The sequence below is a fragment of the Heloderma suspectum genome, chromosome 7, assembly GCF_057233095.1.
Source record: "Heloderma suspectum isolate Gila_16-S chromosome 7, 16-S_ref, whole genome shotgun sequence".
Taxonomy (NCBI): Eukaryota; Metazoa; Chordata; class Lepidosauria; order Squamata; family Helodermatidae; genus Heloderma; species Heloderma suspectum.
The window spans coordinates 18,939,910-19,048,129 of NC_139464.1; the positions used below are offsets into that span (position 1 = coordinate 18,939,910).

Consider the following 108,220-nt stretch of genomic DNA (forward strand, 5'->3'; position numbering starts at 1 on the left):
CTCAGGCACTCTGTCTATCAGGTCTAATCCCTGAAATCTATTCCTCACCTCCACTGTATATTCATCAGGGATATGATTTAGGTCATACCTGAACGGTTTAGTGGTTTTCCCTATGTTCTTCAATTTAAGCCGAAATTTTGCAAGAAGCAGCTCATGATCTGAGCCACAGTCAGCTCCAGGTCTTGTTTTTACTGACTGTATGGAGCTTCTCCATCTTTGGCTGCAAAGGACATAATCAATCTGATTTCGATATTGACCATCTGGTGACGTCCATGTGTAGAGTCGCCTCTTATGCTGTTGGAAAAGAGTGTTTGCTATGATCAGCATGTTCTCTTGGCAAAACTCTATTAGCTTTTGTCCTGCTTCATTTTGTACACCAAGGCCATGCCTGCCTGTTATCCCGGTGATTTCTTGACTTCCTACTTTAGCATTCCAATCCCCTATGATGAAGAGGACATCTTTTTTTGGTGTTAGTTCTAGAAGGTGTTGTAGGTCTTCATAGAACCGATCAACCTCAGCTTCTTCGGCCTCAGTGGTTGGGCCATAGACTTGAATTACTGTGATGTTGAATGGTTTGCCTTGGATTCGTACTGAGATCATTCTATCATTTTTAAGATTGTACCCCAGTACTGCTTTTCCCACCCTTTTGTTGACTATGAGTGCTACTCCATTTCTTCTAAGGGATTCTTGCTTAATACTCCAGTATTGAGGCCTGATGTACTTCAGAGAGGAGATCATTCTGCAGGATGGGCACACCACTGCAGAGAAAGCCTGTTTCCGTGTCATCACCAAATGGAAATCTGTAGGCCATGGCATGGACAACAGGGCCTCCTTGAAGAATGTAACAGCCTGGGAGGTTGGTATAGGGGGAGACTTTCCTTGAGATATCCTGATCCTGAGTTGTATAGGGCTTTGTATACCAATATCAGAACCTTAAACCTAGCACGATAGCAGATTGGCAGCCAGGGTATATCCTTTAGCACACACATAATATGTGCACGGTGAGGCACCCCAGTCAATAATGTTCCCACTGCATTCTGCACTAGCTGCAGCTTCCGAACCAGCCTGAGAGCCTTTCTACACAAGACTTTTATTGTGCACTAATGATTGCTCACTGACGGTGGTTTGTAGGTCCTTACATGACGCTGTCATCCTCCAGAGCCTCTCCTGTGCTTTGAAACCATTATTACAGTTTTTTTTCTTAACAAGGAAAGTCTGGTATTTAGAAATGGCAGAATAAGAGTCTCATGTAATTGCGAATTCTACTGTACCACAGCACTATCAAGTGGCTGTATAATGAAACATAGAAAGGCAGAGAATGACCCACCAACACCCCCCCCCCGAAAAAAGCACATATAAAGGAGCTGATCTTAATCCAGAAACAAAAGCCTTGGTAAAGGTGCAGAATGAAAGCCTCAAAAGAAATGCCCTTAAGGGCAGCCCCACATAAAGCACATTACAGTAACCAAATCTCAAGGTTGCTAATGCGTGGATAACAATGGCTAGTCTATCCCTGGCCAGGAATGGATGCAGGTGGTATAACAGTCTAAGCTTGTAGTAGGCACTCCCAACCACAGAAGTCACTTGGGCCTCCAATGGCAGCGATGGACGAAGGAGCACCCCCAAACTGTGAACCTATTTATACAAATAGATGTCCTCTTTTGTCCTTTTTTTGGTGATGCATGTCCTCTTTTTTGGCGGTTCAAAAATGGCCACCCTAACCCCCATGCCAACAGAAATTAGCCAAAAACGGGGCCGCTGTGAAACAACAGGGAGGACTTGGATGCTGTTTAGCCATCATGACTAGCTGAAGATAGATTTATATCTTCCATAAATTTGTCTAAGTCATATCATGATTGGGGAAACCCCAAGATTTGCAAAAGTACAAAAGTAAATCTAAACCACCAAGCCACTCTATACTGACTTACTTAGGAGCAAGTCCCACTGAAGTCAGTTGGTCTGAGTAGCACTGTAAATGCTGAAGGCTATATTATTTATGCAACATACTACTAACTCAGCATTTTAGGTGCCCCTTTCTTGCAATATTGCGGCATTAACCAGAGCATTCTCAATAAAAATGTTAAGAAAAGCAGTTGTTCTACACAATGCACTTTAGTGCTTTTCATTTAACTCTACCACACTTTGTATGTAAACAATGGCTGTGATATGACTTAGACAAATTCATGGCCGATATAAATCTACCTTCACCTTGTCATGGCTAAACAGAACATCCAAGTCCAGAAGCATTATATCATGGAATAGATTCAGGAGACAAACAGCCAAGGGTTGCTCCCATTTCATGTTTGTGAGTTTCCAAAGGCATCTGCCTGGCTGACCACTCTTTGGAAACAGGATGCAAGAAAATAATGACCTTGGACTGATTTAGTAAGACAGTTCTAATGTTCTTTGCCGTTGAATACAGAGCTTGAGGCTGCAATCCTAAACCTGCTTACTAGGGAGTAAGCCCCATTGAGTTAGTAAGATTTACAGTGCAATCCTATACACATTTACCTGGGAGTAAGCACCATTGAACTCAACGGGGCTCATTTCTGGGTAGACATGTATAAGATTGCATTCTTACTTCTGAGTAAACATGCATAGGGTTGTGCTGCTAATACCCATATTTTCAGAGGAACTAAAGGTACAGGTGCAGAACTTTGCTTTTGCAATAGCTTTTGCAATAGCTGTTATGAAATAGCTTTCATAAGATGGCAAGACACGGCTAATTTATACCTGACTGAATTAAAGCAACTGGTTACACTGGGAGAAAATTGCTAAAGATTTTGTGGGTTGTAGAAGTGGTTAAATGAGAAATACAAATAACAAGTGAGATGGGCCTTATATTTTCTATATAGTCTGCAGGCTTTTAGGGGCTGACATTTGAATATTACTTCTTTAAAAAAAGAAAAGAAAAAAGGAGGAGCATTTAAAAACCGAATGTGTTAACCAGAAAACTATCAGGAACAGTTATACTGGATTTTTTTAAACCACTGAACCTATAAAACAAACAATACCTGGTGCCAGGGCTCAAAGTAGACAAGACATGGTGTATAAAAGGACGAAGCTGCCTTATAATGAATCAGATTATTGGTTCATCCTGCTCCGTACTGCCCCCTTTGATTGGCAGTAGCCCTCTGGGCCTCAGACAGGTACGTTCTTTCCCACCTCTGAATCCCTGGTTGCTACCAGTAGCGGAGATGAGAGAGGAAGCAGGGCCATGCCGACAGCCCTGCTGAGGACTATCCACATGGATACTCTTCCTCCCTCAGCTTCCACCACCATCAGCCATTCCAGCAGGCTGTTCGAGGGAAATGAGAGTGGCAAGTGGAGCAATTCCATCAGCCCTGCTGAAAGACTGATTGCTTTTTTCCTCTTCCCTCCCCATTCCTTTTTCCTTGTGTGTTGTGTCTTTTTAGATTGTAAGCCTGAAGGCAGGGACTGTTTTGTTTTACTGATTATATGTACGCTACTCTGGGAGGCTTTTTGGAAGAGAAGCATGAGAAAAATGCTGTAAACAAACTAACCTGACTATTATTTTATTTACTAGAGAAGCCAGATATTGTACCTTCTCCATGCACAGCATCTGCTCTGCCACTGAGCCATGCACCCCCCACCCCCCAGCTCATTACCTCTGCCTTAAAAACTGTGCCTGTAATCCCAGAGGTATGTGGGATAATTGTAGAAACTCAGACACTGTGAACATTCTCAGATGCATTTTTAAAAAATTATTACTGTACATGTTTCAGCACGGACACTTAAAATTAGGCTGGCCAGCTGTCCTACTTTACAGAGGACAATCCTACTGGACAATTGACCTACTTTACAGAGGACAATCCTCTATTTTAAGGGTTGTCTAGTCCAAGTCCTGTTTAAAAATCAAGAGCCATAAGAAGAGTGAGCAGGGCGGGGGCTTGAACTTGTCCCCCCAAGAGTTGGCATCCGGGTAGCAGACTGAGCAGCCACACAGGTCACCTGGTCACAGTCTTCCTTACTATGGTTAGATGTAACATATTTCTATTTAAATAATAGTAATTACTTCTAGAGGTGCATCTATATGTATCAATTAGAAGACACGCTTTTTAGGTAAATCTGTATCATCTTTGGTATTTCCTCTTTTCTTTTTGCCAGTGAGTTAGTTAGCTTACTTAGCCTACTTTGGAGCTAAGTCCCAGCTCATATGAAATCCTGATGGGAAAGATGAATTTATCCCATCAATCTCTAGATGGGATAAATTCAGCTTTATCCCATCTAGAGCTGAAGTTAATTTCATGTCTTTCCTCCCCTCCGATGCTACACACAAGCCACCAGGAAATTCAATTGTGCAAAAGCTTGTGGGATGGAAAACCTTCTGGGGGGATCTGGAATCGGCTTTGGTCCGTCAGGGACACACGAAGCAAGAAAAGCTGAGTGTACAGTACGGTTGTGTACGGTTTTCAGAGGTCACACAGCACTTGAACATACTTCCAGGTTGGGGTGGGGAGTAGAACTGAATGTCATCAACCTGGCAGGGGCTGTATCCTTCTATTGTATCCTTCTAGGGGAAATTACTTCTCAATCATATTTCACCTTTATTGACATTGATGACTGGCCACCCATAAGGGGTAATACGGTAAATGAGAAAAATCTCATGGCAAAATCTTGTGGATGTTTCCTTGGAAGTAAGTTCCTCAGTGTTTACTTCCATGTAGGTGTGTAAAAGATTGCAGTCTTAATTACTGGGTCGATATGTTCTGTGGAGTATGGTACCCCAGGGCAATGTATGAACGTACCTTAGGAGAGTGGGTACTACGGAAAAGATGGAGATGATTACTTATTGCACTTGGCTAGCAACATCACAGCATTTGCTGAAGACAGCTTTTAAGGCAGATAAAGTTCTCTTTTAGGCAGCAATTCTATTTCTACCATATGTTCACATTTCAAAATATGTAATTTTTAAGAACAATGAATGTGCCTGCTGTGATTCCCAGGTAGCACTTTCAAGAACATAAATGAAAGTAGCATTCATGAAAATAAATTTTGAATGAAAATAGTTATTCTTCCCACTCTCCTTTAACAAGTCAGGAGATATATGCAACACATCTGCATTTATCCAAACGTGAGGATGTTTGAGATCAAAAGGAATGCCACTGATAAACTTGGCACAGAATGGCAGTAGAGGCACACAGTGAATTTTGAAAAGAAGGTAGAATACTTGAATGATGAAGGAAAAGGTAAGAACTGGTAATAAAATCTATAAGCCCCAACAACTGACGTCCCCCAGTTTTAACCAAATTATTCCTTTTACGTTTTACAAGCCTTCTAAAACAGTAGCTAAGGGGGCAATTCTATTCAGATAGGCGGCCGCCTCCAAACTCGGAGGCGATCGCCTATCCAATGCAGGGCAGGAGAAGCATGGAGGGAATCTGTGCCTCTCCTGCGCTGCATTTTCGGTTAGACAGCCGATTGTGGCTGTCTAGCTGTGGGAGGGCAGAGCGGGGGAGGAGGCTGCTGTACAACACATTGGATGTGTCGTACTAGCATTTCCGCTCTCACAGCCCTAGAACGCCCTCTGGGAACCTCCCTTTTCAGCCGCTCTGTGCTCCTCTTCTGAGCGCGGAGCACAGGGCTGTTCCACGCTCCCTTTGAGGCAGTGCAGAAGTGCGGGGAGGTCAATTTTCCGGGAACCAATCTGGGAGTGCGGGCTCTGAGGTCAGTAGGGATGTCAAAGAATTCCGCCACGGACTCCAGTGAGGCCGGATTCTTTGGAATCCAGCCCACCGGAATCTGTGGCAGAATGGCCTCCCGCCCCCCGCGGAATCCCCCCAGGACGGAGCTTACCTGGGGCGAATGCGGCGGCGGCTGGTCTCCCTGCCAGCTGCGGCCGGGCTGCTGCGGCCGGAAATAGTGGTTGTCGTAGCAGCCACCATTTGCGTCCCTGCTTTTTGCCGTAAAAGGCTACGTAAATACTTACGTAGCCTATCACGGCTGCCTGCAAGGACGCAAATGGCGGCCACTACGACGGCCGCCATTTGCGGTCGCAGCCGGAACTCCAGCTATGGCCGGGGGCTCCATGGAGCCACCGTGGAGCGGAGCTGTCCGTGGAGGATTCTGGGGGGAGGAACGGAGCGCCTCCCCCCCACCGCGGATGCCTCGGCGCGGAGCCAGGTCGGTGTTTCGTACATCCCTAGAGGTAATTTCCCAGAAAACCAGATATCTTAGGGCCATCTGGCCGCTGTCTAGAGGCCATAGGATTGCTCCCTAAGTGTCAGAAAAGGTAAGGGGGCATCCCCCCCCCCAATAATTTGAGCATGGAGCAGGGGTCAAGTTTTGGATAGTGAGAATTCTTTAATACAGTGGTAGTCTAACTTCAGTCTGGTATAGTTAACATTATTTACTTGACATCCTATGGTCCACAGAGGAATTCTAAATTGCAAACCAACAAGGCCCCATCTGCACCAGGCTTTTACTCCGGGGTGGGTGCGAGTTGAAGTCCCTCGTGATAGATGACGCAGTTGTGACTTCGCAGCCATCCGTGGTTTTCGCCCGGAAAATGTGGAGTTCCAAGGAGTTGTTTTACTGTGATTTTTTGGGTTTGCTGTGGGTTTCCCCTCGGTTGCGGGCCGTCTGTTCCTTCCCCGAACTGACTTTGCATTTTGCAGTGGGCGTGCTGTAGGCGTGTGTAGTACCTGCGTCACTCTGTGACACCCCTTTACTCCCCGCATCCCTTCGCAGCTCTGCAGTTACAGAGGCACAGAGGGGCGTTTTTATCTATTTAATCACACTTTTTCAGTTTTGCAGCTTTGTATCTTCGTAACGCTTGTGGATTCAGTACCCAAAGGCCGGGGGAGGGGAGTCTTGGGGAAGGACCAGCAGATTTAGAGTGTGTGTGTGTCTGTGAGTGTAGTTTTTCTGCTTATAAATGTGGTAATTTGTATGTCATAATGGAAACTCACTTGTATTGCAGCTGAAGAAGTTTGAATCTGGAGATATATCTACATCAGCCTTCCCCAACCTTGTGCTCTCTAAATGTTTTGGACTACAAATCCCAGCATTCCCGACCATTGGCCATGCTGGCTAGGGCTGATGGGACTTGAAGTCCAAAACATCTGGAGGACACCAGGATGTGGGAGGATGATGCTCATGATATCCTTATAAGGACACTATTTAGAAAGGGCAAGAGGTTTCTATTCACCATCTTCCCCTGTGATCATATGTGACCATATGTGAGCATTTCTCAGATGCACTTAGATTTCTGGCCAGCTCACCAGTTTCTACACTGTGAATAACAAATGTTACAAGCAGTTAAATGGAGGGGCGTAACAGCTATGCATGCCAAAAGCAAGGCTTTAAAACAGCACTGTTTGAGTTGTGCTAATAGCATTATTATACTTACAACATGTAAGACCTGGCTTTCAGAGAGGTTTTTGGCATGGGCTGAGGGCTGCTTGGGTTGTTTTATTTTCTCATCAGCTTTTTGTGTTGTGATTTGTCCCCCCACCCCACCTTTTGTTTGTTTGTTTTGCTGGTGCTTTAGTTATGATGATGTTTATTTTGATTTTATGTCTTTTTTTTTTACTATTTTTATTATTTGCAAGTATGTTTTATTATAATATGATTTTTATTTTGTAAACTGCTCTGGTTTCTTTGGAAGAAGAGAGGGATATGATTTTTTTTTTAACAATAAACCATTATTATGAGGTATAAAAAAGTAATCTCAGCAAGTGCTCTTGAATACTCTTTTATTTTAATTTTTTTTAATCTTGACTGTGTGGGCCTTTGGACCTTGCTGAGAATCTTGCCCCTCTCATTGGAATCTGAAACGTTACCCCTTCTTCCTTATCTATCATCTGTGGTCAATGTGATCATTTCGACATCTGAAATGTGCCCTGCATCTTAGCAGTGCAGGGCAATTGAGACATCCATCAACGCAAAATTGATGCCAGTTGCTGTTGAAGTAATCCCGCAGGGCATGCATATGCCGGAGATCAATGCTACCACTTGATAAAAGGCTATAACAAATATGACTGAATATGTATAAAAATGAAAAGGGGAGAGAGGGAGGGAGGAAGAGGTCAGCACATCCAATCGCTTTCTGCAGAGATGAACATGTAAAGGGTTGTGTAAAATATGTTCCCCCCAAATTTAGAAAATTGTCACTCAATAACCTCGTTTATATGTCACAACAACCTATCGGTTTAAAAACTGATGGGTTGTTATGCATGAGCAGGGATGAGTGGGCAAACATGGTTTGTTGTTGGGTTAACCACTGAGTTGTTTAGCTCCTAAATGTTGAGACTTTGGGCATTTCTACACCAGCCTAAAGTCCTGCATTTAAAACGGGGCTTTCTGCTTCCGTTTTAAATGCAGGATCACAACTGACTGTCTTTACATGCACTTCCTTTTCCCCCTCCCTTTCCCCCCGCCCTTCTCCCCGTATCTGAGGCTTCCGCTACCTTTCATTGATCTCGCTCCTCTCTTGCCGCTTTTAACTCTTCACAGAGGAAACTGAAGCGGAACACAACGGGGTAATTTGATAGCTCATTATCTACGATCTATTTAAAAATGGAACAAAGGGCATTTAGTGCAGGAGGCGCCCTGGAGGGTCACAGCACAGCATCATGTAAAGAGCCCACAAACTTCCATGAAGGAGCAATCTCAATCACAGGATAAAAGCTCCGTGTGATGAAGCCCTTACTTTCTGGTACACCTTTGGCAACCTGACGCAGTGAAATATCTCAGTGAGTTCTTTATTGTAGCAGATCAAATTACACAGATCAGTACTTTAGAGATCACGGTACTTAGTTTTACATGTTTATAATCCCACCATAAATCAGGTAGCTCAGGCAAAGCTACCGACATGACGCTTTGTTTGAAAGATAGTTCCAAGGCTGGAGTTATTCAGCGTCACCAACAAGGTGAAAGTCCAGTATTAAAGAACAAATCAGGAAACTCACGGTACAAAATTCAAACAGGCAAGTGTCCAAGGTTCACAATTTATCCAGGCAAGAAAGCATTACTGGCTTTTAAGATGATATTCCCAACACAGGCCTGCCAGCCTTGCTCCAGCTCACAGCACGAGATTCAAACAGGCAGGAGTCCACAGTTCATGATAAGACCAGGCAAGGAAGCAGTTTGGGCAAGGACAGATGACATTCCTAAGCCAGGCTCGCCAACCTTTGCTCTGGGTCCCGATATCAGTTTAGGGCAGACAAGAGTCTCAAGTTCATAATTTATAATAAGTCCAGGCAAGACAGTACCTCGGGTAATTAAAATGACAGTAAGTCCAGGCAAGACAGAAAGCACCAGGCTGTAGAGATGATCCCTTGCAGGCCCTTTACAATCCAGGGTCCCAAGTAGACCAAGTCAAGGTTTCAGGATAAGAACAGGCAAGAGAGAGCCCTGGGCCGTATGTATGTATGTATGTATTTAAAATATTTCTTGGCCGCCTTTCAGGGCAGAAGCTCTCCCAAGGCAGCATATAGCAATAAAACAGATACAGCTGATATGATATCAAAAATGATACAAATGCAGTAAAAACATTAAGAATACAATAAAAACAACAATAAAAGCAGCAACAAAAGCTATCATATTAGGAGAAGTCCAGAGTAAAATAATATGTTTTCAAGCCTTTCTTAAAAGCCCTCTATGTTGGAGCATGGCGGACTGCCGATGGCAACTTATTCCAGAGGTGTGGGGCCACTGCAGAGAAGGCCCTCGTGTGGTCACTCACCTGACTGCTTTCACAGGTGGGCAAATGAGAAGGGCCATAGAGATGTTCCCATTCAAGGCCTCTATGAAACAGGTTCCCGGGAAGACTAAGACTAGGATTCAGGATAAGTTCAGGCAAGTTGAAGTCCCAGGTAGCAGAGCTGTTCCCCATTAGGGCCTCTGCTAAACTAGATGCTAAGCAGGCTAAAAGCCCAGGTTTCAGGATAAGTCAAGGCATTAAGGGTGGTTTTGAGTCCAAAAAAGAAATTGGGCTAGGCATTAGATAAGTTTTTTTTCCAGCAAAGGCTCTCCAGCCTGTACACCAGCTTAAATACAGGGGAGGGGCTGCTAAAGCACCCCTACCGATGATCTATCCTGACAGGGAAATCTGTCTGTCAGGAGGCACTGCGTCGGAGAGGGCGTCTCAACCTGTGTGGCACCTCTCAAAATCCCCTCGGTCTGCAGTGTTCCCCTGCTTGGTTCCTACAGAAGGTTTCTCAGGCTGTAAACCAGAGATTTGATTCAAAGCCTTATCTTGCAGCTGTGTGTAAAAGGGGGGGGGGTCTCTCCCCTTCAGCCTGTAATCAGGTGGGAGGCCAGGCAGAGCCAGGCTCTCACCATACTGACATTCCACCACCTGAGCAGGCCCAAACCAGCTCTCTTCCGTCAGCCTGCCATTAGATGAGAAACCAGGAAGAGCCAACTCTCAGGCTCCCAGGCTTCCTACCACTGAACTGGATTCTAAACCATCCTGCTTCACTTCTGAAAACAGATTCTGACTCCACAGCAGTACTTGGGCTAGGCACAACACTAAACAACTCAGCAGTATGGGTTTGCATGTCCTGCTCCACAACCTACAAAGGAGCTGATGGTAGGCTGTGGGGTAAAAGGGAAAGAGGCTCCCCACTCATGCATGACATCCCATCCGTTTTTAAACCAGGCCGCTGTTTTTGCTCAGTAAAGAGCTGGTATTCAGTCAGTGCAAAACTTTTTTCTGCCTTGAGAACCTAAGGCAGGTAGAGGAAACCTTGTAGTGATCTTGTAGTGCCAGAGATTCAGCTAAATATGAGATAAGAGATATTAAACTGCAAGAAGATATATTTGGTTGGATCAAATCAAATACAGAGTATGCTAGCTTTCAAATTACATGCTTTGTCCTATCATGTGGAAAGTCTCTTGTTTACCTCTCTTGAACCATTAGTAGTGGATGCATGAATGAAAGCCAAGGCTCCAGAGGGTATCTATGACCTCTTAACAAGAAAAGTTACTTTCATCTTCAGCAAAATTACTGAAGACCTTCCAGCTCCTTTACTTATCTTTTATGCACATATCTTTTTTAGGGTTGTGGTTCAGAATGCAGCAATTATTTGCTTTGCTCACAGGATCTAGATAAGAATGGCTTTTAAAGGAAGTGTTATTTAGTGAGATTTCAGTTATTCATCTCAATATTGGGAGGTTTAGGTATACTTGATGATAAGTCAAGAAAGGCATGGAGGTGAGGGCTTTTAAGATTCCTTCTATTTAGTGAGGAGGGGAATTTGTCCCATGAGAAGTTTGCCATAGAAGATCTTACACAGCAGCCTTCTCCAATCTGGTGCCCTCCAGATGCTTTAGACATCAGTGCCCAGCATTCCTGATCATTGCCCATGTTGGCTAGGGCTGATGGGAGTTGTAGTACAAAAACCATATCATTACACTTACAGAGGATTAAACAAACAACTCTCAAAAGGTGCAAATGACTACTGATCTTTCCAGCCTCACAGCTTAGACATTTCCCCCCTAGGTCCATTGCTGGGAAATTCTTACTTGAGACTGGAAGGTACTTATCATCCCATTGACCAATAATTGCTAACGAGGGAGATGTAAGGTACATTTCAGTCAAGGGTGGTTCTGGGTGGTTGAGTGTCAACTGGATTCACGTGTATCTTTGCCTCTAATCAGTCACCTGTGCAGCATGGGCATCTGCTCATAGGGGCAAGGGGATGCAACTGCTCCCCCCCCCGGATTCCAGTCATGATGTCATTCTGAGAGCAGCAGCAGGGTTGCCGTGCTGTGCCTGTCCCATCTGTCTCTGCTTTCAGTTTCCAGCCACATGGGCAAGGCTCAGGACAGGACGGTTGGTGTTTTAGGGACATGCAGATGGGGCTGTGAAATTGATTGTAGCAGCAGTGCAATTCATTAAGCTCCACAGATGTGTCTTCTCATGTACTGTAGAAATTAAAGAGATCTCTTGTGAAGGTACCTGAATCGATTGTGTGTTGCCTGTAGAACAGAAGTGCTCTACAGGGGTGAATGGAGTCATGGGCTCTCTTCACACCTGGCATTTTATTCCACTACAAACCTGTCCTTTTGATTCCTGATCCTTTGAGGGATTTCGACTGGCCCTGTATACAGGCGTCTCTTATAGCGCATCCCTCTGCATTATATCGAGGGATGCAGGAGAATTCCACCACGGATTCCAGGGAGGCCGAATTCCAGTGCATTCGGCCCCCCGGAATCCGTGGCGGAACGAAGCAACCCCCCTTGCCATCCCCCGAAATGGGCCCGGAACGGAGCCTACATGTTTGCGGCCATCCGGTGCTCTGCGAATGGCTGCCATGTCTGCGGCCGCCATTCACCTTCCCACGAATGGCTGTGATAGGCTACGTAAGTATTTATATAGCCTATCACGGCTAACGCAGGGACGCCATTTGCGTCCCTGCGGAGGCCGTGATAGGCTACATAAATATATACTATATTTATATAAGTATTTACGTAGCCTATTACGGCAAAAGACAGGGGCGTAGCGGCCGCCATTTGCGTTCCTGCCTTTTGCCGTGATAGGCTACGTAAATATATACGTAGCCTATCACGGCAAAAGGCAGGGATGCAAATGGCGGCGGCTAAAGCAGCCGCCATTTGTGTTCCTGCGCAGCCCAGCAGTGGTCGGATGTCCGGCTGCAAGTGGCCGCAGCCGGCGGCTCCGTGGAGTTGCCACGGAGTGGAGCCAGCCAGGGAGGATTTCGAGGGGAGGGACGGAGCACCTCCCCCCCACCGCGGATGTCCCTGGACGAAACCAGGTAAGTGTTTCGTACATCCCTAATTCTATCTTTTCATGGTTGGGCTGAGGTGCATGGAACAATCAGGACAGAAGGGGGCTGCTGGCTCTGTACCCCCTCCCCTCCCCCCCCCCTGATCATTGGTTCCTATAACATGACTGACAGCTCCACCCCATCCTTCTACTCCTCTCCAGCAGGAGGGAAGTCCGAAGCAGTTCTAGTGATGTGGATAGTAGGCTACGAAAACTGATCCCTTCCTTCCTCCAAGGGAGAGAGTCTTTTCGGTGGCTTACCCCGAAGTTGCTGGCGCTGCTAGTCCTTCTCTGCTAAATATGTCAGTGTATGATGGAATTAAATGCAGTATATTGCTTGCATTACTGAGTTTGAAGAGTATACCAATTTCCAGGTTACCAACTACAGAAGTAAGTAATCTACAAACGGACTTGTATACAGTCAGTGCACCAAGCCATCCCTAGCAGCCTCCCCCGCAGGCGACCGCTTCATGGGGGACACCTTCTTCATTAGACCCAGCTTGCTTCCCCCACCCCCCTGTGCTATTGTTGCTCTTCCACCTTATTCTGGCTTCCCAACAACCCTGCAAGGTGGGCTAGGAGAAGAGATAGTGGTTGGCTAGGTGGGAGGGAGTACTATGGAAAACCACCTCAGTATTACTGCCTTATCTAAACTCCAAACCCCAAAAGGAAACTATTAAAAATGACCATTCCAAGCTCTGCATGATTAATTTATTCAGGGGAGGAGAAAAGGCACTTTTAATACCCATTAAAATCCTAACTGTCAAGCCTTTCTCCTGCGTGGCTGAGAAGGGAGACTCCCCCATCCACCCTGGGAAGAAAAAAGCCCATCAATCTGGTGAGTAAAAGGGAGAAGAAGCAGTCAGTGGAGTCAATGGGAGGGGGTGATTCAAAGTAAATGCATTGAAATTACTGCTACTCTAAGTAGACTTACAATGCACTCCTATGCATGCCTACTCAGAAGCAAGCCACACAGATTTCAATGGCACTTACTCCCAAGAAAGGAAAGCCTTACAGCCAATGAGTTTACTCAGAAGTAAGCATTGCTGTGTTCAAGGGGATCTCGGAGCCCGTAGCGGAATGGGGGAGAAGCAGAAAGGGTCACTGGAAGCCCCGTCAGTGACCTGCCCCGCATTCCCACCAATTTATTGTCATGACAATGTTATTCAACACTGCCCAGCAACACCCCCTAGCACACGCCCACACAAAGCGGGACAAAGCACTAAGGGGGAAATACACAGGTGGGGGAAAAATCACAAGCACAGAAAATGCCGGGTTTTCCCTGTTCTCAGACAACACAGGAAGAGGGAAGGAAAGTTGTGAGATAGCAGCAGCCTCATCTAAAGCTCCCACAAAAAACAGTGATTAAAGAAGATTGATCCTGCTAAAAAACTCAGGTGTGAAAACAGCCATGGAATGAACTGAGGGTTTCAGATGGGGGTGGGAAGACATTGTCTGGATAGCGGTTCTACCCAATGAGAAACAACACAGGGGTAGACCTGGTATACAAAATTCTCAGGGGCTTGGTCTACCTATCTTGGTAGACCTGGTGCTCAGGCCTTATCGCTGCTCAGTCACCAGATCTACCAGTAATGGCAGACCTTTTCTCTGATGCTATTAGGGCTTTTTAAAAATGCAACCATACACAAAATGTACTGTTCAAGGAAAAGTATGCAATTCCAAAAGAACTTTGCTGTAGTTCAAAATTCAATCCATGAAAAAGTTGTATTGTTAGTTGATGTAACAAGTGGCTGATAACAATGCGAATAAAGTGAGTAGTCCAGGCTTCTCTAGAACCCTAAAACCTGATCAAGCAAACTCATTCTCCTTCCACTGCTAAAGAAACTCCCCACATGCTCCACTGTTACTCTCTAGAGCTGCCTTCCCCAACCTGGTGTCCTTCAGATGTTTTGGACTTCAACTCCAATCAGCCTCAGCCAGCATGGCCAATGGTCCAGAATGCTGAGGTTGTAATCCAAAACATCTGGAGAGCACCAGGTTAGGGAGGACTGTTCTAGAGAGTGTTCACCAATGTTTCGAAGAAGAACAAAAGCATTCTAGGATGAGTCATGTGAAGTTGTCTATGTTATGATAAGGCTAGTGATGCCATAAAATATACATTATCATATTTTTAAGACAGCTGTACTGTGTTTATTTTCCTCTTGTTCCTATGTGTGTGTTTCTAATCTCTCACTCCAAATAAATTTTTGTTGGAGTTGATGATGCTTCTTGAATCTAACACTCTTTTGCAGTAGTGCTGTTCAGCTCCCAGGATCTTCTACTATTCTTTGTAGGCTTCTAAATGTCATGGAATGTGATCCTAAGCAATAAAGAGCAAACACAAGGAAAGCACACAGGTGTGGACTCCATTGGGTTTGACTTCCTTCTCATCTAGCACTTTACATTCTGACCCGATGCAGTGCAGTCTCCTACAAGGAGGAGGCAATGCGGACAAAGAGTGAAATCTACATAGGGATCAGCCATGAGTAGTCTGATACTTTATTAATAGATATTTTGATCATCTACTTGAACTGTTTTTGCCAAAAGGAACAAACGTAGTAAACAGGCATATACACATCAGTTGCAATCCTATTTCTGTTTACTCAGAAATAAGCCCACTGTGTTTTATGAAGTTTACGCTTGCGTAAGTGGGACTGAATTTACCTACAATTGCAGACTTTCATGCTGGCTGGAGGAAACATAAAGTAAAGAAAAAGAACAAAAAAGGGAACATTTCACACTAAGAATAATTTAGCTGCTTTCCTATTTTCTGAGATTCTTTTCTGTTACTTCGAATCCAATATTTGGGTTGGACTAAATGTGATCTTGCAAAGTGCAGCATCAGATTCCGTATTTTTTTACATTAATCTGCTTCCATCAGTTTTATTTCATACATTTAGTCAGCAGCTGTGGGAATAAGTGTTCTTCTGGGCATAGTACACAATAGACCGTGGAACCTAGGGATGGCAGAGAAATCCGCCATGGAGTCCATGGCGGAATGGACTAACCCCCTCGCCACCCCCCAAAATCCCCCCTGGGACGGAATCTACCTGGCGGCAGCTGGTCTGGGTCACCGTCTTCATCCGCTGCCAGGCTGCGGAACAAAATGGCGTCCAGCGTAGTGGATGCCATTTGTGTCCCTGCCGTTGGCCGTGATTGGCTACGTAAATATTTACGTAGCCAATTACGGCCAATGACAGGGACGCAAACGGCGTCCCCTACACCGGACGCCATTTGTGTCCGCAGACCGGCTACGGCTGGAAGTCTGGTAGCGGCCGGAGCCAGCCGGCGGCTCAGCGGACTCCCCGCAGAGCGGAGCTGGCTGGGGAGGATTCCGGGGGGAGGACCGGATCGCCTCCCCCCGCCTGCAGAGCCACCCATGGACCCCAGGTAAAGGGATCCGTACATCCCTAGTGGAACCCCAGAGCATATGAAAATTTCATTATGTTTCTTATTATGTGCAATCCTACCAAGCAGATATTTAAAGGAAGGTCTTGCAAAGTCATCTTCCGCTTTCATGTCTGTGCTTCCCCCTAAGAAATGTGCTATTATTGATCGAAAGCCCAATGGCTGACGAGGAAAAAAATTAGCAATGCTTTTATGCAGGTGTCACAAACACACACAATGTTGTTGTTGTTTTCCTTTTTACAAGATGGGCTTTGTAATATTTTGTAATTTTGTGGCTCTGTCTTCCAGTGATCTCAGGAATAAACAGTTGGTGTGAACAGTTTTTTTCTCCCCTCCAGTCAACTGCTAAGCATATTGTTGGAACCAATTCTGAAGGAAGGAGTCTTTGGATAGGCATTTGCCACATTAGAAGTCCAGGGCTGCTTTCCTCTTCTGCTGGAGGGGCTACTGAAGAAGTGGTGTGGAAGAAGCTGTGTCTGACTTTTTGCATGAGAACCATGGGGTAGCTACATTGGTCCATTTCGAAATAATCCAAACCCTCATATTCTAGTCCAGACTTTCCCTCCAGGTGTTTAGGATGACAACTCTCAGCATTTCTGACCATTGGCCATGCTGGCTGGGGCTAATGGGAGGTGAAATCCAACACATCTGGAGTTGAAGTCCAAAGCATTTGGATACAAGTTGGGGAAGGCTGTATCTCATCCATGACCGAGGCAGATCCCAACAACTCCCGGCTTTTATGTTTTCAAAGAGAAGACAGCCATTGCTTTTTCATCCCAGTATGTTTTGCGGCTACCTAAGATCTTTTGCATTTTGGCGCAAATTTAATTCTTCTGCAAAAGAGATTCCTGTGTAACATTATCTTAGGATTGTCACGACTGTCTGTTGTTTTAAAACGGTTACTGCATTTGAAATTGTTGTATTACTGCTAAGTTTTATTTTGGTTTTTACTTTTCGTTTACACTGTAGTAAGTTTTAAACTTTTATATAGTACCTTATGTTGTATTTTATGGTTTCAGTTGTTGTGAACCGCCCAGAGAGCTTCAGCCACTGGGCGGTACAGAAATGCAATAAAGAAAGAAAGAAAGAAAGAAAGAAACAAAGAGGGCACATGGGGTTTCCACCATGCTCTTTACCCGCAACTTTTCTTTCACTCTCCCCACCCCTCCTTTTTGGGGTGTGTGCCTGGAGAAGCCTTTCTGTAAAACCTCAAAGCTAACTCCCTCTTTTGTGCCTTCCACACAGGAATTAGGGCAACCACTATGGAATTTGCTACCGTAAGACGCAGCGACAGCCATCAAATGGATGGCTTTAACAGGGGGTTAGCCAAATTCATGGAGGAAGAGGCTATCAATGGCTACGAGTCCTGATGGCTATATGCTATGACTAGTATCAGATGCCTATGTACACCAGTTGCTGGGGGAGATGGGCAAGATGCGCTCATGTCCTGCTTGTGGGTTTCCCGTGGGCAGCTGTTTGGCCACTGTGTGAACAGAATGGCCAGGACGGACCCTTGGTCTGCTCCAGCATGGCTCTCCTTATGTTCTTCACTGTTTGCAGGGTGAGTCAGGGGAATCCCTTGCTAAGCCAGGGGCGGCTCCTTCTTGAGGTGAGAGAAGGCCGACTTGCTGAGGAAGGTGCCCGCTCTCAGGCACTTCCCCGGGGTGTGAAGCGGCTTACGGCGTGGCAGGGACTTCATGAGAGGATGCGCCGGGATGAGGCCGAAAAGACCCTACACACAACTCCTTTGCCCAAAAATCATTTTCTCCGCTTATTTTAAAGAAAAGTAACTACGGTTTTGAGGCGAGGATTCTGAACTGATATTCTGGCGATATTGGGAGCGAGGTCAGAGAGAGAAGCGCAGCCTCGCTTCATTTATTTGCTGTTGTTCTACTTGGCATTGTAAGTGTTTGTTTGAAACTGTGCGTGCTTCTCTCGGGTTGTTCCATAGGGCCGTGGCGAGAAACGGGGGTGGTGATGGTGGAGGAGGAGAAGGAGGAGGAGGAAGGGAGCGCGCGAGCTCGACCACCGCCTCCTTTTCCCGCCCTTTCAATCCGGCGGTTGCGCGCGCGCGCGCGTGTGTGTTTTAAAGAAACTGAGGGCGGGAGGGAGGAGGGTATCGTTCAGCGCCAAGATAGGAGGAGACGGGAGGGAAGAGAGAGAGATGAGTGGTGGGCCGGAGCCGTCCATCACGCGGAGAGGCTCGCGGGAGAACCGTTGGCGAAGAACGGCGACTCGTGACGCCACAGAGACCGCGTGCCGGCCATGCGTTCGTCTCCCCGCCCCCCCGTCTCCTCGCGCCGCCGCCTCATTCTATCGCGCCGTTTACACGGACGGATGCGGAGCGGGGAGGTGCTGGCGGCGGCGGCGGGGCGTGGGAAGGAGTGGGGCTGGAACCCCTCAGCCCTGGCTGGCCCAGGAGGGAAGTATGCCGCGCAGGGCGCTGCCGAGACCACCGCAAGCGAGGCGTAGGCGCAGGAGGCCATGAGGCGGCTGCCACCATGGAAGCCAGATATCCTTCCTTACTCCCTCCCTCGCTGTTCCACCCCACACTGGAAGTGGTCGTGGGCAGAAGAGCGAGGTAGACTGTCAGCGTGCCACATAATAGCCTTCCCCCATCCCCTCAGGATGCGTTGGACTGCATTGGCCCATGCTTGCTGGGGCTGATGGGAGTTGAAGTCCCAAACGTCTAGAGGGCACCACCTTGGTGAAGGTGGCCATATAATTATCTGTCTGTGGGGTCACGAAGAGTCGGACACGACTGAACGACTGAAAACAACATCCTACCCCCATAGCACGTGGTAGGAGCAAAGTCGCCCAAATGCTCAACAGAGAGGATAGAAGTAGTTGAGTTCCGTAAAAGATCTTCGTAAACTCAAGACACCAATATTTTTATTTTTGGGTTTCCCGTGGCCAGCTGGTTGGCCACTGTGTGTGATTAGAATGCTGGAATAGGTGGACCCTTGGTCTGTTCCAGAATGACTCTCCTTATGTTCTTGGACCTGGAGAGTTTCACTCCCACCCCAAGAAAGGGTCTACCGCAGCCTACTTAACATTGGAAATGCCAGGGAACTGCCCTCTCCGACTGCTAGTACTCTGCATCTTTAATAATGATAGTAATAAATTATTTTAAATTATGGAGTTAACGCCAGATATGCAGCCCAGAGCTAGCTGCTTTTTGTGGAAGCATGTGGTGCCAGTATTCTCAGTAACTAATCATTACAAATTTAAGTAGTACCATTAGTGAATTAGAACGTACTGCTCCCCACAAGACCAAAGAGGTCCCTGAACCAAGAAGTTTACTATCTTAAGATTTAGGGAGAGAATAGGAAAGGGATTACTAAGGGGATTACACACAAAGGTAAACTCTCCTGAAGGAAAGCCCTCCCCCCCCGCAAGACAACTCCCAATGTGCACTGCTAAACACTTGCATTTATTTTGCTTTAATTTTTTTTTTTCATCTGCCTTAGGGTACAAAACCATCTCAAGTTAGTACTTTGGAGGCACTTCATATGGATTTTTGAGTGTCAGGTTTGGGGTGGGGGCAGATCAGACCTTTATGCAGCCCCCAGTAGGGGGGGGGAAACAATTTGTCATAGCAATACCATTCCTCATGCTTTCCTCCTTCCTACCTCTCCCTGTTATTTGTTACCATTGGCTTTCCCTCCTGTCATTTATTTTAAAATGTATATCTTGCCTTATAATTGCAGCAATTTTTCAAGGCGCCTTACATCATCCATAGGTAAAAACAACATTAAATAACATTAAAAATACTGATTTTTGACAAAACAATATTCTAAGGGTGCAATCCTATCTAGATGGGTGTCCGCCTCCAAATTCGGAGGCGACCGTCTATCCAAAGCAAGGCAAGAGAAGCATGGGGGGGGGGGGGAATCTTTCCCTCTGTGCCTCTCCTGCTTTTTCAGCTAGACAGACGTTTTCTGCTGTCTAGCCACAGGGGGGCGAAGCGGGAGAGGAGGATGCTGTATGACACACAGGCTGCGTCATACTGGCAGATCCTCTCTCCCTGCCCTGGAACGCCCCCGGCCCTGCCCCTTTTCAGCCGCTCCACGTTCCTCTTGCGAGCACGGACGATGGGGCTTCTCTGTGCTGCCTCTGAGGCTGCACGGACGTGGGGGGAGGTCGGTTTTCCGGGAATCAACCTCTGAGTGCAGGCTCTGAGGTCTGTTCCTGGAAAACAGCATATCCTGTGGCTGTCGAGCCGCTGTCTAGTGGCCATAGGATTGCTCCCTAAGCATCTTAAGGCAGGAATATGTGTATGTAGATAGGGTTTGTGTATATATATATGTTTGTGTGTGTGTGTGTACGTGCGTGCTATATATACATATATACACCCACACATATAACTCAATCACAGGAAAGAAATGAGAAAGGTTATTTTTAAAGGTTGTTGATTTCCTTAACCATCTCTCCATGTACGTGGTTTTTAAGCATCATCCATGACAAGTTTAGAAAAGGAAAGATTAATTTTGAAAGTACCTTGGAATTGCTTAGTAAATTTGACATCCCTTTTGACTATATTCATGTGAAATACATTTTTAAGGTGAGAAATTTTGTATTATTGAATAGGTTTTAGAAGTGCTATGACTCTGCCAGCTGTTATTTTTAAACAATGTTTTAATGGTGAATTTATGGCAAATACTGACCAGATGTAATTGTTTACTGACTTCAAATGTCACTTACAAAGTTGCTGTCGGGCTGTGTCATTATTTTGTTCCATACAGTGCCTTGAATATTGCTGGTGTTCAGTAATTGTTAAATAGTAGTAGCAGTAGCAGGTAGAAGTAGTAAAATGCTCATGGCAGAATTGGCTTATTCTCATGCTAGTGATGTTTGCAGTGGCCAACACCTCTGGGACACTGATGTGTCATTTTGTTTGATTTGATGCATTAGCCTTATACATTCAACACCAGTCTACCATCTTTCAAATTACATGTAATTTGGAGCTCCAAATGTTGAGCTCTCCATTTCATATTCTTTTTGTAAAAACAGCCATGAAGGGAGTGCTATTTGAATCAGTACATAGTGGAGTGGGAGAGATTAAACACTTCCCCCACCAGGGATCTACAGGTTTTGGCTGACTTTGCTGGCCAAGCCAAAAATTGTTATTGCCAAGTTCATTCCATTCCAAAGAAGCCCCACCCAGCTGTTTCAGCAGGAAAAGGCAATTTGGGAGCATGCCAGCTTGGTCCTAGTTGGGTGGAGGTGCCCTGAGTGTCAGGATACTAGCAGCCAAAATAGCACCCTGCTGGCTTCTCCTGCTGGAAAAGTAGCCAGTTTGGCTGCAGTTGTGTGGAGGTGCTCAGGGTGCCTCTCCCAGCAGTGGCCATAGAAGCCCCTCACCAGCCTTTCCTGCTTGTTGGCTTTGGCAGTCAGAGCACTCAAGGAAGCCACTTCATGGCCACTCCTGTGAGAAAATCTGGCAGAGGGCTTGAGGTGAGGCACGCCTGCCTCTGAGCAACCAAGCAACCCCCAGCCATCTTCCCAACCTTGGAACTGTGCAGGGGGCAGGGATCTCCATGTGGCGGACAGGATGAACCCACCCAATGCTGTAGCTTCATTTTGGGAGGAAGAGTTGTCACTTTTCATGTTTTGCAGAAGGTGGTGCCACAGTTGCCAAGGTGAGTATGGCAACCCTAAATGTCAAAGTTTGGCACCCATGCCTTGACCCCAACCCATATCACTCCCCTGGAGCTGCTATTTGGTACACGATTTCTGCTTCCTGACTAATAGAGTGTGGGGTGATCGGGTTGGGGCTATAATGTGTTGTGGGAAGAAGAGTTAGATTCTCCTGTGATATGGCCCCAATCCAAATTAGCCCTCCCCGAATGCTTTTCCAAAAAAGAAAATTAAGGAACTTCAATGTAATGTATACTTTGACTCTTATGCAGCATTTTTCATTATCATGGTTCTCTACGAATTTCCTACTAGCCTGCCTAGCCTGACAAAGACCATGGGTGAAATCCAGTGTCACGCAACTGAATGTTTGCTCACACAACAGACTTCCTCCTCTCCTCCCCTGCACCCCCATGTCTCCCCCAAACTGTTCAAGAAGATCCCCCAACCTTCTGGAGCATATTTTGAGTGCATTGGGGAAGGGCTGAAGGGGAGAGAGGGAATTGCCCCCTCTCCATTTCGCTGACAGAAGCAGTTCTATCAGTGGGAAGACTTCTTTGGATGCCATCCAATATCTACAACAACTTAGGAACAGAATATTTTGGGTTCTATATTATTTTATGTAAGAGAACGTCTCTGTTGGAGGTGTTATTTTTTCTCTCTGAATTTCATATTGTAAGCTTTGTGGTAGATGTCTGTTATATCATACAATTCCTTATTCATTTTGATCCAGTCTCCTACTGAATGTGACAAAAATAACAATGGATGATTACTTAACTCACAATAATAAGGTTTTATTTATATAGTTTGCTTACATAAATATGTTTTATAACATCTCCCTATCTTGTAATTTAGATGAAATAGTTAAAATAAACTGAAGACAAAAAGGAGAAACCATTTACCTTAATCCTGTCAAATGTATTACTACATTTATCCTTTTTATAAAACCAAAATAAACATAAAAACATATTAAACATTTCCCTCCAATGGTAGAAAGCTTTTATCTGTTGTATGCTGTGCAATAAGAACCTCCTTGTATGACAAAACCAAATAAGCCAATTTGTCTTGCCTCTTGAGAACAACAAAGAATCCTGTGGTACATTAAAAACTAAAAGATGTATTATGACTTAAGGTTTCGAATTCTTGAAGAATGCCACTTCATAACTGCATCCTATGAACTCTGGGGGAAAGCGACCATGTTATACTTGAGTTCTTGGTTCTCAGGGAAGCAAAAGCTGAGTGTAGTCAAACGTGTACCCTGGATTTTAGGAGAGCTGATTTTGGTAAACTCAGAACAATGATCAGTAAGGTCCCATGGCAAGTGACGCTAATGAGAAAAGGAGCCCAAGATGGGTGGGAGCTTTTAAAAAAGGAAATTCTCAAGGCACAATTACAAACAATTCCAACAAGAAGAAAAAGTGGAAGACAACAGAAGAAGCCAATGTGGCTTCACAAAAAGCTTAGAGATGACCTGAAAACAAAAAAGGACACATATAGGAAGTGGAAAGAAGGTCAAGCAACAGAGGAAGAGTACAGGCAGGTAGCACAATTGCAGGAATGGTGTCAGGAAGGCTAAAGCTGAGAATGAGCTGAGGTTAGTGAGGGATGCTAAAAGCGACAAAAAGGCTTTCTTCAGCTACGTGCATAGTAAAAGACAGGAAAGAAATGGTGGTTCAGCTATTAAATAAGGATGGCAAAATTATAACAAATGACAAAAGGCAGAGGTGCTCAATTCCTACTTTAAATCAGCCTTCTCCCAAAAGAGGATCTATGACCCCCCTGGCAAAGGTGAAGTACAGGCTGAAGGGGCATGATTGCAGCTTGAGACTGATAGCAATAAGGTCAAGGAACACCTAATTACTTTGAATGAGCTCAGATCTCCAGGACCAGATGAACTGCATCCTAGAGTAATAAAGGAACTGGCAGAAGAGCTCTCGGAACCACTGTCATTATCTTTGAGAAATGGAGGACGGGTGAAATGCCAGATGACTGGAGGAGGGCTAATGTTGTCCCTATCTTCAAAAAGGGTAAAAAGGAGGAACCTGGGAACTACAGACCCATCAATCTGACATCAATCCCTGGGAAAATTCTGGAGCAGATGATAAAGCATTCCATCTGGAAGCACCTTGAAAGCAATGCAGTGATTACTTGAAGCCAACATGGATTTGTCAAGAACAAATCCTGCCAGACGAATCTGATCTCATTTTTGGATCAAGTAACCTCCCTTGTAGACCGTGGGAATGCTGTAGACATCATATACCTCGACTTCAGCAAAGCTTTTGACAAAGTGCCCCATGATATCCTGATGAGCAAAATAGCTCAGACTGGGCTAGATGAAACAACAATCTGGTGGATCCACAGTTGGCTACAGTATCGGACTCAAAGAGTGCTTATCAATGGGATCTTCTCAAACTGGGGAGAGGTAACGAGCGGGGTACCACAGGGCTCAGTCCTGGGCCCAGTGCTCTTCAACCTTTTTATTAATGACCTGGAGGAGGAGGTGCAGGGAATGCTGATCAAATTTGCAGATGACACAAAATTGGGAGGGATAGCTAATACTTTGGAAGACAGAAACAAAATTCAAAGTGATCTGGATAGACTGAGCAGAAAACAACAGAATGACATTTAACAGGGATAAATGCCAAGTTCTGCACCTAGGAAAAAGAAACCAAAGGCACAGTTACAAGATGGGGGATACGTGGCTCAACCACACTACAAGCGAGAAGGATCTTGGAATTTTTGTAGATCACAAGCTGAATATGAGCCAATAATGTGATGTGGCAGCAAAAAAGGCAAATGCTATTTTGGGTTGCCTTAATAGAAGCATAGCTTCCAAATCCCGGGAAGTACTAGTTCCCTTCTACTCAGCACTGGTTAGGCCTCATCTGGAGTACTGTGTCCAGTTCTGAGCACCACACTTTAAGAAGGATGCAGACAAACTGGAGAGGGTTCAGAGGAGGGCAACTAAGATGATCAGGGGACTGGAAACAAAGCCCTATGAAGAGAGACTGAAAGAAGTGGGCATGTTTAGCCTTGAGAAGAGAAGACTGAGGGGAGATATGATAGCGCTTTTCAAGTACTTGAAAGGTTGTGACAGAGAGGAAGGCCAGGAACTCTTTTCGATCATCCCAGAGTGCAGGGCACGGAAGAATGGGCTCAAGTTCCAGGAAGCCAGATTCCGGCTGAACCTCAGGAAAAACTTCCTGACTGAGAGCAATATGACAATGGAACCCATTCCTTAGGGAGGTGGTGGGCTCTCCCACACTGGAGGCATTCAAGACAAGGCTGGACAGCCATCTGTCAGGGATGCTCTGACTTGGATTCCTGCATTGAGCAGGTGGTTGGACTCGATGGCCTTGTAGGGCCCTTCCAACCCTACTATTCTGTGATTCTATGATCTTGGAAAACTGGGCTGTTTCTAGAAATTCTCTGGAGGTGTGTTTTTTTCACAGCTAGCTGAGATCTTAAATGGTATGTTTTGTATAGTAAAATTCCGTGCAAAACGTACTCTCACAATTATATAACACATTCAGAAAAATGCATCATATAGTGCAATCCCATGCAGGCCTACTCAGAAGTATGTCCCCCTGAGCACATGTTGGCTTACTCCCAGGTAAGTGCAGCCTAGGTTCTTCAATAAATGTTGTATCCATCTGAAATCCTATAAAAGAAAAGTTTCCAATTTTGATGCTACAGATTAACATGGCTACCCCTCTGGAAGTTGTTCTAATGTAGAAGCTTTGGAAGGAGTAATCATATACAAATGTGCTGAAAGCGATGTGAAACTCCTATGGCAAGTTATTTCACATAATCTGAAACAAAACGGGAACAGACAATAGTGTCCATTGCCTTCCATAAGCAGATGAAAGGGCGAGGATAGGAGCACATGGGTCTACAGTATGCTTTAAAGTGCTTAGGAGAAAAACGTCTAGGGTTATGGTTGTTTGCTTTTGAGATTGTTTGAGCTTGTTTTAGATATATGTTCCTTTTGTGTATATTGTCTGTTCAAGTGTTTTTTTATGTAAATGGTTTTTAATCTCTGTAGATTGTATTTTTAATGTTTTTAATCTTCGCAAATTGCCCAGAGAGCTCTGGCTATTGGGTGGTATAGAAATTTAATAATGATAATATTGAAAAACAGTGAAGGGACAGACTTCCAGGGTTTATTAGCCACCGCACCTAGGTCCAGTCAAGATACACATGGAGTTGTCAGCTCTTACCTCTGACTGCACGGCCTCTACTTTGAAACTTCAAAATCGAAAATAGTACCACCAACTTCAGTTGAAGTAGTTTTAAATGAGTGAAGAAAAAACTACGATGGAAGTTTTACTTGTCAGGATAGTTGAAATTAATGGGTTGGGTTCAGTCTAGTTACACTTATGCTGCTATCCTGTGCACAACCATTGAACACTATGCGACTTTTGAGTAAACATGCACAGGATTGCACTGTTAGTTCCCATTGAAGTCAATGGGGCTTAAGTCATGTCTAACTTTTCACATTGTTGTCAATGGGACCTAAGTGAAACTAAATCTGAATCCACCCCTATAACTTGATTGTCTAGAACTGATTATAGAATAGAATTTCTTAAGAAAAATTGTGTTATCAAGTATAGCAAGATTGTAATTTATCTGTGCAGTTTTGTAGTGGTTTACAAGAGCATATAATAATTCCTACAGCTAAGTGCAAATAAAATCCTGCAGAATAGTATGCAGATATGTTCATCGACTGTATCCATAACAGGCACATTTTAATATACAGCTTTGAAACTTACAAAGAATCTAATGGCTAGAAAGGAAGGGTTTACCACAGTTAAATAGAACTTACTAGTCCAGAAACATCTCTACTAGTTCAAAGCTGCAATAACTACTATGCTCCACCTTGCATTTGGTTGCATCTGAGTAAAGCATTTCCATAGAGCGAAATACAAAATATTCCTTCCCTGGCCTATGTGATCCTTTTCTCTCTCTCATTCTCATCTTCCCAAAGGCTCGTTCCACTGGATCATAAGATTTGGAAATGTTCACAATGTGGGCTTCTGTATATTTATTCTTTAGATGGTCTGATTATATTCTGAAAGCATCCCTCATCCCAGTTCCTTTCATGCTGTGCTGGTTTTTTTTGTTTTTGTTTTTTAGGACTCTTAACTCGTCATTTGTAGAAACAGAATGCCAGACTAGATGGACCTTTGGTTTAATTCAGCAGGGCTCTTTTGTTCACTTTCAATTTTATTTCCATAATAGAAAAGTATAGAAAGTTTAAAAATAAAAATTAATTTTCTAAGAAACATCTGAGGGTTGCACAAAATGTATCCTTGGTTTTTTTTTTTGTATCAATGGTATGCTGTATATACTTTGTTATGCATTTGTCTGTACTCATTTTTTTTCTTTTTAAGTAGGCAAGTGATTCTCTGAAGTCTGGAACTATTACTATAGAGGATTTTAGAGGAATTTATCGGGCTATAGCACACAGATGTGAAATTCATGAACTCTTCAAAACTCACTCTCCAAACCATAAAATCCTACTATTACAAAATCTAGTTGAATTTCTTAGAAATGAACAATTTCAGCCTGAAGCTGATGAAACAACTGCTTGTCAACTCATTACAAAATTTGAACCCATTGAAGAAGGTACACTGGATCTTTAATTTTGTAATTTTTCTTACAAAATTTTATTTCATGATGTTAATCATTCATTGGTAGCTATTTTTAACTTTGAATATGTGCAGTCTGCAATGTGATCCTGTGCATATTTTTTTGGAAGTAAACTCTGGTAAGTTCAGTGGGACTTGGTATCGAGTAAATGTGTACGGGAATGCACCCTTACATGACTGATAAAGTGTGAAATATCTACGTTATTCTTTTCACATATGTGATTGTACACTCAGAAGAAATAATGAAAATTGTCTAATTTCAGAAAGGATAAGGTTGATTGAATAGGTATTAAGTAGGAGGCTCAGGGCATCCATCTTGAAACGGGTTATGTGTAGTAGCTTGAACAGTTCAAGGCAGGGAGGAGGGTACCAAAGGGAGTGGAGAATTGGGTGAATGGCTTCTTTCGTTCAAACTTTTTCTAGTGTGGATCACAGGATATTTGGCTCTATATGTCTGGCCTTCTCTAAATATTATTTGCCACTAACATTGGTGACCTTGATACCCTAAGAATAATTTTGTTCCTTTTTGTAAAAATTAAACTGTTTTCAGATCCAGTTTACTATGCGTTTTTTACCACTCTATTTAATATTACATTTTAAAAACTTGAATTTGGATAAAGTTTAGAAGAGAGCAACTAATGTATAAAGGGTTTTTTAAAAGACAGAAGGAACATGTTAACTAGTCAAATCAGCCCAAGGAAAAGACAGCAGGGGAAAAACTGACTACCAATACATTTTTGGATATGACATGGAAATGTTGCAAAGAGGACAGAGATGAATTATTCACACCAGTCAGAGAGGATGGAAAGAGAAATAATGGTTGTGGCCTCATTTCTGCAGCTGATATAAAACATGAGAGAGATGGAGTGGTGCACTTAAGCACGTGCAAAAAAAAAAAAGCCGGTAAGACTGTTCTAGCTCAGTCATCTGTCGTCCACATATAACCTGTAACAGAATTAAAGCCTTATCTGGGAAACCTAGGCTATATCATTAGGCCTATCCAAACTTCTTAATAAACAAAGCACCAATATAATTTTGTCTTCTGCTTCTCTACCACTCAAAACTAACTCTCTGTTGGCATGAGCTAAATAAGTTTCAGTCTCTGAGCTGTCTCTTACAAAACATGTAGTACTCTAGTACAGATGCCTGAGCACAATATGTGCTAACTTTAAACATTTTTTTCTTTAAAAAGTTCTATATCAGCAGCATCTAGCCTGTTTAACTCAAAACATTTATAATCTAAATCATGATCTTCACTGAAGATTCAACTTTCAAGGGGCAGATTTTCTTAATTTTTTGTTACTGCCCAGTTACAGTAGATTTCTGAAAATTGCTATTAAATATGGAAGAAATGACTGGATATATTGTTCCTCAGAACCCATTGATGACTCTTCTGGGTTTTCTAGCTTTAATAATTGAAGAATATGATGTGAAGCTGATTATTTGTGTTTTAACTGCAGCCAGAATGGCAATTGCAAGTAACTTGGAGGAAAACAACAGCAACACAACTCAAATAACGGGGGAAAAACACATTTTGGAGGGATAGTTTTATAGCATATAGAACAAAGGAACTGTGGTGAAACTGGGTAGTTTTATCCATCTAGGTGCATATAGACCACAAGAGAATAAATCCTTTTGTTAGTTTTGAAAAGCTCTGCAATGTAAAATTTCCAGATTAACCCTTATGCATTGTTTAATTCTGTTTATAATTCTGTATTTATAAATAATTTTTTTAAGTGTCACAATATATAATACACATGCAGGTCATAATATGTTCATGTATTATTTAGAATATATGCCATCTTTAAACAAAAAGTTATCAGAGCAGTTTACATAATAAAATCCCATCTGAAGCTACGCTGCTGCACCTGGCTCCTCTTCCTCTTGCCTTTTGACAGTAAAAGTTCTGTAGTTGTGTTTTAAATAAAGACCTTCAGTCTTGGGGAGAAAGAAGAATATTCCAATGCCATGTGCTGGATATTGTAGAAGCAGACTCAGTGTTACTGTATTGTATTATTTTACATAAGCTGCCTTTGAGATCTTTCTGGATCAAAGGTGGGATAGAAATTCAATTAAATGAATATGGAATAAATATTGTAAAACATATTTCATTCTAAAGATTTCACTTCTGATTCATCTGCACTTCTTGAACATGATTCTCTTTGAGTTTTGGAGGCTATGAACTGGTTTGCACGTAATGCTAAACCACACTTTAGCATTACAAGGGGATCCTCCATAACTGATCCATGATGCATAAGTAATCTGCAGTGTAATGGAATATGAAATGTATTGTAAGAGGCTGCCCTATGTGAAATACTTATGTGAGCCTTCGACAACATATGTAAACTAGGCCAAACTAATGCTGGTATAGTTGCGGAGCCATCTTTATTGGTGATATTGAAACCCATTGTAGGCAGCTATTTATTAATGAGTTAATTAAGGATTAGAAAGCAATTTACATACTAAGGAGGAATATAAATGATAATACAACAAGAATAATGAAAAGCCCATATAAAAAAGTTAATATGGCCAATTGGCAGGCAACTATAATTATTTTTTAGATTCTGGAAAGCACCAGGTTTTTTGCATCCAACAATGGGGGTGGGAGGACTGAAAAATACTTCACTATTTTTCAATTTCATGAACAATATCACTATTGTTCATAGCCACCAACAAGCCCGTTTACTTTCTGATACTATGATAGTAATGTAGTCTAGAAAGCCTGGGACACAAATTTTCTTGCCCCGCTGGTGCCAGTGTAGACTATATCAAATCTATATAGGTTAAATGATTTGTTTATTGTTTATTTATATTGATTACATTTCTAGACCACCCAATACTGGAAGCTGTCAGGGTGGTACACAAAATAAAGCTTAATACCATAAAATATAAAACTATAATAAATGTAAAAACCAGAAAAGTGCAAAATGACAGAATAAAACAAAAATGTATCTGTTTGATTTTAAATCAAGATTGGTTGATCTGATTCTCACCTACCTTTCAGGGAATATACAGCTTATACCAAGGTTTTCCATCCAAAAAATTATACATGGAGGTGTTTGGAAACAGAAGGGGGCACCCCCTCATGAAATCACAGGTAAACAAGCTAGTAAAATATACAGTATCAATCCTGGCAAGTGGAATATAAAATTGGGTCATGCTGTCTGTTTAAGAAGCTATTTTAGTATTGCTTTTTTAATGAAAGAGTGCAATTCGTGGTGCAAAATATATGTAAATGTTATTTATTTAAAAGATTTATAAGCCGCCTTTTAGAGAAAACCCTAATGCAGATAGGGTTGCAGTTGCCATACCAGCACAAGCTGGCAAAAGGCACTCCTGGCCAACACCAACACCTGAGCTTCCACAGTTGGTACTGAGTCCCAGAAAACTCCCAACTGCATACTTGGTCTTTCAGGTGGGGTACAACCCCCTCTAGGACACTTGCTAGCCACCATGCAGAGTAGTCGCTTCCCTTAACCCTGATTTGGCACTTCAGAAAATGGACTGCTTCTGCTCAGACCAATTCGCAGTTGGTCTACTTCGACTAGGTACTGAACACACTTCCCATTTACTATCATCATGAGAAATCAAAAAAAGAATGCAGTTATTATAGTTAATTACTATAAAGAATAAATGTTCTTTCATATGTACTGTATGTGTAATTATATGCATATATACCATATTTACGTACATTTTACACCCTAAAGTACACACTTTCATAAATAAACAAAATGGCTAATTTTGGATGGACAGCATGATGATATTTTTATATTCTCCTTGATTTATGACTTACTAGATAATTTGCCTGTTATTTCATAAGAGGGTACCCCCATTTCAAAATGTTCACCACAATTTCTGGACAGAAACCTTTCTTGGTGTAAACTGAATGTACTCCAAAAGTTAGGTCAAGATCAGAGTAACCAATCTTGACTTTTAAGTGTAGAATATACAAACACTTTTTAGCTATATATTTTTTGCTGATTTCCTACACCACTGCATTAAAAAATCTCTGGGGAAACAATGTTCCCTATATTTAACCATATCCACTTGGGTGGAGTTGATTGAGTGGGTCTTTCTCACAATCAGATACACCCATGGAATGTGGGAAGGAGTTGATTGGGAAGGAAATAGCCATGTGATGGACCCCCCCCCCCCCCCGAGCTGTAGGTCTTGAATATAGCAGCTGCATGGACTAACACTGGAAGGAAGCTGCTCCCATGCAGGTGGGTGAGTGTCTGAAGGGAGCCAAACACAGATTTCAAGGAGCGTTCCTATCAAAGAGAGTCATAATGGGCAAACCAATTCTCTGATTTGACAGCTGGGTTGTGTAACAACTGAAACAGTATCTTGTCCTAAATGTGTGAGGCAGAATCATTAAGCACTCTCATGCATCAGATCTTACTTGATATTTAAAAATCACATGTTTCATTGCTGTATTTGGTGCACCCTCAGGTTGGTTTTTGGGAGACCAGGCCATCACCATGGTCTTCATTGAAAGTACCACATTTAGTCCCATTGCCCTATCTTTAACCTCTACTGAGCAGGCACAGGCTAGTCTAGAACAATCACAAAGCTAGACACAAAAAGGGAAAAGAGGCAATGGAAGGACAGGACTCTCCAGTGGTGGTGACCTGCAAGGTGTGTGCAATGTTTGTTTTCTTGCCTGAGAACAACATGGCCTACACCTGCAACAAGTGCAAGTTGATCACACTGCGGGAAGAAAAAGTAAGTGGACTGGAGTGGCGACTGTCAACCCTCCGGGGATTAAGAGAACACAAAGCGTTCTTGGACAGAATGGGGGAACTACGGCAGCAAATGGAAGACCAGAAGCTTGAAGAGCAACAGCAAGATGAGGCAGAAGTGGGAAATGCTGAGGTGAAGAAAAATGGAGTAGAGGATGCTCCATGGAACAGGGAGACAGGAGAAGAACTAGACGCCACTCTGCACCAGTGGAGCTGTGGAACCGATTCCAGGTACTTGCAGATGAGACTGGAGGACAGCCTGCAGAGGAAGAATCACAGGGGAACCTACATGAGAGTGAGCAAGAGGCTGAAGGTCAGTCAAACAGAGGCGATGAAACCCAGGCCTACAAGAAGAAGAAGAGTGGTAGTAGTGGGAGACTCCTTGCTGCGTGGGATCGAGACCCAAGTATGTCACGAAGACCCGTGGACTCGCCAGGTATGTTGTCTCCCAGGAGGACGGATTAGAGACGTGACTGAAAGGTTGCCTGCACTCATTAAGCCCACTGACAGGTATCCCTTTCTTCTCATCCATGTGGGAACAAATGATACCGCCAAGCGGAGCTATGAAGAGATCACGTCAGACTTTGAAGCTTTGGGAAGGAAACTCAAGAACTTTGGGGCCCAGATAGTTTTCTCATCCATCCTTCCAGTAGTTAGAAGAGGGATAGAAAGGGAATGAAAAATACTCCGGGTGAATGACTGGCTACAAAGGTGGTGCCAACGAGAGAGATTTGGATTCTGGGACCACGGGCTATACTTCCTGGAAGACGGGCTGTTGGCAAGGGACGGGTTGCACCTCACAAAGGCTGGGAAGAATGTGTTTGGCCACAGCATGAAGAACTTCATCAGGAGGGCTTTAAACTGAATCCTACGGGGAAGGGAGATGTAATGTTGGGGGTAACAATGGACGTAGGAACATGCACTGCAACGGAGAGAACAGCTCTGATAGCGCCCAATAATAGTCTTCAGACACATGTAGGAAGAAAGCCAGACTATGAAGCACATGGTCTTCGATGTCTAATATACTAATGCCCAGAGTATGGGAAACAAACAGAACGAACTTGAACTCTTAATACAAGAGGGAAATTATGACTTGATAGGTATAACAGACTTGGTGGGATGACTCTCATGACTGGAATACAGCAATTGAAGGATATAACTTGTTCAAAAAGAACAGGAGAAACAGAAAGGGGGGTGGGGTTGCACTGTATGTGAAAAATACATATCTGCACAGAAATACAGGACGATGAGCTTGGTAGCCCCATCGAGAGCATCTGGATCAAAATAAATGGAGCAAAGAATAAAAGGAACCTGGTGGTCGGAGCCTACTACCGGCCACCCAATCAAGGAGAAGACGAGGATGAAACTTTTGAAAAGCAAATAGCCAATGTTTTAAGGAAGCATGATGTAGTAGTAACGGGGGACTTCAATTTCCCCGTTACCTGTTGGGAGACAAATTCTGCAAAACATGGCCCCTCCAGGAAATTCCTGACTTGTGTGGCAGATAACTTCCTCCTACAGAAAGTAGAGGAAGGAACTAGAGGATCGGCTATCCTTGACTTGATCCTAACCAACAGAGATGACTTAGTGGATAAAGTAGCAGTTACAGGAACTCTGGGGGAAAGCGACCATGTTATACTTGAGTTCTTGGTTCTCAGGGAAGCAAAAGCTGAGTGTAGTCAAACATGTACCCTGGATTTTAGGAAAGCTGATTTTAATAAACTCAGAACAATGATCAGTAAGGTTCCATGGCAAGAGACTAACAAGAAAGGGAGTCCAAAGCCAATGTGGCTTCACAAAAAGCTTAGGGATGACCTGAAAACAAAAAAGGACACATATAGGAAGTGGAAAGAAGACCAAGTAACAAAGGAAGAGTACAGGCAGGTAGCACAGAATTGCAAGGATGGTGTTAGGAAGGCTAAAGCTGAGAATGAGCTGAGGTTAGCGAGGGATGCTAAAAACAACAAAAAGGCTTTCTTCAGCTACGTGCATAGTAAAAGGCAGAGGAAAGAAATGGTTGTTCAGCTATTAAATAAGGATGGCAAAATGATAACAGATGACAAAGAAAAGGCAGAGGTGCTCAATTCCTACTTTGGCTCAGTCTTCTCCCAAAAGAGGGTCTATGACCCCCCTGGCAAAGGCGAAGTACAGGCTGAAGGGGCAGGATTGCAGCTTAAGATCAATAAGCATATGGTCAAGGAACACCTAATTAATTTGAATGACTTCAAATCTCCAAGGCCAGATGAACTGCATCCTAGAGGAATAAAGGAACTGGCAGAAGAACTCTCAGAACTGCTGTCTATTCTCTTTGAGAAATCATGGAGGACGGGGGAAGTGCCAGATGACTGGAGGAGGGCTAATGTTGTCCCTAACTTCAAAAAGGGTAAAAAGGAGGAACCTGGGAACTACAGACCAGTCAGTCTGACATCAATCCCTGGGAAAATTCTGGAGCAGATGATAAAGCAATCCATCTGGAAGCACCTTGAAAACAATGCCGTGATTACTCGAAGCCAACATGGATTTGTCAAAAACAAATCCTGCCAGACGAATCTGATCTCATTTTTTGATCAGGTAACCTCCCTTGTGGACTGTGGGAATGCTGTAGACATCATATACCTCGACTTCAGCAAAGCTTTTGACAAAGTGTCCCATTATATCCGGATGAGCAAACTAGCTCAAAGTGGGCTAGATGAAACAATGATCCGGTGAATCCACAGATGGCTACAGAATCGGACTCAAAGAGTGCTTATCAATGGTACCTTCTCAAACTGGGGAGAGGTAATGAGTGGGGTACCGCAGGGCTCAGTCCTGGGCCCACTGCTCTTCAACATTTTTATTAATGACTTGGAGGAGGAGTTGCAGGAATGCTGATCACATTTGCAGATGACACACAATTGGTTGGGATAGCTAATACTTTGGAAGACAGAAACAAAATTCAAATTTATCTGGATAGACTGGAGCGCTGGGCAGAAAATAACAGAATGACATTTAATAGGGATAAATGCCAAGTTCTGCACCTAGGAAAAAGAAACCAAAGACACAGTTACAAGATGGGGGATACGTGGCTCAACAACACTACAAGTGAGAAGGATCTTGGAATTGTTGTCGATCACAAGCTGAAAATGAGCCAAGAATGTGATGTGGCTGCAAAAAAGGCCAATGCTATTTTGGGCTGCATTAATAGAAGCATAGTACTAGTTCCCCTCTACTCAGCACTGGTTAGGCCTCATCTGGAGTACTGTGTCCAGTTCTGAGCACCACACTTTAAGAAGGATGCAGACAAACTGGAGAGGGTTCAGAGGAGGGCAACAAAGATGATCAGGGGACTGGAAACAAAGCCCTATGAGGAGAGACTGAAAGAAGTGGGCATGTTTAGCCTTGAGAAGAGAAGACAGGGAGATATGATAGCGCTCTTCAAGTACTTGAAAGGTTGTGACAGAGAGGAAGGCCAGGATCTCTTCTTGATCATCCCAGAGTGCAGGACACAGAATGATGGGCTCAAGTTCCAGGAAGCCAGATTCTAGCTGAACATCAGGAAAAACGTCCTGACTGTTAGAGCAATATGACAATGGAACCCATTCCCTAGGGAGGTGGTGGGCTGGAGGCGTTCAAGATGAGGCTGGACAGCCATCTGTCAGGGATGCTCTGACTTGGATTCCTGCATTGAGCAGGGGGTTGGACTCGATGGCCTTGTAGGGCCCTTCCAACCCTACTATTCTGTGATTCTATGATCTGCCCTTTAGTGCTTGAAAACAACATCATACTCCTTGTACAGCATAATTGTGCTGGTAGGATGTTTTCCTTAACATTCAGAACAGCAGTTTGGGTGCATGTTCTGCTTGAAGCACTGGAGTAAGCGGGTGAGGTGTCTTACTCTGTTTCTAGGAGCCTAGCATCCCAATCCTGTGTTCTGTTGCCACTTCGCAATAGAGTAAAGAATTGGGTTATTTAATTAGCTACAGCCTGCCTGTCCCAAGGGCTCTGATGCAGAGCAGTGTTTCTCCTTGAAAAAGATGGTGTCTCTCTTCCCAAAGGGCTTGCAGTCTAAGAAAGTAAGACTTGGAAGTAATTGGGACCAAAGGGGAGAACAGAAATAAAGATAAAATGTACTTTATGTAAAAATTAAGACTGCTAAGCATTTCACAACTCTGAATGCAAGAACCTTTTGCACCTCTTTAATGGTTCCATCTCCCCCTCTTCAACATCCCCAGTCCAATGCAAGCTTGAATACTAAACACAATAAAGACAAAGCTTGTTATCCCCCCCCCACTTGTTAGAAAATCACTCAAATGTCCTAATTTGATCCCTGAGAATTGGATCTTTTAAAAATGTAAACGTTATGTATCTTAAAAATAGGAAAAAATATCATCCTGATCATAAGCATATTACTTGGAAGTTAGTCCTATTGATTTCAAGATGATGTATTTTTTTAATTTTTCTATCTGTGCTCGTTCTCACCATTCTGCAATGTTCTGGTGTGTCCAGATACTAGAGCCCAGGATAGGGCTATGTAGATGAACTGGTGTAGTGAGGAAGCAGCACCCTTTTGATTTCTCTCATATATGTGAATTGATTGCCTTATGGAAAAAAAGTGCTGCATTGTAGACACTGTCCCTTGTTTTGGTGAAAGTGAAACCTGTTCTTCAACTCTGACAGGGATCCCATGAGGACTGGTATAAACAAAATATATATTTTTTTTTATATGGTAGTGGCCGCCACCGCCACTACCACCAGGCCTTCCCTGTAGACTTCTGCCTGGCAGACTGCCAGTCCCTGCAGGACAAGGCCCCCAGGTACCGAGCCAGCTGTGCTGCTCCACCTGCCCCTCCCTGGAGGGGCTACATAAGCTGGCTGGCTGAGGTGGCCTGGGAGAGCCAGGGCCTGCAGGAGAGGCCACCACCACCACCACCACCGGGGAAGAGGCGGGCCTGCTGCTGCTGGGCCTGCTGCTGCTGCTGCTGCCGCCGCCGCCACCGCTGCCACCACCACCACCACCACCAGGCCTTCCCTGTGGATTCCTGCCTGGCATTATTTTTAAGGGGATTTTTAATTGTTTGTTGTTGTTGTTTTGTTTTGTTTTTCTGGGGGATTTTGTTGTGTTTTTAGGGGTGGGTAGCCTGCCTGATAGGCGGGAGCGAGGGGGCATGTGTCCACCTGATGGAGGCAGTGGGGGGAGTGTTGGGGGCCAGAACATACCGAGGCTGAGCGGCAGGCACTGGCGGAGCGCTAGGGGCAGGCCATGCCAGGTAAGGGGAATAAGGGAGAGATGTGTAATATCTGTCCCCTGCTCCGGGCCTGTCCAGAGCCAAAGGATGGTTGGGGGAGGCGTGACCCCATCTTCTGGCCTTCGTTTGCTGCTCTGCAATGCCAAGTCTGTTACCCAGAAAACCTCCCTCATCCATGACATGATCCTGGATGAGGGTGCAGACCTGGCATGTATTATGGAGACCTGGCTAGCTGAGGCTGCTGCTCCAACCCTTGCAGCCATGTGTCCAGCTGGATTTTTGTATGCACAGCAGCTGAGGGCTGGGGATCGGGTAGGGGGAGTGGCTGTTATCTACCGAGAGTCTTTGGTCTTCACCAGACCCCCTCTCCGGGAGACCAAGGTTGCTGAGTGCATGTACTGGAGGTTAGGCCCGAAGGGCAGTCTGGGGATTCTGCTCGTGTACCGTCCACCCCGCTGCACGACTGACTCCCTGGCCGAGGTGCTTGAGGTGGTCTCTGATGTGCGTGTACAGTCCCCTAACTTATTGGTGTTGGGGGACTTCAACGTACATTCGGAGGCCATCCTCACAGGAGCACCTCGGGACTTCATTGAGACCATGGCCTCCTGGGAGCTGCACCATATTCTAACTGGGCCCACCCATGTAGCCGGTCATGCACTAGACCTTGTGTTTGTTTCTGGAGAAGTGGGGAGTGATCTGGAAGTCGGGGGTATATCCACCACCCCCTTGTCATGGTCAGATCACTATCTGGTGACGTTGGACTCCTCGGTTCCACAACCCCTCTGCAGGGGTGGAGGACCCATTAAAATGGTCCGCCCCAGGTGTCATGGATCCAAATGGATTCCTGAATGCGCCTGGGGATTCTCTGGGGCACGCCAACGGCCACTCGGTCGAGACCCTGGTGGGTGGCTGGAATGCTGCAATCACTGGGGCATTAGATCGGGTGGCTCCGAAACGCCTTCTTCCCCTGAACAGGGCTCGGACTGCACCATGGTTCAATCCGCGGTTATGAGCTCTGAAACAGGAGGTGAGACGGCTAGAGTGCCGGTGGCGGAAGTCTCGCTCCAAAGACAATCAGACACGGGCTAGATCTGTATCTTCAGCCTATCACGTGGCGGTGAAGGCAGCAAAAAAGGAATATTATGCTGCCTCTATCGCGTCTGCAGAGTGCTGTCCCACGAGGCTGTTCGAAGTGGTCCGGAGCCTGGTCGGTCCTGTGGCTCTGGAACCACTGGAGCATTCTAAGGCCTCCTGTGAGGCCTTGGCAAGGCACTTTGCAGATAAAATTGATCAGATTAGGTGTGTTACTCTGCACGCTGTGGATACAGTTAGCGAGCAAGAGGCGGCCTGTGGCAAACCGGTTTTGTGGGATCGGTTCCAGCTTCTTCCTCCTGATGAAGTGGACAAGGTGCTTTCATCTGTATGGCCGACCATCTGCTTACTTGATCCTTGCCCATCTTGGCTCATTATGGGCTGCAGAGAGAGACTGGGTGAGGGGATCAGGGCGGTGGTGAACGCCTCCCTTGAGGAGGGAGTGATGCCATCAGCCCTCAAGGAGGCAGTGATAAGACCGCTCTTAAAGAAGCCCTCCTTGGATCCTCAAGTTCTGAACAACTTTCGCCCAGTCTCAAATCTGCCATTTTTGGGCAAGGTGATTGAGCGGGTGGTGGCGGTGCAGTTGAAGGCACACTTGGAAGAAACTGATTATCTAGACCCATTTCAGTCGGGCTTCAGGCTTGGGCATGGGACAGAAACGGCCTTGGTGGATGATATGAGGAGGGCTCTGGATAGGGGTGAATGCTCCTTCCTTGTTCTCCTCGACCTCTCAGCGGCTTTTGATACCGTTGACCACGGTATCCTCTTGGACTGCCTGGAGGGGTTGGGCATTGGAGACACCGTATTGCGGTGGTTCCGGTCCTTCCTCTCCGGCAGGTACCAGAGGGTAGCTCTGGGAGAGGAGGTTTCGGACCCGTGGCCACTTGTGGGGTGCCACAGGGTTCCATCCTCTCCCCGATGCTATTTAACATCTATGTGAAGCCGCTGGGGGCTATCATCAGGAGGTTTGGGGTGCAGTGTCATCAATATGCGGATGACACACAGCTCTACCTCTCATTCCAATCTTCACCAAGGTTGGCTGTAGAATTCCTGTCCAAATGTCTGGAGACAGTGAGTGGCTGGATGGGGAGGAATAAGCTGAACTTGAACCCTGACAAGACCGAGGTACTTTTGGTGGGAGACAAGAGGAGGTTGGGGGATGTTGACCTGGTGTTGAATGGCGTACGGCTACCCTTGAAAGACCAGGTCTGCAGCATGGGGGTCATTTTGGACTCCCAGCTGTCCATGGAGGCTCAGGTGTCAGCTGTGAGCCAGACAGCGCTGTATCAACTCCATCTGATACAGCGGCTGCGCCCCTTCCTTCCCGACCATCTGCTCCCATCGGTAGTACATGCCCTGGTCTCCTCTCATTTAGACTACTGTAATGCGCTGTACGTGGGGTTACCCTTGAAGATGGTTCGGAAACTGCAGCTGGTACAGAACGCGGCGGCTCGCCTGATTAAAGGCAGCCGCCAGCGAGATCACATCACTCCAGTGCTGAAAGAGTTGCACTGGTTACCAGTTGTTTTCCAGGTCAAATTCAAGGTGTTGGTTTTGACCTTTAAAACCCTATATGGTTCCGGCCCAGCCTGTCTTAAGGAGCGCCTCCAGCAGCACCAGACAGGCCACTTAACAAGATCAGCCTCGGATGGCCTTCTCTCTGTCCCATCAGCCAGGACAGCTAGACTGGTGGGGACGAGGGAGAGGGCCTTTTCTGTGGTGGCCCCCACTCTGTGGAACTCCCTCCCCAGGGAACTCCGTCATGCCCCCTCTTTAATGAGCTTCCGTCGTGCATTAAAAACGTGGTTGTTCAGGCAGGCATTTGGGGTGGGTTAGGGTATTTTAGAAAATGTTTTTATTGTAGAATTTTATTGTTTTATTGTATGTTGTGCATCGCCCAGAGTGGCTGGGTGGCCAGCCAGATGGGCGATTAATAAATTTAATAATAATAATAATAATGTGCATGCAGAATGCAGAAAGACACACTGCATCCCTAGTTTGCTAATAAGAAATAAAAGAGAATACTGTATGTTATTAAGGAGCCGCAGCTGCCTTCAGCACTGCCGAACTTCCCTCTCCTCAGTTTCCTTTTACAGTAAGGGACAAATTTGAGGCTCACCAAGTTCTTTGGACCTAAAGCATGAGGATTTGGGTGTCAAATACAATGAGAGTTAGAAAAAAGTGAGTGCAAGAAACCAAATCCCTTTAATCAATTAGAATATATTGTAAAGACGAAAACTGTATTATTGCCTTAGGAACAGAGGGCATAATCCAACTAAGGATAAACCAGTTTTAAGCCCCATTGATAAGCATGAGAAATAAGTGTAGTTTAAGACTGCAATCCCAGGCGCTCTTACTAAGGAGTAAGTCCTGGCAAACCCCTTCTGAGTAAAACATGGATAGGCTCATATGGCTCAAGTGCTTGACTTTGACTTATGCCAATGGTTAGGGATGAAAATTCTGATTCAGAGATGGTAAACTGGTGGCCGGCCCCCAAATAATTTTATCTGGTGCCTGTACCAAATTTGAATAAGTATGGTGATGTGTTTGTCTGCTGTTTTCCTTGTAAGGGATTTTTTTTTTAATCAAGTTGTACCAAAAAAAGAAGAGATTTTCCACACTTAACATTACATCTCTTTTGGAGTTTGTCTGTCAGGTTATGTCTGAGTACCTGGGGTTCCTAACTGTTATTTCTGATGCATTGCATTGTATTTTAATGTAGTGATTTAGCATTTACTGTTTCTTAAAGCTTGTAAGCAAGCACCTTTGAGTACATGTTTATGTAGAAAAGCAGGGCATAAATTATATAAATAATGTTTCGCCTTACACCCCAGTCTTTGTAGTGGTGACAACTCCAGGGGTGCAAGGATTTACCCACTACTCATTTCCTTTGAATGAGGTGACTGGAGGCTTGTATTTTGCAGTACTTGGTTTATGTACAAATCTACAAGTCGAGAATAGGTGGAGATTCACAGCATTAACTTCCAAACAGCTACTGCTCCCCATCAGAATTTGGGGGTGGGTTGCACCCTAAAGATGCTTCCTGAGTCCAAGGTGATCTCTCTAACCCCAGCCTGATCTTGTATGGGTCCCTCCCAGAGCTGCAACTATATGCTTGATTCTATTGTTCTCATAGACCTCTGGATTAACCCATTCCTTAAGGAGAGAAGGTAAGCCCTCTTCCAGAATAGTCCTTGGCTATTGCCGAGGACAGCCATATCTCAGATAATTTCCATAATAGTAGGGAATCTGCCAAGCTAATCTTGTTCATCTGGTTTGACTCAAGTCTAGCAGTCTGTTTTTTACAACCACAGGGTTGGGGTGGGGGGAGATAATTCAGACTAACTCCAATTCCATTACAATGAACTCTGAAGTCCTTATTGCTAGAGGGCACCAACTTTATTATGGAGCTTTACTATTTGTGAGGGTGTCTGTTTGTGCAACAAGATACATTTCTGGCTCAAAAACCACTGTCTGGAGAATAAAGTGGTCCATGACAATGCAGAGGTTGGCCATCTGTGCCCTAACTGATTTATTAGGGCTTTTTTTTTCCTTTTCTTTTTGGCAGGAAATAACCCTCCTCATCTGTTGCAGGAAGTAGATAGATAAAGTGATGGGTGTATAGATACACAGCTTGAGTTTATTCAGTTTATGAGATTTCTATCCCGCACTACTGTATTTAGGCTCAGATGGTTTACAATAAACAAAGCTAAAAACAAGGAATATTTTTACACAATAGTAACACTCAGAAAAGCAGGAGCAGAAAACAATTAAAAAAAAACCTGGTAAAATCGTAAGAGGCAGTTAAAAGAGGCTTGTATTATTAAATTCGAAGGAGAACAAGGCAGACATTGCCTGGTGCTGCAATTGTACAGTTTCATTGCCATCACTGAGAAGGCCCTAAGTCTGGTCATCACCTGCTTAAGGGAAATAAGAAGAACCCTGCTGGATCATACCAAAGGCTTCTCTCATTCAGTATCTTGTTTCCCACAGTAGCCAATCCTTCTGGAAAACAAACTGTCAGGGCAATAGCTGAGGGCAATAGCTCTATTAATATGATTTCATTGCTAACAAGGTTGTTTTCAGAGAACATATGGCAGTGGGTTTTTTATTTTATATATATATATATATATATATACACACACACACACACACATACACACACACACACACGTGTGTGTGTATATTCTAAATGCATGCACAGTCAACCCCAATTAACAATCTGGCTAGTGTATTCCGGTTCAGTTTGAACTGCTGAACACTGCAAAGGCAGCCCCATGTACAACATGTTACAGTAGTCTAGCCTGGATAACCATGGCTGGACAAGGGATGCAGCTGGTGCACCAGCCAACATGTGTGAAAGGCGTAACTCAGCTACTGAGTTGAGATAAACATTGGATGATACTGTGAGTGGACTAAATTACCTTATATTATTCCTTTTCAGATTGCTTACTAATTGCAAATATTATTATTAATAATAATAAACAAATTCAAGCCTTCATGTGTGATCAGACATACACATGCTCAACACAACATTAATTAATATATTTAGGGAGCAATCCTATGGCTGCTAGACAGCGGCTAGATGGCCATAGGATATGTTGTTTTCCAGGAACCGACCTCCCCCCAATTCTGTGCTGCCTCGGCGGCAGTGCTGAACAGCCCCATCCTCCATACTTGCAAAAGGAGCGCGGAGCAGCCGGGAAGGTGTGGCTGGAGGCATTCTCGGGCGGTGAGAGTGTAACTGCCTGCACGACACATCCTATGTGTTGTAAAGCAACCTCCTTCCCCGCTCCATCCTCCCGTGGCTAGAGAGCCGCAATCGGCTGTCTAGCTGAAAAAGCAGGGCAGGAAAAGCGCAGAGGGAACAATCCCCTCCATGCTTCTCCTGCTCTGCTTTGGGTAGGTGGTCACCTATCTAGATAGGATTGCTCCCTTAGTCTGGAATATTTTCTAATTTTGGTTTATTCTGTATGTAACCATGCAAGAGATGTACATGTTTCTGTAATGTTCTGGCTTTCAGCAAAGAGAAATAAAGAGATGACATTTGAAGGATTTCTAAGATACATGACTTCTGAGGACTGCACAGTATTTAAAATTGAGCACAGAAGTGTTTACCAGGATATGACCCATCCACTAAATGAATACTATATTTCATCCTCGCACAACACCTACCTTATCTCTGATCAGCTAATAGGGCCAAGTCACCTGTGGGGCTATGCAAGGTATTTGCATCCATTTTAAATAAATACATTATTAAATAGAATAAGTTAGTAAAGCAGCTTCTCCTGTGTCCCAGCATTCTATTTACAAAAGCATAGCGATTTAAGAGAAAAGTATGATCCGCTGAAAAACACAAACAGAAAACAAACTCGGATGCAAACTATTATGACAGAAAAAATAATTTGAGTTTGCAACCTGGGTTTTGATCTGAAGGGAAGGATATACATTTCTAAAGCAAATAATAATAAATGTTGGTTTCTTATCAGTTCAGTAACTGATTCATCCATCCATAGAGAGTGCCCAAGCAAACTGCTTTATTTTATTTTGTAGGTAACCATGACTGGACAAGGGATCGTGCTTGGGGATTTTTTATGCAAACTTGTGTTTTTATATCTTTCTATTTATATGGGCTGTCCAGATTTTGTAAGAACAGATCAAGTAACATTTTGATCAGTGACCTGCAGGCAGGCAGAGAGAGAGGAAACTTTAGTTCTTGCAGTTAAAGAAAAATAAATGTTTGCTACTCTATCGGACACCTGCTCTCAAGAACTGCAACTCCCAGAGTTCCAGAATTCCTGCTGGCATTTCTTTTGCAAAGGCAGCAGGCAGAGCTGTAAGGGCAGCCATCTGACAGCAGGAGAGAGGAAAAGCACCACGATGATCAGGGATATTGAGAGCCAGGAGTCAATGGGAGCCAGTACCGGTGATAGGATTTACAGGCCTAGAATGGATATCAGTAATTGAGTTAGGCTGCTGATCTCCCCAGAGTGCATAGAAGAACTGACAAAGTCAAGGTGCAATGAACATTATCTAAAGAGCATTTGTCACGTGTATAATGAATTCATGCATACCATACTGCCATATTGAGCTATAAATACACAACAGGTATCCAGAAATGTAAGGAAGTTAAATAAGGAAGGGGACCCAAAAGCAACTAAAAGACACCAATCAATCCTCCAGTTTTTCAAAACAGGCAAGCCCTTGTCAGTATTTCAAAATACAAAGCATCTGGCAAGAGAGTAGGAGCTGTGTTACAAGTTTGTACCAGGCCCAGAGAAATCACGTTTTCGCACTGCAGGTGCCTGTACAGGCCAACCAAATGTTGTGAAAAAGCCTAGTTCATGGGGCCAGGGCTTGCTTAATCAGGCACAAGGCCCTGAAAAATTCTCACTGGCCTTGAGGTTTATATCTCAGTATGCCATAGGGCCCACAGAAAAATATTAATACGATCTAACGCTTAGGCTAATGGAACCATACTAGGGCCTAAAATGACTAGACACACTTTCTCTCTCTCTCTCTGTTTGTGTAAAATGACTGCAGACTGTCTCCCACAGGCCATTTTCACGATGTGGGAATGGGCTTGCTTCGGGGACTAACACTGATGGTTACTTTGGGGACCATATATCCAGTTTGAATGCTAGGTCCCCACAGGGGTACCGGCAAGGTTTAGCAAGAGGGCAGCTAGTTGCAGGAAATCAGAACCCTAGTCAGCTCCCTGTGGAGTATCACTGCTGGATACAAGGTAGCTCAGAAAAGCAAGCTAGAGATGTTGCTTCAGCAATTGTCTGGAGCCAACAGTGAGTCTTAGTAGTTCTGCAGCCACGGGTTGTCTCTAGGTCTGCCCCTTTTGTTGTGATTTAAATTGGCCATGTCCTCTCTCTCGGATGTTTGCTCCTACAAGGCTGGAGAGCCTCCTATTACCCCTGGCTGTAGGGTGATAGCAGTGGGGTGCCCTCCTTCCCCGTGGAGTTTCTGAGAAGGAGGGCAGAGCTAGTTCCTCAGGCGAAGCAGATACCACCAGTGATAACTCCCAGGGCTTTTCTCCTTTGGGTGTCTCTGGCAAGGCAGATCTCTCCAGGGCTCTCTTTAGGAATGCCTTCTCCATCCTCTGTATCATCAGGGTCTGAGCCTATTATGTTGACACCACACCACCTCAAAATGGAAGTGGGGGACTGCAAGTTTGAACGTTTCCCCATATAACCCTGGCCCTCTTCAATGCCTGTGGAAAGCTACTTTGTCAGAGAGAAGAATTCTAATCTAACATTCTCCTTTATGTGCTTTTTTATATTTGTAGATATTTTATTTAAAAAAAAACCCCAAACATGGGTAATGTTCAAATATGAGATCCCTTACTGGAATTCTGAAGTAATACATTCCAGGGAAGGCTGTTGCACATGATTTTTCAGTATATATAGATCAGCTCTTAAGTCCCATTGAAGTAAGTGGGACTCCTTTCTCCGTAGTGTCTTTGGGGCAGGGATGTTAGTACGCTTGTCGCTTGAGTGGCCCCAGAATGACACTTTTCTCCTAACAAAGGCACATAGTTTACTGCAGTAAGGGCAATTTGCATGTATATATGGACTGAGTAGTCCTTCCCAAATTTATAGCTGATATAGAGGATATAATTGGGTAGCCCACTGCCCTTCTCTCGACAGGAAAAAAAAATGCTTACCTCAGATTTTTCCCCCTGAGGATTTTTATGACAGAACTAGTCAATTCAAAATAAATGTTCCAAAGTAATACAAAATATAATATACTTTATATCTGCCTCATCATGTTTGGATTTTATTACATTTTTTAGCATTATAGCAGGGCAACATAATGCTTTAGTTTTTTTCCAGGATTCATGATATCTTCAAATATCTTCAAAAAGAAAACTTGTAACATAGTCCTGTCATTTCAGAATGCACGTGGGAGTTGCATATGTGACTGTATCTGTGGATCTGAATTGCCTTCATGTGCGATTCTTGTCCGTGAGAGAAAAAATATATAGCCTAGCTTCCCTGGTATGTAAGCTGTGGATACAGATTTGAAGTGGGAGCAATCCTATACGCTACTTCCGCCACAGTACAGTTGCGTAAGAGGACTGTACCACATCAGTACCTTCATGTTTGGACTAGCTCTAATATGCTAACACATGCAGAATTTTGTGTTTAGTTTTTCAGTAGCTTCTCTCTCTCTCGCTCTCGCTCTCTCTCTTTTTAAGTGCTCTAATGAAAGGATGCCGCTGCTTGGAAATTGACTGCTGGGACGGACCAAGCAACGATCCTGTTGTTTATCATGGACATACATTGACGAGCAAAATTAGCTTTAAGACTGTCATCCAGGTGATCAACAAATATGCCTTTTTGGTAGGTACATGAATGACAAATGTGGTGGAGGAGGTTATAACAGGACATGATAACCAGGTAAGTTCTCCTTTAGAGGTCCTTCTCCAGGCGTCTTCGGAGGTTTGATGAGTGCTGACTGCGGGACAGGACCTTTCTGTGATGCTACCTAGTTGTGGAACTTTCCCCAGGGGTGTTTGCCTGGCACCAACTTTGTTGAGATGGTGGCACTAGGAAACATATCTGCCTAGGCTTTAACGCAGGGGTGAGGAACCTTAGGCCCAGGAGCCAAATCCAGCCCTATTGGGCCTCTGGGGTTCTGCAGATGGCCACGCCCCTTTCCTTGGCCCCATCCGCTTTCCCCCAACAACCATTCATTCAGTGGTTTCCTGTCTTTTATTCCCCCCCCCCTTCTAAAAGGTTGAAATACCTCTCCTAAGGCTTAGCTATTGGCAGTCATTGCTTTAAGCTACAACATGCTGGTATTTTTTTAATATATTTTTGGTCCTGTCCTTTTTGCCTTCAGCCCTGCCTTTGGCCCTGGCCACCATAGGAATGCAGCCCCCGAGAGCTTGTCTGAAATTGAATTCAGCACTCAGGCAGAAAGAGGTCTCCCACCATTGCTTTACCTGATTGATAGGAATGATTTTATTGCTGCTTCTGAATGTTTAATGAGTTTTATTTATATATGGTGTTCTCTTGCTATTTTATTGTGGTTTTTAAAAATCCTAAATGTGTTAATAATGTTTTCTATTGAATTTTAATTGGAAGCTGGTTTGGACATTTTTTAAAGTGACAAGCATATTAGAAATGTCATCAATAAATAAAATAAATCAACAGTGTCTTTCAGGCTTAGCTAAGAAAAAATAATGAAGATGAATGAATCATAGAATAGTAGGGTTGGAAGGGGCCTATAAGACCATCGAGTCCAGCCCCCTGCTCGGTGCAAGAGTCCAAGTCAAAGCATCCCTGACAGAATCTTACCAGTTGGAAAGGATGTTAAGATCATTTGGTCCAAGCTGGTCCACTGTGGAATCCATGGGCTGGATTCATAAAAATCCAAACTAATTTGGTTCTGTTGGAGATTTTTCCAACATCCCTAATCACATTGGGTGTGCCTAAAGTAGCTCTTTGGAGACCAGCCTATCACTAATGCTCATGCATTAGAGTGCTGTGATGGGGTTTGTATGGCATAAGACAGGGGTGTAGAACTGTTTTCTGGTGGGAGGCCAGATTGCCCCCATCAGGCCCACTGCAGACTGGATGACATCAGGGGATGTGGCCACACATAGGCAAGCCCCAATGCCCAGGCTGCCCCATGTCTCTGCTGCTATCTCTGATCTAAGATTGGAGATAGCAGTGGTGATAAGGAGCACTGGGGCTCGCTTGTGCATAGGAACAAGGGCTGCTCTCCTCATGTGTGGGTGAGTCCCAATACCCAGGCCACCCTGCATTCCCACTGCTGGTGCATGCTAGCCGGAGAATCCCTGATGTTCTCTCCGATGTTAGTTCAGAGATAGCAGTGGGGGAGGATGCTCTCCAAGGAGATTCTGCCAGGGGGCGGGGCTTGGAGCCGAAGCCCCACCCCCTGGAGATACCCCAAGAGACTATGCGGGCTGGATTGGAGTGCCCTATGGGCTAGAGGTTCTGCACCCCTGTTACACAGTATATACAAATGCCATGCCAGTGTGCAGCAGAAAAAAGACGAAAAGAGCTGCCATTTCTTTGAGACTGGTTGAGCATGCCGAGATAAATCAGCTGCTTCCATACTAGGAATTTATCCTGGAATAGCCATGATTTATTCACTAACCTCTTACAGGGCAGCCACACAATATTGTCATTGAGTCATTGCTTCCCCATGTTTTTCCTGTGCTGCTTCAACCTTTTTTCTTATCACAAAAAATCTGACTTTGGGGGAAACAGTGGAATGGCAATTAAGGGCATTTCTACACCAGCCAAAATCCTGCATTTAAAATAGGGCTTTCTGCTTCCATTTTAAATGCAGGATCACAACTGACTCCCTTTCCATGCACTTCCTTTCTCCCCTCCCCTTCCCCCCTCCTTCTCCCCCGTAGCTGAGTCTTTTATCTTTCACTGATCTCACTCCTCTTCTTGCTGCTTTAACTCTTTTGACAGAGGGAACTGAAGTGGAACACAACGGGGTAACTTGATAGCTCATTATCTGTGATCTATTTAAAAATGGAACAAAGGGCATTTAGTGCAGGAGATGGCTGGGATGATCACTGCGTCATGTAAAGAGCCCACAAACTGCTGCGAAGGAGCAATCTCAATAAAAGGATAAAAGCTCCATGTGAAGGAGCCTGTAATCTCCTGCCCATGTGGACAGGAATATGTAAAATTGAGGTTCCTCCTTGTGGGAAAAGTGGTCTATGAGGCATGGATGATGTGTTAGAGACACCCCACGTTTTTCCAAATAAGCTTGCTGTGTATTTCCTCCTGCACGGCCATTTTGTTCTCTCCCTTTTCCTCCATGTTCTCCCACTTGCATGGTGAAGCAGAGCTTGGAAAATTATGGCAAGCTACTGAGTTATTTGTGCTGTTTTCAAACCTCTCTAGATGAATACAAAAGGAAGCCCTTGCAATTGTGTGTGCACTCATGTGCTCCGTGTTTTTTAAAACAACAGCAACAAGAAAGTGTCTGTTTTGAAATGCATTTCCTCAACCTGAGCAGGTAGAAAATGCTGCTCAAAGCAGCAGTGTACAGTGAGGTACACTAGATGAGGTAAGCCCATCTAGATGTGTCTTTACTGTCAATGACAATGCAATATCCTTTATTCTAATTTTGCTGGGTTCTTATTTGCGTAAATAGGAATTACAAATAGCTTTTAAATTGTACTTCCAGGTCTCTGATTATCCTCTGGTACTGTCTTTGGAGAATCACTGCAGCCCTAAGCAGCAAGAAGTAATGGCAGATTATCTGACAGCTATCCTGGGTGACCAGTTGGTTCTATCAACAATTGATGATGCCATGCCAGTTGAGCTACCTTCCCCAGAGGTAACAAGTAATACGTTTGTCTCTTGTGAAATATAATATGGAAGAAATCATGGTTATTTCCAGGGGCTGTTCTCACGAACTATTTGCTGCAAATTGGGAGTGTTTGGAGGTTGTTGGCGGCAGATGACATCGTGGTAAAACTGAAGGCATCCCAGGCTTTGTGGTGGAAAATCCCTATTTTCTGAGACTACTTATACTCTGTTTTTTTCCCTTTAATTCAGGTTCTCCACACTGCTCATGCTGTGTGCTCCTATCCTCCGCAGCTACTTCGGCGTGATAGCTCTGCTCAGGGGTGTGTCAAGGGTTGTTTCCCCTGTCTGTATTTCCCCAGGGTGCCTGCCATTTCACAGCCGGGCACTCCGGAGTTCGAGTATCGATTTCTCCTCGCTTCACTTTGCTAGTCATTGCAGTTGCTTTTTATCTTCTTCACTACATCAGCCACCCTGCATTCCTAGGTGACCCCTGTTTAGGACCCCCCAATTTATTTATTTTTTTATAAACCAATCATGCATAGGGGTGTACGAAACCCCACTTACCAGGCTCCGCTGGGTTCTGCAGGGGGGAGGGGAGGCGATCCGGTCCTCCCCCTGGAATCCTCGACGGCACGGGGGAGGCGATCCGGTCCTCCCCCCTGGAATCCTGCCCGGCCAGCTCCGCTCTCTGGCCAGTCCACGGAGCCACTGGCCGGGCCAATCCGCAGCGGGGCCTCCATCCCCTATGTATATATTTACGTAGCCTTTCATGGCTAAAGCAGGGACTCAAATGGTGTCCCCTACGCCATTTGCATCCCTGCTTTAGCCGTGATAGGCTACGTAAATATTTATGTAGCCTATCATGGCTAAAGCAGGGACACAAATGGCGGCCGCTACAACGGCCGTCATTTGCGGCCGCAGCAGCCTGGAAGACAACCTGGAGCTGCCGCCGGAGCCTCCGGAGCCTCCGGAGCCGCCGCCAGGTAGGTCCGTTCTGGGGATTTCGGGGAGGGTAGTCCGTTCTGCCACGGACTCCGGGGGGACGGATTCTAAAGAATCTGGCCTCGCTGGAGTCCATGGCAGAATTCTCCAACATCCCTAATCATGCATTTGGCCAGGCTCAGCCAGCATGAAGCGTTAACTACTGCTTCTTTTAGTTGTGGGAACCTGCAATTAGCTGAGCCTGGCTATAGGGAAAGCAAACCAGAGCAACCCTGCCCGCCTTCTGTGCATGTTTACTTGGAAGTAAGAAATAAATCTTGCTCCCCTGCAGTGAATCTTTAACAGATCTCAATGTATATGGAGCCATAGAAAATTGTTAAAGTGTTTAAAGGGTTAAAGTTACTTTACTAACTTTCTCTAAAGTGCTCTTTCACTTCTTGGTGAAATCGCTATCTTGATGCCATGCTTCTTTGAGGCTCTGTGATGTTCTGTAGTTTCTCTGTTGTTATGTAAAGTTGCAGTAGTGATCATTCGAGATCATGGAGCTTCTCATCTCACTGAGCAGGGAGAAGGAAAAAGGGGGGTAGTAAGGGGGATTGGAAGCAATATTCTCTGGCAGAGTGCTGGAATGGGGCACCATGGGGTGAAATTGAGAGGCTGGGCTGCTTCTGGGGGAAGCCTTAAGATGGGAAGCCTTTTGCCTTTCAAGGCAAAAGTGCACATATTGGGGAAAACGGAGGGGGGAGATAATATAGTAGCAGAAAGGAGCCTTCAGAATTGTGAATTAGTTGCTCTCCATTCATAATAACATAGTAGCAGGGGAGAGGTGGGTGGGGGCAAACAAGCCTCTCTCATTGGTTGAGCAGCCCCTGGTAGTCTGATGACATTCAGTTCTACTCCTCCCACCCCACCTGGAAGTATATTCCTTTCAAGCACTGTGTGACCCCGAAAACTGGATTTTAACAGTGCTGTACACTCAGCTTTTCTTGCTTCATGTGTCCCTGATGGACCAAAGCGGATTCCATGAAAATCCTAGGGATGTTAGAGAATTCCTCCACGGTGTCAGGGTGGACACTGAGCCCATAGAATCCCAGAGTAGTTCTGATTCTGAGGAAGAGCAGTCGCTCCTGGGAGAGGAGCGCGCTCCTCTTTCCCAGGACCAACAGCTGACGGAGATTCCTCCCACCAGCATTCCTAGTTTAGTTAGCAGTCCAGGGAGTGACCAAGCACAGATAGCAGACTTGGTGGATGCGTGACGCAGACGCAGAGAGCGGCGCCAGATGGAGGGCGCGGAAAGGAGGTGAAGTGCCAGGTTGGCGCGCAAACAACGGCTGCGCCCAGAGGCTCCAAGGGAAAAGGGGAGGGACTCTCCCTAGTCCTTAAGTTCAGGGGTCTGCCAGTAATTCCCTTTCAAACGGGGACCAACTGTTCCAACTTAGGGCATAGGTACTGTGCTGCTCAGATCTAGTTGCAAAAGGTATAGTTGTTAAGTTGTAAAAGAAGAATAAAGCTTTGAAAGGAATCCCTTTGTCTGTGTCTGGACTTAGCTACTGGATTAGACTGAGAGAGCCCTCCAAGGAGCCCTTGACACACGGACACCAATGAGGCCGGATTCTTTAGAATCCGCTCCCCCGGAGTCCGTGGAGGAATGGAGCACTCCCCACCACCACCTCGCAAAATTTTCCTGGGACAGACCCTACCTGGTGTTGGCTGGTCCGGTCCGTCCGTAAGTATAAAAACTATTTACGTAGCCTATCACAGCAAAGAGCAGGGACGCAAATAGCATCCGCTATGCCATTTGCATTGCTACTCTTTGCTGTGATAGGCTACGTAAATATATACGTAGCCTATCATGGCTAACGCAGGGATACAAATGGCAGCTGCTATGCCATTTGCGTCCCTGCGTTAGCCATGATAGGCTACGTATATATTTACGTAGCCTATCACAAAAAGAGCAGGGACGCAAATGGCCTAGCGGGTCCCATTTGCATCCCTGCTCTTTGCCGTGATAGGTCACGTAAACATATACGTAGCCTATCATGGCTAACACAGGGAAGCAAATGGCGCCTGCTACGCCAGACGCCATTTGCGGCCGCAGCCCAGCAGTGGATGGAAGTCTGGCTGCGGGCAGGCCCGGCCAGCAGCTCTGAGGACTTGCCGTGGAGTGGAGCTGGCCAGGGAGGATTCCGGGGGGAGGGATGGATCGCCTCCCCCCCGCAGCTGACACCCCCATCCGGAACGGAGTAAGTAATCCGCCCATCCCTAGAAAATCCAGGTAATATTCCAATGTGCTTCTCATTCTGTTCTTGTGAAGATCCCCGCCTGAGAAGTTTCTGATTCCCCTCCCCCTTAAAATATCTCTATCCTTTAGTTGATAAAACAGAGTTAATTACATTGGATTTGGGAATGCATTCTTTTTGATTTAGTTCTATAAACAAATGGAAAGTAACCAATATGCTCCTATTAATAGGAAAATTTATGTGTCAAAAGTTTGAAACATAGCGAGGAAACATACCAGTCTCAGGTTCTTGAATCTTCCAGTATGTATAGTCATGATTTATCATTACCCCAAGGCTAAAAACACAGAAAAACCTTATATTTATTTGTTACACAACTTTAGTCTTGTTGCTGTTAGAAAAAAAACAAACCCTGCAAGACATCAGAAAAATACTTGTGTGGAAAGCACGCATTTCTGAAATCCTTAAAAGCTTCCCAAGATTTCACAAAAAAAGAAAGGGAATAGCATGGAGTGTTTGCCAGATAAGGCTACTGTACTTTCCGTACTTTCTTCATTTGATAATCATAGCTTGCCTTGATAGCTGCTTTGGTCCAAGCTGTTCTGATCCAGGGTGTAAGTAAACACCCGTTCACACATTGCCATTGCACCAGATGATTCCTGCTTCCCTATGATTGTCTCAAGTAGTAATATTGGAAGAACTAGGAGGGAGTAACAAATGGGTGAGAAGGACCTACATGTTTGCCCCTATCCATGTTGTTCCAGTTCCCAAACATTATTGTGGTGGTGCTGGAGGAAGCAAAGACACAGGGAAGTAGTAATGTATGAATGGGTCCAAACCCTTGTGAATTTCAAATGTGTTTACTGGAATAGTTTTGTAGGGTGCAACCCTACTGAGGTAGTTGGCAGCCGAAGTCGGAGGCTGCCAAGTATCCAATGCAGGCCAGGCAGAGCACTGAGGTGATCCTCGCCTCTGTGTTCCTGCTGCCCTGCATTTTTGGCTAGATGGCTGAATTTGCCTGTCTAGCCACAGCTTCAGGGAGGGGAGGAAAGGAGGCTGCACAGCACATAGGAAGCTGCGGAATGCAGCTTTTGTGGTCTTCTCTTCTTTCCGCCCCCAGGACCGCCTGTCCCCCAGTGTGGAGACATAGCTGGCGCAGAGAGAACTGCGCCGGCTAAGAGGGGTAGGGGAGGGGGCAGGGAGCGCAGTTTTTGGGAACCAAATTTGGAGCCCTGGCTCCAACCTTGATTCCCAGAAACTGAAAAATCCGATGGCCCTATAGACAGTGTCTAGTTACCATAGGATTGCTCACTCCCAATCCCATCTTTCAATGAATACATTTATTTATAGTATATATTTGAACAAATATGCTTCAACCTAAAACTGTAGCAAGCATCAGACTGGTTTTCTTTTTTCAACAGTGCCCCGCTACCAGTACTTAGGGTAGCCAGGTGTCCTAGTTTACAGAGGATAGTCCTGTATTTTAAGAGCTATTAGAGGACAGTCCTTTATTTGAAGGCATCCTCTAATTGAAGAGCTGTCCAGTCCAAGGCAGTTTAAAGTCAAAGAACCATAAGGAGTGACAGCAGGCAGGGCCTTGAAGTTGCCCATCAACCGTTAGTACTTAGACAGCAGACTCAGCAGGCATATACAGTACATCACCTGGTCCCAGTCTTCCCCACTCTGGTGAGATAATTGTATTTCTATTTCTATTATAATTATTATTTCTAAATGTGCATATATACATAAAAATTAGCAACTTTGTCTCTTCTTTCACCCTCTTTGGAGGGTGATGGATTTCCTCTTTTTTGATGGTTCAGAAGTGGCCACGCTACCAGTAGTGTATTCCATGGCCCTTTTCTGCCATTCCTCTGGTATAGCCCAAATATTTTGTACATATAAATGTTTGTGAGATGTTCTAGGTTTCAAGACTCTCCCGACAACTTATATCAGTCATTCTATGGCAGCAGCAGCAGCACATTTCCTAGGCCTCATGTTTGCCCATATTCATGTGGAGAAAGCAACATGTTGTAAATTGGACATATGTAAGTCTCTTGTTACACACAATTGTCATGATTTCTCTAGCTGAAGAGCCATTTTTGAAGCCATCACAATCCTAAGAATAGCAACCATCACAGGTAATTGGGTACACATATATTTCTGGTACACATGCTATTTACTTCAAGCAGTGCTTGATCACATGAATGTCTGAGAACATCCACAACACACCACTGGATATGTGAACTAGCCCTACAACTTGCTGCACCATTTATGCATTTGCTTTGAATGTGATGTACCATCCAATCACAAAGCATTCTGTTGCTGCTCACAGAGATTGTAGGCTTGCCTGATAAATGTTTTCACTTGGGAAAGCTTGTTTCCTGCATTTTCTTATATGAAAGCCTATGGGCCAAAAGCTACTGTCAGCGTTTGCGCCTGGAAATACAGGTAAATCTAAATCAGACTTATCAGATCTGAACAATGGAATATTTCACATCTTTAACCAAATTTGGCTTGCACGAAGTATGAAATAAGGAGAAAATAGGCATGGAGAAAAGAGCACACTTGTGTTTCCACAGCACAGAAGAAGTAGAAAGATAAGATAGGGGGTATCTATTCTAATTTTACAATGACTGGAATTTTCCCTGCAAGTCCTCATACATAGTGAATCAATTTACAGCACATCTTTTGAGTTCTACAGTGCATTTAAAGTTCTGTAATTCCCTTCTCACCTGAACTTGAAACTTGAACAGTACATGCAAGATGGCATTATTTCCCAAGAGCTCTGCTTTATATCTGTAACTCTCTACTGATCCATTATGTTCCCTTTTTGCAATTAAAAACAGTGCTGCTGAGCATCTGTATGATTAAATTCTCTCCATAAAAACTCTTACATAGTACTCCTGTGTAGATTTTAATGATACACAGTAGCTGAAAGAGATGTCTTTAACCAATTTCTTCTCTAAAAAAAATTAACACAATGGACAGACCTGCATGTTTAAACTCTTGTGTTGACATATAGAAAACCTTGGTTGACTTAACTGACTCTGGATTGCACTAACATAGTCCTGCATATGCCTGAATTACTAAATGATATCAGTGAACAAGAAATCTTGCTCAATCTAAATCTGAAATATATTTTGGGAGATTCTCCCAAACCAGGAATGTTGCAAAATATAGATGGGCTGTTGATAAACTGGAAAAATTTTTCAAATTTAAGGGCCACTCCAGGGCCACACTAACACAGAGTTAGCTTTGATCATGTCTTTTGCCATCAGTGGGTTGAGCCCAGCTAATGCTGTCTTGAATTATAACCCAGGTGACATAACACCTACCCCTTGCATTATGTGGACAGAAGTGACACATCATCTAATCCAGATGTAGGAATTTTTTTTAGTCCTGTCATTGTGGTCAACATCAGAAACGCTTAGCATACACAGGTTCTGCTTCAGGTGAGTCCTACAAACCTCACCTCACAGGCAAATCCTGTTCTGTGGTTCGCTGCTTATTCTAGGATGTGAACAGCATTGCTGCTGAGCCAAAAACACACACAGAACCAGTTGCAAGCTAATAAATACAAGACAGTCATAGAGAGAAAAGGTACCATGGTTCTAGTTTACAGAATATTTTTGTTGTTGTTGTTCAGTCATTCAGCCATGTCCGACTCTTCGTGACCCCATGGACCATAGCGCTCCAGGCCTTCCTGTCCTGCGCTCTCTCCTGGAGTGTGCTCAAGTCCATATTCATTGCATCAGTGATGCTATTTAGCCATCTCATCCTCTGCCGTCCCCTTCTCCTTTTGCCTTCAGTCTTTCCCAGCATCAGGGTCTTTTCCAGAGAGTTTTCTCTTCGCATTAGGTGGCCAAAATATTTGAGCTTCAGCTTCAGTGTCTGTCCTTCCAATTTACAGAATATAGAGCAAACCAAACTTATTAACGTGAGATGAAACCGTGACTAGGGATGTATGGATTTTGTTAAATCCATTTGATCTGTTTTGTGGATTGGCAGGTGTCTTTCATTCCATCATCTACTCATTGACAGAGTCAGATTTTTCTCAATTTCCCGAACTTTCACTCATGTTGGAAAGTATGCATTTGCACAAATGTGCACTCCTGAAAACGCACATTTGTGCAAATCCCCCCAAATCCACATTATCATGCTTTAGCTTATGGGGGGAAATGAGCATTTTCAGTTGGTGTTTTGTAAATGTTTTGTATTTTTGTACAACTAAATTTGCCTACAGTTCCAGAAAGGAAAAAACTGGTCCACAAGTTTGCAGAATCTGAATGACTCAGAAAAATCTGGTTTGCTGTGGAATACGCAAGTCAGATTCATAGAAATTTGAGCTCATTTGACTGTATTGCAGATTTCTCTGACATCCCTAACCATGACACACAAAGCTTACCAGAACACAGCTCTCATATATTACCCATTACAGCTTTCTGCTAGCAAGTGACCGCCTGGCAGCTGTGACCCCACCCTTCCCCTTTCATGTCTTATTATACTTCCCCCCCAAAATCTAAGCTTGGGTATGTTGTCCATTTAAATCACTGATTGGCCCCTATACCTCTGTCCTCAACTGTTCATACCTCCTCCAAGTCACTTATTTATCCCCCTTCCTCCTAGTAACTGTTGTACATTTTACAGAAAACCCCCACTTTCTAATCATTTATTATATTGTAGTTTTGTCCAAACACCCTCTGTCTCTGTACGTTCCTGAGTTCCTCTTTTGTAACTTTCCAGACCACTTTGCAGGAAAGCTAACCTAAGCATCCCTGTTGTTATGTTGCACTGTGGGCCTTTATTTGCAGGCCTTTATTCTCTCTGACCTATGCCCAGCCAATTCCATGCTACCATCCCACAAGCAATATATATGTATGGGTAGCATATGCACGTACACAGGTTTAAATACCTTTAGAGTCTTACACAGAGAGCCATGGAGCAGCGTCCATAAAGAAGACATTGCCCTATGACAGGGTTGGGATATATGATGATAATGATACTGTCAATGTTCCTGGCACTTTACAGAGTAATGTAAGCAACAGTAACAAAGCATGAATGTGAGGCAACACAGGTGCAAGTTCTTCCGGATCAATATGGGATTATGAATGCATTACCCCAGTGCATGCGCTCTCTCTCTCTCTCTCTCTCTCGAGCAGCAGACATCTGCACAACTAGTAAAGCAGATCCATGCATGGAAAAATTTCCACATGTGGATTTATTTCACTGAATTGAAGCAAAACTATGAATACAAGAAATACCTGTTTTAATAAGGGACATCACTCCATCCTAATATAGAAAACCCAGCCTGGTTGAAACTCATTATCAGTTTCTGGATCTGGTTAGTGTAAGTAGTGTTCTAAAAAGAACTCTGTCCTGGCAGAGACAGATATATTAAAGAACTCTTCTTCCAAGTATTTTGGGAGGGGACAGGATGATCATGTGCTGTGTACTGATTTCGTCTTATTTATTTATTTATTAGCAATATTTATGTACTGCTCCTCATTTGAAACAAATCCCAAAGCAGTTTATGAAGGGATACAAACAGCCACCCCTATACTTACATAATCACACAATAGTATCATGAGGTTGGTTTAAAGATAGCTTATGGCTGGGGGAAAGCTGAAGTAAACAGATACAATTTCAATTAATGCCTAAAGCACACCAGTATCGAGGCCTGATGTACCTCAGAAGGGAGACCATTTCACAGGGTGGGAACCACTGCAGAGAAGGCCCGTCTCTGTGTTGTCCCCAAACAGAAATCTGTGGGCCACGGCATGGACAACAAGGGTTCCCCTGAAGATTGTAATGGCCTGGGAGGCTGGTATAGGGGGAGATGTCCCTTGAGATAACCTGGTCCTGAGTTGTGTAGGGCTTTATGTACTAGTGCAAATTCTAATGAATGCTGCCCTTGAGATCATTTTCCATGTTTTGGTTTATGTGTTTTTATATATTTAATACCAATTAGTTTCTGTTCACAGATACTGAAATTCAAAATACTGGTAAAAAATAAGAAAATTGGAACACTTGAAGAAACGCTTGCAAGAAAGGGTACGGACAGCCATGGTCAGATGGGCGAATTTGAAGAGGAGGGTACAAGTGATGAGGAGTCAGATGATGATCCTTCTCACCCGAAGCAACCCCTGCTTAAGAAGAGACGAGCACGCTGGAAACGTTCAGCTCCACCTCGGAAAAAACAAAAAGTACGATTATGTGAAATCAAGATTTTGAGCTTCCAAGGATCTTCCTTAATTGAAGAATGTACCTTTGCAGAAGATCTTTCTGATACTCAAGGATTAGAAAGGTTCTTCCTCAAAGGAAGATTGTTCACTTCTCAAAGATGATTTATATGATGTGACCCATTAACAAAATCAAACATCAGTGTTCACCTCAAGCATGTGTGCTATTTCTCACACATTAACAAGTTATCCATAGCTTATGTGACTCTTAGGACCATAGGCAGAGGTGTATGGAGAATATGTCCTGAAGGCTCAGAAAATGAGGACCAGTTTATACAATGTCAAGCGGTAAAGCTGTTGTACCACTATGTGATGCAGATGGAACACAGTTTAAAAACCTTCTGCTTCTTGGCCTATATCAGGATAGACTGACCAATTTTCCCTCTTTCATCTTTTTCAGTACTTTTAAAAGTCAACATATAACAATGTTGATATCTAATATTTATAAAGTCCTTTAAAATGTGCTACTAGGTATTTTACAGTCTCGTCTTTAGACTGAATGTCACATAACTCATTCTCCAATATATTTTTAAAAAAATCTATCCATCATCTACAGGGTGTCCTCTGAATTATGTTTACGTTTGTCAGCATCCTTGAACTGTGGTGCCCAATTCAAACTATAGCCCAGAATTTATTAGTGCTGAGCAGAGCAGTAATGTTACTTCCTGAATCTTAGAGCCAGCTAGCATATTGATACCAGCTGAAATGGTGCCAGCCTTTTTGGGGTGCAGGGGATAGAGTGGTTTCGACCAGGGAAACTTGAATTCAAATTGTTCCTGAGCCCTGGAGATCCTTGAGTGCCATTATCCCAGCCTAACCTTCTGTCCTGTTTCAGGGTGGAGCCCACAGGGGCATTCTGGCCAGGCATAACAAGGATTCAGGTCACCTAGCTATCCACAGATAGCACACTGTGGAGCTGGGTGGACAAGCGAGACAGACCCACCGGCAGGGAGTTTTGTGCCAAACCAAGAGCTTTTAAGTTGTCCTGGAGTGAGAGATGTGTGTGAAGCTGTGCTGGGTGGAATATTCAGCCCAGCTTTTTTCATCATATTCAGGGTGGGAAAGAGGCAAGAACCCTCCCCAACGATCTGGGGGAATTTTTGCACGGGGTACAGATGTGAAGGCTTGGGGGGAAAAAAACAAGAAAAAAATGCTGGAAAATTAGGGGGGAAACCTTTTCCCGCCAAATATTCCCCAAATCCTTGGAAAAGAAATGCTCCCCCTCTCCAGATCTTTCTGTTCCACACCCCCTTTTCTGTTTTTTTCCAAGCCTTCCCATTGCTTACTTTTTACTTACTTTTCAACAATGTGGTGAGGGTGGTCTCCTTTTCTTTTTAAAGCTGTCACCAAAGCTAAGCTGCTGCTCATATCAGCGGCTTATCTTGGTTTTCACTTCAAAAACAACACCAGCAAAAAAGAGAACACCCCCCTTACATTCTGTCACACAGTTATGAACTGGGAGGCAGTGGTGCCTCCTGCTGACCCCTGGCCTTGGCAGCGAGGCCGATGATAGTCCTTCTGGGCTGCAGGTGGTTCTGGGGAGGAGTCAGAGGAGCAGAGCTACCTCCCGAGGAGTGGAGAATGGCAGCCTCACTGTCCCCTGGGGCTCTTCCTCCATAAAAGTCTTTGACAGGACTGCCATTTAGCGGCACCTATTGTGGTAGTCCGGAAACCCAATCCTCTCTATCCTCAGAGACTTTGGAGTCCAATGGGGTCAGGATTCTGGGCTATGACAACTATCTCACAGTGTACTTTTTTGAATAAAATGGGAGAACCCCGTGCATACTACCCTGAGCCTGAGATATTTGGAGGAAAGGAACGATACAAAATGTGATTTAAAATAATTTGTTGAATCACATTCCATATGTTATCCACTGTAGCCCCTGATTCTTTCCATAAAGTGCTGGTGTCTGGCAAGTTATCTTCCACCTAATAAATTTGTACTTTCTTCTTCCTTCCTGTGTGTAAGACATTTCAGTTGTCTCAGCTGTATTTATTTTAATACTGTCTACCCAGCTCTCCATTGGAGCTTCCCAATGTTTACACAGAAATTTCCTTTTCATAGAATTGAGAAATAACATATTGTGGTTTTAATGCTTTAATATTTTATATTGTTTTATCCTGCACTTTTTGTTTTTAATTGTTGTGAACTGCCCAGAGAGCTTCAGCTGTTGGGCGGTTTAGAAATGAAATAAATAAATAAATACATTAATAAAATAATAATGAACATGTGCCAGGTTCTGAAACTTGACCAACGTGTTTAGGATTTTTCTTGTTCGCAGACATGAGAGCTGGAAAGTTATTTTCAGGTAATACACTACTCCAGCTTTTCTAATATGCTCTATGTGGCGGGAGAGGAAGCAGCAGTCAGGAACCCTCCATCATGTCTGGATACAGCTCCAGCTAAGAGCCCCCTCTCCTTTCTGCTACCAGTTGCCATTGCTGAGGCTGTCTGAGGCAGAAGCAACAGCAGCCCCGCTGTAGTACTTAGATCCAGCTCCATGACCACCTGAAAGTTTTAACCAAGGATCTAGAGCCCGAGTTTGCTTTTTTCCTCTTCCCTCTCAATCTCTTTTCTTTTTGTGTCATGTATTTTAGATTTTGATCTAAAAGCCTGCATTTTTTATCTTTGTAAGCTTTTCTGGGAGACTTTTTTGACTGAAGAGAAGGGTAAAAAAAAATGCTATAAATAAATAAATAATACATTATTTCAGTAGTTCTAACAACCTTGTAAGGTTGGCCAGCATAATTTCCATATTACTGATGGGGAGACAGAGAGAGGCTAAGAGACAGTGCTTGCCTAAGGCCACGGAGGGAGCAATCCTATGGCTGCTAGTCAGCGGCTAGACGGCCATAGGAATAGGATATGTCGGTTTCCGGGAACTGACCTCGGAGCCTGTGCTCCGAGGTCGGTTCCCAGAGCACTGACCTCCCCCGCCACTGCACTGCCTCTCAGGCAGCTTGGAATGGCCCCGTGCGCTCCACGCTTGGAAGAGGAGCGCAGAGCGGTGAAAACAGGACATTCTGGGGCGGGGAAGGCATAAAAGCCGGAATGACACATCCTATGTGTCTTCCGGCAGCCACCTCCCCCGCTCTGCCTTCTTGCAGCTAGACAGCCAAAATCAGCTGTCTAACCACAAGTGCAGGGCGGCTGAAGTGTGGAGGAGATGATCCTCTCCGTGCTTCTCCTTCCCTGCATTGGATAGGCGGTCACCTCCGAGTTCAGAGGCGGCCACCTATCCCCACAGGATTGCGTCCTCAATCAAATAACTGAGCTGAAATTTGAACTGGGATTTTCTAGCTCACAGTTGATGCCCTTAACCACTATGCTACTCTATGCTGAGATGTATTTGTGCATTTGGCATTAAACTACTATATTCCACATTGGGTAGTTTGACCATGAAGTATTACTGTGAAGGGATGCAGACCTCTTTATACAGATACTGAGAGTCAGAGTGGTGTAGTGGTTGGAGAGTCAGACTAGGACTGAGGAGACGCCAGTTCAAATCCTCAGTCAGCCACGAAGTCCACTGGGATGATCATTATCTTTCAGATCAACCTGCCTCTCAGGGCTGTTGTGAGGATAAAAGCTGGGAGGGAGTCATGTACGCCTCCCTGAACTATTTAGAGGAAAAGTGGGATATAAATATAAGTGTTTACATGGGCTTTCCCCTCATAAGTGCTTTCAGCAGAAACTATTTGACATTCTGGCATAATTGTTGAAAGAATGTTGAAAATATCATTAAAATAACCTTTTCAATGGTCTCTCATATTATTTCCAGATAAAGAAAATAAAGATTGCCTTAGCACTGTCAGAACTTGTGATTTATACCAAATCTCGGAAGTTTGTAAGCTTTGAAGACTCGAGAGAAAAGCAGTTTTTTTATGAAAATAATTCAATTGGTGAGGCAAAAGCCCGAAAGCTGGCAAAACTGAAAGGTAATTCTTGGAATTGAGTCTGATAAAGCTGATAACGTTGCTGTTTTCTCTTGCTTAAGCCATCACAACTGTGTATAAACTTTATGAGGCTGCCTGTCATGGGCTGGCAGGCAGTGAAATGTCTCCAGCGTTGATTCAGCACTCCTCCTGAGTTCTACAGCTAAAGGTTTGTGTTAATTGACTGTTATCTACATTTTACCCAAGCTAAACAATATGTGAAAAGGCAAAAGCAAATATAGGGAGGCTTGCTGATTAAAAAAAATCTTGAGAAATACTAGGAGTTGTAGGACTTTTTTTCTGTCTAAACATGCATGGGATATCACCCTAAGAGCATCTCTACACCAGCCTAAAATCCTGCATTTAAAAGGGGGCTTTCTGCTTCTGTTTTAAATGCAGAATCACAACAGACTCCCTTTACACATGCTTCCCCCCCTCCTTTCCCCCTCCTTCTCCCCCTTATCTGAGTCTTCCATATGTTTAATTGATCTCGCTCCTCTTCTTGCGGCTTTTCCTTTTTCATGGAGGGAACTCAAGCGGAATACAAGCGGGGTAATTTGACAGCTCATTATCTCTGATCTATGTAAAAATGGAATAAAGGTCATTTAGGGCACAATCCTATGCATGTTTAGACAGAGAAAGGGCCCTAAAATATGCTGGTATTTTTGGCCCCACCCCCTTTGCCATTAGCCCCACCCACCACTGGAATGTGGTCCCTGAGAGCTTCTCCCAAACTGAATACAGCTCTAGGGCTGAAAGGGGTTCCCCAGCCCCTGCACAGTATACAAACAGTTCAGAAGCATCTATTAAAGCTAAAACATGTTCTTGAGATAATAACTCACTTTTAGTGATCATGCTACAGGAGATATATCAAGGACATGACCCAAATGTTTCTTTTTAGCTAATACATTTTTGGATTTTGAATAATAATTTGGACTCCCCCACCTCACCAGAATAATGAGATTTAAGAAAATGTCTCAAAAAATAAATATTCACACAACTACTTGTTCCTGAATTTGTGATTAATAGGCATCAGAATATTTTAAATATGCACACACTCAAATATATTTTTAAAAATTGGTTCCTATCAGATGGGCAATTGTTCATGCTTCTATCAGTAACATGAAAATCTCTCTTTGTAGGTAATGAATTTATTCAACATACCATCAGATTTATTACAAGAGTATACCCCAAAGGGACCCGAACCAACTCTTCCAATTATAATCCTCAAGAATTCTGGAATGTTGGGTGTCAGCTGGGTAGGTGACTTAAGTTAATTGTTGTTGTTTAGAACATGTTTTTCCTTCTGTATTGCACAGTACTTTAAAGTTAGTTAAATCGGTTTTCAGTGGCGCAAAAGATTGCCAACTCTCAGTTCTTGCACAACTTTGATCCATACAGAATACAAAGAAAGGGAACATGCAGAGCAATCCTAAATAGGGTCAGGGTGGCCGGAGGGGAGAATGTGACAAATCTACCAGCATATTCAAAGCCCTGTGGGCTCATGGTGGCCAAGACAGAAGGTGTGTTTGTAGGGGGTGAGGGCGCAGAGTGGTTTTCCCAGACTTTTCAGTCTGGCAAATCTCTTCAACTTACCCCCACCCCCACCCCCCATGAAAGCATGGTGAGGAGGGGTGCTTAGCTATGCCAGCTCCAGTCTAGTGTAGGGGCCCCAATCTCTTAATTCCCATGGAAGTCAGTAGGTTTAAGTTGTCCTCTATTTTGTTGATTGTGAATTGCTGCTGAAATGGCTGGACTACTTCATGTATCTGGCCCCAAGAGAAGTTTCCCAGGCCTTGCCCATTTCATTTAGATCATCAGAGACTTGGACTCCTGGGTTCCAGTGTTTCCCAGTTAATGGTATATTTGCTGACCTCTCCCCTGCAGAGCCTTACTCCTTAGCTAGCTGTTTGTGGAACCTGCTTTTGCTCCTGCCGCTCTTCTGTCTGGGTACCAGGGACCTCTCTCTCTCTCTCTCTCTCTCTCTCACACACACACACACACACACACACACACATCCACCAGTCAGTGCTGTCTGCTCTGGTAGTGGTGATTACCTGTTGCAGACGGGGGGGAGAGCTCAGATTCAATACTTTCTTCCAAACCATTGTGAAGAGCGCAGTGAGCATAGCTAGGTGTGTTCCTATCCTTTTCTCTCTTTATGGCCTAGAGTCCATCTCAGGTTGCAGGGGTAATGGCTGGCTGGGTTTATACAATACGGTTTGCCTTCCATTTGCTTCTGGGTATAATTTATGGGCCAGGTCTCATGCAAGAATTTAGATCAGGACAGGGCCATAGCTCAGTGGCTGAGCACATATTTTGCATGCAAAAGGTCCCAGGTTCAATACCTGGCAAATCTGAGAAGGACTGGGAAAGAGTCTTGTCTAAGAACACCTGGAGAGCTACCTCCAGTCAGTGTGAACTGGTGGTGCAGAACCTCTGGCCCATGGGCCTAATTCAGCCCATAGGGCACCCTAATCCAATCCCTGGAGGAGCCTCTTGGGGTTCCTCCAGGGGGTGGGGATTAGGCTCCCCCCCACCACCAAAGAATCTCCTTGGAGAGCACCCCCTCATTACTATCTCCGATCTGAGATTCTGAGAACACAGATAGCAGTGGAGATTCTCATGTGCCAGCAGCAAAATCCTTGCTGTTATCTCCAATCAGAGAAGAGATAGCAATGGAGGAATGAGGGGCCGCGAGTGCTGGGACTTGACCGATCAGAGGAAAGTGGCTACTTTCCCCCTGCACAGGCAAGTCCCTTTCTCCTTTGCACTCCTTGCCTCCTTCCTGCAATAGGGGAAAAAGGCAGGGCGTGCAAAATGGCTGAGTCCCTTTTGCTCTTCTGTTGGAGAAGCAAAGGGGACTCAGCAGCCTCTCCTTTGCATGCCTCTCCTCCTTTCCCCATTGTGGGAAGGAGATGAGGCGATGAAGTGGCTGAGTTCCCTCAGCCTCTCTGTCTGAGAAGCAAAGGGGACTCAGCCAATTCTCTTTCATGTGCCCTGCCTCCTTCCCCCACACACTGTAGACCAGCCTTCCCCAACTGTAGACCAGCCTTCCCCAACCTGGTGCCCTCCAGATATATTGGCCTACAACTCCCAGAATCCACCAGCCAGCTGGCTGGGGGATTCTGGGAGTTGTAGGCCAACACATCTGGAGTCACCAGGTTGAGGAAGGCTGTTGTAGACAATACTGAGCTAGGTGGACTTGGTATAAGGCAGCTTCCTGTGTCCCTCCTGAATCTGGAAACAGGTGCCAATGTACTGTAAGAATGACAAATCACACAACTGCCTCAGAGTGTGGAAGCTGTTCCATACTGCTGGCTGTGAGCGACTAGCAACTCATTTCAGATGCAATACTTTGAAAAGCCTCTGGTGTATAAAAATGGCACTATCAGAACCACATTCAACCAGAGAGACAAAAGCAGAGGTTTGTCTACAAAGACCTATTTCAGGGCCCCTTCACACACTATAGACAAAGGAGGTACATGCTTGTAAATCGTAAGCCATAGGGCTTGCCACATCCAGTGAGAACAATAATCTTATTTTGACCATATGCTGTAGGGAACTGCAAGTGGCCTGAGCTATTTGTAGCATCTCTGCATACCATATATGCTATCTAAAAGGAGGAATGTGGCTGTCACATGTTATGATGAAACATTGCTTGTGAAGTGGTATAAAGGCATGCACCTGCTAATTTACATGTGTGAAGTGGCCTTTAGAGATAACTGATCCATTATGCCTCTTTATGGATATTGAAAGCAAACAGATCACTTTCACTTATGCTCTCAAAATTTATGCTCTCTTATACTCGAGAGAGCGCCCTCTCCCTTACCAACTTGACCGGTTACTGAGGTCATCGGAGGGCATGCTCCTGGTGGTTCCACATGGACCTATGGCCTGATTGGAGTCCACCCACATAAGAGAGCCTTCAGTGTGGTAGCCCCCTTTCTTTGAAACTCCCTGCCTCTGGAGGTCAGGCAGACGTCAACACTATATTGCTTCCTGTACCTCCTGAGAACAGTTCTGTTCCAGGAAGCATTCCTTAAATGACCAGCCATGGTTTTTATTGGCATTCTGTTTTAATAATTTTAATATGGCGTTTTAATCTTTTTTCTTGTTTTACTACTGTACCTTTTATGTTCAATGCTCCAGAATCTGTTTTAGATGGGGCGAGGTATACAAATGTTGTAAATAAATAAATAATCTTAACTGGTTTGGGCATTTTCAGTGGAAAGTCCACATGTTTGGAATTTTTTATCTGTGCTCTTTCTCACCTTGAATTAAGCATGTTTATTCAGAAGCAAGTCCTGCTGATTTCAATGGGACATACTCCCTAGTAAGTGTGGATAGGATTATGCAATCGGGAGTCCAATTAACTGACTTTCAAGAATCTATACAAGAGCTACTTGGGGGCTAGCTTACAGCTCTATGTTTTAACTTTTTGTGGTGTCTGTGTTTTCTGCTAAAACCCTAATTTTATATTTCTTGTTAATTCTTCATTGTATGTGCTCAACAGTCTTAGACAAATCTTGATGTACCAACTTATAGTTGATTGGGATGGGATGCACCAATAACCATGTTATCAAACATCATTGAGCAGTGACATGACAGCGCTGAAGATGTACAGGAATTGACAGATCACTGACGGATATCTCAGACCGAGTATTTAGTTTTCATGTCCATAAACATAAAAAAGCAGCATGATATATACCAGTCTTCCCTGACCTGGTGCCCTCCAGATGTTCTGGACTACAACTTCCAGCCTTCCTGACCATTGGCCATGCTGGCTGGGGCTGATGAAATTTGTCATCCAAAACATCCAGAGGGCATCAGGCTGGGGAATATACTGAGGAAATTGGCATGGGTGAATTATACAATTAAAATAGGTGTTCTCCCTTGACAACCATGGACATTCCAAACTCTTTGGGAGGTGGCTTCTCCACCAGCTGTAGGCAGAGTCCAGTAGTCAGGTCCTTTCTCAAGGGAAGGGGCTACCCCCCACCTTTTGGCTCCCAGATTGCCTGTCGACTGGCAGTAATGCAGAATTCTTGCTGAGCTCTTTGGCACATTAAAAAAGAAGAGTTAATTGAGAATAAGGTGCAAGGAGATTTCTGACACAGTTTTCCCTTCATCTCACTGGTCAGCTCTTAGGGTTGGACTGGGAGTTTTAGTCATTGGGCCTTCCCTCCCTCAGGAGAGGCCTGTGAATTTGGCGTGTGTCCCCCGCCCCCGCCGGCGTGTTTTGAGGTAGCACTCTGCTTCCACTATCTTTTTGCTGATCTAGGCAAGAAATGCCAGCCCCTACTGCCTTCCCCCACCACAGGGTAGGCAGAGAGCAAGAGCATACTCTGTTTCCTGCCAAAAGATTAATGGGATCAGGATGGTGACTAGGCAAGCCCTTGTTGAGGGCACAGAGGATTCCAGTGCCATTTTGAGATATGACATGGTCCGTCACCCACATCTTGGCAGGCAGCTATAGAATCATAGAATAGTGGGGTTGGAAGGGGCCTATAAGACCATCACGTCCAACCCCCTGCTCAGTGCAAGAATCAGTCAGGTCTCTAGTCCTCAACTAGACATCTGACTGAGGGGGTGAGTGGCATTGAGACTCCTCTTATCCCATTCTTAGCCTATCCTAACCACAATGCTGACCATGCACTCCCCAAATTCCTCCAGTGGGTGAGGAGGCTGGTGTCTACAGAAATAAACAGGGAAATAAAACCCTCCTAAAGTAGCAAAACATATACAGTAAAACCTTATTCCCAGCAAAAATTTGTATGCTTTCCACATGCAACTGCAGTGTAGGTTGGAAACAATGAGGTTAGTTGTTGTTGTTCAGTCGTTCAGTCGTGTCCGACTCTTCGTGACCCCATGGACCATAGCACGCTAGGCCTTCCTGTCCTGCGCTCTCTCCCAGAGCGTGCTCAAGTCCATATTCATTGCATCAGTGATGCTATCTAGCCATCTCATCCTCTGCTGCCCCCTTCTCCTTTTGCCTTCAGTCTTTCCCAGCATCAGGGTCTTTTCCAGAGAGTTTTCTCTTTGCATTAGGTGGCCAAAATATTTGAGCTTCAGCTTCATTATCTGTCCTTCCAATGAGCACTCAGGGTTGATTTCCTTTAGGATGGACTGATTTGACCTCCTTGCAGTCCAGGGGACTCGTAAGAGTCTTCTCCAGCACCACAGTTCGAAAGCATCAATTCTTCGGCGCTCAGCCTTCCTTATAGTCCAGCTCTCACAGCCATACATTACTATTGGGAAAACCATAGCTTTGATTAGACGGACCTTTGTCGGTAAGGTGATGTCTCTGCTTCTTACTATGCTGTACAATTATTTTATTTTATTTATGAAGTAAAATTAAAAGCAGTGATTTATGCACACAAAGAAAATTCAAGGTGATTATTTAAATAAACGGTTAACTGCATTACATGTCTTGATGCAATAAAAAATAGAAAACATTATGGAATTCAAAATGCTTTTTGTGGTATTGCCTGAGAACTAGTGAAACAGGAACACTTAACTCACATAGTATACAAGTAACAAAGCTAAATAATCATTCAGCATTAACCAATCTTTTTAAAGTAGCTAGAATTTTGTTGTGAAATTAAATTAGGGATATGTTTGTACTATATATATATACAGCCCTGCAAACTCCAAATGTTTATATATGAACAGACAACAGATCAGCCCAGAAGCTGCTTGCACAGATGGAAGTTCAAGTGTCACATGGAATTCCTATACTCACAAGATCTTTATTTCTGATGTTCAGGTTGTGAGCGTCATTGCTTATGTGACCAAAATGGCACCACACACACACAAAAGGAGGTATCAGCAAGCTTGGGGGAAACTTAAAAGTTTGCAAAAATGCAACAAATCTTGGGTGGGGGACACCCCAAACAGCCTAGTGAAGACTGAGTTTGCTCAGTTGCTATGGAATGCTGACTGTCTGTTGGAGGGGTGGGGGGAAACCAGGGGGAAGAAAGAGTGGAATGGAATGGAGTAGTTGGAATACTGGACAGCACCACTCCACACTGCAATATGTTGTTGCAGTTCCCACGAGGTGTTCTTCTGTGCAGTCATATAGATGGGAATGACTATGCACAGACTACAACAGCATGAAAACCTGGATTTCCGATAGCAGCAGGATGGGACTAGGTTGTGGAGTTCAACAGAGCCTTCTCCACTAAAGTTATCTATTCCTTACTTCAGATAACTAATATCCCATCTCTGGGATCCCATGAAGAACAACAGGATTTCTTACCCTCCTGTATGAGCCCTGCCACTCTTGCTCACACTGGCATCCTGCAGTTAATACACCCATTGGAGGAGCAAAATTGGATCGGGACTGCAGTCCTGGAGGAAGAGAGGTTGGCCCTTTCCCCATTCTCCCAGTTTAATTGCCTCCCTTCAGCTTTTTATTGGTCCCATAGGGGGAAACATACAGGTATCCTATAATACATGTACATTTCCTCTATGAGCAAATAGGAACTTTGGGAGTTAGGGGTGATTTCTGTTGGGAAAATAGTGCAGGGAGGAAGAGTGAACCCACAGTGCCACAGTCCCCACATGATCCCTCCCTTGGCCTCTCTTTGGCTGCTTATAAAACAACAACCCACAGGTGATCCTATTCACAGATCTCCCAGTCGTAGCTTATTGCCCCAACTCTTGAAATATGCATTGTAAAATTCCTTTAGATACCTTCTGCAGCCAAGAATCTAAGGGGGATACTATGTAGAGCCAGTACACCAATTCTCAAGTTCCGCAGTGTTTCCTTTTACACAAAGAGAATCATGAATCAGTTTTACTGTGTTTCATGACCAACACATGCTTCATAGTTTCTGCAAGCATTTGTTTACTCCCAGGGAAATTTTTTCACAAAATCTGAAGTTTCCCAGGAGATTCGAGCCTGGGAAAGCAAAAGTTCATGTCCCCCTTCCAAGACTAAATCTCAAAACCATGCATGTAAATGGATTAAATGATTTCTTTGTTGTGTACAGGATGTTGCTGCTGCTATTTTCCCAGGCAAAGCCTGAATTCAAGAATGGGGAACCAGAGACATTTTCACTGTAGCTCTGGTTTGATAGGGTTTTTTGTTTTGTTTTAGTGAGGCCTAACAATAATATAAACACATATTTGTTTGTTTTACAATAAGCAGAATATTATATTGGAGTTATTATGACCTTAGACATTATGGGTTGCATCCGGACTTAATCATACAGAAGTAAATCCATTGAAATTAATGGATTTAAGTTAATACAGTCAATATTAGTGGGTCTACTCTATATATTCTAAGTCTGGATCCAACCCAATATTTTCCAACATATATATGTACATTTTAATATATACAATCTGCTTATTTGACTATTAAAATGCCTGTCAGAACAGGAGGTGCCCCTCCCAGAGGAGAGCAAAGGGACTTTCATTTCTAAATGGGACTCTTCATATCCCTGATTCATTCTTACCTAGTACATGATTCCTTGTTAAAAATATTAATATCAATAGCCCAGGCTTGGAGCTTACAGGAAACAAGACCCCAGACCTGAGATCATTTTGGGTCATTTTGGTTGGACTGCATGAAATGGAAGCTCCCAGAATGTTTTCCAGCTAGATCTAGGACCCCAACATGATGTGACTGAATAATATTTGACTGAATGCCTAGATTAGGGGTGCAGAACCTCAGTTCTGGGGGCCAAATCCCACCTTCCTGTGGTCCTCTCCAGATGTTCCCAGATCACCATGCCCCCTTCCCTTTTCCCAGCTTCTGTGCAGTTTTTTTCCGCACCATTCTAAAAAGCTAAAATACCTCTCCTAAGGCTTAGTTACTGGCAGGAAAAGTTTAAAGGTAAAATATGCTGGTATTTTTTGTTTTTTGAGCTATTCCCCTTTTGCCTTTGGCCCTGCCCACCCCTGGAATTCAGCCCCCAAGAATTTCTCTGAAATGGAATTTGGCCCTTGGGCTGAAAGACGTTCATCAACCCTGGCCTAGATTGTCCCCAGTCTTGGAATTTTGTTGCACCTGCAGTCCTGTTTATAACTCTGTCGTAAAACTGCAGGAAAGATCTCGGCCCACTATCTTCCATTTGAGGAAGAAAGCGGTTTCATAATCTTCATGAAACTGTCAAGAAACCCAGAATGCTGTGCCAGACGTTATTTCAGGTATAAAACCTTCCCCTGAGCTCGTCTGTCAGTTTTAAGGATTTGACTATCATATTTCCTTAATTAATGTATTAAAGCCCTACTTTAGCAACAGGGAATAATGAAGCTGACTAAAGGCAGTGTGCTGTCAAAAACACAATGCATCATAGATAATATTAAAAACTCTCCCTAGTCTCTTTCAGGGAGTTCTTTTAGGTGTATGTGTGAATATAAAATTTTAGTAAACCTCCAGTTTAGACTTCTTTTATATGCAATTGTTTAGCAGAGATTTTCTTCCCCTACCCCACCCCCAGCCCAGGCCCAAAAGGATCATCATGAAAATGTTTTTTCAGGTGTAATTGAGTAAAGGGCATTGTATGATTTATAATAATTTTAATGCTTTTGCAGTGGAGCCACAAATGTTTGCAATTAATTTAGAAAAATGAAAGTAATTAAAAAATTAAGTAACCGAGACCTTTAACTTTCAACATGAAAATGGCTCTATAGCTATAAAATGTAATTGGTCCAAACTTTTTTTTGTAAAACTGTGACTGGTTACATAATTTCTGCCAAATCACAGAAAACTCATGCCCTTCCATATGCCTAATATGAGCCCCTCCTTTTTTTGCATAATTGTTACCTATGAAGTTTAGAATGAAAGTTAATCATTTAACAACAATGTAATCCTATGTGTGTTTACTTGGAAGTAAGTCCCACTTGTTCAATGGGTATAAAGCCTTTGTTAGGTTAGAATTCCATCCTTAAAATATATATTTAAAATGCAACTAATCAGCACAAATTGACCTAGCATTAGGGCTCTGTGTGTAGATTTTGTTATTTGTGGAAAAAAATTCCTTTCATAAATGTCCACACAAATGTCCCTGTGTACTGGATATTGGGAATTGCTCCTGGAACATCAGGAGTGATATTTGGTCATGCTTGATCATGCAGCTGTCTCATGTTTTGAAGGGGTTGACGCTTTTATCTATCACCAGTTGTGCCAGAATTTCTAGAACAATGTAAACACATGTAAAATAATCTTGGTACCCTAACTCAAAACCTTTGGAGGCACCTGCGCAAAGAGCCACAGCTCCATCTTTGCAGTGTTTCCTGTGCTTGTGTTGCACCTAGTGCTGATCCACTAACCTGCTGCCTGCCCCAGGAAATCTTGCTGTGCTAGGATTGTTGAATTGATTCTTAAATAAATCCACAAAAGTTATCAGTCTGGAAAAAATACTAGCCTGTTAAGAGGTTAGTAGCTGATGTTTCCATGCTGGCCATGGAGGAAGCTCCATGGTTGTTGTTGTTTTTTACTACTAGTAGACTTCTACCAAATGGGTTGGTGGAGGAAAGACAGATCACTCCAACCCCTCTCCACCAGCTTGCATTTTCAGGCCGGTCATGGAGGAAGAGACTGGTAGAAGAGGAAAGGAATGAGTAGTCTCTCCTTTGCTAGTCTGCTCACTCACCTGCATGGAATTCTTGGTTACCTATGTTTACCAGGAAAGTTTTTAAATTCAAGACTGTCTTATAGTATGCATTACTGGAAACTGGAAGTATAAAGGGAACTCCAGGGGTTCTTGAATGAACTGGATTCTCTAGATCCATTTCAGTCATGCCAAACAGCTTTGATCACCTTGGCTGACAATATACTCTGGGAATTATACAGGGGAAGCCTGTCCCTGTTGATTTTCCTGAATCTTTCAGCAGTGTTTGATACTATCGGCCATGGTGTCCTTATGGACAGCCTGGTGGGAACGAGTTTGGGAGGAACCGTTTTACAGTGGTTCCAGCCCTTCCTTGGGGGTCAGTTTCAGAAGGTGGTGTTGGGGGAGTGCTGTTAGAAGCTTTGACCACTGGTTCATGGCATCCCACAGGGACTGATTCTGTCCCCTATGCCATTCAACATCTACATGGAATCTTGGGAGAGATCTTTTAGGAATTTGTAGTGTGTTGCCTCCAAAATGCAGAAGACAGGCAATTCTCTTTCTCCTTTTCTTCTAACATCTTTTCTTGTAACACTCAATCCTTTCTCCCTGCCCTCCCCTAAGCCAGTCCCCCATCAACACCTCTCCCTGAGAAACAGGGGTGGGGGAGATTTAGAAAAGGGGGTGAGAAGATGGGAAGGACCAATCAAAAACTCTTCCTGGTATAAAAGGGGCAGGGTGGATGTGGGGTATCCATAGAATGGCAGGCAGAGTTGAAGAATCCCACTGAAATGCATTGTGTTGCATTTTATTGGCTGAGAGCTTAGTCTCATGCAATGTCTCACATGACCACTACAGGCACTGTAGGCAAGTTCCATGCATCACCAGCAGGGGGAACCCACAGGCTTAGGCATGTGACACAAAATGGTAGATGGAGCACAAAATGGCTGCCATGCTGAATCCTAATCGGTGCACAGGCCTACTTATTTATCTCTAGATTGGATAATTGCCATGTACTCCACATGGAACTTCCTTTGAAGAATGTTCAGAAACTTCAGTTGGTTCACAATGTGGCAATGGGGATGTTAGTAGGGATATATGAGAATTTAGTTCCCATTTGTTTAAGACCAGAATTTGTTCCTGACCATGAACATGAGTGCATTTTGAGGGCAAAGCTCACACATTCCTGAACTTGCGATGCTCGTTTGCAAAATATGCACTTTAGAAAAATGTGCATGTTCACGGTTTAGTCACTGGGGAAAAGTACGTATTTGGGTGTAGACTTCAAAAAAGGGCACACCAAAATACATACTTTACCCGTTCGAGCCTGGGGGTGGGGTGGGGGAAGCTCACAGTTGGGAATAAGAAGGAGGCAGTCCGAGTTTCGAGGTGGAACTTGGAGAACCTCAACAAGCTCAAGCCACTAGATGTTAGTGGGCATTCGCTCATCGATAAGGCTCCACGTACTTTTAATAGCTGCATAGAGGTTTGAATTAAGATAGATGCAGCTTACAATGCACCTGCTGAAATCCCCCTTTCTGCAGCCATATTAAAGATACAGACGGCCTATTCTATGCATCTGATCGCGCTTTCTCTGCACTTCTTTCTTTTTAAAAAGCTTCTAATCAAAGAAAGAAAATGGTAGTAATGCACTCTGCACACCACCTTAGTCTTCTTGGCACCAGCTGGAGATCAGTGTGTAAAGCATGCCAGTTCAGAATTCAGAACTCAAACAGTGAAGTCAAGCAAGAGATAAGTTTTCCCATAACAAACCAAAGACAGGAAACGTCATACTTTTCTCCTTCAGTTATAAAATGTGAAGCTGACTGCATGTTCAGTCAGGAGACCTGCATTTATCTCACATGAACAGAGAATGCAGCCTCTTCTGAATTATTGTTAAGCATAACGTGTACCTCTTTAGGTCTACATTTCCCTCTGGCAACCCATCAAGTACATTTACCTTTTTAAATCATTGTTCTATTTTATACATGTCACGTTTGTGGTTTACTGGGTTGACTGGTGAATTTTCCATGCTAGGAGCACCACAGTCCTCGATAAGAAAAGATTTTACACTCCATACCAACAATTACAGTACTGTCTTTTCCCATGAATTATAATATCCTGTTCCAGGCAGTGTGCTGTTTTATTTCCAAAACGGCAGCAGAAAAACAACAGAAAGTGTTCTGAGTTGCTGAGGAATGGAAACTCTTACAGTTTTGTGTTCAAGATAAAGACTAGTGCTTTATGATTAAACTGCAAGGAGGGCTTGCAGTTTATCAATTCAAAATGTTTACGCAACAGAATGGTGCATCTCCATGTAACGTACATGAGCCCTCAAGCATATTTTTGGTGATAATGATTTCTATAATTGGATTTAGCATTTGTGATTACATTGGAAGTGTAGATCAATTTTTTTTTTTCATTCACCACTTACCAGTCACTGAGGGGTAGGCAGAATCTGTCAGTTTTGCTTTGTAATTAATTAATAATTTAACTTGAATGTCTATGGGGTTGCACATAATAATTCAGACACCAATGCAGTTCAAATTAATTATGAATTTGTTGTTGTTGTTCAGTCGTTCAGTCGTGTCCGACTCTTCATGACCCCATGGACCACAGCACGCCAGGCCTTCCTGTCCTGCGCTCTCTCCCGGAGCGTGCTCAAGTCCATATTCATTGCATCCGTGATGCTATCTAGCCATCTCATCCTCTGCCGTCCCCTTCTCCTTTTGCCCTCAGTCTTTCCCAGCATCAGGGTCTTTTCCAGAGAGTTTTCTCTTCGCATTAGGTGGCCAAAATATTTGAGCTTCAGCTTCAGCATCTGTCCTTCCAAGGAGCACTCAGGGTTGATTTCCTTTAGTATGGACTGATTTGACCTCCTTGCAGTCCAGGGGACTCGTAAGAGTCTTCTCCAGCACCACAGTTCGAAAGCATCAATTCTTCGGCGCTCAGCCTTCCTTATAGTCCAGCTCTCACAGCCATACATTACTACTGGGAAAACCATAGCTTTGATTAGACGGACCTTTGTTGGCAAATTGATGTCTCTGCTTCTTACTATGCTGTCTAGGTTTGCCATACCTTTCCTCCCAAGGAGCAAGCGTCTTTTAATTTCATGGCTACAGTCACCGTCTGCGGTGATCTTGGAGCCCAAGAAAGTAAAATCTGTCACTACTTCCATTTCTTCCCCTTCTATATGCCAGGAAGTGATGGGGCCAGATGCCATGATTTTCGTTTTTTTAATGTTGAGTTTCAAACTAGCTTTTGCACTCTCCTCTTTCACCCTCACCAAGAGGCTCTTGAGATCCTCTTCGCTTTCTGCCATTAGGGTGGTATCGTCTGCATATCGGAGGTAATTATGAATAGGCTCTTTCATATTGATGTTACCAGTACATATTATGGAAGAGAGGCACCTGAGAAATCTTTAGCCTGCATAGTGAGGGTTCTGCTTTCTTGCCACAACATTTGGCCGCACGTGGTCAGGTAACAGACAGAGAAGCAACCGAGCGGGTGCAGTCCTTTCTATACAGCCTCCAGTTTGCTCACAGGTCCTTTAGGCCTTGTAGCACATGGGAATTACATTTCTCATGTTGCTGGAAGATACTCAGGGCCCCCAGTGGTTTGGCATGATTAATAGGGACTCACAGAGCTTCCATGGACTTTGGTATGACTGGTTCCATTTCTGGCAGGTCTCCACCCAAAACGGAATCCCAAAACCCATAGAGAAATTAGGGGTTGCAGAATTCAGTGGCATACAGATACCAAATTAATCCTTTAGTTTGGTTGAAAACAACACATTCATAAAGATCTTACTTTTATAGTACATGGAATATATTTAATTTGATGTGCATGCACCCAGCTCAGTAAACTGGGTCCATAACTTTCAAACATGTACATAACTTTCAAAACTTATTTTATTTTTTTAAACTAAGGTCTTCACACAGCACATAGTCAAACTATGGAATTCACTACCACAAGACGGATGGCCACCAATTTGGATGGCTTTAAAAGGGGGTTAGACAAATTCCTGGAGGAGAAGACTATCAGTGGCTACTAGTCCTGATGGCTATATGCTACCTCCAGTACCTGAGGCAGTATGCCTATGTACACAAGTTGCTGGGGAACATGGGTGGGAGGGTGCTGTTACACTCGTGTCCTGCTTGTGTGTTTCCCATTGGCAGCTTGTTGGCCACTGTTTGAACAGAATGCTGGATGAGATGGACCCTTGCTCTGATCCAGCAGGGCTCTTCTTATGTTCTTAAGTCTGAGTTTTTCTAAAATTCACCTCCAGACCAAGGAATCCCATCCTGAGATGTACCTCAGAATGCAGAATTGCTATAATTCCCATAAGCTCAGAAGTAGTGAGCTGTTTGGGACCAAGGCTTGCAAGGTCTTCTGTCACATCAGAGCAACTGAGGCTGGAGCCATGACAGCTTGAGCATGTACCAGACCCTCTGATGTCACTAGGTCCTTAGCCTGAGGTTGCACAGTTAACAGGAGAGTAACATAGTCCTACTGTGACCTCACAGCAGATCAGCCAGTAGCACTTAGAGATGGGGCAAGAAGAAAAAGCAAAGTGAAGGACTAGGAAGAATATTCAGTGACATGCTATGGTCCATCATACTGATCATCTCTTATCTAGTTTTTCATATTTGATCTCAGAATTTTCTCCAGTACTATCCTTGATAGCTAATGAATGGTGTATATATTTTAATGCTAAGTAGATATTTCCCCATTTTTTTCAAGGAACAAAAAAGAGAAAAAAAGGAGATTAGCATATTCACCAAGTGGTACAAATCTTGTATCATATGTCCCTACTCATTTCAATAGTACTGGGACTTATAAGGTGGATTGTGCTCTTTGTTGAAAACATCTCTGTTCCTAAACCCTTATAAACCACATAGTGCCAATTCCTAGGGGTGGACGAAAGTCACTTACCTGTCCTCGAAGGACGTTCGCGGTGGGGGGGAGGCGCTTCGCTGCTCCCCCCACGAAGTTCCGGCCGGGGGGGGAGGCTTCCCGCCTCGGCCCGGCCGAAATTCAGGCCGGGGGGGAGGCTTCCCGCCTCGGCCTGGCTGAAATTCAGGCCGGGGAGGAGGCTTACCACCTCGCCCGGCCGCGAACGCGAAAGTTTAAAAAAAACCAAAAAAACGCCCCCTGATAGGCTACGTGACGAATCACGTAGCCTATCACGGCTAGATCTGCAAAGTCAGCCGTGATAGGCTACGTCAATCGTCACGTAGCCTATCACGGGTGACTTAAAAAAAAAAAAACAACGCGTACGCTAATGGCGGCCCCCATAGGGAGCCGCCATTCGCGTTCCTTATTTAGTCACCGTAGTCTACGTAAACATTTACGTAGACTACAGCGACCAAATAAGGAACGGGAATGGCGGCTCCCTATGGGGGCCGCCATTATCCATACACACTTCTTTTTTTTTTTTAAGTCACCCGTGATAGGCTACGTGACGATTGACGTAGCCTATCACGGCTGACTTTGCAAATCTAGCCGTGATAGGCTACGTGAATCGTCACGTAGCCTATCAGGGGGCGTTTTTTTTTTTTTCTTTGATTGCAATGGTGGCGGCGGCAGCCGGTCAAAAGACCGGCTGCCGCTCCCGCCCCACTCGAACACCCACCGAACCGCCGGCCGGACCCGCCGCCGGGAGGGACATTCGGCGAAGGTAAGTCCCATCCCGGGGGGGGGGGTGCGGGGGGGGGTTCGGAGGATTTCTCCCCGAAACTTGTTCGGGGGGCTGAACACGTTGGCGCTTGGCCCCCCGAAGTTTCGGGGAAAAATTCTCCGCCAACCCTACCAATTCCGTAGACCAGAGACACACAGAGAATAGTAATAACTGGATGTTTCAAAGGAGTATGTCTTCCATAATTTGTACAGATTGATCATATTTTGGGAGTAAGGCTGTCCATAATAAGCAAAAACATGATTATGGATGGAATTTGTTCATATTGTTTTGTGAAGGCAAAATGGTTTGTCTGAGAACAAACAAATCAGTTTTGCGTTCAGTTTCAGAAGATATATTTCAGGAAAAGCAGCAAAAGAGTAGCAAGTTTGAAACCGTAACAAATGAAATACGTTTTGTAAAATTATGCATAATGCTATTTTGCTCATCATCCTCACTCTGTAAAGGGAAATTGCTGTGTAGGATAATTTGGTGCTATAATGGCCATTTTAAAAAAATGTAGCCTTTTTCCCATCTCTGGTTTTTCACATATCAGATCTCTCTGACTGGATATCTGACTAGTTTAGCCTTATTGGCACAAGGGACACAATAAGGCTAGAGCCAGACAATAGCTTTTAAGGGAATTGAAAGTGGTTTGCTTTCTATGGTGCACACACATATTTCTTTTATCTCACCATTGCCTCTGGTCAACCAGGCTTTGCACTTGTTTTTTTTCTGAAACAATGCAAAAACTTGCAAAGCCTATTTACTAGAAGCAATCATAGGATGGGTATACACACCATGAGCACGTATTTCTCTTTCAAACTGCCTTTAATTCTGAATTTCTGAAGAAGAAAAAAACATGATTGCCTGTTTCCAGTTTGATCTTCTTGATGTCCCACTGATTTTGTCCCACTGTGTTGGAGATTGGTTGTTTTATCCATAATTTTCCTGATTAAAAAGGGGGAAGCCTTCTAAGAAAAGTATCTCCATAGCTATATCTACTCAAGTGTCTTGTATCAGAAGCTGGAGATACTATAGTGTATATATTAAATCAGCTTGTAGGTTGGATAATGTAAATCTGAAAACAATTTCTTAGTGTCTATTTTTTGTGACTGCATATACTGCTTTTTCATACAGTGGCCTTAAATTTCCAAACAGCTGGAGTACAAATGGATCTTCAAAATGGGAAATTTTTGGATAATGGTGGTTGTGGCTATATACTAAAACCAGAATATCTTAGAAAAAGAGACACACAATTTACTCCATATGCTATAACTGCAAACCATCAACCAGTTCTGCTTACAATAAAGGTCAGTCTATTTTGTTGTTAACATTTTCTTAGCTAATTTGTTAGAACACTTGCTTTATTCAAATATTTATTGCAGGTTTTTTTTTTTAGTGTTTACAGCCCAGACTTGTGATAAGCACTTCAAGTAACTTGTACTTGATAGCACATTAGTATCATTTGTACCAGCGGGGTACCTGTATATAAGGTTGCCATCTCTTTCAGGTAGATTTGTGAAGATATATAATAGCTTTAAGGAGCTTTCTGAGTTGTAAACATGATTCAGTTCACACTTAGAAATGTGCCATTATGAAATGGAAGAGTGATTCACATCCATAGATGCAATCCTGCTTATTCCAATGACACTGCATTAAGGTAAGTAGTTTCTTAATTTTTCGCCTAGAAATGTATATGGGGAGGACCTGAGCCAGACGGAAGAGATTAGCTAATTGTGAGGGGATATGCCTACATTATCAATGTCTGGTAGCATTTGATTTGATTGACTACCTACACTGTTTTGTCCTTTCTGTATATTGGCTGTTGATTCTTATTTTATTGGTGAAACTATTCTTAATTGTTTAAAACATATTGTTAGCTGCTTCGGAGGCCTGTCTCAGTTGAGACAGGCAGGAGATAGATATTTTAAGTAACTAACTGACTAGCCAAATAAATACATAAGTTTGGCTGTCAAAGGTATCAGATTATCCTCCAAATTCTTTTATGACATCACTTGGATGTAGATTTTGTTGTGGGATAGGTCTGTGGTAAAAGTTGAAGTCCTTCATCACATCAGAGGGTGTGTGTGTGTGCGTGTGTGTGTGCGCACGTGCTTGCTGCTACCTGCCTGGGGTCGCTGTTGCAATTAGGTAATTTTAGTCCCAGGACTTAATGATCTTATTCCCCCCTCCCCTGCCATTTAGATAGCCATGTGTATTACTTGAAACACACAACTAACATTTCTCCCTGCCCCCCCCAACTGCCATTCCATGCTTTCCAACTAACATTTCTGATATGTTAGAACAAAATACTGTTTGCCAACTCTGATAAATTCTCTGATCATGTGGATTTTTGCATGTTAAACTCTCTTACATCATAGCATCATCATGACCTCAGGAATAACATGAAGTTTGCTTCTGCTGCCCTCATCATCTGGGTGATCATTTTCCCCCTTCCCCAGGCCACAGGACCTTGGACTTTTATCCTTAGCTGCCCCACTTCCTGGGGTGATCACAGAAGCCATCCCAGTTCCTCATCTGACTCTGAGGGCCCAAAGCTGGCTTCCTGGTCAGGCTCCCAGTTTGGTGGCTCGCTACATCTCGTGGCTCAAGAGTTCAACAAGGAGGGCTTGCCCCTCCCAGCAGCTCCTGTCCTACTTCTTTTCCTTAGCTTCCCTTTGACTTTATAGGGTTCCTACCACACAGGTGGTGCTACTCCACCCTCAGTGACCTACCCTGGAGAACCACTGTGGCCAGAGCACTGGATCTGGGTATAGCAACTCTGGTTGAAGTCCCCATTGGGCTAAGAAGTTCACTGATTTTGTTTGTTGTGAGGCTAAAATGGCACTCTGATCTTCATGGAGGAAGGGATGGGATACAAGTGTAGTAAACGTACTCCTAACTTACCTCAGGAATTGCTGTAATTATCCTCATCTTGGGATTCTCCCAGAAGCTATTGCTTGGATCTGTGGGGCAGTAGTTAGTTAAGATGCAGTTGAATCCTGTATCATACTTTTTCAGGGACAGGTTGGCTTTTCTCTTATCAGTTATTGTTTCCTTTATGCTGAGATCAACTAGCTTATTCTTCAGCTATAACCTATAAATATTAGGTGTGCGCTAAAGCCTGGTGAATGAGACCTTTTAGTTCAAGCTGCGATGCTCACATGCAGCGGTGGTGCTGAAAAATAAACCAGTCAGAACTAAAATAAATCAAAGCTGCTTGATTTATTAACTGCAATATTTCCTTGCACTTTCCTCTGCTTGCTGTTGGAAAAAAAAAATACCTTGAGTACCACAGATGCTGAGACTAGCTTCCTACAAATGCTATTTAGTCATCAAAGGCATCCGACAGGTTCTTAAATACCATTGTTGTAGTTTCTTGTCTAGTTACACAATATACATTTTGCTCTGTGTTGGCAAACATGTGACAGTGAGCTAGTTTTATCATACCAATTAAATTAAAAATGTGCACATGAAAAGTTTATCCTACCCTATGTATTGCAAGAAGGACTGAAACATTTTGTTGATTTTAATTTGTGTTTTTAAGGAATAATAATGTTCATGTACATTAGGGCTATCTCTCTGGCGTGATCCATAACTCCTGATCTGCCCAGTGCAGGGATATTAAATAGATACAAAATCAATAAACACTAATACTTTAAAATTTTATCTTGCTTGGAACCCCTTAGTTTAGTGAGCTGTTGCAGTGCAGTGCTCAGGTTTGTGAACTGGGAAGTCCCTGGTTCAAACGTTGCCTTTGTCATGCGTTCACTAGCAAGCCAATGCTCTCATCCTCAGTGCCACATCTGCGAGAGAGTGCTAATAATATTTACCTACATCATAGGGCATTTGTAAGGGTACTGAGATAATGTACGTGGAATGCCTTGAGCCAACCTTCCCCAACCTGGCACCTCCGGTGTTTCGGACTGTAACTCCCATGATCATAGAATCATAGAATAGTAGGGTTGGAAGGGGCCTATAAGACCATCGTGTCCAACTCCCTGCTCAATTCAGGAATCTAAGTCAAAGCATCCCTGACAGATGGCTGTCCAGCTTCATCTTGAATGCCTCCAGTGTGGGAGAGCCTACTACCTCCCTAGGGAATTGGTTCCATTGTTGTATTGGTCAGGAAGTTTTTCCTGATGTTCAACCGGAATCTGGCTTCCTGGAACTTGAGCCCATTATTCCGTGTCCTGCTCTCTGGGATGATCGAGAAGAGATCCTGGCCTTCCTCTCTGTGACAACCTTTCAAGTACTTGAAGAGCACTATCATATCTCCCCTCAGTCTTCTCTTCTCAAGGCTAAACATGCCCAGTTCTTTCAGCCTCTCCTAGGGCTTTGTTTCCAGTCCCCGGATCATCTTTGTTGCCCTCCTCTGAACCCTCTCCAGCTTTTCTGCATCCTTCTTAAAGTGTGGTGCCCAGAACTGGACACGGTACTCCAGATGAGGCCTAACCAGTGCTGAGTAGAGGGGAGCTAGTACTTCACGGGATTTGGAAGCTATACTTCTATTATTGCAGCCCAAAATAGCATTTGCCTTTTTTTGCAGCCACATCACATTGTTGGCTCGTATTCAGCTTGTGATCTACAACAATTCCAAGATCCTTCTCGCTTGTAGTATTGTTGATAGGGATGGCAGAGAATTCCGCCATGGATTTCGGGGGGCTGAATGCACTGGTATTTGGCCTCACCGAGATCCATGGCAGAATTCTCTGACATCCCTACGTATCCCCCATCTTGTAACTGTGCCTTTGGTTTCTTTTTCCTAGGTGCAGAACTTGGCATTTATCCCTATTAAATGTCATTCTGTTGTTTTCTGCCCAGTGCTCCAATCTATCAAGATCACTTTGAATTTTGTTTCTGTCTTCCAGAGTATTAGCTATCCCGACCAATTTTGTGTCATCTGCAAATTTGATCAGCATTCCCTGCACCTCCTCCTCTAAGTCATTAATAAAAATGTTGAAGAGCCCAGGATTGAGCCCTGCAGTACCCTGCTTGTTACCTCTCCCCAGTTTGAGAAAATCTCATTGATAAGAACTCTTTGAGTCCGAACTGTGGATCCACCAGAGAGTTGTTTCCTCTAGCCCACTTTGAGCTAGTTTGCTCATCAGGAGATCATGGGGCACTTTGTCGAAAGCTTTGTTGAAGTTGAGGTATATTATGTCCACAGCATTCCCACAGTCCACAAAGGAAGTTACGTGATCAAAAAATGACATCAGATTCACCTGGCCGTTCTTGACAAATCCATGTTGGCTTCGAGTAATCACGGCATTGTTTTCAAGATGCTTCCAGATGGATTGCTTTATAATCTGCTCCAGAATTTTCCCAGGGATTGATGTCAGATTGACTGGTCCGTAGTTCCCAGGTTCCTCCTTTCTGCCCTTTTTGAAGATAGGGACAACATTAGCCCCCCTCCAGTCATCTGGCACTTCCCCCGTCCTTCATGATTTCTCAAAGAGAATAGACAGTGGCTCTGAGAGTTCTTCTGCCAGTTCCTTTATTACTCTAGGGTGCAGTTCATCTGGCCTTGGAGATTTGAACTCATTCAAAGTAATTAGGTGTTCCTTGACCATATGCCTATTGATCTCAAGCTACAATCCTGCCTCTTCAGCCTGTACTTCGCCTTTGCCAAGGGGGTCATAGACCCTCTTTCGGGCGAAGACTGAGCCAAAGTAGGAATTGAGCACTTCTGCCTTTTCCTTGCCATCTGTTATCATTTTGCCATCCTGATTTAATAGCTGAACCACCATTGCTTTCCTCTGTCTTTTACTATGCACATATCTGAAGAAAGCCTTTTTGTTGCTTTTTGTATCCCTTGCTAACCTCAGCTCGTTCTCAGCTTTAGCCTTCCTGACGCGATCCCTGCAATTCTGTGCTACCTGCCTGTACTCTTCCTTTGTACCTTGGCCTTCCTTCCACTTCCTATATATGTCCTTTTTTGTTTTCAGGTCATCCCTAAGCTTTTTGTGAAGCCACATTGGCTTCTTCTGTTGTGTTCTGTCTTTTTTTCTTGTTGAAATGGTTTGTAATTGTGCCTTTAGAATTTCCTTTTTTAAAAACTCCCACACATCTTGGACTCCTTTTCTCATTAGAGTCACTTGCCATGGGACCTTATCGTTGTTCTGATTTTATTAGAATTGGCTTTCCTAAACTCCAGGGTACATGTTTGGCCACACTCGGCTTTTGCTTCCTTTCGAACCAAGAAGTCAAGTATAACATGGTCACTTTCCCCCAGAGTTCCCATTGGCCATTCTGGTTGGGGTTGATGGGATTTATAGTTCAAAACATTTGAAGGGCACCCATTTTGGGAAGGCTGCCTTGCGCACTCTAAGCCCTATATTAATGCTAAGTATTATTATGGCTACTGTCTTGCATTGAAGCTTGACCTTTTCCTTGGGGCTGCCTGATCAGTGCCTCTTTATAGCAGTTCTTATCTGTGGGATTGTGAAGTAGCTACCGGTTGCAGAAGGTCATAAAAATAAAGAAGGGATTAAGTATTTAGCAAAGGAAGAGGTTGATGAATGAATACATACTGCTACTCATAACAGCAGATTGCCTCTTGTATTGGCCCCAGGAGCGTAGCCAAGTCATTTATAGTGTTAGAGGGGCCTAGAGATCCATAATGCTTGCTTAAGTTCATTATTGGTGCAATTCCCTTGTTAGTAAGCCTCTGATCATGTGCAGATGAGTCAAAAGGCCAATATCAGCCCCAGCGCATTCCATACTAATGAATGCTAGAAGGCCTTATCAGGATGTGCCTGAGAAGCAAAGTTTGTTTATGCTGTGCTGCAGGTGGCTGTGCTGGGAACCATAGCAATGCTAGTCTATGCTGGGAATGGACACTAGGTGGTGCTTGCTAGCGTTGTGCTGCCTCACTGCTGACATGTATTGTATAAAACCCATTGTAACCCATGGCTCTGGGTTCAGAGAAGCTGTCTGATCCAACCATTGGGTACACCTGTGTGCTGTAAGTTACTCAATAAAGTACTCCTTGTAAGTAAACCTATTGATCTGATTTATCACTATCTTGGTACCTCTAACCTCAGAGTTCAATGCCCATGGCTGGGGCAACACACCTCTGAATACCAATTGCTGGGGAACATGAGTGGGAGGGTGCTGCTGCACTCATGTCCTGCTTGTGGGCATCTTATAGGGATCTGGCTGCCTCTGTGGAGCTACATAGGTGCTTGATCTGATCCAGCAGGGCTCTTCGTATGTGGATATGTGCCCAATGCCCTCTAATCAGGAGTGGGGCAATTACTGAGAGAAGTAATATTGCGAAATGTCCATGCAATATTGAGGATACTGTAGGAAAACTAGTGCCTTTTCTATGAAGAACTTCCATGCTGAGAAATGCAGATGTAGAAGCACTGATCAGCAGAACAGGACGTAGGATGAGCTGCATTCTGCATATGCTATGCTGATATTGTCTGGGAAAACTTGTGAATATTTGCTGTTGCAGACATTTTGGCAGAGCAAAGATAGAGGAGAGGAGCAGAAGATGGAGACAAGGGGTAGAGAGGAAGAATACATGGAAGTTCAGTTGCATATACTTAGGCTTACTTTCAGTAGGGGATAAGGACTACATCTCGGCTCCTTACACACTCACTTGATAGTCTTGGTTCAGAAAATGCTAACAATACCATATAAATTAAAGGCAATGATGGGCCAAACTAGATAACACATGGCACATACATTAAAAATGTGTATTCTTTTTAATGAAAAGTAGTTATGGGAAGCTGCGATCTGGAGCGGAGGAATGGCAAGTGAGGAACTGCTGAATCCTTTACTCTCTGGCCATTTTTTCCACTCAAAATTGCCTCTCCCCTGGCTGCTTTTCCATTTGCATGAAGGGATTCAGGTATATACATGGAAGAGAAATGGAAAATTGAGGGGAAGGGATTAAGCTTCCTCTCCTCCCCACCATCCTCCTGCCCCAACAGCAGCCTACTCCTATTTACAGCAGCTTTTAATTAAAAACAAATGGGGTGACTTACACACAACTTCTGTGTAATGTCTAATTTACCTTGAATAAAACTGAAAGCTCTTATGTTGTCATTTCAAAAAGGTTGCTACAGTATATGGCAGGGGTAGGCATATCTTTTTGGGTCATGAGCACATCTGGCAATTTGAGAAGCTGTCCTGGACACCACCACAACATGGCTGCCATGGGAGGTGTGGCAAAGGACAAGTAACTTGCCCAAAGGACTTGAGTACAAGGCAGGGGTGGCGTCTGAGCCTTAACACACTAAACAACCCCTTTGAAACCACAGTTTTCAGCACCAACAGAAACCTATTTCCCAGCAATCCCAGCTGCCATTAAGACAATGTGTCAATTGTTTTTTTAAGTGAAAGAGGTAGGGCACCTTGGTGAGCACCAAGAAAGGTGTCCGGGGAGTACCATAAGCACCATGTTGCCTACTCCTGCTATATGGAGAGGTGCAGCTTCATCTTATTCACATTTACTCAGAAGTTCAGTGGGTTGTCCTCTGAAGCAAGTGTGCATAGGATTGCAGCATGAAAGATATTGAGTAAAATGCATTGAATTTATTTCCTTCATAGTTCAGGGTAAATAGTGTTTATATGACTTTTTACTATATGGTAGGCTTCCCTGACCATTTTCCAGCAAAACCATTGATGTCAAAATAATAGTCAAATACGTTTGAATACCCTGGCTAAAGCTTACGTATTGTTTTTGTTTGTGCAGCTTATCAGTGGCCATCAGTTACCGCCCAGCAATCTCTCAAGGTCGAATAAAGCTGACCCTCTAGTCGTAGTAGAGATTTATGGTGTTCCAGAAGACCAGGCAAAACAACAGAGTTGTGTAGTTAAGGGTAATGGTAAGTGGAACAGTCTATTGATTGTGTAAGGTCTCTAATTTAGGAATTCAGCTCATTAACTTACATAGCTTAACAAAGTTATTCCTCTGGCAGTTGGACTAATACACAGAAGCAGCAATGCATGAATCAGTAAGAAAAACATGAATGGCACAAAAAGAATGTGTGTTTTTGTTTGTGTGTTTTTTTTACTTTTTGAATTTTATTACGTTTCTTCAAATTACAATGTAAAAGGAAGACAACAGTTTAACCTACCCAACCTCACATATCAGTACATTTTTATTTTTGTTGTTCAGTCGTGTCCGACTCTTCGTGACCCCATGGACCATAGCACGCCAGGCCTTCCTGTCCTGCGCTCTCTCCTGGAGTGTGCTCAAGTTCATATTCATTGCATCGGTGATGCTATCTAGCCATCTCATCCTCTGTCGTCCCCTTCTCCTTTTGCCTTCAGTCTTTCCCAGCATCAGGGTCTTTTCCAGAGAGTTTTCTCTTCGCATTAGGTGGCCAAAATATTTGAGCTTCAGCTTCAGTATCTGTCCTTCCAATGAGCACTCAGGGTTGATTTCCTTTAGGATGGACTGATTTGACCTCCTTGCAGTCCAGGGGACTCGTAAGAGTCTTCTCCAGCACCACAGTTCGAAAGCATCAATTCTTCGGCGCTCAGCCTTCCTTATAGTCCAGCTCTCACAGCCATACATTACTACTGGGAAAACCATAGCTTTGATTAGACGGACCTTTGTCGTAAAGGTGATGTCTCTGTTTCTTACTATGCTGTCTAGGTTTGCCATAGCTTTCCTCCCAAGGAGCAAGTGTCTTTTAATTTCATGGCTACAGTCACCATCTGCGGTGATCTTGGAGCCCAAGAAAGTAAAATCTGTCACTGCTTCCATTTCTTCCCCTTCTGTATGCCAGGTAGGGGTGGATGAAAGTGACTTACCTGTCGTCGAAGGTTTTTCACGGTGGGGGGGAGGCGCTTCGCTGCTCCCCCCGCGAAGTTCAGGCTGGGGGGGAGGCTTCCCGCCTCGCCCCGGCCGAAATTCAGGCCAGGGGGGAGGCTTCCTGCCTCGCCCGGCCGAAATTCAGGCCGGGGAGGAGGCTTCCCACCTTGCCCGGCCGCGAACTCCAAAGTTTAAACAAAAAACAAAAAACGCCCCCGTGATAGGCTACGTGACGATTAATGTAGCCTATCACGGCTAGATCTGCAAAGTCAGATCACGGCTAGATCTGCAAAGTCAGATTTACGTAGACTACAGCGACCAAAAAAGGAACGGGAATGGCGGCTCCCTATGGGGGCCGCCATTATCCGTACGTGCTTTTTTTTTTTTTAAAGTCACCCGTGGTAGGCTACGTGACGATTTACGTAGCCTATCACGGCTGACTTTGCAAATCTAGCCGTGATAGGCTATGTTAATCGTCACGTAGCCTATCACGGGGCGTTTTTTTTTTCTTTCATTGGAATGGCGGCGGCGGCAGCCGGTCAAAAGACCGGCTGCCGCTCCCGCCCCGCACGAACACCTGCCGAACCGCCGGCCGGACCCGCCGCCGGGAGGGACATTCGGCAAAGGTAAGTCCCGTCCCGGGGGGGGGGGGGTGCGGGGTGCGGGGGGGTGCGGAGAATTTCTCCCCAAAACTTGTTCAGGGGGCCGAACACGTTGGCGCTCGGCCCCCCGAAGTTTCGGGGAGAAATTCTCCGCCATCCCTAACCAGGAAGTGATGGGGCCAGATGCCATGATCTTCGTTTTTTTAATGTTGAGTTTCAAACCAGCTTTTGCACTCTCCTCTTTCACCCTCAACAAGAGGCTCTTTAGATCCTCTTCGCTTTCTGCCATTAGGGTGGTATTGTCTGCATATCGGAGGTTGTTGATAATTCTCCCAGCAATCTTAATTCCGACCCGGCGTTTCTCATGATGTAATCTGCATATAAGTTAAATAAGCAGGGTGACAATATGCAGCCTTGTCGTACTCCTTTCCCAATTTTGAACCAATCGGTTGTTCCATGTCTGGTTCTTACTGTTGCTTCTTGACCCTCGTACAGGTTTCTCAGGAGACAGGTAAGGTGGTCTGGTACTCCCATCACTTTAAGAATATGCCACAGTTTGTTGTGATCCACACAATCAAAGGCTTTAGCGTAGTCAATGAAGCAGAAATAGACGTTTTTCTGGAATTCTCTTGCTTTCTCCATGAATTTATGTTTATACATGTTTATACTTTATTATATAATTATAATCATACAATAATTATTTCTTTATTTATTACATTTCTATTCTGCTCAGTAGCGAAAACTCTCTGGGCAGTTCACAATTCTGGGGTATAATTATAATTATATAATCTCTCATCCCAGCACATATAATCCCATAACCATATTTAACATACATACAAATAGACAAACAGGACAAAAAAGAGTGGGTGGGGGGAAGAAAAACGAGATAAAATACTGGTGGTGTGATGGCTGATGGAACCCCAAACTTACCTCTCTGAGAGAATTTTGTTGTTGTTCAGTCGTTCAGTCGTGTCCGACTCTTCGTGACCCCGTGGACCATAGCACGCCAGGCATTCCTGTCCTGCGCTGTCTCCCGGAGCGTGCTCAAGTCCATATTCACTGCATCAGTGATGCTATCTAGTACAACCTAATCATCAAAAAGTTATAAAAAATTGAGTCCAAATTCCTACACATTTTCTGTAGCCTCTCGACTACCAATGACAATCTTCTCTTTAACTGATAGATCGAGCAGGCCTTCTTATATTCATTCTTCTGCATGTGGACAGTGAGAAGATGTCTGGTTTCTCAGATGAATGCACTTGGCTACAGCTGCTGCTCTCCTGTTCATCTAAAACCACTGTGGGTCTTGTGCTTGTCCCTTCCTTGTGCTATTCAGTGTGGATTTCACCTGCTACAGAGCAAGGAGTGATCAGATGGACTACATACTTATGAGTTTGAACACCCACAAATATAGGAAACAGTACTTTTTGAATTTTATTTATTTATTTATTTTGAGGATTTCTACCTCAGTCTTTAGCCTGAAGATTCTCAGAACCTAATGCTCCTGGAAAAAGACAGAAGTGGAGCCAGTCAAGGACATGAGTCAGAATAAGGTGGCGATTTTTCTGAATTATCATAAGAAGAGCAAGTGCAAACATGCCATAAGACTATTGGAAGATATGGGAGCTGTACGGAGTGAAGAGGTCTCATGCCATGATCACTGAAAGGCCCACCCAGACAGTCTTTCCTTTCTGATCCTTTAATAGGAGCTGCTCACATTTTCCAGATTTTTCCTTTGTAAATCACCCACCCTAGAAACTTGAACAACTTAGGAAAAATTGTATCTGATGGTAGGAATTCTGTGTATGCTATCAGTTTTTTCATTAGAGGATTGCGAACAAGGCTTAAGGAGACATGAGGTAGGTTGGGGTAGACATATCAGTGCAATTGTGGGTGCTGAAGACACCGTATGCACAGTTGATCTTCCCATCCACAGCCTTTGCATTTTACAACTGTAAACACTGGTGGATTTTCAGCAGAAGTGCAACAGGCTGATGGACACTGCACGGATGACATTAGCTTTAGACCTGCACATGAAAATGACCAAGCACTTTTAAGAGAAACACATAACGAAGGTGGGATTCTTGACTGCACCATGGCAAACCAATAATTCATGCAGAGTGAATGTAAATTACTTAATGAGAGTTTCTGCTTAGGTAGCCTTTCTCTTGCAATTGTGTAAAAAATTCAGTCCTGCAAAGAGGGAGTCATCAGTAGGCAGAAAGAGAAACGGGAACAAATGGAGGCCTTATTTTCAATGGCCATTGAATAAAGCCTGGTTAACTAACAAGATGAAACTCTTTTAAGAGATGGTTGCTTGTCTTACATTGTTCTTTTTTTTTTCAGCTTTGTCTCCTAGATGGAATGAAACGTTCACATTTAATGTCCAAGTTCCAGAGCTTGCCTTAATACGATTTGTTGTAGAAGATCAGCTTTCTCTCACTTCCAATGATTTCCTTGGTCAATATACTTTGCCAGTTTTGAGCATGAGTAAAGGTATTAGATATTTTTCCTGCACAAAAAAAGCCTTCCAAATCCCTATTGATAAATTGGTCACTTCATGATTATGCAATATAGCTTTAAACTGAATGCTGCCAAAGTATAGGTATATATACTGCTGGCCCCAGAGCTATTCAAATAAATTCCATGGCATTGTGATTTTTAGCTGTGTTAGTTGCCTAGCATTAATTTGTGACAATGCACAATTAAATGGCGGGGGGGGGGGGCGGGATTAACTGCACTTGTTGAGTCTTCAGTGTTGTATACATTGAGATGCCTGGGACTGAATCTGGAAACTTTTTCATATGCTGAGCGACAGCATTTCCCCTAAATTCATCAACATGTCTCAAGGTTGTCTGTAATTATTGTACCTTTCCATAATTATTGTATCTTTGTGGTCAGATTTTTAGCTTGTCCAGAAATATGTTATTTTAGTCTTTATTTGTATTGTTCTGGAATGTTTGAAAATCCATAGCAAAGCCTTATAGAAAGAAAACACCACTTGAATGGTCTCTGTGTGGCCTTATTTGGAGGTAACTACTAAACAGAATTTTTGTTCAATAACATAGAATACCTGAGTCATTCTTAGCAAGTGTCTGACTAGATACAAGGTATGTGCAGTATAATTTTGTAGAACTCAAGACTATTAGGGTCTTATATTACTATTGTAAGGACCCCTGACAGGGTATAAAGTGACTCTGTGCGTGGTCTCATTGACAGCCCCCCCAGCCCCCCCCCCGACAATCCTCCTGGTGAAGTCTAGACAAACCAGTGTCAGGATGGAAGCAAATTTTGCCCCACCTGGATTTTGTACTCAAGTGCACTGTTTTGCTTTTCCTATAGGAGTGAATGGCAGCCATTCCCTTGCATTGGAGAAAGTAAACATTCATATTCAAATATGCAACTGGGATGAGGCTTAAGCTGCCTCCTGGAACTAATGTCTCCAGTCCCTTGGGGAACAGGTTGGGCATTTCCCACAACAGTCTTGCCAATTGCACCCTCTTCTCTTTAATGGGGACACTGAGGATTGAGCATAGCTCCATCTTCCATTTCTGGGTGATTATAAAGATTGACAGAACATAGAGAATTGGGTTTGTATGTATTCATGTACATGAAACACTTTGTAATATCTTTGTAAACTGTCCAGAGAGCTTTGGCTATGGGGCAGTATAGATGATGATGATGAGGAGGAGGATGATAATAATGACTCCTACTGTATTTTCAGGTTATCGTCAAGTTCCACTTTTTTCCAAACTTGGTGTCAGCCTGCGTCCTGCTTCACTCTTTGTACACATTTGGTACTTTACTCAATAATGTTTGTTAACAATGCTCCTCCAGCTGCCTGTTTTCTCAATAAAGAAACCATGGCTTCATAAGACTAATCTTTTAGTGTTATAAGTGATTTTGCTTATGTGAGTCAATAGTATTCAGGACATATAAAAGCCATATAAGAATAGTCTTGCTGGATCAGAACAAGGTCCATGCTTCCTGTTTCCAACAACTGCCAGCCAAGACTCACAAGCAGGACATGAAGATGGAACCCCAATCAACGATGAGACCTCATCTTTCCCTAATCAAGGCAGAGCTCTAGTCGTCCCCATTGTTTGTCCACAACAACCCAGTATTCAGACATATGCTGCATCTATACTTGGTCCCATTCAGCTATTATGGCTAATAGCTATTGACAGACTTATCCTCTATGAATTTGTTTCGTTTAACATCTATCCAAGCCAATGACCATCATTACATCTTGGGGTAGTGAATTCTCTTCATTGATTATGTGTTTTAATGGACTAGTGCAGCGTGATTTGGGTTTCACACCAGAATACAGTCAGGTTTCACACCAGAATTTCTGAGGACCAAGCTGTACATGATGTTCAGTTGCATGTCGCTTGTCTCCATATTGAAACAAAAAATACAATCATGGAGGCTAAACCCATGATTATACTTGGTTGCAGTAAGTCTCTTGAACTCATTTTGACCTAATGGTGCAATGAATAGCTGAACTGACTGTATTTTGCCAAGTTATAGGGTTTAGCTCTGTTTGAATATGATCTTGCTATAATCTCTATCCAGAAACAGCAAATTGCCCATAATACTTGCAGAGTCTTGCAAACCAGGGCTGCTATCCACAAGAGAGCTAGGCAAAATCAATGGGCTTAAGCATGCCTGAATGTGTTGAATTGTGGCCTATGTCTATTTGTTACTTGAAAAGTACAGATAAGGAGGGAGTTTGTTGATGAATTAACTAGATTATTTTAGATTATAGATTTCATTTCATTATTTATATATACAAAAGCAAAATTTGCCTCTACACTTTAGTGGGTGAATTAATCAAACACATTGCACAGATGTCTTTACTTAATGAAAGATGCCAGCTTTACAGATGTTAGATAAAATACAGCAAAATGAAGACATCAAAGAGTGCTTTAGCCGTAGACCAGAATAGGGAACGTATCAGGGTGCAGTGACATTTTAGGCACCTTTTTAAATGGTATGGTGTATCTAGTGTGATTGATTATTAATCACAATTACTCATTTGTCATTTAAATCTGTTTATTTAATACCTTTCTTACACATACATTCCAGTGTCCGCCTGATTTGAAATTTGAAGTCTCTCATTGCAGAGATAATGGCTTGAACTTTTCACAAAGTGTCCACCATCATTTACAGTAGAATATGGTTGGTAAGGAAATATATATATATTTTTAGAAGAACAATTGCATTGGAGAAGCATCTGAAATCAATACGGAATGTCAGGGGTAGGAAATTTGAGAATAACCAAAAGATGAGTGCCAGGGATCTGTTGTATTTATGTTGTGATGGAACCATTCCTTGATCTTAGATTGCAGGCAATTCCCTTCTGGTCTTCTACTGAGCTACTAGATTAGTAAAATAGAAGACACTTTGGGAAGTAGGGAGTACTTTAGCTATATGCTTGTATAGATCCAGATACAATAAAACTGGCTGGTGCCTATTATATTTAAGGGGCCTAGTGCAGATTCAAAGAACAACAGGACTCACTATATTTTGAGAGACAAAAGTAATTTGTTTTAACTTCATTTGGCTCTGATGTCCTATTTATAGTTTGAATTTGCTTGCAGCCAGTTTTCTTTTTCTATAGTAAATAGTTCATGGCTTTTTCAGCACTGTAGAGGCATATTAATGTCTTTGCTCAAGTAGCTTTTCTCTTTCTTTGTCAGGGAGAGTTTAATTTCCCCAGGCAATATGGTGGCTCTGTTCCAAGAGTGGGCTAGAACGTTAGAAGCAGACAGTCATTTTTGGCACTGCAAAGTATATATTCTACTTTATCTCAATTCTGTTTCTCTTTCTACATTACAATTATCCTTTAGCCCCAATAGCTTTCTAAGTTATAAGCTTCTTAAGTCTGACTGCCTTGAAACTATTGTTTTTTGGCTGGGAAAAAAATGAAAACAATTATCTGTGTTGTGTCCCAGGTTCTGTCATTGTTTTGTATCTGCAGAACACAATGTCATATACTGGCCAAATATGCATTGTTATAATATTGTATTATGGCCAGGATCCAAATTTGTCCTTTAAACTTGAGGGGTTTTCAATTTGTGTTAATCAACAGTCACCTCTGTGTCACATGGCTGAGGAGAGTTTTCTCAAAGCTTTTTAGGATATAGCTCAGTGAGAAAACACTGAGGAGAGTTTTCTCAAAGCTTTTTAGGATATAGCATGAGGTCTGCTGTTGAAAGTGGAGAGGGCAGTGGAAACAAAAATCCCACTGGGAATACTTTGGATTCTGGTCTACAGTTTGGGTCACTCATCATCTTTGTGTGTTAGTCATTGTGGAAGTAATATTTTAATTTGTATATGCTTAGTTTATAGAACATGACACCTCTACACTGAAACAAACTAGGCCCTATATATCTGATCCCCAATCACTGGTCCCCAATTTTGTTTCATTCTAGAGCCTTCATGTTCTATAATCTAAGGCTGTATGAATTAAAATATTACTTCCACTATATGTAGCAACACATAAGTATGCTGAGTGACCAAAACTGCCCTATCTGTATGTCTGTTCGTTTTATTCTTTGGATTTATACCTTGCCAATTGATTTATACCTTGCCAATTGACTCAAAATACTTTGGATTTATACCATGCCAGTTGACTCAAAAGGTCCTCAGGTTTTATCTTATTCATATTGTACATCTAAATCTCAATATCGAAATCTGATTGATTATGTACTTTGCAGCCAAAGATGGAGAAGCTCTATACAGTCAGTAAAAACAAGACCTGGAGCTGACTGTGGCTCAGATCATGAGCTGCTTCTTGCAAAATTTCGGCTTAAATTGAAGAACGTAGGGAAAACCACTAAACCCTTCAGGTATGACCTAAATCATATCCCTTATGAATATACAGTGGAGGTGTGGAATAGATTTAAGGGATTAGACCTGATAGACAGAGTGCCTGAGGAACTATGGACGGAGGTCCATAACGTTGTTCAGGATACAGCAGCTAAATCCATCCCAAAGAAAAATAAATGCAAGAAAGCAAAGTGGCTGTCTGATGAGGCTTTAGAAGTAGCTGAGAAAAGAAGGGAAGCAAAAAGCAAAGGAGAAAGGGGAAGATATATCCAACTGAATGCAGATTTCCAGAGAATAGCAAGGAGAGACAAGAAGGCCTTCTTAAATGAACAATGCAAAGAAATCGAGGAAAACAACAGAATGGGAAAGACTAGAGATCTCTTCAAGAAAATCGGAGATCTCAAAGGAACGTTTTGTGCAAAGACAGGCATGATAAAGGACAAAGAAGGCAGGGACTTAACAGAAGCAGATGAGATTAAGAAGAGGTGGCAAGAATACACAGAAGAACTATACAGGAAAGATCTGAATGTCCCTGATAGCCATGATAGTGCGGTCACTGAACTTGAGCCGGACATCCTAGAGAGTGAAGTCAAGTGAGCCTTAGGAAGCATTAGTAACAACAAAGCTAGTGGAGATGACAGTATTCCAGCTGAGCTATTTAAAATCCTAAAAGATGATGCTGTTAAAGTGCTGCACTCAATATGCCAACAAATTTGGAACACTCAACAGTGGCCACAAGACTGGAAAAGGTCAGTTTACATTCCAGTTCCAAAGAAGGCATATGGTCAAGGAACACCTCATTACTTTGAATGAGTTCAAATCTCCAGGGCCAGATGAACTGCATCCTAGAGTCATAAAGGAACTGGCAGAAGAACTTTCAGAACCACTGTCTATTCTCTTTGAGAAATCATGGAGGACAGGGGAAGTGCCAGATGACTGGAGGAGGGCTAACGTTATCCCTATCTTCAAAAAGGGTAAAAAGGAGGAACCTGGGAACTACAGACCAGTCAGTCTGACAGCAATTCCTGGGAAAATTCTGGAGCAGATCATAAAGCAATCCATCTGGAAGCACCTTGACAACAATGCCGTGATTACTCGAAGCCAACATGGATTTGTCAAAAACAAGTCCTGCCAGACAAATCTGATCTCATTTTTTGATCAAGTAACCTCCCTTGTAGACCGTGGGAATGCTGTAGACATCATATACTTCGACTTCAGCAAAGCTTTCGACAAAGTGCCCCATGATATCCTGATGAGCAAACTAGCTCAAAGTGGGCTAGATGAAACAACGATCCGGTGGATCCACAGTTGGCTACAGAATCGGACTCAAAGAGTGCTTATCAATGGGACCTTCTCAAACTGGCGAGAGGTAACGAGTGGGGTACCGCAGGGCTCAGTCCTGGGCCCAGTGCTCTTCAACATTTTTATTAATGACTTGGAGGAGGAGGTGCAGGGAATGCTGATCAAATTTGCAGATGACACAAAATTGGGAGGGATAGCTAATACTTTGGAAGACAGAAACAAAATTCAAAGTGATCTGGATAGACTGGAGCACTGGGCAGAAAACAACAGAATGACATTTAATAGGGACAAATGCCAAGTTCTGCACCTAGGAAAAAGAAACCAAAGGCACAGTTACAAGATGGGGGATACGTGGCTCAACCACACTACAAGCGAGAAGGATCTTGGAATTGTTGTCGATCACAAGCTGAATATGAGCCAACAATGTGATGTGGCTGCAAAAAAGGCAAATGCTATTTTGGGCTGCATTCATAGAAGCATCGCTTCCAAATCCCGGGAAGTACTAGTTCCCCTCTACTCAGCACTGGTTAGGCCTCATCTGGAGTACTGTGTCCAGTTCTGGGCACCACACTTTAAGAAGGATGCAGACAAACTGGAGAGGGTTCAGAGGAGGGCAACAAAGGTGATCAGGGGACTGGAAACAAAACCCTATGAAGAGAGACTGAAAGAACTGGGCATGTTTAGCCTTGAGAAGAGAAGACTGAGGGGAGATATGATAGCACTCTTCAAGTATTTGAAAGGTTGTCACAGAGAAGAAGGCCAGGATCTCTTCTTGATCATCCCAGAGTGCAGGACACAGAATAATGGGCTCAAGTTACAGGAAGCCAGATTCCGGCTGAACATCAGGAAAAACTTCCTGACTGTAAGAGCAATATGACAATGGAACCAATTGGGGAGGTGGTGGGCTCTCCCACACTGGAGGCCTTCAAGACGAGGCTGGACAGCCATTTGTCAGGGATGCTCTGACTTGGATTCCTGCATTAAGCAGGGGGTTGGACTCGATGGCCTTGTAGGCCCCTTCCAACCCTACTATTCTATGATTCTATAAGGGCAACGCCAAAGAGTGTTCAAACTACCGTACAATTGCGCTCATTTCACATGCCAGCAAGGTGATGCTCAAAATCCTACAAGCTAGGCTTCAGCAGTATGCGAACCGAGAACTACCGGAAGTACAAGCTGGGTTTCGAAGAGGTAGAGGAACTAGAGATCAAATCGCCAACATTCGCTGGATCATGGAGAAAGCAAGAGAATTCCAGAAGAACGTCTATTTCTGCTTCATTGACTACGCTAAAGCCTTTGATTGTGTGGATCACAACAAATGGTGGCAAATTCTGAAAGAGATGGGGGTACCAGACCACCTTACCTGTCTCCTGAGAAACCTGTACGAGGGTCAAGAAGCAACAGTAAGAACCAGACATGGAACAACCAATTGGTTCCAAATTGGGAAAGGAGTACGACAAGGCTGCATATTGTCGCCCTGCTTATTTAACTTATATGCAGAGTACATCATGAGAAACGCCGGGTTGGATGAATCACAGCTCGGAATTAAGATTGCCGGGAGAATTATCAACAACCTCAGATACGCAGATGATACCACCCTAATGGCAGAAAGTGAGGATCTCAAGAGCCTCTTGTTGAGGGTGAAAGTGGAGAGTGCAAAAGCTGGCTTGAAACTCAACATTAAAAAAACTAAGATCATGGCATCTGGCCCCATCACTTCCTGGCATATCGAAGGGGAAGAAATGGAAGCAGTGACAGATTTTCTTTTCTTGGGCTCCAAGATCACCGCAGATGGTGACTGTAGCCATGAAATTAAAAGACGCTTGTTCCTTGGGAGGAAAGCTATGGCAAACCTAGACAGCATAGTAAGAAGCAGAGACATCACCTTGCCGACAAAGGTCCGTCTAATCAAAGCTATGGTTTTCCCAGTAGAAATGTATGGCTGTGAGAGCTGGGCTATAAGGAAGGCTGAGCGCTGAAGAATTGATGCTTTCGAACTGTGGTGCTGGAGAAGACTCTTACGAGTCCCCTGGACTGCAAGGAGGTCAAATCAGTCAATCCTAAAGGAAATCACAGATACTGAAGCTGAAGCTCAAATGTTTTGGCCACCTAATGCGAAAACTCTCTGGAAAAGATCCTGATGCTGGGAAAGACTGAAGGCAAAAGGAGAAGGGGATGGCAGAGGATGAGATGGCTAGATAGCATCACTGATGCAATGAATATGGACTTGAGCACACTCCGGGTGAGAGCGCAGGACAGGAAGGCCTGGTGTGCTATGGTCCATGGGGTCACGAAGCGTCGGACATGACTGAATGACTGAACAACAACAACATCTAAATCTCACTTTTCTTATGACTAATTCAAAGCAGCTAGCAACATTCATTAAAATCAACATCAACCTAACACAAAACCAAAACAAATACTCAGCAGCAGAACAGAAAAATAGGGTAATTTAATCAGAAATGGAAGATTAAGCCATACAAATAAGACCCAAAGTACACATTGTTTTAAAAGCACAGCTAGCAGGTATGTCTTTTTTTTTTTACTCTAGAGTAAGCATAGGGGCCGGAATTGATATCAGGACCCTAACTTGGGTGTAGGTGTGGTCCTGATGCAGGCCATGCCTTCCTCGTACCTGCAATTTATATTACAAAATACTGGTCTATTAAAGCAAATATGACATCATCATCATCATTTCTTCATTTTTCTGTACTGCCAATAGCTGAAGCTCTCAGGGAAATCCACAAAAATTACAAACTACAAATACAAGATAATAAAAACATAATGTAAAATCTTTAACATACAAAATTTAAAACAATTTAAACAGCTAAAACAGTTAAAATAAAATACTGGACCTGATAAAAACAACTGACATAAATGCACCATCATATGCCGTCAAATGCTTGGGAGCAGTCTTAACCTGGTGTCGGCAAGATGATCATGTTAGAGCCAGGTGGACCTCTGTGGGGAGCGAGCGCATTCCATAATTGGGCCACCACTGAGAAGGCCCTCTCCCTTGTTGCCACCTTCTGAGCCTCCCTTGGAGGAGGCGCTCAGAAGAAGGCTTCAGATGTCGAACGTAGTGTCTGGATAGGTTCATGTTGGGAGAGGCATTGTCAGGCACTCTGTCCTGAGTTGTGTAAGGCTTTATAGGTTAAAACCAGCACTTTGAATCGGGCTCAGAAACATATGGGCAGTCAATGCAAGTGGGCCAGAATTTGTGTTATATGCTCAGACCTTCTGGTCCCTGTTATTAACTTGGCTGCCATCTATTTTGTTTCATTGCTCTCAGCTCCAGGGTATACCATGGAGCCATACAAGCTCTGCTGCAGAGAGGGCGCTCAGGAACAATCCTGTCACCTTCCTGGATCATTTCTTGCAGGTGCATATCCATTGCAGACAATGGGTCCCGGATCCAGATCAGGACCTGGGACAGGGAGTGAAAGCCCCCTTAACCCCCATGCTAGGATTTCAATCCAGATTGGGACATCTGTGCTTACTCTAGAGCTGGAGTAGGCAACACACGGCCTGCGGGCTGCATGCAGCCTGCCCTGGCCTCTTTTGTGGCCCTGCTGCCCCCCTGCTACTGAACTTGCCACTGTGAAGTTGCCCACCCCTGCTCTAGAGAAAATCAGAAAAAGAAAGTTGTGCTGCTAGCGCTGTCTTTAAAGTGATTTGTTTTTTGGCCTTAAGACATTAGAATCAGCTGTCCTGAAGGCCTTCGTAAAGAGCCAAATGTTTGCCTGACATCTCAGTGGCACTCAGTGTTGGCGCCAGGTGGTCTTAGGGAGGGCGTTACACAGAGTTGGCACCACTTCTGAAAAGACTGTTCCTAGTAGCCATCTAAACTTCAGTCAGCTGGTGCATGCCTAGTAGGACCTCATCTGTTAAACAGACTACACAATGAATTATGTTCTAGAGACGGTGGTAGGAACAAGGAAAATGGACATTTTTATTATTATGCTGGAGAGGATATCTATATTTTAAAATTCTCCATTCTGTTCTGGGTGACATTTTCCAAAGCACACTTTGGAAAGGAAATGGAGACTTCTAGGTTCAAAGTTTTGTCTCTGGTTCTTCATATCAGCATAAAATCTTTTCACCTGCCTGGCAACACACCAAAAACACACATGAAGGACCAGAGAGTAGAGAATGCTGCAGTTTTGTGACTTTTGACAAACTGAGTATTGACTTCATACTGGCTTAATGGTTCTTATTGGCTTAGATGGCTAGAAAAGGGGATTAGAGATATTCATGAGAGGTCTATCAATGGTTATTAGCCATGGTAGCTAAATAGAAACTCAGTGTTCAGATGTAGCAAATCTCTGAACATCAACTGCTGAGGAAAAACCAAAAAGGAGGGTTATTGCCTTCAAAGTCTGCTTTTGTCTGACTGCCCACTGGTGGGAACAGGATCCTGGGCTACATGGACGTCTGGTCTGGTCCAGCAGGTTTCATCCTGTGTTCTCACACATTGTATTCTATATAGAAACTTTGTACTTTAGCCTAGTGTGCTGTCTAAAGCCTTGGGATGGACTTTGACTCTAGCCCTAATCCATTTCTCTGCATAATAGTCTTCTGCAGAAACAGAAATACTGCCTATTGCACAAGAAAAGTCACCAGCTTTGAAATTACATGCTGCAAAATATATACATTATATACAAAATATATACATATATACAAAATATATACATCCCCTTCACGGATCACTGCCTTGTTGTGGCGAAGGGGCTTGCGTAACTCAGTGAAGCCATAAGCTATGCCGTGCAGGGCCACCCAAGACGGACAGGTCATGGCAGAGAGTTCTGACAAAATGTCCACTGGAGAAGGAAATGGCAACCCACTCCAGTATTCTTGCCAAGAAAACCCCATGGAACGTATCACAAGGCTAAAAGATATGACGCCGGAAGATGAGACCCTCAGGTCGGAAGGTGTCCAATATGCTACTGGGGAAGAGCAGAGGGTATTTCCAAGTAGCGCCAGAAAGAGTGAAGCAGCTGGGCCAAAGCCGAAAGGACACTCAGCTGTGGATGTGTCTGGTGGTGAAAAGAAAATCCGATGCTGTAAAGAACAATATTGTTTAGGAACCTGGAATGTCAGATCAATGAATCAAGGTAAGCTGGAGGTGGTCAAACATGAGATGGCAAGATTGAACATCGACATCTTGGGAATCAGCGAACTAAAATGGACAGGCATGGATGAATTTAATTCAGGTGACCATCATATCTACTATTGTGGGCAAGAATCCCTTAGAAGAAATGGAGTAGCGCTCATAGTCAACAAAAGGGTGGGAAAAGCAGTACTGGGGTACAATCTTAAAAATGATAGAATGATCTCAGTACGAATCCAAGGCAAACCATTCAACATCACAGTAATTCAAGTCTATGCCCCAACCACTGAGGCCAAAGAAGCTGAGGTTGATCGGTTCTATGAAGACCTACAACACCTTCTAGAACTAACACCAAAAATAGATGTCCTCTTCATCATAGGGGATTGGAATGCTAAAGTAGGAAGTCAAGAAATCACCGGGATAACAGGCAGGCATGGCCTTGGTGTACAAAATGAAGCAGGACAAAAGCTAATAGAGTTTTGCCAAGAGAACATGCTGATCATAGCAAACACTCTTTTCCAACAGCACAAGAGGCGACTCTACACATGGACATCACCAGATGGTCAATATCGAAATCAGATTGATTATGTCCTTTGCAGCCAAAGATGGAGAAGCTCCATACAGTCAGTAAAAACAAGACCTGGAGCTGACTGTGGCTCAGATCATGAGCTGCTTCCTGCAAAATTTCGGCTTAAATTGAAGAACGTCGGGAAAACCACTAAACCGTTCAGGTATGACCTAAATCATATCCCAGATGAATATACAGTGGAGGTGAGGAATAGATTTCAGGGATTAGACCTGATAGACAGAGTGCCTGAGGAACTATGGACGGAGGTCCGTAACATTGTTCAGGAGGCAGCAACGAAATCCATCCAAAAGAAAAAGAAATGCAAGAAAGCAAAGTGGCTGTCTGATGAGGCTTTACAAGTAGCTCACGAAAGAAGGGAAGCGAAAAGCAAGGGAGAAAGGGGAAGATATACCCAACTGAATGCAGAGTTCCAGAGAATAGCAAGGAGAGACAAGAAGGCCTTCTTAAATGAACAATGCAAAGAAATCGAGGAAAACAACAGAATGGGAAAGACTAGAGATCTCTTCAAGAAAATTGGAGATCTCAAGGGAACGTTTTGTGCAAAGACGGGCATGATAAAGGTCAAAGAAGGCAGGGACCTAACAGAAGCAGATGAGATTAAGAAGAGGTGGCAAGAATACACAGAAGAACTATACAGGAAAGATCTGAATGTCCCTGATAGCCATGATAGTGCGGTCACTGAACTTGAGCCGGACATCCTCGAGAGTGAAGTCAAGTGGGCCTTAGGAAGCATTAGTAACAACAAAGCTAGCGGAGATGACAGTATTCCAGCCGAGCTATTTAAAATCCTAAAAGATGATGCTGTTAAAGTGCTGCATTCAATATGCCAACAAATCTGGAACACTCAACAGTGGCCACAAGACTGGAAAAGGTCAGTTTACATTCCAATTCCAAAGAAGGGCAACGCCAAAGAGTGTTCAAACTACCGCACAATTGCGCTCATTTCACATGCCAGCAAGGTGATGCTCAAAATCCTACAAGCTAGGCTTCAGCAGTATGCGAACCGAGAACTACCGGAAGTACAAGCTGGGTTTCGAAGAGGCAGAGGAACTAGAGATCAAATCGCCAACATTCGCTGCATCATGGAGAAAGCAAGAGAATTCCAGAAAAACGTCTATTTCTGCTTCATTGACTACGCTAAAGCCTTTGATTGTATGGATCACAACAAACTGTGGCAAATTCTTAAAGTGATGGGAGTACCAGACCACCTTACCTGTCTCCTGAGAAACCTGTACGAGGGTCAAGAAGCAACAGTAAGAACCAGACATGGAACAACCGATTGGTTCAAAACTGGGAAAGGAGTACGACAAGGCTGCATATTGTCACCCTGCTTATTTAACTTATATGCAGAGTTGTTGTTGTTGTTGTTGTTCAGTCGTTCAGTCGTGTCCGACTCTTCGTGACCCCATGGACCATAGCACGCCAGGCCTTCCTGTCCTGCGCTCTCTCCCGGAGCGTGCTCAAGTTCATATTCATTGCATCGGTGATGCTATCTAGCCATCTCATCCTCTGCCGTCCCCTTCTCCTTTTGCCTTCAGTCTTTCCCAGCATCAGGGTCTTTTCCAGAGAGTTTTCTCTTCGCATTAGGTGGCCAAAATATTTGAGCTTCAGCTTCAGTATCTGTCCTTCCAATGAGCACTCAGGGTTGATTTCCTTTAGGATGGACTGATTTGACCTCCTTGCAGTCCAGGGGACTCGTTAGAGTACATCATGAGAAATGCCGGGTTGGATGAATCAGAGGTCGGAATTAAGATTGCTGGGAGAATTATCAACAACCTCCGATATGCAGACGATACCACCCTAATGGCAGAAAGCGAAGAGGATCTCAAGAGCCTGTTGTTGAGGGTGAAAGAGGAGAGTGCAAAAGCTGGTTTGAAACTCAACATTAAAAAAACTAAGATCATGGCATCTGGCCCCATCACTTCCTGGCATATAGAAGGGGAAGAAATGGAAGCAGTGACAGATTTTACTTTCTTGGGCTCCAAGATCACCGCAGACGGTGACTGTAGCCATGAAATTAAAAGACGCTTGCTCCTTGGGAGGAAAGCTATGGCAAACCTAGACAGCATAGTAAGAAGCAGAGACATCACCTTGCCGACAAAGGTCCGTCTAATCAAAGCTATGGTTTTCCCAGTAGTAATGTATGGCTGTGAGAGCTGGACTATAAGGAAGGCTGAGCGCCGAAGAATTGATGCTTTCGAACTGTGGTGCTGGAGAAGACTCTTACGAGTCCCCTGGACTGCAAGGAGGTCAAATCAGTCCATCCTAAAGGAAATCAACCTTGAGTGCTCATTGGAAGGACAGATAATGAAGCTGAAGCTCCAATATTTTGGCCACCTAATGCGAAGAGAAAAGTCCCTGGAAAAGACCCTGATGCTGGGAAAGACTGAAGGCAAAAGGAGAAGGGGACGGCAGAGGATGAGATGGCTAGATAGCATCACGGATGCAATGAATATGAACTTGAGCACGCTCTGGGAGAGAGCGCAGGACAGGAAGGCCTGGCGTGCTATGGTCCATGGGGTCACGAAGAGTCGGACACGACTGAACGACTGAAGAACAACAACAAAAATATATACATATGTCTTTAAATGTTCATGCTAATGGGAACCTTTTGCAAATAGAGGGTAGTAATTCCATGAAGATAACTAAATGACAATGGACCATGAAAAACTCATTATAATATCCTTGTGATTAGTGGCCTGTTCTGTACACTTAGTGGCTTCCCTTATGCACATATTCTCTAAGGCAAACACTTCAGCAAATGTAGCAAAAGTGCCAGTGGGGAAATAGGAAAAGAAATCTTAATGAATAAATAATTCAATTGTCTAATACAATGTTCATATTACACTGTTCCCCTATGGGTATCACTTTTCTTCATCTAACTGGACGTTGTTCAGTTCAATGTTAATGGCTCTGGCAAATGTCTGTGTGCTTTTCATGATGAGCTTTAAAACATGTCCTTAATACCGTATGACAATGGCCCAATTTGCACTGAGGTGGTAAGCCTGTGTCTGGACTGTACCACATAAGATTGCAAGTCAAAGCTTGAATGCTCCTAAATAATAATAAAAAAGAATAAATCCCCATGTATAAAAGAACAAAGCATGTTGGGGAGAAACTGCTAAGCTAGATCCCTTCCCCCTGATATCTAATTTTCTTTATAGAGGGATTTTCTGGTGTGTAAGGAGTAGCACCCAGTCGTGTGAGCTTCCATCTACTTGCCCAAAGCCCAGGGACAGGTCTGCCACTTCAGTGGAAACTAGGCATATATCATCCCAATTTACCTTCATACCAACCTGTGGGCAGATATGATTAATCAGAACAAGTGTGCAGAAAGAGGGGGGCAGGGAGCTTAATTCAAAGTGTTGGTCTTAACCATTAAAGCCCTACATGGTTTAGGCCCCAAATTCCTGTTGGACTGCCTTTGCTCACATCAATCCACTTATCCACTGAAATTGTCATCTAGGCTGGCCACTTATGAATTGCCAAAGAAGAGGAAATGCCTCACCAAAAAGAGGACACCAATTTGCATGAAATTTGCCTAAACTAGTGTATATGTATAGATGCAAAATTTAGAAGTAACTGTTATGATTTAAATTGGAATACAATACATCTCACCATAGAGTGGAAGACCGACAAGGCGACCTGTGTGCCTTGCTGAGTCTGCTGTCGAGGTGCTGTTGATGGACAAATTCAAGGTCCAGCTCTTCTTTCTGGTGTTTCTTTATCTTCAAACTGTACTTGGACTGGGCAGCTATTCACATGGAGGATGTCTTCAAAACAGAGTACTGTCCTCTGTAAAAGGGGACATATGGTCACCCTATCATTATCTGAGGCCTTTCTCCAGGTGCTCCTGTCCTCTGAACTGCTATGAGCGTTGACTAAAGAGAAAGCCTTTTTAATGGTGGCTTCTTGCCCTGGAGGTTTCCCTGGTGCCCTCATTACTATCATTTAGGCACCAAGAAAAACATTTTTGCTTTCCCAAGACTTTAAGATCTGTTAATGTTAGCATTTTAATTTAGAGCTATCTTGTTTTTACTTTGTTTAAATGGACTATTGTTGTTTTAGTTTATTCTGTTATTTCTGTTACTATGCTTTTATTTTATTATGCTCTAATTTTTAACTTTTTAAATTGCTTCTTACTGTTTTGTTAACCATCCCGGGAACATAAATTTATCTTGAAGGTGCGGAAGATGAATTATGCAAATTTATCAATAGTCTTAAAGGGGCTGCTTCTTGGATAAAGGAAAGAAAAATTTAAAGGTTCATCTCAGCTTACCATGCAAAGGTTATGAATGTCATGTAGCAAAGTATATGTATCTCATTAGTTTTATTCTCATTAAGGTGGGCTGACTACTATGCTTGACTTGGGGAATTTTCCCTCACGAAGTTAAAGACATTCTGGTCTTGGGCAGGATCAATGCATCACGCGGTCAGCTCAAGCTGGCAGCATGCATCGTAACAACAGGAGAAGGTGGAAAGCCCCCATGATTAACAATGATCCCAAGGGTGGTAGAAGAGCATTGAGAAGCCTGACAGCCAGAAAGAAAACTTGCTCCCCATCCATGTAGATGTTTTA

The 108,220-nt window shown here is 43.8% G+C and overlaps 1 protein-coding gene across 1 annotated transcript; it reads left to right on the forward strand.

The window, feature by feature from the left end:
* The first annotated feature begins 18,464 nt into the window (after positions 1-18,464).
* On the forward strand, positions 18,465-93,685 carry LOC146339376 (1-phosphatidylinositol 4,5-bisphosphate phosphodiesterase zeta-1-like). The gene is made up of 13 exons (XM_084809217.1): positions 18,465-18,677; positions 20,606-20,729; positions 27,199-27,430; positions 43,539-43,740; positions 46,725-46,869; positions 49,709-49,861; positions 58,994-59,215; positions 63,034-63,190; positions 64,330-64,446; positions 80,567-80,739; positions 88,137-88,269; positions 92,153-92,302; positions 93,531-93,685. Exons 1-13 carry the CDS (start codon positions 18,667-18,669, stop codon positions 93,617-93,619), a joined length of 1,908 nt encoding a protein of 635 aa, XP_084665343.1. The 5' UTR covers positions 18,465-18,666; the 3' UTR covers positions 93,620-93,685.
* Positions 93,686-108,220: the final 14,535 nt, after the last annotated feature.

Excerpts from the sequence above, each read along its gene's own strand:
- LOC146339376 (XM_084809217.1), top strand. Across the intron at positions 46,870-49,708 it reads TCAACAAATATGCCTTTTTG|GTCTCTGATTATCCTCTGGT; the intron begins GTAGGTACATGA and ends TTGTACTTCCAG. Across the intron at positions 59,216-63,033 it reads CACCTCGGAAAAAACAAAAA|ATAAAGAAAATAAAGATTGC; the intron begins GTACGATTATGT and ends TATTATTTCCAG.